General features: G+C 43.8%; 1 protein-coding gene across 1 annotated transcript; it reads right to left on the bottom strand.

Moving 5' to 3' along the window:
* Nucleotides 1-16011: 16011 nt before the first annotated feature.
* On the bottom strand, nucleotides 16012-91653 carry DYRK1A (dual specificity tyrosine phosphorylation regulated kinase 1A). The gene is made up of 12 exons (XM_041487751.1): nucleotides 91525-91653; nucleotides 68463-68541; nucleotides 36668-36873; nucleotides 27073-27165; nucleotides 25962-26150; nucleotides 25182-25329; nucleotides 23546-23832; nucleotides 22291-22437; nucleotides 21849-21989; nucleotides 21306-21612; nucleotides 20714-20838; nucleotides 16012-19476 (listed from the first exon to the last, which is right to left on the bottom strand). Exons 2-12 carry the CDS (start codon nucleotides 68470-68472, stop codon nucleotides 18853-18855), a joined length of 2277 nt encoding a protein of 758 aa, XP_041343685.1. The 5' UTR covers nucleotides 68473-68541; nucleotides 91525-91653; the 3' UTR covers nucleotides 16012-18852.
* Between the last annotated feature and the right edge of the window lie 12636 nt (nucleotides 91654-104289).

The raw sequence follows: 104289 nt of genomic DNA, 5'->3' as shown, positions 1-104289 counted from the left end.
TGATTTATTCTCACAGTTTCATCAGATCCTCTGGATTTCCAGAAATTATAATCCAGTGGCAATTCCAGTACAAAGGTGCAGTTATTTTACCACTTCCACTGCCCTATTTGTTGCCTGTTGATGATCCAAGAGTTTCCCATGGAGAGCCCAGAGACATCACATCCAAAAATAGAGCTCCAGAGGGACTCGGATCTTCCTATTTCACCACCAGTGTGAAATCTGGTTTCTATTCTGAGCAAATTCACAGCTACAAACCACAGCTCATCCCTCCTTCTCCCCAGCTCACGTGTCATCCACATAGAGTAAGAACTTCAGAGTTTCTGGTAACATCAGCTGCTTTTAGGGTTTTTTTGGTTTTTTTCTGTTTTTTTTTTTTTTTTTTTCAGAGGGCAGGGATGGGGAGAGCTCTCCCTACTGTTCTTCCTTTTTTCTTTTTTTAAATCAAAGGTAGCAGCTCCAAACTCGCAGCTGAAGCTGTTTCCCTCAAATCATTAGAGGCAATCATTTGCACTGACTTTCCTGGAGAATTCAAACTGGTGAGAACTGTTATCCCACCAAATTTTCCTTCATGTATTGCATTGGAGTCCTCTGGACTCCTTCCAGCTCAGGGAAGGAGCGTTCCTGGCTCACCAGGATGGATCCTCACAGTCTCCTTCCCTGGCCACTTCCCCATCATCATGTCCCAAATCCCTCACTGGAGCATCACATCCCTACAACAGCTCTTTAATCTTCCCAAATCTTCCCAAAATGTAACTCTGATCAAATTTAAAATAGCATTTTTAAAAAAGAAGATGATGATATCACAATGAGAAGTCTCTAATCTGAGGGGATCAGTGAGATTGGGGCTGGGGAGCCCAAACTGTCACAGTTTGGAGTCACTCCAAGGAATCTCGCTCAGACAGTGGGGGAAGTTATTTCCTTTTCACAGCAACATTCTTGGTTCAGCTGGGTGGGATCATGGAGCTGTCTCCTGAGTCTCTGCTCGTGCTCCTCAGGAACGCTGAACATGGACCAGCTCTTCCCAAAATCACTTGGAATTGGTTGGAAGGGACCTTAAAGCCCATCCAGTGCCACCCCTGCCATGGCAGGGACACCTTCCACTGTGCCAGGCTGCTCCAAGACCCAGTGTCCAACCTGGCCTTGGGCACTGCCAGGGATGGAAATCCAAAAGATTCCTGGAAAGGAGGAATAAAAACGAGTGCAAAGTCCACAGATGAAGCCGACAGGATTCCTGGACACAGGGCAGGGCCAGTGGAATCAGGAGTTCAGAGCTCAGCCATGCTCAGCCACTTTTTGCAGCTTAATGTGTCATTTCTCTGATATGCACAAAATTCCTATTAATAAATATACTAAATAAAGCATGACCAATATTATTGCTTAAAAATGTTGGCCAGACAAATCATCACCACAGAATTCCTATTAATAAATACATTAAATAAAGCACGACCAAATTTATTGTTTAAAATCATTGGCTGGATAAATCACCACCATGGAATCTCCATGACGAGGACAGACAAGGGAGAAAATTTGTAATTTCAACCCCACAAAGAATTTTTTCCCCTTGTGAAATGCAGGAAAGTAACTCCAAGAGAGATGCCATCATTTCCAAACTCCCTGGATTCAAAAGAAAGAGGGAGCTGTTCAATGCACAAAAATCATTTGGCCTCTTCAAGACTCCAACTTCCCTTTGTCACCAAAAATGACACTGAAATTCCTCAGGAAACTGGCAGAGAAAAGTGTGGGTGTGGTTTTATTTCATAAAATTTAAATAATAAATTCCATTTTCCTTTTTAGGGAGTGTTTGTTCTCTCTTTGTGTCAGTTCTGACTGATTTGCCAAAAATCTGCACGGCCATAAAAACGTGACCTTCCAAGAGTATTTCTAGGTTTGTAAAAAAGTAATTTATTTCAGTTCTTTAATTATTAACTACTGAGGAATCTGTGGATTAGAACTGATAATTAAAACAAGATCAATCCAGTGAACTGTCTCAGAGAAAAATTCCCAAAAATTAAATCCCAGCACTTCACAGATCAGAATTTTCCATTCACAGGGTTTTCTTCCCCCTCACATTTCCAAAATAAATTAATGAAGCATTTTGCTATGAGAACAAATGTTTTGTTCATCTGGAGACTTGCTTGAAATAAGTTGAAAAAAAAACCCCATTTTTGCTCAACTTTGCAGATAATGAACAAATTCAGGCATCAAATTAAATCAGTTTTCCTGCTGCAAAATGGAATAAGCATTAATTTCTGTTATTTTATTAAAATACACTGCTGGAGATATCTGGAAATGAAGAAATCTGTTCTTACAATGAGTCAGTCACTGCCAGACTTTGATCACAGATAAAATTAAACTATTCCCAGTCTGACATTCTGTACATTTTCCTCAAAAAAAAATGGATTTTGGGAAGGGTTTGGACCAAAATGTCAAGGACCCACTTGGGATTTAGGAAGTGGGGGCTCAACTTCCTGCTGGAACTGACTCAGGGAGAGTTTTTTAGTCTTGGATTATCTTAAATATGGAATTGCAGATGTTCAAACCACGTCTCCTTCCTCGCCTGGCAGGTTCCACCCAGCAGGGTACAAATTATCAAAGTGGAGGAGGAAAAAGGGGAAAAGAGGGGAAAAAATGGGGGTAAGGAGAAAGAGGAAAAAAGGAAGAGAAAAGGCAAAGGAGGGGGGAGAAGGAGGAAAATTTAAAACGGGAGAAAATGAAAATGAAAAAAGGGGGAGGGTGGAAAAGGCAGAAAAGGGAGAAAATGAAAAAAAGAAAAATGGGGAAAAAAAGAGAAAAATTGCAAAAAAAAAAAGGAAAGGGAAAAAGGGAAAAAGAGGAAAAGTGGAAAGGGGGGAGAAGGAAAATGGAAAGATTGGGAGAAGTGGAAAAGTGGGAAAAAAGGAAAAACCAAAAGGAAATAAAGGGTAAATGGAGGAGGGGGAAAGGGAAAAAGGAAAAATGAAAAAAAAAAGAGAAAGGGAAGAGGGGAAAACAATGTAAAAGAAAAACTCATTCCCAGAAGGGTAAGAAATAATAATGTATAACTAAATATCAAACTCATTTTTTCTGCATTTCTGCCTGAATCCCAGAAGTTGAATATTAACAGGACTAGGTTAGAAACTTAGGAAATTGTATCTGCCTTAAAATACTCACAGAGAAGTTTAGGAATAAAGTCATAAAACAGTATTTGCTCAAATCATCGCAGTAAATAAACAAGAACCATGAAAATTCCTGATTTTCCAGGGAAGGTGTGGTCACCTCCTGGCTGTCCCTGGCCCTGTCCTGCCAGGTAAGAGCAGATATGAGGCAGAAATAATTCCAATACAACTGGCATTGGGTAAAGATCAGAATATTCCATTTAAAAAGCACATAAAGTAATGTATTTTGAGAGCCAATGAAAGAAAAAAATATGTAAAAATGGGTTCTAGGAAAATGATTTCCCCACTTTAAAATGAGATTATCTCAGTCTCTGGGACATCTTGATAACTGCTTCTGCACAGTTTCAGGAAGCTTTTTCTCACATTATATCAATGTTTATTTCTCTTTATACCTCCTCTAAATGTTGCACCAGCAGATTATCATGTAACACTACAATAAGCTTTCGAATGACAAAATATGTCTTTAATTGTGCTTTATAATTGGGAGAATTTTAATTTATCCAAACTCATTTTCTCAATGAGAACTCAGCCTTTTATTCCACCCCTTGTCCCTTGTCCTTGGTCCTTGTCCTGCACTAAATCCTGCCCATTCTTTGGGCCACATCCCTGCTCCTCATTGTCAAAATTCTTTAGAATTTACCTCTGAAAAGCCCATAAGAATGAACTCTAAACCTTATTTGATCATTATTTGGAGTGGGATAAACTGAATTGAAGCTGTTGAAATTTTGAGTGAAGTGCCACAAACTGATTCTGTGCAATCAAACAAATCCACTTCAAATTATTCCAGCAGCTAATTTAGATAAATTTCCCTTAGCAGACAAATCTCAGCTACAAAGAGACGCAGAGATTACAGAACAATATGAGGAGTAAAGGCAGTAATGCAGAATTTTTGTTAAATTAGATAAGGCTTCAATATCAGTGAATACCATTATTAAGGTTTTTGTAACAGTCACTAAAAAAGTAGAAGTTTCAAGGAGGAAAACAAAATCTATACATAAAACTATGACGTTTATTATTTATGGAGAGTTACTCTCCAATGCAGAAGAGAAACAGGAGGAAGAAAAGAACACTTTTGATAATTTACACTTTTCATTTATAATGAAATTTGAGAAATTGGCATTTAAATATAAACTCCATTTAAATTTCTGGGCCTTGAGTCCGAGTGGAGCTGTAGGAACAGAAAAGGGAGGAGCAGAGAGAAGGATTTGAGTTTTCCCCATGTCAGAGGATGGGGTGGGACAGAAATGGGGATGGGTGGGGAGGAGAGAAGGGATCCAGGAGAACAAAGGAGCTCCCCCAGCGCACACTCTGGAGAGAAATCCCCTGAGGAAAAGCTGCAGGAGCAGCTCCAGAGGGAAGATCTCCAGGAGCTGCCACTGCAGAAACCCAGAGGGAGGGAACACCCAGGAGGTTGGGTGTTCCAAGAGGTTGGGGGTTCCAGAGGCTCCAGGAGCTTTGGTGTTCCAGGGGCTTTGGTGTTCCAAAGGTTCCAGGAGGTTTGGTGTTCCAGGAGCTTTGGTGTTCCAAAAGCTCCAGGAGGTTTGGCGTTCCAGGATGTTTGATGTTCTAGGAGGTTGGTTGTTCCAGAGGCTCCAGGAGGTTTGGTGTTCCAGGAGCTTTGGTTTTCCAGAGGCTCCAGGAGCTTTGGTGTCCCAGAAGGTTGGGTGTTCCAGGAGCTTTGAGTGTTCCAGGAGCTTTGGTGTTCCAAAGGCTCCAACACCAAGCTGGGGCACACAGAGGAGCATCCCAGGATTTTCCCGCAGGGAATCTCTCCCATCCCTTCTGCTCCAGGGAGAGCAGGGGACAAGGGGCAGCACGGGGAGGTGGCACTGCTGAGGGAGGAGCAGGAGGGAGATGTGGAGAGTGTTTGTGCTGTAGAAAATGTCACCAAACCCACACAGCCAGGTGCTCCCTTTTCCACCCGTTTTTGTCCTCCATATCCTCATCCTGTCTCAAAGACTGGAAAAACCCCTGTCCTTGCCTGTTAAAAATCAGAATTGCATGAGAAGGGTGGATGGATTTCATAAGGGTTTTATTTATTCTTTTCCTTTTTGTGGCTCCCTTTAAATTCTTCACTTTCTTTGAGCTTTATTTCCCTCGGGAGAAAAGGAGGAGACAGAACCAAAACTCCCTGAGGGATCAGCCAGGAGCCCTTCCATGGGCAGGGATGGAAGGAAATTAAAGGGGAAAAAAACCCCCAAAAGTAAAATTCCTTTTTGTTTTCCATGAGTTGTTTCTTTTGTTCTCCAAAATTCTGGCTGCTTTTCAGCTTTTTCCAAACGTTGACGATTGTGGATTATTTGGAAGTTTGCTTGGTGTAAGAATTGCCAGGCCAGAGGTTGAACTTTATCTGAACTAGGGGGGAGCACTGGACAAGGCAAAGATGGATTGGAGAGAAACCTGGAGCTGGCATCCTGATAATCAGAAATTGACAGAGCAGACAAAGCTGGGGGCTAAAATAATATTTAAAAATTAATAACTGGAGGGAGCTGGGACTGGATGAGTTTTAAGGTCTTTTCCAAGCCAAACCATTCTGTGATTCCATAAGAGTGGAGGTCAAACACTGCACCACGTCCCCTCTACACTGAATATTCAGATTAAATGATTGGATTCAAACTGTTCTTGCTAAAAATCATGAAAAATGGGTAAGAATTTGAGCAAATTCTGTGTGCCAAAAAAATCCCTCAAGTCTGGGATTATGAATCATTAAAACACAAACCAAGCCTTACACCTGAGGTCTAATACATATAAAATATAAAAAACTGAAAATCAGGCTCTGAGATTTTTTTTTTTGTATGGAAAAAAAGAAGAGGAGAAAGAGAATTTTCTATTATTCAGTCCCCTGCTGCTATTAAAGAGCTGAGTGCACTCAGATATAGTTTTATATGATGTCAACAGATTATGAATCCCTTCACCCCAAATTTTACATCCCATAAGTTAACTCCTGGAAAAGGGACAGAGATGACAAAAAGAATCACTAACCTTTCAGGGAAAATTATCATCTTGCACAGAACTCAGGGAAAAGTTGCCTTTATACAAAGAAATCATGAACCCACACCCTCCAAAACCAGGAACGTGTTATTTGCATTAACACAGTGATGTTGCTGTTGAATGTTTTGCTAAAATGTGCTGGAAGAAGAACAAGAAAGCAACATTTTAATCAGTGTTTGAATTCTGTTTGTTTGGTTGGGTTTTTTCTTTTTCTCCTCTGGGAACTGAAGTTGTTGTGACACCAAATCAGGAAATTTGGTGTTCGGGCTCAGGAGCGGAGTCGTGCGTTGAGGTCAGGGGCGTGCAGGGATTCCTTTCCCAAATTAGAGCCTGGAGTGCCACCAGAGCTGCTCAGCACGCTGTGGGGTGGCCTCAAACCCTTCTGGATTGGTGATGACACATCCCTGAGTTCTTGGAGCAGCGTGGGCTGAGAGCTGCTGCTGTGCTCCCCTCCGAGCAATCCCAGCCCCATCCCAGGCCAGGCTGCTCCCCTGGGATCAGCCCCTGAGGGAGGAGGTTGTGCAAGGAGCAGGAGCTGGCTGGAATCATTCCAGGTAAATTTGGTTTATTTGGAGCAACAACAGCAAAAGAAAGAAAATGTTGATGGTTTGGAGACGTCCTGGTTATTCTCAGTAAACAGCAGGAAACGCGAGGAGATTTTACGTGGAACAATTCATTTCTAGGGGGATTTTTAATGTTGGTTTTCTTCTGATCCATGAAAATTGATGTTTTCCTCTAAATGTCTTAAGATTTGGAGTACTTGGAAGTGTCCATGCTACCACTGGTTCACAATTTACCATTTTCACATGGAATCATCAAGGTGGGAAGAGTCCTAGAGGATCACCCAGTGCCACCCCAGCCCCAGCAGCATCACCCCAAACCCTGTCCCCAAGGGCCTCATCCCCATTCCTCCTGAACAATCCCAGAGATTCCAAACCTCCTCCCTGACAGCCTGGATTTTTATATTAATACTGAAAAGGAGAGGAAAGTGGGGGTTTTTTGGTAAATGTTTCTCCTGTAAAGTGCAAATCAGTCAGAGAGGCTCAAATCATGCACAGAGATGGGAAGAAAAGAGGGAACTCTCAGCCAGACTCTTCCTTCAGCTGTATTTCATGGAAAGATCCCTCATACCACCCAGACCAGCCAGGTGCTCCCTTTTCCACTCTTTTTTTTTTCCTCCATATCCTCATCCTATCTCAGGAAAAACCCCTGTCCTCGCCTATTAAAAATCAGAATTGCATGAGAAGGGTGGATGGATTTCATAAGGGTTTTATTCCTTTCTTTTTTGTGGCTCCCTTAAATTCTTCACTTTCTTTGAGCTTTATCCCCTCCACTCTCCTCCTGTCACGTTCCACTCTTGACTGATGTGTCCAAGTGCTCCTGCTCTGGACCCTGGATCAAATCCAGTCACCTGATACAGCAGCTCAGCTGTTTCTCCAAGGTTTTTCCTCTGCTCTGGGCTTGGTCAGCTCCAGAAACCTTCACTTGCTAAGGGACCTCCAGCTCTAGAAAGCTGCATTTTGTATCCCATTCCTGCAGTGGCAGGACTGAGAAGCATCCCCTGCAAAGATGCCTTTGCTATTTTTACAGCTCCTTCCAGCAGCATTTGTGCTCTCAGGTTTCCCCCCAGGGTGGCTGGGGGATTTTTCCCATGTCTCTCATTATTAATAGCCGCTTCTCCTTCGTATCTCTTACCTCAAATCCACTCTCAGTTATTTCTGTGTTGACAGTTGCAGCCTCTGCACTTTATCTGATCCATCAAGTGTGGCTTCCCCTCCTGGAATTCTCTTCTGCTGATGCATCATGGTCTGAGTTAGAACTTCTGCCTTCCTGCCCCAGAAACAGCACAAATTCCACTTTTGCTGCATTGGAGCTTTTAAAATTCCCTAATGAACATCAAAACATCTTTTTGGTTTTCCTAAGTTGTGGAATTCAGCCTTGTGAAGTTTCTCTGCCCATGGTAGACCCAGACAAAATCCAGAACTCTGGGTTTGGACTCTGGGTTTTTTGTTTCTTCAGCAGAGTCTTGTGAGCTTTTCCTTTGTCTCTTATTTGAGATAAGTCACAAACTCCTCAGCACATTCCCTGTTCCCACAGAGAAGGAGCAGGGGCATCCATCCAGCAGAACTGTAATAATTTGTCTTATTTGCTGGGTGAGTTTGTGCCCAAAAGAGAAATCATTCCAACAGAACCAAAAGATGCAAGACTGAAACAATCCTTTATAAAAAGCTCCCTTATCACAGATTTTTGCAGCAGGGTTTGGAACTCAGAAAAAGTGAAGGAGTTTGTTTGAAGCTTCATTGTCAAGAAACAGAGCCTTGACACAAAAATCAGGGGTCACCATTGCTCCAGAGCACAGGGAAGGGGCTGCACACACCTGAATTTACTCTCCCCACGAGGAAAAGTGTCCAAAGACATTTCCTTTCACGGAATCATGGAATTGTTTGGGTTGGAAGGGACCCCAAAGCCCATCCAGTGCCACCCCTGCCATGGCAGGGACACCTTCCACTGTCCCAGGCTGCTCCAGCCCCAGTGTCCAACCTGGCCTGGGGCACTGCCAGGGATCCAGGGGCCTCCCCACCCTCACAGGGAGAAAATTTTTCATCATTCTCTGATCTAAACCTGTAATTTTTCAGTGTGAAGCCATTCCCTGTGTCCTGTCCCTGTATCCCCTGGAAATTGTCTCTCTCCAGGTTTCCTGGGGCTCCTTCAGGCCCTGCAAGGCCACCCTGAGCTCAGCCCAAAGCTTCTCCTGTGCAGCTGAACAATCCCAGCTGTGCCAGCCTTTCCTGCCAGCAGAGCTGCTCCATCCCTCTGCTCATCCTGGAGCCTCCTCTGGGCTCTCTGCAGCAGCTCCAGCTCCTCCTGTGCTGGGACAGGGCTGGGGCAGCTCTCAGGTGGGCTCTCACCTGTGCTGGGCACAATCTCAATCCCAATCCCAATCCCAATCCCAATCCTGCTGCCCACCTTTGGATGAAGGCACAGATAAATATTCTCTCCTTCTTCTAAATTAATACTTAAAGGGAAGTCCCACCAGGGTGTGTGGGATTAAACCAACATCATCCCAGTTAATAAATGCACCATCAGTGTCCCAGGCCAAACCACATTTAATTTCCATTTTCCTTTTAAAACAACACCTTAAAGTGAAGTTAAACCAACTGAGAGTGAAAAGAATGAATGCTGAGGCACTTGTTTTAATTGGCCTTAACTTCTGCAGCCTCAATGCAAAGCATGAGGCCCATCAGAATTTGGAAGGCTGCTGCTTCTAAAGATAGGCTCAGAATTTGGGAGTGCTGAGGGCTGGCAGAGCAGCAGCTAAAATTAGACCCCAACAGACCATGTCAGATGTGTCAAGAACCCACTGCAGCTTCAATATTTTTAATGTTTTTCAAGTAGGCCCTTTCACCCAGGCAGAGTGAAGTTTATTTCAGATAATGATGGGGAGTTACTGCTCAGAATTTTTCCAAACTTGAGGAAAAACAAGTTGGGAGAAATGGCCCTGCTCAGATCTGCTTTTTCCTCCTTCTCCTATTACCCCTCCTAAATCCTTGGTTGGATTTTAAACCATGCCTGCCCCAGCTCCCAGCTGTGGGAGTTTGGCCAGAGCTCAAGAGACACAAGGAGCTTTTTCTGGGCTGCAGCTGAGGCTGGGGCTGGATTTGGGATGAGGGAGAAGCTGCAGGACAGCCCTGGGAGCCCTTACACGGACACAGAACGGGATCTGCTGTGGCATCTCCTCCCCAGCCACAGCAGCACCAAATTCCACAGGCAGCAAGGATGGTTCAAGCAGATTTTTGTGCCTGGAAGTAGCCAAGAAATTTTTCCTGACCTTCAGTAATTGGGATTGATGCCCCCAGGGCTGAGGGGTATTCTCCTCAGTGTGTTAATTCTGATTTATCATTATCCATCTATCAGCTCTGTGATGCTTTCCCAGTGGATCCAGCGGGACTCATGGCAGCGAGTTACATCACATGGAAGAATTTGGATTTTCCCACTCAAAAATTCCATTCCATTTCAACTTTTCAAGCAAAACAATTTCACCTGACAAAGTTGTGCAGAAGGTTTGATATAAATACCAGGTGTAAATACCAATATAAATATCAGGTATATTTTTAATTTCTACAGGGGTATTTTTGTCTTTTCTCATTAAATAATCAGCCTGAGTCTTTCCAAAGCTACCCAAAAATTAGGCACCTGTTAAACACAGCCTAACCTTTTGCTTTACTCAGCCTATTATATTTTTGGAGCTGTTCATGCAATCAAGGTTTTTGCCTTCAAGTCTCCATCCAGGAGAGCTTTTCCATTCCCTTCATCCTTTCTTCTCTGAGTCCTTTCCATGGAGCTGCAGATATCCCACATGCCATTCCCTGAATTCCAGTCCAAGGGAGGCTTCTCAGCTTTCATGAACTTTGTCCCAGTTTGCCACATCATTTCTGGGATTTGCCATCACCCTCTTCCCAAATGTCTGCTGAGGATACAGAAAATGAGAAAATCTGGACTTCAGCACTTCCCAGGAGAGAAAATTACAGTTCTGCTTTGCACTAGGACAGATTGGAATTTGCAAGATTTTTCCCTGGGCAACCCTTTTTCCTTAGGAAATTTCCAATTTGGGGAGAAAAGTTCTCTCAACCATTTTCAAACCTGTAAAACAGAAGGTTATAAAGACAAAAAACTAAACAGAAAATGAGGAAATAGTTGAAAGAGAACTAAAAAGTATTAATGGAGAATTTAAAGGTCCAGTAGAATCTAGTTAGAATTATATAGGGGAAAAAAGCACACACACAAAAAAGGGATGTTCTTTCCTTCCTCAGAAGTGAGAATAAAGACAAGGACGGGGGAGAAAAAGACCTGCACAGGAGTGAAAATAAGCAGGAAGAGTTAAAAGGATCAAAAAGAAAGGGGAAAAGGGAAAGGAAAAGAGAAAGGAAAAGGAAAAAGAAAAGGAAAAGGAAAAGGAGCAGGGAAAGGAAAAACGAGCAGGGAAAGATCAAGAAGGGAATCAAGAGGGTTATGAAAAGAAATCTTTTCATAGAGGGGAGAAGAAAGAAAATACCTGAAAAATCAGTGAAAATTAAGTCAATTAAGTGGGAATGGGAAAGGAAAAGTAGGGAAAAGGAAAGGAAAAAGCAAGGAAAGGACCTGAAAATCAGAGAAAAGTCACTTAAGTATTGAAAAGGATAGGAAGTGGGAATAACAGCATGAAAAGAAAGGAAATTATAAGAATAAAAAAGCAATGAAAAGGCAAGGAAGGAAGAGGGGGGAAAAGAAATTAAATTACCCAGAAAAAGCATGGAAGAGATGGGAAAAAATGGAAAAAGTCAAAAGCAGGGAAAACCAGGGAGGGGATGGAAAAATGAGCAAAAGGAAGAAGAAATGCACCTGGAAAACATTTGGAAAAAAGTGGATAAGGAAGGGGAAAGAAATTTGAAAAGCACTGAAGTGAGGAAAGGAAGCACAGAAGCACCCAAAAATATGTAAATAATGGGGGAAAAAAGGGGAAAAGAGGAAAGATTGGAAAGAAGAAGGGGAAAAAATCTAAAGGGAAGGCAAAGTGGGGGGGAAGCAAATGCAAATCAAGGGTGTCAAAGGAAGGGGGAAAGACAGGCAGGAAAAAACCAAGCAGGAAAGATGGGAAGTGAAAAGAAAATACAGGGAAGATTAATGAAAATAAAGAGGGGGTGAAAATAAAGAGAGGTTGAAAGATCCTGAAAAAATAATGGAAGAGAACTCAAAGGAAGGGAGGAAAAGTCAAAGCAGGGAAAAATCTGAAAGCACCAAGAAGAGGGGGAAAGAATTGGGAGGAAACCAAAAGGGGAAGAGGAAGGGAAGAGCAGGGGATGGGAGCAAGAAAAAGCAGGGGAAGAATGGCAGGAAAACAAAAGCAAGGAAGGCACAGGGAAAACTGTGAAAAGAGAGGAAGAGAATAAAGCAATACAGGTAGAAGGAAAAGCAGAAAGACTGGGAAAGCAACAGGGCAGAGAAAGAAGAGAAAAGCAGTGGGGAAAGAAGGGAAAGGCAGAGATGGAAAAAAGGGGAAAAAAGAAAAGTAGAGGGAAAATTCAAAGCTGAAAGATGGGAAAAGGAGGGAAATGTGAAAAGGAAGAAAAAGTGTAGGAAATGGGAAAAGGGTCAGAGTGGAAAACAGGGAAGGGGAAGGAGAAGCACTGAGAAAGGACAGGAATTTAGGAAAGGGGGAGAAAAGACTCTGAAGTGTTCCTGAAGAGGGAAATGACCTACAGCTTCAACTTAAAACCAAATGAAAAGGGCATTAAAATTCTTCTAAAATGGCAATGTTGGACTTCTGACAAAACTCCATCACTGTTCCCATGAAGGAACTCTTGGGACATCTCTGCTTTTCCATGCCCTGCCTCCTGAGATTCCTGGATTTCTCCTCTCAGGTCACTTGTGACACTCAAGTTTTCAGAATTTAATTCCCAAGGAATGGGAACAGCCCTGAGGCTGCCAGAGCTCCAGGAGAATCTGGACAGTGCTGCCAGGGATTGGGATTGTTGGGGGTCTGGGCAGGGCCAGGAGCTGGGATGGGGGATCCCTGTGGATTCTTCCCACTCAGGACATTCCATGATTCTGTGGTTGAATTCTCTCAGGTTATTCTTGACTCCAAAGGTCTCCAAAATGGGACTTTCCTTTGAGTACAAATTAGGAAAGGCTTTGCTGAGTTCAGCTCAATGTGCTCCGATCAGGACGAGACTTTCTTCCTGTCCTGGGCAAAAGGAACTCCATCACCATCATCATCATCATCATCCCATCATCACCATCATCCCTGCAGTCTCAGAATTATCAATTCCATCCACCAGCTGCTGACATTGATGGGAAGGAGTCCTGGATTCCTGCCTGAGCTGGCTGGCAGGAAAATCTGAAGGAAAAGAGAGAGCTTGGAAACTGACAGGCAGTGGTAAAGATGTCCCCAGCCGGGGAAGGGGAAGAGAGATCCTGAAGAAAGACATTTTTAAAATGTTCTGCTTGAGATCTTCCATTAATTTCTTTAGAACAAACATTTGATTTTTCCATATATCATTTTCCAATCATTAACTCCCTGGTTTTGGACAATCAACATCCATCAAATGCATCTCCTTTCTCAAGGGGAGGCCTACAGGAGGGGGATTTGGTTATTAATTTCTCCTGCCTTAGCTATGCTCCTCTTCTATTACTCAACACCACAAGCAATACCCATAAAACCTGAAGTTTCAAGAAATTGTTAAAATTCCTGTGATTTTGCAAGAGATTCATGAATCAGTGCTCAGCAGGACTCAGTGATCACACAACAACAAATTTGAGAAGTTTTTAACCCATTTTTAACAGAATCAAAGAAAGCTTTGCATTGGAAGGGACCTTAAAGCTCATCCAGTGCCACCCCTGCCATGGCAGGGACACCTTCCACTGTCCCAGGCTGCTCCAGCCCCAGTGTCCAGCCTGGCCTTGGGGACTGCCAGGGATCCAGGGGCAGCCACAACCTTTGCCAGTGTTTTACCACTCATGGTAAAAAATGCCTTCCTTATAACATAAATCCAGCTCCTTAATGTTGAAAGCCATTCCCTGTGTCCTGTCCCTCCATCCCTTGTCCCTAGTCCCTCTCCAGCTGTCCTGGAGCCCCTTTAGGTACCAGAAGGAGCTCTGAGGTCTCTCTGGAGCCTTCTCCAGGCTGAACAACCCCAGCTGTGATCAACTCTGAAGCTCCACAGTATCAACCATAAAAGATAATGAGCAGCAACTACAAACCCCCTCAGGTGTAGGCAGATCCCATAAATTTGACAGGGCTCTTATGGAGAACTGCTGAAATCAAATCAAGGCATCTTCATCAGTGAGGAAGGAACAGCTCAACAGCCATCAGGAGGTGGAAAACTAAAAACCAACTGCAAATTCCCAACATGAAGCTGTTCCTGTAGAACCCCACAAAAAAACAGAAATATGGAACATATGCTTTGCTGGCCAGGTATTGTGCACTTGAACATGAATCATTCCAAGTAAAATATCCCAGAATCCCAGGATCTCTAAGACTGGAAAAGCCCTCCCAGCCCATGGAGTGCCAGCTGTGCCCCATGGCCACCTTGTCCTCAGCCCAGAGCACTCAGTGCCACCTCCAGGGGACACCTGCAGGGATGGGCACTGCAAAGCTCCCTGGGCAGCCCCTGCCAAGGCCTGAGCACCCTTTCCATGGGCAAATTCCTGCTGCTGTCCCAGCTGAGCCTGCCCTGGCCCAGCCTGAGGCCGTTCCCTCTGCTCCTGTCCCTGTTCCCTGGAGCAGAGCCCGACCCCCCCGGCTGTCCCCTCCTGGCAGGGACTTGTGCAGAGCCAAAAGGGCCCCCCTGAGAGAATTCCAATAAATAAATTATCTAAAAGTCAGGCTAAACACCAGCTACCCTCAGGAGATCAACTCTCAGCAGTACCTCTACTCTGCAGCCACTTCCTTGTGTATTTTTGACCAGAAAGACATTTCCTTTCTATCCAGAAGTTCCACACTGATCTTACTGGAATAAATTTGTTCTATAAACCAACACATGTTCTGTGTCACCAGGCTGGAGTTTGCACTCATTCCCTCATTAGGAAAGATGTTCCTGATGGGCTTCTTGGAATTCTTGATGGGATTCTCTGCGGAATCCTGATGGGATTCTCTGTGCAATTCTTCCACAGAGGATCTTCAAAAGTCTTTTTCGGTTGTCCAGTGAAAAGTATAAGCATATGGATGGTGTGATGAAAACAAGGATGGCAGAGTGATAAATAATGGAGATGAAGTCACATTTCCAGGTGAATCCAAGACTTGTGGCATCCAGGCCCCTGCAGACACCACAGTACTTACAGGATGGAATCCTAAATCCTGGCAGAGCAGCCATTCCCCAAGGACTGAGCAATCAGGATGGAGAATCATCTAAATTTACAATCCTTTAATGCAAAGAACTGAGGCTGAAAGGTTGAAAACTGCAATCCTGGCAGGGATAAGCAGACAAGGAACCGAGTGAGAGGTCCAAGGATGTACCTGCACCTCCTGCACACCCCGCAGGACTGGCAGCACTCCCAGGGGCTGTGTGCAGCAATTCCAGCTTTTACAACGGGTTTGAAAACATCTGAGGTTTCAGAAGAGCCATAAGAGCTTTACAGTTAAAGGATTTAAGGAGGTTCATCAAGTGAACATATTTTTACGTGGAAGAGTTTCAAACTGGAGTTGTTACTCGTTGTTCTGCCAGGCTCTGGTGGCCACCAGCTGTAGCTCAGCAGTCCCAGAGCTGAAGGAGGACTGGGAGCCTGGAAATAACCTGGCTGAATCACTCCAGAGACACGGAAAGCTCCTCCCACCTGGCAGAACCTACAGGAAAATCAGCTTTTTCCAAACTAGGTCCTACTGCACCCACAGCCAGGGAGTTGGTGATGCAGGAGAAACTGGGCTGGGCTCTTGGGATAATGGCAGGCCAGTCCCAAAATCCCATTCCACGGCCTCAAAACCAGCTCCCCTGGGATGGGGAGGAAGATGCAGAGCACATCAGAACACTCAGACTAAGAGATGAGGATTAAAGAACTCAAACTACAAGCACAGTCCATGAGAATTGAGCAGAGCTGTGTTCACACATCAGTGATTTGCAGACCTCGCTGGTTTTCAATTAAAAACTCCAAATTAGCTGTTACGCCTCCAACTTTTACTTTCATATTTTTAAGTCTGTTTCAATGTATCTGATATTTACATATAGTATAATTATACCTACCATACCATGGCTTGGAGTAGGTTAATTGCATAGGAAGACTTACTACTTTTACATTTTTTCTTTGTTTTTTTCTTAAATTACTCTCTTTTTTTCTTCTTTTTTTTTTTTTTTTTTTTTCCTTTTTAAAAAGCACAGTAAAGAGTCTGAGGACAAATTATTCAACTGTTTATCATACATAAGACTGCATGACTATAATACAAAGGGCTTGTCTTTTCATTTAACGTTACAATATACACAGCAAGTCCGGACTAGATCTTACAATCTGAACACAGGTATTTAACCTTTTCCATGCTGTTTATGTTTACAATGCACAGAAGTCCTGTAACCAAACTGTGTAGTAAAGCACACAAAACTGGACTGTAACATAACACAGTATGCAGAAGCACTGGATTTTATGATTTTTTTTTTTTTCTTCTTGATGTAGAGGTTATTTCTTTGAACTGCTTTAGGTTTGGTGGGGTTTTTTTGGCGCTTGCTAAGGGGTGGCGCGTGGTGTTACCCAGATTCCGTATTACCCTTATATTCCTAGACAGCAGTAAGAACTGGATTCCTTTTATTTGATATTGCTAAACTCAGCATTCTTTTCTAAGGTGACAGCCTTCCAAATCCCATAAACTTCTCTGAATAACTGAGCTTCAAAAGAAAACCAACAAAAAAAAAAAACCCAAAAAAAACGGCGGGGGGGAAAAAAATCTGCTTTCATCCACAAGGTTGATGTGTCAGTACAAAAAGAAATATTTGATTAAGAAAACCATGATTTACAGAAAAAAGCTAATCCCAAGGATTCATTCCCATGCACACAGTAGTCAGCTGCTGTGTTGCCACTGTGAGTTTAAAAAATTCCACCTTTTCGACTGAAAAAACAACTTGGCCGCATGGAATTGACCATTTGCTGCTAAAATGAACTTTTCCAAGGGCTTACTGGCAGAGGTAGATCACTGCTTCTGTAAGAGAGGATGGGTGACACTGTTCATCTGGGATGGGCAATCAAGGAACTCACCTTCATTCCTTCACCAAGGTTTTTTTCCTCACGCAGCTTTTTTAAATTTTTTTTGCCTTTTCCCCCCCCCAAAAAAAAAAAACCAAACAAAAAAAAAACAAAAACAAAACAAAACAAAAAAAAATCTCTTGGATGGGCCCATAAATTTTGCAACTGCCAAGCTGACTGTGTTATATTAAGGCAGCGTTACCCAAAAATTAGGCACCTGTTAAATACAGCCTGCTAACCTCAGGTCTCCCGTGAGGGTTTTGCTTTACTCAGCCTATTATTTTTTTGGACCTGTTCATGCAATCAAGGTCTTTGCCTTCAAGTTTACAATTTTGTTAATAAGGAATACAAGAATCAACTGCTGGTTTCATAGCTTCTGGATCTAGTGTCCCTTTTAACTTTCAGAAGCCTGAACACATTGATAATGTAACAGATGTTATAGTCTCCAAGTAGATGTCAATCTATTATCTTCAGTACACAGATTGCTGTAAATGTATTGGCTATGAATTCAACAACAGTTCCAGTTTTGTTTAAGCAATAGTACAGCCATAATTTTTCAACTGACATTTAAAAATGGTCTAGTTACACCTTGTGTCAAAGTGCAGAACTGCTACATTATTGGTTACAGACATCTATGTGCTATAAAAACAGCTTTGGTACAATAAATTATCAAAAAAGAAAATAAATTTTTGTAAAATTCACAGCATAATTGTGAGGCAAAAAAGCAGTCACATAAAATTCTGCATTTTTTTTTTTTTAAAAATGTTCAGGATGAACAGAAGACGTCTTTGTGCAGAAGTAATGGTGGAGAAAACCACGTGCCGAGAAAAAGCAAAAGAAAAAAGTAAAAAGCAGGAAGGGACACAGTTGTAGCTATTTCCATCAAACGCAAACCACTACTCCTGTGACCTTCAACCAATAAGGAAGTCAACTTTATGACACACGCAAAGTGACCTTGCAATACCTTACAATAAGTGGGTCACAAAAGTCTATTTTAAAAGAAAGGCCTCTTGAATTACCCATTCTCTGTGTTTTCAGCATTAAGGACTGTCTGCAAAAGCATGTCCAAAAGTGATTGCATCTGAAATGGTAGGCTCTTCTAACTTAAGAGTCCAAATCCATAAGGCCAAAGGTTATCCCAAAGACCACCACTTAGACCTCCCCAGGACTGGCCAGGACCGACCCGTTGATTGCTTCTCAGTGCACCTCAGTTATGAAACCAGTCAGATTTCCATCCTAACTGCCCGTGGGCTCCAAAAGGTGGCACCCACAGAATTCCCATCACAATTGCTGCTTTGATCCTCAGTAGATTCAGAAAAGGAGAGTTCTGCTCACCGCCACTTCGCATGCTCAATGTGCCTCACAAACTCCGTCACAACCGTCCCTTTTTACAGCTGAAGAATAATATATTTGTGTAATCTGAAGGTCCCTCTTTCTTACAGTACTGCATTTCTGTGCCCATGGTTGTTTGGGGAACTAAAAAAAATATATATATTACTCACTCCCCCTCCCACCCAAAAAACTTCAAAGGGCCTTTTTTTAGAAATCATGTGCAATGCCTTTAAAAAGAAACTAGTTTGCAACTATGACTAACATTTGAACAATAACCCCTGTCGAATGAGAGCAAAAAAAATTTAAAATTAAAATTAAAAAAATCAAAACCCCTCCCCAAAAAAACCAAGCTATGACTAGGTTGTGGCAAGTTAAAACGGGGGAAGCAAAAGGTGAACACCACTAAGCTATCCGTTAAGGTGGGTCCAGACATGGCTCTTAAAAAAAAACCAACCAAAAAAACCTCCCCCCAGCAAAAAACCAACCAAAAAAAAAAACAAAACTTCATTGTCCCTTTGCAATCTTTTCAAGTTTAAAAAAATAGTCAACTTTGCCCTCCTGTAGCGGTTCAGTGAGTTTATCTCCTTCTGATTCAAGCAGCTTTGCACTTTGTTTTTTGGAAAAACACCACTTCTATAAAAACACACAAGAAACAAACTTAGTTTCAGTTTAGTCACGAGCTAGCCACAGGACTTTGCTGAACACAAACTCCTGTCATGGGAGACTCTTCTCTATCAATGCCTTGCCTCATGGCAAGGTGTCCTTCAGTCATGTAATGAGCAGGACCTGTATTAGCAGAGAACTGGTACGTGGGATGTCCAGCTATGCCAGTTTCTTGGCGCGGATTAGAGTAGACTGTTAAATTCATGTCCATAGCTCCGTTCTGTCCAAAGTCCAAGGTATTAGCAGCCACTGGGCGGTTCTGATAGGCCTGATTGCCTTGGTTACCAGTAGAGGAGGAAGATGTAGAGGAAGAAGTAGTTGAGGAAGACAGGGATGTCATGGAGTGGTGACTGTGGCCCACCTCCATAGAATCCTGGGTGGAGGAGCTGTTTGTTGGAGAATTGTAGACTCTCGGCCTGGTCCGGCTGCCCAAGGCTTGCTGTCCATGGTGGTGGTGGTGGTGGTGGTGATGGTGGTGGTGGTGGGAGCTGTTGCCGTGGTGATGGTGTAATGCGTTCTGTTGCTGAGGGTTTACATGGAAGGTGGTTTCCTGAACCGGGTGGTTCTCGACGGTGACCTGGGTGGGAGCTTCGGTGGCTGTCCAACCGATGGGAGGGGGAAACTGCTGCCGAACCTGCAAAATCCCAATGAAAACGCTGACTCAAAGCTGTCCTTTCACCCAGTCACAGAATCACAAAGGCTGCAAAAGACCAACCATCCAAGACCATCCAACCTCTGACTACCTTGTCGACTGAGTGTCACATCCAGTCAGTTCTTGAACAACACATGAGAGATTAAGTTATTCATATTTATGCCAGTTTTTTAAAACGTTAACCAAACCTTGCAGTTGCAGGTGGTGGTGATGGTGGTGGTGGTGGGAGCTGTTGCCGTGGTGATGGTGTAATGCGTTCTGTTGCTGAGGGTTTACATGGAAGGTGGTTTCCTGAACCGGGTGGTTCTCGACGGTGACCTGGGTGGGAGCTTCGGTGGCTGTCCAACCGATGGGAGGGGGAAACTGCTGCCGAACCTGCAAAATCCCAATGAAAACGCTGACTCAAAGCTGTCCTTTCACCCAGTCACAGAATCACAAAGGCTGCAAAAGACCAACCATCGCTGTCCTTTCACCCAGTCACAGAATCACAAAGGCTGGAAAAGACCAACCATCCAAGACCACTCAAGACCATCCAACCTCTGACTACCTTGTCGACTGAGTGTCACATCCAGTCAGTTCTTGAACAACACATGAGAGATGAAGTTATTCGTATTTATGCCAATTTTTTTAAATGTTAACCAAGCCTTACAGTTGCACATTTATTCTAGAATTTCAGGCATACCCTTAAGAATAATTTCCAATACTTTTCTATCTTGAACAACGCATGAGAGATTAAGTTACTTGTATTTATGCAATTTTTTTTAAATGTTAACCAAATCTTGAAGCTGCACAATTATTCTAGAAATGCAGGCCTGTACTTAAGAGTAATTTCCAATACTTTTCTACATATACCTGAAGAAAAATGAATGCACATCCTGGATTATTTTCAAACACTTAAAGGAAGTCTGATAAGTGACTTTGCTGTCAAAATTATAGGAGTAGCTTTACATTACAGTAATAACAGCATTTGTACAACACTTAGAAAAATAAAGCCCTGACCTCTGTCTCAGGAGTCTGGAGACAATAAGCAAAGCAAATGAAATTAAAATGTTGTAGCTCATACCTTGAAACGTGCCAACAGCATTAGAGGAACCACTGGAACAACACAGCTGATTAAAGGCTACTAAAAAAGCAAGGTCTGTCTACACAGCAATTAATGGTGTACATGATGGGAGCATCTATGGTTTTATGTGTCCTGCACTCAGATGTTCTGCATTACCTGTGGGCTGTGTGTTTCACAGTCCATAGCTTGCACAGCAGCAGTGAAGTGCCCACCGCTGTGTCGATGCTGGTGCGTGGGGTCCGACCGCGCCCTTCCGCTGTTGCTCGTGCCAGAAGATCCACCTGGAAAACCCCAACATGCTCAGTGACTAAAGGGACACAGAATTTACAGCTATCAGACAATGGCAGCATAAAAGGTTTATAAAGTGCTTCAAGGAAAAAGTGTAAAATCAATGTTAATCACTCACATTTTTGCTCATGTAGTTGGATTTTTGGGGGTTTTCTGTTTACCTGTTCCAGCTGATTAAAATAATTGTTTAGTGATCATGCCCGATATTTTTTGACAGTATAGAAAAAAAAATAACATTTCACAGACTCATGGAATATTCTAAGTTGGAAGGGACCCACAAGGATCATCCAGTCCAAGTGCACAGACACTCCAACAATCCCACCCTGGGTATCCCTGGCAGCGCTGTCCGAAGGCTCCTGCAGCTCTGGCAGCCTTGGGGCCGTGCCCATTCCTGGTGAGCCCATTCAATGCCCAATATAAGGAAGCACAATTTTATCACCTGTTCATGACCAAAACCCACCTGAGCTTGAAGATGTACTAGAGGTGGTTCCTGAAGACTGTGACTGCTCCATGGCAGGACTCGTGGACACGCTGTTACTCGTGTTGGTACCTTCGTCCGCCGTTTTCTTGAAGAAACTGTGCTGCAGGGCGTAGTAGGGCTGGATTCGTGTCTTGGGGTCATAGTCAAGCATCCTTAAGATGAGGTCTTTGAACTTCAAGTAGTCAGCTACAGTATGACCTGACTCCCCAGCACGGCGCCCACCCGGCCCTCCTGTCTCAACTCCCAGGATGTTGTGGAGTTTGCGAGTTCCCGGTGGTTTGTATTCCTGTGGGGAGGGAGGAATGGTTGGGAATCAGTGTGTGCAGCACAGATTCTACATCAAAAGTCAAATCAAATCAGGAAATTATTCAACACGACAGGAAATGTTATTTAATTGACAAGACAGAACAAAATGAACAACAAAGCTGCATTTTCAATAAAATGATGAAAAACAAAGTAACGACTCACCATTTTATGTATTTTTATATATATATTTATTATTATCCTAATTGTTTTACCTACCCTTTTTCCATCTTTGGTCTTCTTCAAGTTCCAAGTGCTATCTGGCAACTTCTCAAAGAACTTTCTTGCTTTGGGTGCTTGGTCGAGGATGTGGGTTGGTGGTATCCCCAAAACTTCCACTATTTTATTCATCTGATCCACCTGTCCCAAATAAAATGGGTTGGTGAAGGACAAGTGACAGCCAGCCCAGCTGTGGTACAAATGTCAGCTACTCACACAAGTTCTAAGTTAAAAATTTAATATGGACAAAACAAATTAAGGAGTAAGAAGAAGACACAGAGAATTATGAATGGGTAATTTTGTGTCCTGACGAAAGTCCTGTTATTGCTGCCTAATCCTTTCAGAATTACCAGGCTTCCCTAATTTATGCATTCCAATAAACAGATGAAAATCATTATGGGGATTAACAATAAAAAACCCTAATTCCTGGCAGATAACTTACCTCATTTGCCCCACTAAAGAGAGGCTCTCCAGTGTGCATCTCGACTAAAATACACCCAAGGGACCACATATCAATTGCAAGGTCATAAGGCATTCCCAGTAGCACCTCTGGTGATCGATAAAAACGACTCTGGATATATTGGTATATCTGCAAGAAAAGCATCTCCAAGTCACAATCACACACAGCATCCCAGGGGAATGAAAATTCCAAGTGACAAAACACAACTGCCACAAAATCCCATTTTGGTGCAGGGAAAGATGAGGTATCAGGGATAAAAAAATCTATGTATATATTACATTAATAAAAGTATCTAATTATTAATTTTTAGGAAAATACTGTGCACACAAAAAAAGCAGAAGTTCGGCTTGAGTCATGTCATGTTTTTGTAATTGCGATTCTTAACATTTCAAAATTATCTTCTTATTGATAAATAATGGATTTGGATAAATAATTCAGATGTCATTTCACCTCCTGGTGTCTTCCTGCAGTCCTTCCTTTTAGTTAATAGCAAAAAGTTATTTTATTAATCTAAATCTCTGTCTCATTGCTGCTTTAAGTACAATATTCCATATTCTGATCCACTATTCCTAAATTTATCCTGGGAAAAAGCAATGGGGTGCTACTGACCAGTGCCAGCTCCTCAAGAGACAACTGGGACACTTTTGGTGAAGTTAGTCCATGAATTCCTAAATTCTTTACCTACAGATCCAGTCTGCAGTGTCACTAATCATAAACAGGGGACATGCTAAAGGAATGCTCATGGACAGAGGAATATAGATGGAATAAAAAGAGCATTTTATTTATTTTTACTTAATTTTTTATTTATTAGCACTGCAGATTTCTACAACCAAGTGCTGTGCATTCTCCACTGACAGTACAAAAACACAGCCAAGGAGAAATAAAAACCATGGAAAATTTATAATATGGTGGATTGTTATCTACTGGGGCACTAAAGGAAGTGGAGGATTGTCAAATTGTTCAAAATAAGGCGTGGATGTAACACTTTTGGACTTGGTTTAGTTGTGAACGTGGTGCTGCTGCTTCATGCTTGGACTTGATCTTAAAGATCTTTTCCACCCGTGACAATTTTGGGATTCTGAGCTCTTGTGGACTGTGGATCTCTATTTAAAACTGAGCTATTATTAAAAACCCATCATGAATAAGTTTCAATGAGCTAGATGAGTATTATAAATTAAATATCCTACATCTTTCAGCAGCACAAACAGAATTGTCTCCGGTTTCCCCCCAAACTCACCCTCTGCCCAAGCTGACACGAACTGCCAAAATCCACGATCTTGATGGCGCTCCTTTTGGGGTTGCAGAGCAGGATGTTCTCTGGTTTTAGGTCACAGTGAATGATGCTGAGCTCGGGGGTGGCCAGGAAGAGCAGGGCCGTGCACATCTGCTGCGCGAACTTGCGCGTCAGGTTGAGGGACACGCCGCGGAAGTTGGTGTTCCTCAGCAGGTCGTACAGGTTGTAGGACAGCATCTCAAACACCAAGCACAGGTGGTTCCTGAACATGAAGTGGCGCTTCAAATGCACTGGGGAAAAGGGGAAAATGTCATTAATACACTCTGAGAATGATGGGTTAGTTACAACACTGCACGTAGAAAGGAGGATCATCAATAAAATAACAGAGCATTGTTTTTCTTCCCTGGTTCTGTGGTGTTTACAAATTATTTCTGCCATGCTTGGAGGACAAGAGGACATTTTCACATCCTCAGGTGCACCTCAGTAAAACTGGAAAATCTTGTGAAATCTTTTAAATGCTTTAATCAATGTGTAGGAAGCTGAGCACCGAGTAAAATAAGAGCATTGGGTTTTTTCCTGGTTCTGTGTTATTTACAAAAGATTTCTGCCATGCCTGGGGTACAGAGGGGCATTTTACACATCCTTGGGTACAAAAACTTGTGAAATCTTTTAAATGCTTTAATCAATGTGTAGGAAGCTGAGTGCTGAGTAAAATAAGAACATCAGGTTTTTTCCTGGTTCTGTGTTATTTACAAAATATTTCTGCCATGTTTGGAGGTCAAGAGGAGATTTTCACATCCTCAGGTACACCTCAGTAAAGCTGAATTAACCAAAAACCTGTGAAGGAATATATTATCAAAATAAGTTATCACTCCCTTACATATACATAAGAAAATATTTAATTGTGAGAGTAATTTAAAATACACAATGACATCACTGCAATTTATAAGCTGATCACTTCAATTAATAAAACTGATCAATATCCCCAAGGAATTGTATTCATTTTCTTCAGGCACAATCTCAATTTATGAAAGGAACCAATCCAAGCCCTTTTCATTAAATAAGTGAAATATTCATCACATTCCTCCCTGTTCAGAGGCCAGCAGGGCTTGCCAATGTCAAACCTTCAGGCTGCCACAAGAAAACTGAAAGAGGAAAAACATTTCCAAGAAAAGGCAACATGCTCCTCTTTCTGACATAATAAAATACTGAATATGAGCACCATGAGAATTCAGACTTTTAATTAACGTGGATTTTTGGTCAGCCTGGAGTCCATGGATTTGTTTTCTCCATTCTCCCACAGCAGTTCCTTCTGTATCCTTTACAACTCACTTGAGATGGAACATTTTGCTCCCACCTGATGCCATTTCCTGCCACACATTCTTCTCCAAATTCCTGTTCTCTCACCTTTGGAATTCTCCTCCCACCATTCCATGTCCTGCTGGGTTTCCTACACTTGATTCCATCTCCTCCCCACACTTCCTGAGCTCGCTGGACCCACCAGCTTGGTAGGAACCACCAAACATCATCACAAATACTCCAAAATGGATTTGGCTATCAGCTGAAAGCAGCCTAAGCTCTACAGCAAGATCCAAACTGTTCATAATACAATAAAAACGAGGAGTAATTAATTCCATACCTATGTAGTACTTCATCTCAGTGTCATGTTTGTTCATCAGCTCGAGCAGTCTCACTTCAATCTGGGCCTGGTTTAGGAAAGCCTTCTTGTTTTTGATGATTTTGATGGCCACCCACTCCTGCTCCACTCGGTCATAAGCCTTCACAACCTGCAAGAGAAGCCAAATCCATCAGGAAAATCCAACTTTCAAAACCCACCCAAACTCCCTTGTTCACCTTTTTGAATTCAGAATTCTCCTTTCTAATTCTATTTTTCCTGATGATACAATAAAGCTACAACTCATTTGGTGATGTTTATTGCAGAGATGCCACTTCATATGCAAATAAAATTATCTAAACCAACACTGTAAAAGGACTGGTAAATCTGAGAAAAACTAAAACCAACAAAACAAAAGTTCCATCCTTCTTCCAGCCTTGGCTGAAGCTGCAACCAGTCAAAACAAATGCTGCTAATGACATTTATAGGAGGTACTGTTTTAAGTTAAAAACCCAATCCAAACTAAAAACCCAACTCAAACTAAAACCAAACTCAAGTTAAAAATGTCAACAGATGGCAAAAGGTGGAGGATTTCTCGTTGTAAAATGCAACACACACTGAAATATAATTAAATGTTTTCTGTAGTAACATGAAATAGCATAAAATATGAGTATCTGAACAGGCACTCAGGATAACAGGAGTGAGAAAACTGAGTTTTAATTTCAAAATAAAGCAGCAACAGCACTTCAAATTAAACACAGCTGTGATCCACAGCAATGATATAAACACCTAAGGAGCCATTACCTGTCCAAAGGATCCTTTGCCTATTAAAGAGTCGATTTCATAGCGGTCCATCCACTTCTCCCCATTTTTCACAATGTAGTCATAGTTGTCATCATCATAACCATCATTGTAAACTTTCCTCTCCTTTTTGTGACTGGAATCATCTCCCTGGCCCTGCTGATGCCGCCGTTTTTTTTTTGCATAGTAAACCTGGAGGGGAAAAGGAGTTTCCTTAAGAGCCCTGCTTAGAACTGCAGCTCAAGAAAGAGGAAAATCAACTTTTATTCAGTATCTTGTGGTTTGAAAGTGCAACTTCTGCAAGTGGAAAACCAAGCAATCCTCTCCTCTTATTGCTGTGTTTGAAGTCAGGTCATTATTCCAAAGGAAAGTCTTGAATAATTGAAGAACTGGGAAAGCAAAGCTAAAGAAATGTACTGACACTAATAAATAACAGTAATAACTGATAAATGTACAAACACTAATAAGTAACAGTAATAACTCTGATAAATGTACTAACACTAATAAATAATAACACTGATAAACATAGTAACACTGATCTCTGGAGTTCACAGGTGCCAAAGGAACAGAAACACCCCAGCACAATGTGCACACAGTAAGATTCAAAATGGTAACTAGCCTGGAAACAAGAATTACCACTTGATCTTCTCCCAAGACTGGGAAAAAATTCCAAGGAAGCCATTAATCACCATAAAAATCCTTCACATTCCTTTTATTGTCAAATGTATTAACCTGAACAACTTCGTATTTTCCATTTGTCTGTAATATTTCATTCAATAATCAAGGGAAAACACTTCAGCATTTTCCTTATAAGCTCTTAGAAACATTAATAAAGTTTTATTGAGCTCAAAGTGTGCTTGTGCCACTTGTGTCTCCTTGTCCTGCAAGCTCAACATTTGTTTATAAAACAACAGAAAATAAATCCCAGGATAAAAGATTTCCTGTGTGCTGGACAGAAACAGGACCATGACAGCCATGACCTCAAACAGGACGTGAACAACTGAGAGAAAACTTGAATTTTTGGATCTCTTGATGGGATTATTCATAGAAAATCCATTTAAATCATGTATTGTAACAAACATCAGTGCACACTGAAGACAGCTGCAGCCATTACCTCATTAATATGCTTGTATGTTTTGATCAAATCTACGGAGAGTTTCCTCAGTGGAGCAGTGGCTGGATCACGAAAAGTCTGGGGCATCCGCCTCTGGAATGGGAATATGACAGAAATTAGATTAAAAACAGGAATTTAATGGTATAGTTACTACATCAAATTGTGAAATTCCTCATGGAAGTGAGCTATTTAAATGCAACAGGTTTGTTTTTTTTTTTTTAACTGACAATAAGAAAAACCCCACACTCAGTTTAGTTACTTTTTTGATATATTAATAATTATATCAATTTTTCAAAAAGGAGTAAATTCCAAAATTCCTACTTCTCCTTCCACTACACCCAATAGGTTTAATGAAAATCTCCTCTGACAACAAAGACTCTCCTCCATCACTCCTCCCCCTCAGGACTGACACACGAACTGCCACCATATTCAAGGTACACATATTTAAGTCCACAGGAACTTCTGGAGAACTGGGCCAGCTCACCACATTCAACTGCATTAAATTCCAAATAAATATTGGAATAAAATATAAACAAAATCCAGGTCTACCAAGAGACAAACCAGCTCCAAAGGCTGTGCCCAGCACTGCTGGACAAGCTCTGGGAATTCTGTTCCCCCCCAGCTGGAGTCTGATGGGGACTCTGGAGAGTGGCTGAGCCCTCAGCCTGCTCCTCTCTCCATCCCAGAGCACCTGACCTGCTGGCAATGCCCATCCCGATGCCCCCAGCACACTCTGCTCGGTGTCCCCAGGTCCTTCCCCAGCAGGTCACCCCCAGCCTCTGCTGCTGCCTGGGGTTGTTCCCCTCCAGGTGCAGAACAGCACCTGCACTAAACTCAGGGTGAGTTTAAGCAATTCCACTGGAGAAAAGCTTGTTCTGTGGCATGTTTTCCATCAGTATTATTGAACTAATAAATGAGTTATTAAATGGAGGTGTCCACGGAAGGGCTGGAGGTGGCACTCAGAGCTCTGGGCTGGGGACAAGGTGGGAACAGGGCACAGCTGGGATTCATCTTGGAGACCTTTCCCAACATAAATGATCCTGGAATTCATATCAGTGATATGAAATTGAAAAAGCAGAAGTCTTCTTCTGCGACTGAAGAGAGTTTGCCAGTACCAAGTCTACCTGCCCTTCTATTTTTTATAGGATAACTTAATACTTATAATGGTTGCTGTAGAAATAACTCTTTATCCCCTCAATGACAAAATAAAAAGAATCACATCAAAGCGACCCAAAAAAGGTCTCACAGAAAGAAATTATAGAGAGTTTGTGCTTCTGAAACTGGACATGCACTGAGGTACCCGAGGGACCACCCTAGAAAGCCAAACTCCCATTCTCCTCCTGTGTGGGCAGGGGGAAAAACCATTAATTTTATTTTATTACAAGTACAAGCACTTTGTAAACATCAGGAAACTGTCTGAAAGTTTCCTAAACAAACCATCAGACATTTACAAAACATTTTTGTTTCTTCCTTTCATCTGGCAAACAAATGTGGCCCATGAAATAAACCCCACCTAAAGGGGATCTTTAGGTTCTCTCCCACAGCACTGAGCAGCACCAAGTCCTGATCCAGCTGTCATTGTTAAAGCATCTTCAAATCCAAGTATTTCCCTCAAATTCCTTAATTCTGACTGAAAGAAGGTGTTGGAATATGGGAACACTGGTGGGGTTTGCTGGTGAAAGAAACCAGGATGTGGCAGAGGAATATCAGGAATACTGGCAGGGCCCAGTCCCTGTCCTGGGCTGCAAAACCAGCACAGGGACTTGATTTTTGAGAAAAAATTCTCAATGTGGAAGAATTCCATAGTTCAGACCAACTAATCCCACAAAAAATTGCTCTAGTGTGGAAAGGGAGTTTGTATGACAAGTCTTAATGTTTATTTTCTAATTTATAAGTCAAATTTGCTTGCTCAATTCAAAAATAAAGATCTAATTTCCACTGTGAAATAAACAGCCTGGTGAAAAAAAAAAATATCTGTATTATCACCATCCAAAAATTATAAATAATTTAAATTCTGCAGGCTACTGCAGCCAGTCCCTTCTTTAACAATTGTGCATTTTGACAGTCACACATTTCAGAGCACACTCCTGAACTTGTATGAACTTTTCCAGAAGTTCTATTTTGCTCCCCTGGGTTCATACAGTTTTGGGTTGAATTTTTTTCCTCACACTTTTACACCACGAAATTTGTAATATTCCCTTCTTTTTCCAAGAGGGGATTCTTTCTTCCTGATGATGGAAGAGCATGGAAGGAAGTAATTTTGTGTTTTATACAACAACACTGTCCAATCATTTATTGTTGGGGTTACTCTGATTTCTGACTTGAATTCAGGGAATGCTCAACCACCAAAGAAAGGGGAAAAGAAAAGAAGGGGGAAAGGGGAAAGGGCAAAGGGGAGGGAAAGGGGAAGGAAAAGGGGAAGGGGAAAGGGGAAAAGCTCCCATTTCACAAGCTTCAGTCTCTATCTGGTGGCCAGACAGCAACACTGCAAGCTCAGATCTCCCTAAAACCAGAACACAAATCAATGAGATGCTGCATCTCAGGTCTGAGAGACGAGAAATTACTTTAATTACAATTATAATTTGTAATTAAATAATAAGGAAATACCCACAAAAAAGGCCCCATTTCTGTGTCCTCAACAAGTTGGTGACAAAGCATATTTTATGAGAACTGTGACTTTTAACTCAGGTGTGCTGTTTGAACTCCCAGCCTTTGGGGATGGAACACACAACAAATTTCTCTCTTTATGGGCATTTTCTTTTTTGTCCAAACAGATGGCATTGTTCCTTTTAAAAATATTTTTATTTTGATTATGGGGAATCCTGAGCTATTTATGGGATGCTTTAATTCAGATTTTTTTTTTTTACAAGAAGAAAGATCCATCACCATCCACATTCATTAAAAGAAGAAAAAAAAAGATAAATTCAGCTTGCATATAGCACATGTTCCACTTCACAAACACAATAAATAATGAAGTTTTCATTGTGTCAGGGCAACTTTTAGCAAGAATTCCAAATGTAATTGTTTAATTGACCTGCATGGCCACACTGATGACAGAGACTGCTGAAGTTAAATCATCATTAACAATAATGTTGAACGGGTAGTGAGAATACCCAAATTAAAGATTTTAAACTCGTGCTACAGCATGAACTTGGCAAAGATCTTGATGTGGTCAGTAAAATCTCTGGCTAAGATGTGGTCAGAAAACCTCAAATTGTGCAGGTATTTATATATAATAATAATACTTTTATTTGTATATATATAAATATATATATATGTATGTATGTATATATGTGTATATGTATATGTATATATATATATATATTCAAATTATGTTAGATAAACAGAACTAGAAAGGTGTTTAACAATCAGCCTGACCTTCCCAAGGGCAACTTTTAGCAAGAATTCCAAATGTAATTGTTTAATTGACCTGCATGGCCACACTGATGACAGAGACTGCTGAAGTTAAATCATCATTAACAATAATGTTGAACGGGTAGTGAGAATACCCAAATTAAAGATTTTAAACTGGTGCTTGAACAACATGAACTTGGCAATGATCTTGATGTGGTCAGTAAAATCTATGGCTAAGATGTGGTCAGAAAACCTCAAATTGTACAGGTAATTATTTATATATAATGATAATAATTTTATTTGTATATATATAAATATATATATATGTATGTATGTATATATGTGTATATGTATATGTATATATATATATATATTCAAATTATGTTAGATAAACAGAACTAGAAAGGTGTTTAACAATCAGCCTGACCTTCCCATTTCAGGTATTTCATAAAAGCTGAACTACTGGAATTTGTTACCAAAATCTAACCTCAGCTCCTTCATCAGGTAAACCAATTTTCTAATAATTTTGTAATTAAATGAAAAGAGTTTCAAGGAACTGAGCATCATGATAAAGATAAAGAGAGCAGCAAAAAAAGAAATTTTGAAGTTGTGACAATTTTTAAGCTCCTATCTTTCATTCCCATCAGGCTGTGTTGAACTCACAAGATGGAACCAGTTAAAACTGGACAGTGAAATATGAATTTATTACCATTGCAGGAGAAAGATCACAGAAATCCCAACTTTTCTGTTCACCCTGGACCATGTGTTCCCACACTGCCCTGAAACTGAAACACCCAGCAGCCACAGCCATGAGCAGGACCCCTCCTGCCAGCACTATTTGGGAAATAAAAGCCCTAAAAAATAACTCCTGAAGGAAAAAAATGTAAAAAGACAGAGCTGGAAGTTTTTAACTGTAATTTAAAGCCTCATAAATAAGAGAAAACCAAAAAAATCTGGCTGGTCTTGGAGTATCTTCCTAGAATTCTTTGATCCTTGTCAGTGATGGGTTTGGGGAACACAGCCAGAAAGCAGTAAGTGCAAGAGAAAATTATGTAAACAATCTTTTAAGAGCAACTTACATGTAATTATTTACATTATTTACATTTAATATAAACACAGCTAATTTATATAATCTGAATATAAATTGTCATTATTATTCCCTAACCTTTAATCTGCAACTGTGAATGATTCCACAAAAATCAAAATATGGCCTGCAAGCCACTACAACCCCAAATGCAAGCAGGACAGAGCAGGAATAAAACCAATAAATTCACATGCAACACCTGGCTTCCCTTTCTCTGCTGATGAATTAAAATCATTCCAGGAACCTGAACCAGACACTCCATTAAAAAAAAAAAAAAAAAAAAAAATGGAGTCAGTCTGCTGCAAAGACACAAAAATAACCTGTGAGAGCATCCTCAGGTAATCAGGGAAGCTCAGGGATGGGATTTTGGGAGAGGAGCTTTCCGGGCAGCACCGCGGCGCTGCGGCCAGCAGAGGGGGGCGGCAGCTCGGGCAACGCTCCGCTGGAATCCCGGCAGCCGAGCTGGGAAAATCCCCATTTCCAAGCTCAAATCCCCATTTCCCGAGCCCAAATCCCCATTTCCAAGCTCAAATCCCCATTTCCCGAGCCCAAACCCCGATTTCCCGAGCCCAAATCCCCATTTCCAGAGCCTCAATCCCGATTTCCAGAGCCCAAATCCCCATTTCCCGAGCCCAAATCCCCATTTCCCGAGCCCAAATCCCCATTTCCCGAGCCCAAATCCCCATTTCCCGAGCCCAAATCCCCATTTCCCGAGCCCAAATCCCCATTTCCTGAGCCCAAACCCCCATTTCCAGAGCCCAAATCCCCATTTCCCGAGCCTGAACCCTGATTTCCAGAGCCCAAACCCCGACTGCCCGAGCCCAAATCCCGACTTCCCAAGCACAAATCCCCATTTCCAGAGCCCAAATCCTCATTTCCCAAGCCCAAATTCCCCTTTCCAGAGCCCAAATCCCGATTTTCCGGACCCTCCAGCCACCGGGGTACAACAGCAGCAAAGGGGCTCCAGCTCCTGCCAGCCAGCTGCTGCCTGCTCACACCAAACACGGCACTTTTGGGGCACCCAAATAGGATGTTTAGGGCACCCAAAGAAGTTTTAGGGCACCCTAACAGTTTACTTTCATGGCACCCAAAAAAGGGTATTTTAGGGCACCCAAAGACGTTACTTTTAGGGTACCTAAATGAGCTATTTTTAGGGTACCCAAAGAAGTTTAAGGCACTCAGATTACTTTTAGGGCACCCAAAGAAGTTATTTTAGGGCACCCAAAGAAGTTACTTATAGGGGATCCAAATGGGGTGTATTAGGGCACCAAATAAGTGACTTTTAGGGTAACTAAATGAGTTATTTTTAGGGTACCCAAAGAAGTTTTAGGGCACCCTAACAGTTTATTTTTAGGGCGCCTGAATGGGGTGTTTTAGGGCACCCAAAGAAGTCACTTTTAGGATACCTAAATTAGTTACTTTTAGGGTACCCAAATAAATTTTAAGGCACTCAAACAGTTTACTTTTAGGGCACCCAAACAGGCTGTTTTAGGGCACCCAACGAGGTTATTTTTAGGGTGCCCGAAGAGGTTATTTTAGGGCACACAAAGAAGTTACTTATGGAGCATCCAAATAGGGTGTTTTAGGGTACCCAAAGAAGTTATTTTTAGGGAACCTAAATGAGTTCCTTTTAAGGTACTGAAAAAAGTTTAAGGGCACCCAAACAGTTTACTTTTAGGGCACCCAAAGAAGTTATTTTTAGGGCACTCAAAGAGGTTATTTTAGGACACCCTAACAGTTTACTTTTAGGGCACCCAAATGGGGTGTTTTAGGGCACCCAAAGAAGTTACTTTTAGGGTACCTAAATTAGTTACTTTTAGGGCACACAAAGAAGCTTTAGGGCACCCAAACAGCTTACTTTAAGGGCACCTAAATAAGGTATTTTAGGGCACCCTAAGGAGTTACTTTTAGGGTACCCAAAGACACTTTAGGCCACCCAAACAGTTTACTTTTAGGGCACCCAAAGAAGTTATTTTTAGGGCACCTGAAGAGGTTATTTTAGGACACCCAAACCGTGTACTTTTAGGACACCCAAACAGGGTAATTTAGGGCACCCTAACAGTTGACTTTTAGGGCACCCAATTAGATTACTTTTAGTGCACACTAAGAAGTTGCTTTTAGGGCACCCTAACAGATTTGTTATTTTTATATCTGCACCAGCAGATTATTTTAGGGTACCCAAGCAGGTTGGTTTTAGGGCACCCAAACATTTACTTTTAGGCTGTGGAAAGCTGTGGCACCCAAGCTGTCCCAAAGTTCCAGGCTGCTGATGTTGGGAAATTCCAGGAAACTGAAGCTCCCAGACCCAATCCTTGTCTGTCTGACTGGATGGGAGCCACTGCATGGAAAGGATCCTACCTTAAAGGATCAAACTCCCTGAATCTGCCTGAAGTCACCTTTTTCCTCCTCCTGTTTTTATGGATATATTAAGATCAAACTATCAAGGCTTCTCCAACAGCCAATTCCTTTTGCTGCATATTAAACCCAGGATTTTCTGGAAGATAAACATTGGAGAAAAGGAGGCTCAGGGGGGACCTTGTGGCTCCGACAGGAGGAGGACCAGGGAACAGGGACAGGAGCAGAGGGAACGGCCTCAGGCTGGGCCAGGGCAGGCTCAGCTGGGACAGCAGCAGGAATTTGCCCATGGAAAGGGTGCTCAGGCCTTGGCAGGGGCTGCCCAGGGAGCTTTGCAGTGCCCATCCCTGCAGGTGTCCCCTGGAGGTGGCACTGAGTGCTCTGGGCTGGGGACAAGGTGGGCACTGGGCACAGCTGGGATTCCTCCTGGAGATTTTTTCCAACCTAAATGATACTGGAATTCTGATCCTGGTATGAACCTGCAAAGGCAGAAGTCACCTTCTGGGACCAAAGAGAGTTTTCCATTATAAAAGGCTGGTCTGTGTTACAAGCTCCACAAGGAGACGACAGAGAGAACAAGTGGTGGGATCCCACCAGAGGAATGAAACAAGCACCTAAAGATGGTTCCAACAATGTTCTCTGCAAGGTTCCTTTCCAGAACTGACATTTACAGGACAAAACTCTATCAAGTTTTTGGATAAAAAACTTTTATCAAGGCCAGAGTGTGGCAGTATTTTCATGGCAATACCTTGAATAAGAAGGATTCCTGTAGGAATGTCATACAGAAAGAATGGAACACAAACCCCCAGATGTTTGCAGATCACATCTGGAGAGAAAAGCACAAAGCCTTCAACCACAGAGGTCAAGGATTTTTTTAATAAGAAAAAAGAAGTTATTTTTTAATTAAGATGAACAAGAGCTGTAAAAAGGCAACCCAAAAGAAAGAACAAGGAATTTATACTGCAGAGAGACCAGGTCCAGAGCAGATGATCTGAGCCACCAGCAGGAAGGTCTCAGCTGGATCTGGCTGTGCAGATAAAATCAGAAGTGCATTGCAAAGACAAAAAGTCTTTGGGAGTCCCCACAGAGGCTCACACAGAACTTCCACTCCAAGCAGGAGCCTGGTGAGGAGAACTCTTGGTGGAACTGGGTGATGGGAGAAGCACAAGAACTCGAGGGAGGAAAGAGGCAGGGAAGGGAAGTAGTCAGGAGACTTCAGAAAGTTGGCCACCATCAAAGCCAAGAACATTGATTCTATAGAGTTGTGGTGGTGGTGCAAAGACAGCTTGATTGCCACGGCCAAGGTGGCCAGCTGATTATTTCCTCACATGGATCATGTCCATACAACCTAAAATTCCTTGAGTTTGTTTCCAAAGTGCCTTGAAAGGATTCAGGTGCAACTTTTCTTGACTGACCAGCCTCATTGCAGAATTTTTGGGAGACCTTTAACCCAAAAAAAGCTCACATAAAATGCCTTTGTAGATCCTCAAGCTATACATTATTACATAGGAGATTTCCTCTTCCTCCTGGTTGGCCCCTCAGGAAAGGAAACCCATCCCTGGCCAGCTCCATTCACTTTGCTCCAGTCACTGGAGATCTCCAAATCCTGGCACCCAACATCCTGGCCATAAGTGTCTTCCCACAGCACGAGAGCACCTCCTGATGGTTCTGGAGACTTTTCTGCCTAAAACATCTTGAGCAGCAAACACACTTCACCTCCATCCTCTTCAGTGAAACATTCCTCATCAGTCTGCACCAAATTTTCGATTTCTGACTTAGAGGCTTTGTTGGAACCCATCTGCCCTTATGTTTCCACAACTGGGCCATGGAATTTTTAAAAACCAACAGAATTCCCACTTATCCAGAACCACAGCAGCTCTTGTGGCTCCTGCTGACAACTCCTGTGACTCCTTTCAGCAGTCCTACCTACTCAAATAAAATCTATTTTGTGCAAACTTCTGTATTCCAAATACACAAAACTGTCCATTAGGATAAGTAATAAAGCAATTAGCTGCTAACAAACAGCCCAAAAATTTAAAAAATAGCTATTATTTTAAAAAGAGCTTTTCACAGTTCTCCACTTGGCCAATCTTGCTCCCCCCTTATTTAAAAAAAAAAGTTACAAGTAGAATAATCATAATAAATATGTTCCAGGACTTTAGAAACAACTTTAAAAACTTTTTTTGAAGTTATAGCATACTTATACATATATATACACATATATAGATATACACACACACGCACACACACACATATATACACATATATATATTAAAATATATATACACACATTTTAAAAATACACACACACACACACATACTATATATAAAAATTTGTATTTTTTAAAATATACTGTTGTATCTTAACTCCATCCTTACAGAGTTGGGAGTTAATCAGTTAAAAAAAAAAACATAGAAGAATAAATGCCCCATCCTGTAATTTATGGTTGTGCAATACAGGGACAGAGAGGGACGTTTCACACGGGTTTAGAGTGACAGAACATGGGAGGAATGACCTTAAACTGAAGGAGGGCAGGGGCTAGATGGGATCTTGGGAATGAGGAATTGTTCCCTGGCAGGGTGGGCAAGGGCTGGGATGGAATTCCCAGAGCAGCTGTGGCTGCCCCTGGATCCCTGGCAGTGCCCAAGGCCAGGTTGGACACTGGGGCTTGGAGCAGCCTGGCACAGTGGAAGGTGTCCCTGCCATGGCAACCTCAATCTTTAAAGGTCCCTTCCAACCCAACAGACTCCACAGCTCCACATTCAAGAGCTGCCAGCTGCAGCAGGAGCCCTCCCCCATACCTGGTTTGTCAGGGGCAGTGGCTGCTCGAGCTGCTCAGCGTAGGATAAGGCCGAGACCTGCTGGTCGCTGATGTTCTGCTGCCGCCGGTCACTGTACTGCTGATGCGAATGGGACATCTGTCCAGCCATCTGAAGGCCAGCAGCATGGAATGAAAACGATGGTGCAAGCCGAACAGATGAAGGTTTGCATGCTGAAGTCTCTCCTCCTGCAAAGACAAGGCGAGGGTTAAGCGAGGGATGGGTTGAGAATCTTGCCCTGTGGATCCCAGAGCTCATCGGCACCCAGGGGCTGTCACACACGGGGGATTCCACAGGGAGGGATCCCAGAATCATCCTCAGGGAAAGGTTATCTGCAGGGCTGGGCAGGAAGGGTGGACAGGGCCTTCTCATAAGGACAAGGGGACATGGCCTTAAGCTGAGAGAGGGGAGGGTTGGATGGGATTTTGGGCAGGAATTTTTCCCTGTGAGGGTGGGCAGGCCCTGGCATAGGGTGCCCAGAGCAGCTGGGGCTGCCCCTGGATCTCTGGAAGTGTCAGAGCTGGAGCAACCAGGTCAGGTGGAAAGTGTCCCTGACCATCAGGACTCCATCTTTAAAGGTCCCTTCCAGCCCAAACCATGCTGGGACTCTAATCCTGAGCATCCCTTTTCTCATATCTCCATCTGGGTGTCATAACTCAGTCAGAATTTGACAGGGGTTATTCCAAACACACAAATTCCATGTATGGATTCCACAAAAGCCAGAAAACCACAAAAGTTCTGCCTTTCAGGGTTGCTTCCAGCAGCTTTCTGGACTGATTGTACCAAAAGAAAAACCAGGGTCCAGCCTCAGCAGCTCATCTTTGTTTGGGGATAAGGTTTAGGGGTGATGATGGTGGGACTGGGATGATCCCAAAGGGCTCTTCCAACCCTGGTGATTCCCTGAATCCCTGATTCCCTGTCCTCTGTGTTTATGCCTCCCTACAAAGCACAGCAAACAAAGAGCAGCTGCAATCTGAAAGCAAAATTATCACTAAAGATTAAATTTAGAAGGAAGGTGTTAAACAGCCAAGCACCTGACCAGCAAAGGGAAATCCCCACTTCCTTTACAGTCCAAACCTTGCAAGAAAACACAAGCACGAGAAAACAGTAGATGAGTACAGCCAAGATTTGGCTTTCTTAAAAATAACTCTATCAAAAGAAAACTAAAATATTAAAATTGATACTGCACATTGACTCAACACCTATCAGGGCAACAGAAGAACTGCATGGATGAAATCAAACAACATTTCACATTGATTATATTAAAATATTAACCATTTTAAGTTAGCATTGCACAGGAAATTACTTTTAACTCTTCTACAAAATATCCAATAAAAACTGAGAATCAGAGTTAATCTTCCATCTCTACAACTTGGTGGGTTTAGTGAACATTTCCATTTCAAGATTCACTGAACACTCCTGTAAGAATGGCTGAACATATGTAAGACATCATCCAGTATCTCTACTTTTTGCTCTTTTAATTTCTGAGGTTCTGCTTAACCTGAAAAAAAATCATAATCTCACTTAGCAACATCATGGTGACTGAAGTAAAAGTCAAAACAATATTTAAATCAGAGAGTCAAAAATACCACTAATTCTGAAGTGTAGAGCCAGTTACTTTCAAAGGTTTAAATCTTGTATTTTCTTACCTCAGGCTATAGGTCTCCAATAGAGAGATACCTGGCCAATTACATAACTTAATAAAAACAAATTTCATTTTAAAAAATTCTGCCCTTCCATGTGCTCCTAAAAAAGCAGAAAGCTCAAATATATAAACCCAAAAATCCTGGCACCATGGGGTTCTCATTTACAGTTTGACTTCACGGGATCTTCTGACACTCCAAAAATCACAACAAGTCTGAGGATAAACTGAATAATGCACTACACACATTTAAAATAAAGTAAAAAAGAAATGTAGAAGTGTGTTAGAAGTGTAATTATCCCACAAAACAACAGTTGTAATGTAATACAAATGTTGTATGTGATGTTTTGGTTCAGCTGGAAACTTTTTATGTTTGTAGACCTTCTCCTCCCAAGTCCACCTGCACCCATATCCATAATTTTAATTTTTTAGTTTAGAATTTTTTTGAGATTTGTTGTTTGTGAGTAACAAAGAGGTCCCTGTTGGCTTGGAGGACAGTCCCACACCAAATGTGACACCACAAAACCAAACTGTGTCCAACAAGAACCTTCTTAACCCAGAAACACAAATGGTTCCACAAGAAATCTCAGGAAAAAGGGACAAGATTAGAGCCTGACCAGTGTGATGAGGTGAAGGATGACAAGGAGATGGATGGGAATTGGCCAACTCATTCCCGTGTTCTCAACCCAAATGGAAAAGGATTTGAGTCACCCCTGAAATGGGACCAACCTCACCCACCTCAGCACCCCCCCGGGGCAGAGGTTAGGGAGCTGAAAGCACAAGGATCAGCAGCCAAGGAATTCCACCCCCCTGAGGCTCCCAGCCCTGGCCACCAACACAAACAAGGGCCCTGATGGAATCCCTGCCCTTGCCACATCCCAGGCTCCACTCCTGAGCCCTGCAATCCTATCCCAGCACAGCTAATCCCAAGGGAACACTCCTAGAAACACCGGTGACACAGCAGGAGGAAAGGAGGGGAAAGAAGGACTGGTTAGAATAGAAATCTTGACCTCCTTTAGTTTTAGGTCGAGGAGTTGCTCCAGAAATAAGGACATTTGTGCACAGCCATTAATTGAGCCTCTGGTGGCTCTGAGATTGTTTTTTGGCTCATCTGGAGAGCTCCAGACACCCAAAAAAATCAGGGATCTGCTGACCATCAGGGCAGGACTAAAATCCACGTGGGCACTTGTTCCCACAATACATCCAGAACTTCCACAGGACAGAAATATCTGTGAACAAGGTGCAGTCAACCATCAATTTTCCTTTTTAACCACTAGGAGTTCAAGTGATCACACCTTGTAAAGCACCTTGGGAAGAAAATGAAGTTAAAAAACCCCAAAACATATGCCAAGATCTCTAATCATGAAGTACATTAAGGGAAAAGATTATGGATTTGGAGTGGGTAGAATTGTCTTACAAATAGGCCTTACCTAATGTTAGTTCAGAGGAGGCATAAAAATACCCACCTTGATGTGTATTTGCACTCAAAAGAGGCTCACAGAACTCTCTGAAAATAGACACACTGCAAAAATGGATTCCCTCATAAAGGAGAAGGTTTATTTCTTAAAGCATCATCTCAACACAGTGGAAGAAGTTCAAGAATACATTCATTTATTTGGTGAGGATGGAAAAACTTTTGTCATTTAAAATAACAGTGTTTTAAATGGATTTTTTTAATAGATGTTTTGGGGCCTCCCCATCCCTGGAAGTGTCCAAGGCCAGGCTGGGACAGTGGAAGTTATCCCTGCCCATGGCAGGGGGTGGGACTGGATGATTTTAAGGTCCCTTTCAACCCAAACCATTCTGTGATTTTACAATTTTTCCAAGCAACAAAGAAATTATTAACTGCAGGTATAACAAATATTTGAAATTGTGATTATTGAGGAGTCTATAAATGAACTACAATTGGTGTAATATTGGAAAAGTTTGTGTAAATTTCTGCATAGATTTTTAAGAACCCAATGCAGATTTAATTTCCTATCATCCATTTGAGATCCTGTTATTCCCATTTTGACATCAGTCTACATAATTCATTTAGATGTTAAACCTCCTCCCAAAAAAAAAAAGTATTTTTGGTTGTAAAACACATCCCTGGCCTTCAATTTCAGCTACAGCAAGGCACAAACAGTCACCGAGTGATGGGGAAGAGCTGCAGGTGACTGAGTGATCCCAAGAGTGGACCAACAATCCAGAAAAAATCAGTGGATTGTAGCCAAAGCCCAACTGGCACAGGACTGGGCAACCTCCAAAGGTCTCTTCCAGCCTCAAAGTTTCCATATTTCTGTGACACAAAAGTCAGCACAAAGTGAGATTTCTCTCTGGATCAGGAGTTGTTACAGTAGCTCCTCTGTTTGGTGGGACTGCACCTGAAAATCCCAACAGTGATTCCAAGGTTTCTTTGCATTCCTGTCACCCAGCTCATTAAAGACCTTTGCTTCTCAAAGTATCTTTGTGACTCTCTTTGTCCCTCTGTCACACTTCTACCTTAGTGTTCTATTGAGGAGTATTCATAGTGAAATATAAAAAAGGAGGCAAAGTCAGACAAAAGCCATTAGAGCATTCAAAAAGTGACATTTCCTTAATATGTCTTCCTACTTCTCACCTCACAATTACAAATGAGCCCCCAAAAAGGACCATGGTAACAGTCTGGACCCTGTGAGTGATGCAAATCTGCCTTCAGGACTGACAAAAGCATCTCCCAAGTGCAGCAGCAGCAGATTTTGGCTCCATGACACGACAAAGAATTATCTTGCTGATAACAGAACCTTTGCAACAGCCTTAAAACACTTCCCTGTCTGCTGATGGTTGTGCAAGATGAAGCAGGTAAAAGAAGTGAAAGTCCCATCAGCATTTATTCCATACTTCTAAAAGTTTAAATGCAGGAATTCCCCAAGTTTGGAAGTGTCCAAGGCCACGTTGGACAGGGCTTGGAGCAACCCGGGATAGTGGGAGGTGTCCCTGCCCATGGCAGGGGGTGTGATTAAGATCATTAATGAAGTGTGAAACTTCCTCTGCACAATTCATCTGCCATTCTCTTTGCCTTGCTAGAACTTTTCTTCCTTTTCTTCAACATTTTCCCTCCTAAGAACATTGCTTTAACCCAAAATGTTTTGAGCCTCTCTCCCTGCCTCTCCCTCCTATCCCACCCTCCCTTTCCACTTTTGGGTTGCTCAGCCATGTGCACACATTGCCTCTATTCCCTCTCAGGGATATGCTGGCAGCTGAGTGAGAACTTGACAGAAAACACCACCAGAGAATGAAAGTGTGAAGTGTCTCGTTGGCCACAAAGGGCGTTCTGCTTCCCACACAGAGTTCAGGAGCTGGAGGGGCCACACCACAGAACAAGCACGGTTCTTACTGAGCAGGACAGGGCAAGATTTTAATTTTTTTTTTATTTTCAACCCCTGCAAAACCACCACAGGTGAAGGCAAGCACTTCTTGTTGCTTTTTTCAGTGTTTAAATTAGTGTTGTGAAAGCAGCCCTGTGTCCACTCTAAGCAAATCCCATGTCAGCTGAGGAATTGTACAACCTCTTCCTTCACAGAAGATTGTTTTTCTTTGCAAAGTTCATTGTTTTGCAGAGTTCTGGTCAACTTTATTTTTCAAAATCTCTGCTTAGAAAAGCTCTCAGCATCCATGAGCATTGTGACAGCTCAGTTACTGAAGAGTGTCTGGAAAAGGGAGCCAGATCCCTGCACTGCTCCAACACCCAACCACCTCTGAGGTGTATCAGCAATCCTGAAACAGCCAGGGAGCAATCAGCAACAAGCACTCGGATCTGAGAACTCTCTGTTCAAATAAACCCACGCTGAAGACGAGTTAGACCTACCAGAGTTCTGCCTGAGCATCACAAATGTCAGCCCTGGGGACTGCAGAGTTTAGAACAATCATCTTTCAGGCAATGAGCAAACTCCAACCTGAACTCTGCGTGACCTCCTGCAGCCCTGCTCTGCCCATTGTCCCCACACACGGGTTTGCAGCGACTGCCTGAGAACCTGGGGGGCCAGGGACCTCACTCTGCTTGCTCTGGAGTGGGAAAAGCTGAGAGAACCCAGGGAAAAGCTGAGAGAACTCAGGGAACAAAGGGAAATTACCTGTGGCAGCTCCCGGAGAACAATTCCGTTATAAATATCCCACAGAGTTCCTCCTCTGGAGGAACTTTATTATTGTGGGGGAATTACTAAGAATGGCTGCTTCAGAAGTTATCCTACAATAACTATTCAGCCAACTTCCCTGTACAGAAATGCCAAACACTGCTTTCCCTCTGAGCAGAATGGACCCCTAATCTTAGAAACAACCCTGCTCTCCAACCCCATTCATGGGCCAGCACCCCCACGGGCTCCTCCTGCTCCTGCTCTTCCCTACAGCCAGAGCTGTGGCTCAGGAGGTGATACCAAACTCCTGAGTGCCATCTTTTCCCAGCCTGGAGTAAAAGTAGGCCAAGAGCAGGTTCATGAACTGTTGTGTCACTGCTGAGCCTGTCTTGGCCAGTTCCTTCCCTGGATGAGCTGCAGCAGGAGGTGGACTTTGGGCAGGACTTGTGGTCTGTGGCTTTTGTGCAATCAGAGGACACCAGTTCCCTTTCCTGGAGAAAAAGTGGAGCTCAGACCTGTCACAGGGAAACGCTGTGGGAAATATCTACCAAAAATTAAAAAAAAAAAGCCACTTTAAAAATCTGGTACCAGAAGGACTGAAGGCTGCTGCTCATTGTAATTCTCCCACTACAAGAGAAAGAAGTTTCTAAAACTCATTTAATCTACTGGCAACACAGTATATAAATCTGAGTTTCATTAACTTGTAAATATGACTTTGAGTACACTCCGGAGAATCTTAGAACTGAGAAAATGTTGTGAAAGTGAAACCACTTTTTTTTTTTAATAAATGAAGCCCAAGATTGCCAAAATTCTCAGCTAAAGCCTACAGGAAACACAACCACTCTGAACTTTCAAAGCCCAAATTAAGCTCTCTGAGACCTCTGCTTTTCCACTTCTGCCCTGGAGAAGCACCTGCTTGAAAGCACAGCTAAAACCCCACCTGGAATTCCACAAGGAAACAGGGGCAGGCCTACAAAGGGCTGAATGGACTGAAAATGCACCAAAATGAACAGAACTGTGTCCAGAAATTAGGAAAGCCCAGAATCCTTCCCCAGCTTTAATTCTGTGCCTCCATGTCAATAAGTTATGATTCTGTTTAGCTCCATGAATGCCCTGTTTGTTTTAGGGGGCAGAATGGAAGCAGTGCTCGCTGAATAGGTGGCCATACAATAGATCTTTTTATTTTCATTGTGTTTAACATAATATCCCTTGCCACTCTTCAGACTGTGCTCCAAATAAAATTATTCCTGGCTGCTTATAGATTCTATAGAGTGGTCATTGTTTTTGCATCCTTGGAATTCACAAACAATCATTTCCTTCTGTAGAATTCTGGATTTTCTCCTGCTCTGCAGAAAAATGGCCAGACATGGGATAAACACAAAAGGGCTCCATAATTTAAGTTTTTGTACATTCAGGACTTTGCAAAGACAAGGGCAGGTAAATCTCTGTTTTACAGAGCTCCACAGAGGAGCAGCTTTACAAGTTAGGTAAAAAAAGCTCCTTTTTGACGCACTGCCCTCATGTGATCCTCCAAGAGAGGATATCCCAGGATTTAGAGAGGAAATGACTGTACGCATACAAACAGAGCTATCAGAGAAGGTTTTCCCCTTTTCTAACACACTTCAAGTTCTTCCCAAATTTTTCCTGTCCCACTGGAACTCTGTCCAGCTCCTCAGGAGCACGGGTCAAACTCAAGTACTTTGACTGCTGATTCACCCCAGCATGTATTTATTTATTTAATGACAAATGAGTGAGTGAAACAATATTTCAGCAGTTGATACTTTATTACTGAATGTTTAATAACCTGTATTTCAAAAAGATACCTTTTATTTTAAAACTGACAAATAAAAATTATCCAAATCCTCGTTTTCCAGAGGTCACCGATGCTGGTGAAAATGTGCCAAGGTTGAGGTTCTGAGGCTTTTTTTGTCTCCCCCTTCAAATTCATGTGCAATTTATGATCTTATGCAATTATTCTAAGGTTTATAAGTTTTGTAATTGAATGAAAAGCCTGCCATTAAAAAGAGGGAATATAAAGGAGAGGGGGAAATGGAGATTAACTCTTTTTATGATCATGGTGAAAGTTCAAAGACTCACAGAAACAATGTTGGAAAACACCTCCAGGATCATCAAATCTAACCTTTGACCGAACAAACATAATAACTCTTAAAGTAGAAATAAAGACTGAAGTGTGAATATTATTCCAAACACAGGTTTTCCAATAATTACTTAACTCCAACTACCTCTGCATCTTTAATTCTGCTTTAATTCACCTGCCCTTCAGTTCCAAGTGAAAACCACAAATACAAACAAAAAATTCTGTCAAATTCAATAAATAAGGAGAAAAATCTTTTTAGAAACCACAGTAATCTCCTAACACAGCAGAAATTTAGGGACACAAAGTTTAAATTTACATTATTTTTATCCTTTAAACATGCTAGCAAAGAACCTCTAAACTTGCTCTTCAGTAGGCTTCAAGCAAACTCCAAGTACACCCAATTTTTATTAAATCTAAGTTTTTGGTTCTAGAAATCACTAAGTGTCTCTATGAAAACGTTGGCTTTATCCAAGAAAAACTAAATTTCCCTCTGCTGAATCTGAATTTTTCTGAAGGGTTTAGAAAATGGTCAAAAAATTAAAATTCCACCAGTAAAAACCCAATTTAACCAAAAATCTGCAGATGGCAGAAATTCCCACTATTACTAGCAAATGCCAGGTGGTATCAAACCACAGATACATACTGATACTTATGTGAAAAAGAAGGAGAAAAAAGGAAAAAATAGCATGGAATGTAGCTGGATTTACTCAGTTGAACAATTCATTATCCTTACGGTCAGTTTTAGAAGAGAACGTGAGCAGTTATGGAAGAAAATGCAGGAATTGGACACAGGAAGACGGAGGGAGGGAGTGGGAACAGGACTGAAGAAGGCAAAGTGATCCATGACTGAACAGGAGAAAAAGCTGCTGGGGAAGGCAGGGATAGGAAAAAAAGGAGAGATACAGATGCAGATTTAAGCAGCAGAATATATTTTAAGCTCAGATTTCCCAATATTCTTAGACAGGAATGATATTTAGGACAGAAAAAAAAAACAAAAAACCAAAACCAGGACTCAACTTAGAGCTGAGGAGGAGCTTGGTTTTTGGTGTGGAGTTTGTTATTTGTTTTTTTTTTTTGTTGGGTGGGATGTGAATATACCATTTTTGAAAGGTGAGCGTGTGTGCTCCAGAAATAGATCATTCTAAAGAAAAACCAGATTCAGATCCCGATCTCGGACAGCGAGAAGGGGCGAGGTGAGTGTATCAGCGTTCTGCTTTCTGCGGGAAGCTGGCTACTTTAAGGCATTTTATTTAAAAAATAAATTTAAAAATAGGTAAAAACCAGAGGGGAAACTGAGGGGAAACAGCAATTAGCCGGAGCGGCGGGCGGCCCCGGCCCGGCCGCGCTCGGGGCCCGGCGCAGCCCGGTGTGAGGGCGGCTCGCACCGCGCAGGCCCGCGCGTGAGGGGGAAGCCGATCCCGGCGCTCCCTTCAGCGCATCCCCGGCTGCCGCAGCGCGCCCCAGCAACAGCGCCTCATTAGCATAGCCCACCCCGGGCCGCGCCGCGCCATTGGCCCGCAGCGCCGCGGCGCGGACCAATGGCGGCGCGCTATGCAAATGCGGGCGCGCAGTTGCCAGGGCAGAGCTGGCGCGCGGCGGCCAATGGGCGCGGGCTCCATAAACAAGGAGCGCGATTGAGCTTTGTCACATTCGCCGGGCGCTGTTAACACTTTCCAGTTTAGGGCGAAATTAGCTCCATCTCCCGAGGATCAGGCTCATGTTCTACATTTCACCCCCACAGCAAGGGCAGGGCGGCGCAGCCATGATACACGGGATTTACGGATAAGCGCGCCCGCGTTAGGATTTCGCCTTGCCCGGCTCCGGGACGCCTTCTCCAGGGCTGGGATGTGAAAGATCCCCCAACGCTGCCGGGTGGAATTCTTGCCGGGGCTTTAAAAAGCTCTGAAGTTCCCTGTTGCTGCCTTCCTTAGGCAGGTCACCTCCTAAAATTACTGTGTCAGGCTACTCCTGTCCTTCCCTTCTTCCTTCCCTTTTTCTCAAAGATCTGAATTTATGTTTCATTGGTTTGGGTTTAACCATAAAGACACAACATCCTTTATTATTATTATTATTATAATAATTGTAATTCCCCCCCCCGACAGATTTTAAGCAAATTAAATTTCAGCTCGTTCCACCACCGCTAACGACTGAATATGAGCGAACCTGAAGCATCCTACGAGAAATAAGCAGATTTTTTTTTTTTCTTTTAAAGAAAAAAAAAATAATTATCTGACAGCATATTGGTGTCTCTGTGCCTGTGACGGCGTGAATCCATCACTGACCAGCCCCGCTCGCAGGGCTGCTGGGGAGATCCCCTTCCCACGCGCAGGGGGGATGAGGATGTGGAAAACCGGCGGCTGGAAATGCAAAGAGTGACAGACAGACAGACTTACTCTGGAAGCCCCCGGCTGTCCCTGCAGCAGCAGCAGCAGCAGCAGCACTGTCCCCTCTCTCTCTACGCCGTGGCGGCCGCAGCGATGCCGGGCATGTTTTACTGCACTTTGCCGAGCCCGGCAGCGATGTGCCAGCGCCGCTGCGAGTCACTCACCTGCCGAGGGGGTGGGGGGTGCTTCCTGTTCTCCGGGGCTCCGCCAAGGTGCCACCGGACAGGGGACAGGGCACGGAGCCGCCGGGGTGGCCTCGCCGCCCTGGCACAGCGGGGACAGCAGCTGAGCCCGGCCGCGCACCTGGGCACGGGGAAGGGGGGCACGGGCAGAGCCATCCCGGCTGTGAGTGAGGGGTCCCCAGCACCGCCGAACTTTACAGAGCTGCAGCGGGGAACCTGATTTTACCAAGAGCCCAAAATGTCAGTTCCAACAGAACGCCGAAGTTTTTCCGGCTCCCTCATTCAACAACTGCATTTTGGACATTTTAGCAAGAGTGAAACTACTGAAACATCTCCTTCCATGCCCTAAAACATCAGGAACTCCCTCAGTGAAGCTCCTGAAATCTCTCCCTATATGCCCCAAAACACCAACAACTCTCTCAGTGAAGCTCCTGAAATCTCTCCCTCATTCAATAACTTCATTTTGGACATCTTAGCAAGAGTGAAACTACTGAAACATCTCCTTCCATGCCCTAAAACACCAGGAACTCCCTCAGCGGAGCTCCTGAAATCTCTCCCTCATTCAACAACTTCATTTTGGACGTTTTAGCACTAGTCAAACTACTGAAACATCTTCCATGCCCTGGAACATCAGGAACTCCCTCAGTGAAGCTCCTGAAATCTCTCCCTCATTCAACAACTTCATTTTGGACATTTTAGCACTAGTCAAACTACTGAAACATCTCCTTCCATGCCCTAAAACATCAGGAACTCCCTCAGTGAAGCTCCTGAAATCTCTCCCTATATGCCCCAAAACACCAACAACTCTCTCAGTGAAGTTCCTGAAATCTCTCCCTGATTCAACAACTTCATTTTGGACGTTTTAGCACTAGTCAAACTACTGAAACATCTTCCATGCCCTGGAACACCAGCAACTCCCTCAGTGAAGCTCCTGAAATCTCTCTCTGATTCAACAGCTTCATTTTGGACATTTGAGCAGTAGTGGAACTACTGAAATATCTCCTTCCATGCCCTAAAATACCAGCAATTCCCTCAGTGAAGCTCCTGAAATCTCTCCCTATATGCCCTAAACCACCAGCAACTCCCTCAGTGTGTGTGCACTACACACCCCAAAAATCAGTGCTGCCCATTCTTTATCTCCTGGCAGCTTTTGGAACCCATTTATTGCATGTATTTTGTGCTCATCTCGCAGCCCCTGCAGCAGCAGCAGCGTTACCTGACCAGGGGCTTACAAGATTTTCCGAGCAATCCGGGCTGGGCCGGGACTGGGCAGCGCTAATCCCTGTGCTGGGCTGCTCCGCTGGCCTTGCAGGGAAAGACTTTTATCAGCACTTCAGCCAGAGTTCCTCGTGTTGGTGCAGCGCCTCCTCCTTCCCCCACCTCCCAAGAACATTACTCACAATTTGCAGTTTGCAACGCAAAACCAATTAGAGATGGAATAAATTACCTGCTGCATGGCAGCACGTCAAACCGCACCAGAGAGGTGAAAAACACCCAATATTTTATCCCAAATCAATACCCGGCATTTCCAGCTGAACATAAAGTTAGCATAAATATCGGCATCATTTTTAAAGCTCTCCTTTTGTACAAACAGATATATATTTTTTAAAAAAATTAAAAAGAAATCCTTTCCCAGGCATCAAACCCATCAAGGGAAATTACTTGAATTATTCTATTTCCCATTTGTAGTTACTGAGGCACAAGATATATTTAAACAGTTGGTAGAGAAAAAATGGGAAGCATCTCCCATATCAATGTACAGCCAGCATGCCAAACCATGAATGTAAGCGCTAAACAAGGGATGAATACATCATGTGCAAGAGTCTCACATGATATAAATTATTCAATACCTGACCAAAGAGAACAGCTTTCAGGAGAGAGGGGGAGGATCTCAAAGTACTTTTGTAGTTTGAATACAGGCAGGGTGAGGAATTGATGCAGAATCTTTTTAACTTGGTTAAATAATCCCATGTATTTTCCAACTATTTCACTGGGTGACATCCACCCAGCTCTGGTGTCTGCCATAAATAAAGGTGGATTTCATCTAACACAGCAATGACAATTTTAAAATAAAACCAACTGTAAAAATAAAATAACTTGGCACGTGGGCAAGTGGGTATTTTGAGAATTTGTACTGTCCCCTCCATCCACTTGCAGGACTTGCACAGCTCTGTTGATATTAAAAGTCTTTTTTCCTTTACTAATCCCAAACTGGCTGTAGAGTTTGGGAGTTTTGGGATTGGATTTGAGATTGCTGTTAACCTATCACACACCTTTAAGGACCAACACACACACAGAGGCTTTTCAAGTGAAAAAGTGAACTACAAAAAAATATCCACCATCATAAATTCCATCTCGATTATGGGGAAGCTGCTGGTGTGATGATTCCAGGGAATTCCCTCGCTGGCTGATTTCATGGATGATTTTGAAGTAATTCATGTCACTCCAAGAGAAATTTATAGCACTTAAATTTTAGCTACAGAGCAGTTCTGTTGCATTTGAAGACATTGCACTGCTTTGATACTCTGTATTAATAACACAAATTCTGACAGAGTTCCTAAAAACCAGAATATTTTGTATTAATAACACAAATTCTGATGGAGCTCCTAAAAACCAGAATATTTTCTATTAATAAAACAAATTCTGATGGAGTTCCTAAAAACCAGAATACTTTAGAACTCTTAGGCACGCTGTCCTTAAGAACCCATCTCACAGTTCATAAAATAACATTCCAGGTTTTTTCCTCACTCCAATGTTGCCTAGAAGGACCAGAACTATTCAATAAAATCCTCACAGGTTGTGAACTGCACCTAAACCATTTTTCTGCTGCTTTGTCAATGATTTGATAACTGATATTCTGACACCTGCATTTTACAGCAGGAATCTGAAGCCAGTCCTGACAAACTCCACTCAGAGTTACCAAGTCACTAAACAATAAATCATTCCCCAGTAAAAAGTTTCAATATTTCCATATCCAGTTTAGTGCTCATCAAAGAAAAAGAAAAAAAAGTTAAAAAAAATCAGAAATCAGTCAAGGGGGGGTGACAAGTCCAGTCAAACCTCACTATTCCAAAGCACTCATTTGAAAGCCCAACTTCCTGTCTTTGTAGTAATTCCTGTATTTAGTACACAAACTTTTAAGTTTAAGCAATTACTTCTTTTGATTTGTCTCATCTTGAAGTAGCAGCTTTTAAGGAGAAAAAAACCCTAAGTGTGGTTGGATCTGTGCTTCCAGCTGGAAACCACCAAAACCTGGGGATGCCAAACTTCACTAATCCAAACAATATCACCCCAAAGTGGGGCTCACTGTAACTGCACTGATTTCTCTCAAGTAACACAAATTTCAAGCCAGAAAAAGGTAAAACATAACAACAAAAGCCATCCACAAAACAGAAAAAAAAAAAAAAATCATTACTCCTTTAGTATAATAATGTGATTTAAGAGAATTATTTTTTAAATATAACTTGCATTTTTCCTTCTAAGGCTTTACTGTTTCTAGCACAAACTAAGGAGTAGTTTATGCTATGAAAACTATGAAAATTGGGGTTTTGTTCACACTAATAATAACAATGAGAGCAACACTACCCAAGTATCAGAGTTGTGCAAATTTTAAAAAATAAATCTTGTCAGCATCTTAGAGCATCCTAGAATGGTTTGGGTTGGAAGGGATCTCAAAGCCCATCCAGTGCCACCCCTGCCATGGCAGGGACACCTTCCACTGTCCCAGGCTGCTCCAGCCCCAGTGTCCAACCTGGCCTTGGGCACTGCCAGGGATCCAGGGGCAGCCACAGCTGCTCTGGGAATTCCATCCAGCCCCTGCCAGGGAATAATTCCTAATTCCCAAGACCCCATCTAACCCTGCTTTCCCTCAGCTGATCTGCTCCATAAATCTGATTCCCAGTTACAAAGGCCTCCATTTGCCATGACTGGGCTCCTCCTTCCCAAGAAGTGCCACCTGTCCCCTGCAGGGACATCGTGGAAGATGTACAAACCAAAGACACCCAGCTCTGGCTGGAACATCTGAGCCTCTCCTTCCATCAGCCTCTGGTTTTTCTGGAATGTCAATTCCCAGAACAAGCTCCTGAGAGCTGCCTGTCACCTGCAGCATCCATGTGGGCCACCAAAACAAGCAGGTGACTTCCAAGGGGTGCAGGGAGGGAAGGAATCATTCCAGCATTTCCTGAAGGATCTATAATCTACACCAAGGAAAAGCTGACCCAATAATTTCCCATGGTTTGGTGTTGGGTTGGGTTTCCTCATCTCCAGAGAGGTGCAGAGGAACCATTCCACCTGAGGAAAGAGAGTTGGATATTCCCAAGGAAAGGTGATGATGGAAAATTCTTTACAGGATCTAAACACCAAACACAGAAGGAAATCCTCAAGGTTCAGCCAACAACTGTGTTCTGGGAAAAGATCATCCCAAGTCCAGTTCATAGCAGAAATGTTAATGAAGTTCCAACCCCTAAAAGGCTTTTACTTCAAACAAAACTGTGCCCTGGTCTGGTCAGGGAATGTTCCCAGTTCCTGAGGACGCTGTGAAAAACACATTTACAGGCACCAGACACGACTGTCCTGCAATGCAAAGGAACCACAACCTCCTACAAAGTCATGTCACAAGGCTGAAGTCACGGCAAGTCAAGAAAAGTGAAATAATAACACACAAACTCTTTATTTAAAAGTTGATGTATCAGTGAGCTTCAAAGCTTCAGCACTGAGGTTTTCAAAGTGTTCTCAGGGAACAGAACACCCAGCTCCATGAATGGCACAGGCAGGACTCCGCAAACACAAACATGAGAATGAGCCTGGGAACAGCCTGACTCTTCCCTGGCAGGCAGATGCTGAAACAAGAGGGAAGAAGTTGGAAGTACCCTCCTGCCATGAGTGAAAACTGATTGGAGTGAGGGCTGTGCCAGGCTGAGATGATTGAGAAGGGGTGCAAAGAAATGCCACCCCAAAGAAATATCACCCCAAAGAAATGCCACCCCAAAGAAATGTCACCCCAAAGAAATGTCACCCCAAAGAAATGCCACCCCAAAGAAATGCCACCCCAAAGAAATGTCACCCCAAAGAAATGTCACCCCCAGCAGGACATCACCGAGGGCAGTTATCAAACAGACATCAAGGCAATGGGGCTTGAGGCTGCCCAGAGCAGCTGTGGCTGCCCCTGGATCCCTGGCAGTGCCCAAGGCCAGGTTGGACACTGGGGCTTGGAGCAGCCTGGGACAGTGGGAGGTGTCCCTGCCATGGCAGGGGTGGCACTGGATGGGCTTTAAGGTCCCTCCCAACCCAAACCATCTTATGATTCCATGAATTTGGAGGAGAAAGTTTAAAACAACCCCAGGATCTGCCACCTCTGTTTGTCAAAGACAACAAGAGCCACGTAACTCATTATTCTCATCGCTGCCATGGAGCCCAACTTTTCACCAAGTCCATCAAAGAGTTAAAAGCCTTACCAGGAAGAAAGAACAATATTGTTTCTCATGCTCCAAAGCCACTGCAGAAAGCAGGGCCTTGGTGCAGGAGGAGCAGGAAAAGCCCAAGGCACCTGCTCCTGTTCTGCAGCACCAGTTGTTCTGCCAAGCAGTGGCGACACTCGAGGCTGGGCTCTGCCAAAGCATCTGGGCTGAAAGCACCACGGTGTTGTTCTCCGGCCCTGCTGGCCAAGTGAGCACAGAACTGCTTCCAAATGTCACTCAAGCTCACACAGCACCTCGAGACTTCTTTGGGAATTTGTGGGATTGCTGTGATTTCTTAGCAGCTCCAGAGAGCCCAACCATTTCCAAGCAGAAGGTGCCAGAGAGGACTTCCGTTCTTTTTCTGCCCCACAAAAGGGGAGACTTCCCAACATCTCTGCAACAAGAGGGAGTGGACAGAGGTGGAAAATTGTCTTTGCCATCATTTATGAGAGGAAAGCATGGCAGACCCTTCAGGGGTCATGGCATTGCCACCTTTAGCCAACACTCCACAGTTTCAAAATATCATCAAGGATGAAATTATTTCGCCAGGAGAGATTTTGATTGGATAGCAGGAAAACCTTTCCATGCAAGAGTGGTCAGGCCTTGGGATGAGCTGCTCAGGGAGGTGGTGGAGTCTCTGGGAGTCTTCAGGAGGAGTCTGGATGTGGCCCCTGGGGACAGGGTTGGGGTGATGCTGGTGCTGCTGGGTGATGGTGGGACTGGAAAATCCTGAACACCAATGTTTTAACAACCCTTTCAGTGAAGAAATTCCTCCTGGTGTCCAACCCAAGCCTCCTCTGGCACAGCTTGAGGCCTTTTCCTCTTGTCCTGTCCCTGTTCCCTGTGAGCAGAGCCTCCTGTCCCCTGGGGAGTTCAGACACCAGGGTAATTTTTTGTTCCCAGCTCACAGGATTTCACTCCTGAGGGCCAGAAGCACATCAGGCACAGAGTCACACCTGGAATTTCCTGGGCTTGTCCCTTCCCTTGTAACTGTGCTGAGGACCCCAAAAAGGGCTGGAGAAAAGACCCCCTGGCTCTCCAAAGCTGAGCACAGGAATGCTTCTCCATGGAGCATCTTGTCCAGATGCTTCCAAAAATGCCTGAGGCATTTCTTTTTCTCCAAAACTAATCAGTTCCTGTCTTTGAATGAGGAAAGCCAGGCCTCTGTCAGAGGTGCCATTAATCCAAAGGTGCGGTACCTGTCTAATTACCTGGTCTTTGATGAAATTCCCACGATTCATTAGGAGCTGATGTTGAAAGGAGCCCACATTGCTTTGTTTAAGGAGCTGCTACCCAGACTTGCTCAGAAGACACCGATTCACTTTTCTCTAAATTGATCAAAAGGCCTACCCAGGAGGGAGATTAACCATCTTCCTAAAGGGTATGGGGAGCTTCTTGGGAAGACAGAGCTACTGCTAATCTGTTATTGAGGAAAATGTGATTTTTGATGGCAAAAAATACTGCTAATAAACTGGGATCCATGGGAGAAAGTGTGATACAAAGTCAAACAACAAAATACTGTAACAAATCCATAAATACTGAGCACCTGTACCTGTGCAAAGGGTATTTGTAGGGAAGGAACTGGTCCCTGTGAGGATGGGGCACAGGCTGACCAGAGAAGCTGTAGATGTCCCATCCCTGGAAGGGTCCAAGGCCAGGTTGGACAGGGCTTGGAGCAAGCTGGGATCATGGAAGTGTGGCTGCCCCTGGATCCCTGGCAGTGCCCAAGGCCAGGTTGGACAGGGCTTGGAGCAGCCTGGGACAGCTGAAGATGTCCCTGCTCCCTGCAGGGGTTGAACTGGGTGAGCTTTAAAGGTCTTTTCCACCCCAAGCCATGCCATGAAATCCCTGAAATAACCTTGGTAACTGTTTTTCTGTGCTCCACTGCAAGTCACCCTTGTGCTGGAAGTCTCTGTTTGCTCTTCCCCCTTTTCTCATGGAGGACTTAGAATACATCAGTGCTTTATATACAGCATTTCACAGTGCAGGGAATTTGCTGTATTGGATTTTGTTTTTAAGGCAAGATGTGTAAATGGCTCAGGTGGGCATCCTGACCTATCTTGATGCCTACATGGCCCTTGATATGAAAGCTGCATCCCCAAGTACCTGTTTCTGTGGGAACAGGGTGTGTTTATCCAGGATCCCAGGTAACCTGGCTGCTGCTCGTTTTGCTTCTTAACCTTAGAGGACTTTTGTTGTGGCAGTTGTTCTGAGTTTTTTTTTATGTCCTCCTGAGCTATTTTGACCTTGAATTATTTGGGGGAGAATATTTAATGATTGCTCTATTAATCCTTAATGCATTTAAATAACTCTTTTCCTTATTAGGTAAAGCATGTGTGTAGAGCTTTCCGAATAAATGCTGCATTTTCTATGTCTGTCACTTCTTGATATTGCAAGAATTAGTCTTCTGCTACCCCACTTGTCAGGAGTTACTGATTGGTCATGTTGGAGAGAGGCTTGTCAGTTTGGAGATACATTTGGCTACTGGAATATTAGTTTATATTTCTGTGAGTCCTGCTGGAAAAACAGCTGGGAGCACATCTGTGCCTTCAAACATGAATTACCACACAAACAGGATTTGAGGGAGAAGGCAATCTCTTAGGTAGTTTGTTTTGATTCTGCAGGTGTTTAGGGGGTGTATTTATCCCCCCTTTTTTCCCCAAATATTTTAAATTTGGCTGGAGTAAACCATTCACCAGGATTGAGGAAGGGTCTGTTTGAACACAAGCTTGGACCTTTTTGAGCCTTTAGCACCTACAAAAGGTGCAGCACCCACTGAGCAGTGAGAGTACATAGAGGGGCAGATGCACTGCAGAGAGAAATGAGGAGAGCTGGAAATGCAAAGTTTCCCCAAATAATCTTTTTTTTTCTTTACCCAAGCAAGTTAAATCCTGCCTGTTCTGGGGTTGCTTTGTTTTCTTGTTTTTCCAAATTAAAGTAAAACAAGGTAGGAGAAACCAAGACAAATGACCAATCACCCACCACACATTACAGCCAGGAAAGAAGCTACAAGCTTTTGACTCTGTGTGGCTCAACTTGAGGGAACATCTTAAAAAAGTTTGGAAGTCTCCATGTGTATGCTCTACTTTCAGGTCTGTCTGCCTGAATGTTTCTTTTTTTTCCTTTTTCTCTCCCAGGTTGTGACCAGACTTATTCACTTGCTGGGCGAGAAGATCCTTGGCAGTCTGCAGCAGGGAGGTGAGACTCATTCCTGGACTATTCCATTGATGCTGGGACTTCCTTGGAGCCAGACTTGCATCCTTAAATTGGGAAACAGGCAGTGCATACTTGGAAAGGAAATGCATTGATAAATTTCAGCCTGGAGAGGAGAAGGCTCCAGGGGGAACTTAGAGCCCTTTCCAGGGCCTTAAGGGGCTCCAGGAGAGCTGGAGAGGAACTGGGGACAGGGCATGGAGGGACAGGACACAGGGAATGGCTCCCACTGCCAGAGGGCAGGGATGGATGGGATATTGGGAATTAGGAATTGTTCCCCATGGAGGGTGGGCAGGCCCTGGCACAGGGTGCCCAGAGCAGCTGTGGCTGCCCCTGGATCCCTGGCAGTGCCCAAGGCCAGGTTGGACACTGGGGCTTGGAGCAGCCTGGGACAGTGGGAGGTGTCCCTGCCATGGCAGGGGTGGCACTGGATGGGCTTTAAGGTCCCTCCCAACCCAAACCATCTTATGATTCCATGAATTTGGAGGAGAAAGTTTAAAACAACCCCAGGATCTGCCACCTCTGTTTGTCAAAGACAACAAGAGCCACGTAACTCATTATTCTCATCGCTGCCATGGAGCCCAACTTTTCACCAAGTCCATCAAAGAGTTAAAAGCCTTACCAGGAAGAAAGAACAATATTGTTTCTCATGCTCCAAAGCCACTGCAGAAAGCAGGGCCTTGGTGCAGGAGGAGCAGGAAAAGCCCAAGGCACCTGCTCCTGTTCTGCAGCACCAGTTGTTCTGCCAAGCAGTGGCGACACTCGAGGCTGGGCTCTGCCAAAGCATCTGGGCTGAAAGCACCACGGTGTTGTTCTCCGGCCCTGCTGGCCAAGTGAGCACAGAACTGCTTCCAAATGTCACTCAAGCTCACACAGCACCTCGAGACTTCTTTGGGAATTTGTGGGATTGCTGTGATTTCTTAGCAGCTCCAGAGAGCCCAACCATTTCCAAGCAGAAGGTGCCAGAGAGGACTTCCGTTCTTTTTCTGCCCCACAAAAGGGGAGACTTCCCAACATCTCTGCAACAAGAGGGAGTGGACAGAGGTGGAAAATTGTCTTTGCCATCATTTATGAGAGGAAAGCATGGCAGACCCTTCAGGGGTCATGGCATTGCCACCTTTAGCCAACACTCCACAGTTTCAAAATATCATCAAGGATGAAATTATTTCGCCAGGAGAGATTTTGATTGGATAGCAGGAAAACCTTTCCATGCAAGAGTGGTCAGGTCTTGGGATGAGCTGCTCAGGGAGGTGGTGGAGTCTCTGGGAGTCTTCAGGAGGAGTCTGGATGTGGCCCCTGGGGACAGGGTTGGGGTGATGCTGGTGCTGCTGGGTGATGGTGGGACTGGAAAATCCTGAACACCAATGTTTTAACAACCCTTTCAGTGAAGAAATTCCTCCTGGTGTCCAACCCAAGCCTCCTCTGGCACAGCTTGAGGCCTTTTCCTCTTGTCCTGTCCCTGTTCCCTGTGAGCAGAGCCTCCTGTCCCCTGGGGAGTTCAGACACCAGGGTAATTTTTTGTTCCCAGCTCACAGGATTTCACTCCTGCGGGCCAGAAGCACATCAGGCACAGAGTCACACCTGGAATTTCCTGGGCTTGTCCCTTCCCTTGTAACTGTGCTGAGGACCCCAAAAAGGGCTGGAGAAAAGACCCCCTGGCTCTCCAAAGCTGAGCACAGGAATGCTTCTCCATGGAGCATCTTGTCCAGATGCTTCCAAAAATGCCTGAGGCATTTCTTTTTCTCCAAAACTAATCAGTTCCTGTCTTTGAATGAGGAAAGCCAGGCCTCTGTCAGAGGTGCCATTAATCCAAAGGTGCAGTACCTGTCTAATTACCTGGTCTTTGATGAAATTCCCACGATTCATTAGGAGCTGATGTTGAAAGGAGCCCACATTGCTTTGTTTAAGGAGCTGCTACCCAGACTTGCTCAGAAGACACCGATTCACTTTTCTCTAAATTGATCAAAAGGCCTACCCAGGAGGGAGATTAACCATCTTCCTAAAGGGTATGGGGAGCTTCTTGGGAAGACAGAGCTACTGCTAATCTGTTATTGAGGAAAATGTGATTTTTGATGGCAAAAAATACTGCTAATAAACTGGGATCCATGGGAGAAAGTGTGATACAAAGTCAAACAACAAAATACTGTAACAAATCCATAAATACTGAGCACCTGTACCTGTGCAAAGGGTATTTGTAGGGAAGGAACTGGTCCCTGTGAGGATGGGGCACAGGCTGACCAGAGAAGCTGTAGATGTCCCATCCCTGGAAGTGTCCAAGGCCAGGTTGGACAGGGCTTGGAGCAAGCTGGGATCATGGAAGGTGACCCTGCTCATGGCAGGGGGTGGGAATGGGATGAGTTTTAAGGTCCCTTCCAACCCCAACCATTCCAGGATTCTATGAAAGCAAGAATTCCCTTCTGCTCTACCAACCCCTTCCCAGAAAAAAAAATGAAGCAGATTTTTCATTCATGTTGTACAGGCTACAATTCATGGAATTCCAGGACACAAACGATTCCTCAGGTGTCTGAACATCCACTGAGTGTTTACCCAAATACCTGTAGCCAGAGTGAAAGACTCCAAGTGAAAAGACGTCACTACGGATCTGGAAGTGTTTTGAACCCAAATCCCTGCTCCAGACGAAGTTAGCTCCCAAATTCTATTTAAGGAAACTGCCTTCTATTGAAGAAGTGGAGTATTCAGCTGGCTCCGTTTTGGTGGCACTTTTTCTGAGCAGAGAAGTGTCAGAATTTTTGCATTTGGATGGCAGCCTATAGAGCCTGGATTTCTCCCAAGAAAAAATGAAGTTGTGCTTCTTGCCTTCCCCTGGAGCTCCACATGCCTCCAGACAGAAAAGAAAACACCAAACAAAGAAAAAACACAACAACTACTTTTTGCCTTTCTCAGGATCCAAACAGTCGTTGCCTGGAGCCTTTTTCTACCAGAATCTTTGTTGGAAAACAAAGCTGAACACAGAATTTAAGCTGAAGGTGCAGAATCCTAACTTGAAAACTGACCCGTTGATTTGGGTGTGAAACAGGCTCTTTTTTCAGAGGAAAATCTCTTTTCTTCACAAGAGAAGTCATGAAGACTACTGAAGTCCATTAAGTCAGCTCAAGCCAGAGGACAAGAACAACTTTACAGATAAAATTTCTCAGAAGATGGAAGAAAAGCTGAACTTTCGAAGGAAAGCAACACAAAATTCTCCCAGGCTTTGTAAGGGAGAAAGAAGCAAAGGAATATTCCTGCAGCTGCAGGTCAGGAAAAAAGAAGTCATATTTCTATATATATTTATATATTATGTATATATAACAAAAGATAGAACAACCCTGGGGTTTTTTGCTTTGACAAGAGGAGGGAAAAAGCAATTTTCTCCTGAGACATCCTAAGTCCAAAGAGAAAGGAAAAAGGATTTAAGGACAACAGTGGAATTAATAGCTGAGGAAGCAGGGAAGCAGCAGGTGAGTACCCCTGGATCCAGCACATCCCAGGAATCCTTCCCAGCAGGCAGCCAGGACAGGGAAGCAGCAGAGATGTGAGCTGCTCCATGGGATGGGCTCCAGAGGCTGGGAATGATCCGGGTACCAACAGGGAAACAGCTCTTTTAGTCTGGGAATTGTGCTCTGAAATCTCCTCTGACCACATCTGCTCCTGCAGCTCTCTGCTGGCACAGTTCACACATCGAGTCTCTTCCTTGAGACAGCCTCCTTCCAACCAGGGAAAATGGCAAAGCAGGAAAGGCTCAGCTGGGAACTGAATTTTGTAAAATCCTGGGATGTGAAGAAAGGAAAACACCCCAACAGCATGGGCCAATAACTGCTCTGCTCACCTCCAGATTTTGGGCTGTGACCCTTTTTCTTTGCAGGATTTAAAAGAGGGTCATGCTCTTATCAAACACCTGCTCAAGGACATTAAAGGTGAGGAATAATCTGTTGATTCTGAGGCTCACCAGTGACAAAACACAAAATCATCACAACTGGTCTCAATTAAAGCACACAAGACTAACTTGTATTTTTTTCCCCCAATTATTTATTATAATTATCTTAATGCTGGGATCAAAGTTTTCCTTCAACATCCCAGCTTGCCCAGAGCAGCTGTGGAGCCCCTGGATCCCTGGCAGTGCCCAAGGCCAGGTTGGACACTGGGACTTGGAGCAGCCTGGCACAGTGGAAGGTGTCCCTGCCGTGGCAGGGGGTTGGAATGAAATTATCTTTAAGCTCCTTCCAACCCAACCCATTCTGGGATTCCATGACCTCAACATGGCAATTTTGAACAATTGAATTTTGGAGAAAACTCCAGAGATGTGAACATTTAAGCCTAGAAATAAACACTGCCTTATTTACATCCCTTTCTAAACACCAGAAATACCCTAAAACTCCACACCCTGGATCCACCACTGCACTCAGGGAAGTCTCCAGGAATTACTCAGCATTGTGAAATGATTACTGTAAAATTATTTTACAGCTGAAAGTTTTAGAAAAGGTCAATTTAAGAAACAAGAATAAATCAATTACCAGAATGCTGCTTTTTTTACACAGTCTTTAAGGGCCTAACACAGAGCCTACCATGAACATCTGGAACTCACCTAAAGTGAAGCTGTAAATGGAATTACGATGGACATCTGCTGCCTTTCAGATCTTCTGCTAAACTTCAGTAAGTGAAATATTTCAAAGGGCCTAATTCCTACTTTTATTCCAAACTAGCACAAAGCCTCTGCATTACTGGAAAGTAGAAAACCTGGTAAATCTATTTGGTGAGGTGTTTTAATTTATTTTATATTTTATAAGCTAAGCTAATATAATATATGTAAGCCATTACTCCATACCTACATGAAGATAAAATCAGTTTTATATTCAACTCAACTTGTGGATCTACTGAGAGGCATTAACAACAAGTCAGAACTCACATTAATAAGGCAGGTGAAATCACAGATACTTTTACCAATATGTCAAATCTTGGAGAAGCAGTTCACTCCTTTTAGGCATCTTCAGGACCTTGGAGGAGCATGAAGATGTCAGCCCTATTACTGAGATAAAAAACCATGTCTGGATCTCCATGTGTTGCCAGAAACAGTTTATTTTTCTAGAGTGGCAAGGCAGTCCTGAGGAACTGTGAACTTTAATCACAGTATTAAATATTTTCTCTATTTAAAGGCCTCGTTGCCTACAAAACCAGGTAAAAATGAAACCCAGCTTCATCCAACTTTACACCTTTCTGTTTATTTCCTGGCACAGCACATCTGCGGTTCTCTCTCCATCACATCTGAGGGAGCACAAGCAAGTGGCAATGTCACCCCAAAATACTGAGCTCAAATAGGCAAGATGCTCAAATATTAAATTTTCTGTGATTTTAGTAAAGAAAAAGCAAAGTGTTGGATGGTTTAGCACACTAGAGGTTGGATTCTCTGTTCACAAAGTGGATTCAATGAGGTGAAGGAGAAGTTAAGAGTATGAGCAAAAAGAAACCAGTTAGAAGATCCAGAATTAACCAGTAAAAGAAGAACTTCATACTCTGCTATGTACTTGTATCCCCAGTTTTTTAAGGGATTTACAATAACCAAATTGTTAGGAAAATGCCAGCACCAATAGATTCCCATAGGGAAGGAGGAAATCAAGAACAAATCTCTTTTCTCAGCGTGGAACAAAACTGCTGCCCCCTGTTCCACCTGTCCAGCAAAGATGTTCAACAGCTGGCTCTGTGTGCAATAAACTCAAAGGCAGGTCCCCAAAGATATTGTGGGATTTAACTCAGCCAGAAGTCACCAGGGGTTAGGTGTGAGTGTCAGGGAGTGCTCAGCCTCAGAATCAGGCTTTTCCCTTGGGCTGATGGATCCAAGCTGGGCTGAGTATTCCCTGCTCTTCCCAGGACAAGTGCAAGGTCAGAACCTCAAATCTGATGTGTCACTGCTAAAAACAAATTCTGTTTCTTGCTCTCTAATCTAATCTCTGTCCTTAACAGCTTATCAACAAATGTGGTTTTGAGACTGTGGCGTCACAACGGAAATCTGAGAGTGAAGCATTCCCACTTTTACATTTTCCAAGCTTAATTGTGTTCCTAAATCCAGCAGGGTCTAACCAGACCTGCTCAGATTACGTCTGAGCTGCACCCAGTGACAGCAGAGGGCTGACAAATCTGTCCTGGAGCTGCCTGATGGAAATATGCAAACTATCCATGGATAGCTGATTGCACACTGAGACATGGAAACTCTGGTAAAACCTGGTGAGTGGAACTTCCTCCCCTGTGTATAACCAGGAAAGAACTCTGTCATCAAACTGAGCACATCCTGGATTGCTCTGGAAAGCTGGGAATCCACCAGCCTGATTCCAGGATCAGCCTGATCCCAGCTAGGAATCAAGCAAACACATCTGGGCACCACTGCCTGCCAGAGGGTTTGACATAAACATCAAAAACCACACAACACAAGATGAAGTGAACAGAACAGGAAGCACCAGCCTGACTAGAAAAAGAGAAATACAAACCTTCCAAGTGAGAATGTCCAAGTCCAGCAGGATTTAGGAGCAATATTTGCCCAGTTCTTGCCTCCACCTGCCTGATTAAGTATTATAAATGGAATCCTTACCAAGAACTGCTTAGGCCTGGCTGTTAAGAGAGCCATCCTATGGTGTCTGTCTGTATTTTAAAACCTAACCCCAAAGGAACAGAACTTTAGGGATGGGGGAGAGGTTGTTTCCACCTGGCTCCAAGATTTATGAAGGATGCCTCCTACAAACATCTACTACCCTGCTTATGGATTCAACACAGAATATGCTCAGGAACTCAACTGGTACCATTTTAAGTCAAGCTTGTCCAATGGTGAGGAATTTTTGGAACTCCAGAAAGGGTGCTAGGCCTTGGCAGGGGCTGCCCAGGGAGCTTTGCAGTGCCCATCCCTGCAGGTGTCCCCTGGAGGTGGCACTGAGTGCTCTGGGCTGGGGACAAGGTGGGCATGGGGCACAGCTGGGACTCCATGGGCTGGGAGGGCTTTTCCAGCCTCAGTCAATTACCAGAATGCTGCTTTTTTTACACAGTCTTTAAGGGCCTAACACAGAGCCTACCATGAACATCTGGAACTCACCTAAAGTGAAGCTGTAAATGGAATTACGATGGACATCTGCTGCCTTTCAGATCTTCTGCTAAACTTCAGTAAGTGAAATATTTCAAAGGGCCTAATTCCTACTTTTATTCCAAACTAGCACAAAACCTCTGCATTACTGGAAAGTAGAAAACCTGGTAAATCTATTTGGTGAGGTGTTTTAATTTATTTTATATTTTATAAGCTAATATAATATATGTAATGGCACAGCTGGGACTCCATGGGCTGGGAGGGCTTTTCCAGCCTCAGGGATTCCATGAAATACCCACAGAGTGCTGCTGGTGCAGCTCTGCCCCCGGGAGTCCTTCAGGAGCACCACTTCAGGTATGAAAGTGCAGGAGCTCCCAAACTGCTGCCAAGCCCATGGGAAGGAACTCCCTGTGGATGTGAACCAAGGACATTTCCCTGGAGTACAGGGCTGAGATTCCCTCCAACACCCACCCTCACTCCAAACTTCCCTCCAAACCCCCCCAACCCAGCCCAGCAGGACCAGCCCAAAAGCAGCAGAAACAGGACACAAAACGGGATGGACAAGACAGCAGCCCTGAGCCAAGGTGTCCCAAATCCCTGGGACAAGGCACAATCCTGAGACCCCGTGAGCAGCTCCAAACTCACTGCTGCCTTGCCCAAGAGAACCTTTCCTTTTTGTTCCCACCCTGAACACTGACTTTAAAGGCTGCAGAAAAACCCCTGCATTTCCAGCATTATGTTCATTACAGACCTCAGGCATTCTCAGGGTACTGACCAATCACTCAGGAAAAGGGAAATAATTTTTAATAGTTATTACTGCAATTTTTGATCTGAATTTTAATTTGGTTTTGTTCAAAATAAATTTTTTCTTTGCTCTTAGAAATCAGCAACAGAAATAAATTTCAGTCTTGCAATAAAGAAATCTCACAATTTAAAACTTCACTGAAAGTTTCCTCAACAGGTTTTAAACAGAGGGTCACATGTATTGGGAAGCAAAATGAATAGAAATTACTTTTCCACAATATTAGAACTATATATAAGAACAGTAGCATCTAAAGATTTTCTGGTTTAGGTGCTCTGGTCTGTTCCTGAATAAGGAAAGCAGCATCTTCCACCAGGATGTAATTCTATGCCAAAATCCTGAAGCAGGATTTTTGGTTCCTCTTAGATGCGGGCTGAGGCTGAAAACTTCAATTTTCAATATCACAGGTACTGAGCCATTCTGGAGGAGGGGAAAAAAAACCCTTTTCTTTTAAATAGGCAACTTCTTAAATATGGATGCACGAATCTAACTTTAGCTGTCCAGGTTTTCACATTGCTGCTCTCAAATTCAGAAAGTAGAGCATTAATTTAGTCTGTTGACTTCAAGGTTATCATTCATTGAGGTCAATGACTCCATCTCTGAAAAGCAGAACTTCCACTTGCAGTCTGAGGAGCACTCCCTTGGCACAAAAACTCCCAAAACCAGCACCAGGCCCTGCTGCAAAGGGACTGATTTATCCATGGAAAACCAGGGGTTAATCCCAGGAATAGTCAAGGAAATATAGCAATAATAATAATAATAATAATAATAATAATAATAATAATAATAATAATAATAATAATAATAGTACCACCCCAGGAATATCCAAGCCCTCATTAGCTGCTTGTATTTCAAACTTGAAACTTGAGCAGCTCTGTCTCAGACATGATTTGGGTGGGATCTTCTGGGCTGATCTGCTCAGCCAGGAGCTGAACATGCACCACAAACTCCCTGGGAGGACCCAGCCAGCCAGAATCCAGCTGGAACCAGAAATAAAACCAGTGGGAGCCACGCTGTGCCCCAGCAGGGAATCAGCACCTGGACCTGTTCTGCTCTTTCCAAACCTGTTTCTCTGCCACCAACTGGACCCTCCAGGTGTGCAGTCACCTCAGTGGTCACCTGGCCACCTCAGGGCCAGCGTCTCCACTGCCACAGGAACATCCAGGGGAGGGACAACTCAGTGCTGGCCCAGGAATTTCTGGATTTTCCTGGTAAATCTTCCAGTGGCTGTGGCTGAGCCAGTTCAGGTAACACAGGTGAGCTCCAAACACCAGAGACACACTTTGTTCTGACTGCACAACAACAGAGAGGTTTTCTGCTTTGGTTTGTGGGTTTTTTTTTTCACTACTAACATATAAAAACATCTTTTAAAATAGCTACAGGCTCAATTAAATCAGCAACATGAAATAGGAGATGTGAGAGCCATGGCCCAATTCTCCACTTCCCTTGTATTCTCCCATAAAATAAACACCTGGACACTTGCAGGCCCTAAACCCAGCCCAGGAACTCCCCAGAAATCCCTCCTCTGGATTTGTTGTATTTTAATAAGGAATACAGCTGGGGGAGGAGAGTACCTGTGTGGGAACTGACTATTTCACTGCTCTTGCAGTATCCTTATTGAAAAGTATTGGATTGGCTTTTTCTCTTTTCCAAAAATGACAATTTTTTATAAAATTAAGAGCAATATAAGCACTTCCAATGTCTTACAAACTTCACTACACCATTATCACATTTCCTTGGTTCTCAACATCTCTGGTGCATCCAAGATAACTCCACGTTGATGAGAATAATTTGCTGTAACCATTATGTTACTCTGTTTTCTTAAAAAGGTTACAAAAATAAGCTTTGAGCTCTTCAAAAGCTTAAAAATCAGACAACTCAGTATTTTTAGATCCATATTCCTTAGGCTCCAGCATGACTACAAAACTCAAAACCAGAAAGCTGTTATAAAATCAAATTATTTTTATAAGAAATCTCCATTAAAAAAAGAGGGGGAAAAAAAGAACAACCAATCACTGAGTTACACAGGAGCAGGACAAGGGGTAGCAGAAACACCAACTGGAAACACCAACTTTTAACCAAGATGAATCCCTGCTTGTAGGAACCCAGCACAATCCCAAATTTGATGCCAACGCACCATGAGAAGTGAATATGGGTAGGATGATTGATCACCAGCCTAACTACACCCAGAAGTGTTTGGTTCCTTGCTTTCCCAAAAGGTCCTGGAGAGACTTGCAAAAGACAAAGAAGTGAAAAATTCCCATTCTGAAAACACTTTTTAATCACATTCTAAGGTACTACTGTGTTATCACAACATGACTGAAATACAAACTTGGCTTTTCTTATAAAGAGTTGAACCCCAGCTTCCTTATTGCACTGTTTTAGGGAAAAGCAGAACAGATTCTAAAAACTCCACAAGTAAACAGGGAATCAGAGAATCATTAAGGCTGGAAAACACCTCTAAGACCAACGAAGTCCAACCATTACTCAACTCTGCCTCGTCATCTCCAGACCATGAACTGAGGCGCCACATCCACAGGTTTCTGATCGTTTCCCAGGGCTCTTGCTTTTCCAGCTTTCCAGCCCCTCTGCCCAGCCTGGGGCTCCCTGGGGTTGTTGTGCCCTTGGCCTGGCTGACCCTCACCCTCCTGGCCTCATCCCATGGATCCTGTCCTGACCCCTCTGCAGAACCTTCCCACTCTCCAGATCCACACTCCTGCCCAAACTGGTGTTGCCCACAAACTGACTGAGGGTGTACTGGATCCCCTGTTCCAGATCCTCAATAAAATTACTGAAAATCTTTCACTTCTCCAAAAAGCACCTTAAAGTATCCTTTTGCTGGGTGTCCCACATATTATACAGGGCAAAAAGAGAAGTTCAATGTGTTGCAAGTTTGCTCTCCTGGTGATTCAAACTGGAAAACAGCATTTAATATCCCCATTTCTTCAAATTTTCACTTTCTCTTTTTTTTTTTTTTTTTTTTTTTTTAAAAAAGCAGTGGACCTTAATACATTTCTGTGTTTTCAGCCTAAGTGGTGATCTAAAATTAAAGTATTCCATGGTAGAAGTGAAAAAATCTTCTTTAGGGGATTGTTTCCCCAGTTCTGCTGTGTTAATTGTAGGGCTTTAGAGCAGGTTCCAGGACAATGAAGTGAAGCCCATTAAAACAAAGAATTTATTGACCCTGTAGAAGCTTCCCCCCTTTAACCAAAGGTAGTTTAGACATTACCAAGCACTTCTGATCAATCACCCTCAAGAAACCTTTTGAAAATGCAAGAGAGCCATCCTGAAGAACCACAAAACCTTTCAATTTCAGGCCTGAGCTCTCCCCAGCCACTCTGAACTTGAGACCAAGATCAGCAGTCACCAAATTACTCCTCCTGTCACTGCACCACAAAATTATCACAGGCAGGGTCTCATTTTAAGGCTAGCAAATCTTGTTCATCCTCAGAACCTCAGCACACCAAGCCTGGCTCTCCTAAAAAACAGAAACTGCAAATAAATCTGAGTTTTTTGACTTCCAACACATCAGAGGCATAAAGGTCTTTGTCCTTCATTTTCATCTGTATTTATCAAGGGACTTGTAAATAAAGAATCTGGGCTGCAGGAGACAGAATTACCACTTAAATTTCAAAATCTTGTATCCATTTCAATTCTGCAAGCTCATAATTCTAACAAGCTCAACACCATCAGAAATTCTGACCAAAACTGAAAGTGCTTAAATTGGAAGTTTTAAATCAGATTAAAGTATTGCAATGTGAAACTGAATTCTCTCAAACACTGTCATACATAAGGTACAATTTCATAACATTATCTCTCCTTTCAGTTGTGGGATGAGTATTTTTAAAGCTTTCAAAACATTTTCTCAATATTTAGGTTCTATTTTAATCTGTCACTGCCTACTACACAGAGATCCCCAAATCTGATGGGACATCAATTTTCTACACTTTTAATGCTGCTCCTCTAGATTAAGACATTGAAAATGAAATATGAAAATGAAATATCCCTTTGGAGAAGTTTTTCCTTCTCCTCTCCTTTGCCCAACCTAATTTTAGAATTCTTTAGACCTGCTTTGACTTGAGCTTTCAGCACACAACTCACAAACATGGGAGTGGAATGAGCGATGTTTGGTTTTCAGGGAATGAAATCTCCACTTCCAGCATCTTGGTCCTAATCCAAAGGCTCCATGTAAACAGACCCTCCAAAGCTGTTTATGCACCAACAGCTGATGCAACTGAAAACTGTCAATCAGGAGATGAGCTGCATGCACACGGAAATCTGCCTGGCTTCTTTTTTTTTTTTTTTTTTTATTTCCAGCCCTAAGGATTCCTGGAGTTTAAAGCTGAACAAGCAAACCAAAGATCTGGTTGAAATAAGGGCATTTGGGTATAAAAAATTAGACCAACCCTCTTGGACAAATTCACTTTTATTCTATTTCTACTGCTGGTGATTTTCCCTGTTGAAATATGAACTGTATTTCCAGCAAAAGTAAAAATCATCCATTGAAGCTGCAAATACACTTGGCACTTCCAGGATTTTTGATTAGTCAAAAAATGGGTGAACTTCCTAAAAATATCAATCAGCACCTTCAGAAGCATTCCCAGAAAAACTTTGAAAACAAAATTTCCATTCAGGAAAACCATTTTCTTCCTGGAAAAAGAAGAGTTTTCCAAGATGCAGAAGAGTTTTGAAAGGGCAAAGAAAGATTCCAAAATTCTGCAGGTTCTTCAATATTCTGCTGAGTTAGAACAACATCATTTTGGGGGGACAGAGAATGGAAGAGCAACAAGAAGCACATCAAGAACATCCATCATTTTTCATTGCAAAAATCGTAAATATAAATCACCTGTATGCATCGTCTTCTTTCAAGTCTCATATCATCCTGCGGGGTTGTGGGGACAGGGGGAGTCCAGCAGCAAACAACACTGAAAAAGGGAGAAAAAACAAGAATAAACTTCTTAAACTGCAGCCACAACTGCTCAGTTCAACCCCGAGCTAAACCAAGGAAATCCAAACAGAAAACGAAGTTTTCCAACAGGAAAAGCAAAGACAGGCATGACAAAGACTTCTTTTCTACTGATATCTGGTTTTAGAAAAACCTTCTAAGTGTCAAAATGGCAAGTATTAACTCAAATTTCAACTGGTCATTGAATAAATCTCAAAATTAACATCATCCCAAAAAATTGTCAGTTACCCATCTTTGCCAAGCCCTTAAATATTTGGATTTTCACAGAAATTCAGTACAATATTTCTAAAACGCAACTGAACTTGTGTGATTTTCCCAAATCTACAAGATATAGAATTAAAAAGGCATATCAATTCCTAAATGTTAAAGTTAATTTCTCCTCATAGCCTGATGAAATTAAATTAGGTTCACCTTGTTGCAAGTAATTAAAACATGCTCAGAAAAACAGAATTGTATTTTCCATAGACAAAGAGATATAAAGACAGGAGTTTCTGCCTATATATTGTATATTACATATTGCACATTACATATTACATATATTATATATTGTATTGTATATTTATAATTATTATGTATTTATCTTTAAGAAAACTCCAACAGAAATTAAGAAGAACAGCAGGATTATGAACAAAAACATTCAATTAAAACCCCAAACACAACACCCAGCAACTAAGACTGGTCAAAGTATTTCTCAAACATTTATTTTTCACTTGTTCTCCAACAATTACTGGTACTGTACAACCTATGGAAATACCAAACCCACTTAGAATTACTGAAAATTTTAGAGAACTCTGCAAATGACTGACCAGCTGGAATTGGAGAGTTATTATTATTTAAACACCTTCTGAAATATGTAACTCCAGGCAAGTGTGAGCAGCCTAAAATGCTCTCAGCCCCTGCAATCTGAGCAGCGAGCGGCGCCGTTCGCTCCATTTCCCCCCAACAATGAGAGCCCAAAGCCTGCACAGCCCACCCTGCCCTCCTGCCACCACGCTGGCCTTGTCCCTGTGCCACTCCAGAGTCACACACACCACAGAGAACAGGGCAGGAGGACAAGGAACTGCTTTCTGGATGCATGTAGGAGCAGGCGTTGCAGTGGTGTTGGTGTTTTAGGAGCGGGTGAATTTTTGCTGTTGTGCCCCCCAAAAAAGGAGAAACCCTGGAAGTGGCCATCCCACATCCTGAACCCACGGCCTTTTTGTGGCTGTGGCTCCACAGAGCCTTGGGATGGCACTGCCACATCCACAGCTGCCAGCAGCAATGCTGAGGCCACAGCAGGTCCTACACACGGGGCACTCTGGTGCCTAAATCACTTTGGTTTGAGTGAAAGGTGCTGAGGGAACACCTCCCACAGTGAGCTGAGCCCGCTGAGCCAGCCCAGAGCCCTGGGACTCAACAGCAAACAAGAAGGAAGAGCAAACTCTTATTTAACCAAACTATCATGGAATCCCAGGATGGTTTGATTGGGAAGGGACCTTAAAGATCACCCAGTGCCACCCCTGCCATGGCAGGGACACCTTCCACTGTGCCAGGCTGCTCCAGCCCCAGTGTCCAACCTGGCCTTGGGCACTGCCAGGGATCCAGGGGCAGCCACAGCTGCTCTGGGCACCCTGTGCCAGGGCCTGCCCACACTGCCAGGGAAGGATTTTTTCCCAACATCCCACCTAAACCTGTAAATTTTCAGTGTGAAGCCATTCCCTGTGTCCTGTCCCTGCATCCCCTGGAAATTGTCTCTCTCCAGGTTTCCTGGGGCTCCTTCAGGCCCTGCAAGGCCACCCTGAGCTCAGCCCAAAGCTTCTCCTGTGCAGCTGAACAATCCCAGCTGTGCCAGCCTTTCCTGCCAGCAGAGCTGCTCCATCCCTCTGCTCATCCTGGAGCCTCCTCTGGGCTCTCTCCAGCAGCTCCAAGTCCTGGAGCACCAGGTTTGTCCATCCCACACATCCCAGGTGCCCTGAGGCTGCAGAGCCTCAATCCCAGCTCTGAAAGCTCTCTCTGGCCAATATCCTTTTTTCCCTTTACCTGCAGCACCTCTGGGTTTACAGCAGGATTACAGGAAGCCTTTGCCAGCAGCAGCAGCTCAAGGACTGAAGGACTCTCTCGTCTTTAGTCCCCTGCAGCTCAAGCACTGCTTGACCCCCTCCCAGTGCCACCAGTGCAAGACCAGTTTCAATCCTGACCCAGCTTAGTCCAAACTATCTCCAGAGTTTGAGCAATTTTCAGCCAAAATATCCTGGAGTTTTCAACCACTGCCTCCTGCCCACTCCAGAGTGGGAATGCTCAGCTCCCAAAGCAGCTGCAGAGGTAAGCACTGAGCCCTGAGTTATTCCAGAATTTAGAAGACACTTTAAGAGGTACCAGCACTAAGGAAGAGCTGCTGATGTGAGAAAGTCATTAACAGGCTATTAACAGGAATCAACACATTCGTGCATTTCAGAGCTGACCCGGTACACAGATCCACCCCAGCTTCAGTCTCCTTCCAGCTCTCCTTCAGCCCATCCTGGAGAACTGGAGAATTCCAGAGTGGAGCCCTGTTTTCCAAGGAGGGCTTTGAAATCTTAGCAGAGCCCAAAGTCGGTGAGTCCCTGTGACAATAACAGTGCCACACAACATAAAAAGGTAACAATTTTAGCGTTGTTTTAAATAGGTACAACCAAATTGCACCCCGTGGCTGCAGGGGCAGCATGTTAAACTCAGTCAGTGTCCTCAGCTCTTTCTGCATTGGCAAGTTCTTAAAGCAAAAGGCCTTTTAGACAGCCTGCACAAAGGCTTCCTGGTTTAGATAATAAATTGATGATAAGAGGAGGCAAGAGCAAATCCTACTCATCACACAGTCTGTAGGATCATCACTAGAAGAATCCCCTCAGTAATAACATTTACTAGGCTTCAGGAACCCAGTTTGATCTCCTTACCAGTACAGAACAGAAGTGAAAAGGAAATAAAGGAGGAGAGGAAGGAACAGATGACAGGAAAGGTGTTAAAAAGCAAATTATTGAAAGTGCTAGAGCAAAGAGAAGAATAAAAGCTGAAGTATTTTACTTAAACAAAGAGAGTAATCCTTGGAAATCATCTGTGCTAAAACTTTACCTCGTGCTTTTGTTTCCTGTTTTCCTCCTGGATCTCAGAGCCAGGGAATGGGATCCCCCATGCAGAGCCACTCCCTGCCCCTGAGCAATCCCAGTGTGGAGTCACCAGGCTTAGTCAGACACACCGAGGATGCTGAGCACGTTCCATCCCAGGTTCCATCCACATGATGGAGATGGGGACACTGAATAACAAAACTTCCTCCTCACATCCCAGGCCTGCTTTCCCTGCTGGCCTCTTGGAAAATTAAAGTTTTATTCCCTGTATTCCTTAGGAGCATCCATCCCTTCCTGCAAAACTCAATACCCAGCACATATCAATAGGTTCAGTGCAGATCAAAGTTGGGTTCAGAGCAGTCAGATTTTTAAACCCCTAAAAGTTAAAGTGAAAAAACCATTATTAACATGAAAATTTAATTAAAAGAGAAGTCTGCTGGGGAGGAGTATACTTTTTACATTTTACTAATTAAAACCCTACATACAGGGACTTATTTTCCTTATTCAGGATCACTGTATTGTAAGATTCAATATGGAATCTTTTTGCAAAGCCAGGTTCAAGTTTTTCCTCTGTGAAAAGATTATTTTGTAATTTTTAAAGTAATACTGGTGGAATACAGAGAAACCCCTGCATTTCTCATGACTACACACACTGCTGGCAGAGCTGAACATAATTCAGGTCACTGACCTTCGGTGAACACAGGCAGGCCTGTTGCTAGCAACATAAAATATAAATACTTACATAGAAACCATTTTTTAAAATTTATTTACTAGGAAAATTATCCTGAGGTACTCACCATGAAATTGGAGTCATTAACATACTGGAATATAATGGATTTAGACATCAGAACTATGTAGAGGCAACCAGTGATGAGGTTTGGTGTAAGACAAACTGAGCAAAAGATTCCTCAAAGACACAGATTTGGTGTTTTATTTCAAACACTGCACAGTGAAATGTGAACTACAATCAACCCAATTTGAATTAGATTAATAAACCTGCCAGGGTGCTCAGTGACTGACAGCTTCCCAGAGGGACAAAGCTGAGGAATTTCAGAATCATTGTTCTGCTAGCACCCAGCACATGCAGCGTGCTTTGTTACCAGGGAAATCCCGTGTTTAATGTCCAAATCAGCACCCATTTGAAAGCTGAACACACCCAAATTCACTGCTGCTCTTGTGACCAACATAGGTGATGATCTATCTAAGGAATAATTAATGAGAATGATAAGGGAAAAAAATGGCAAACTGTACTGAGTTCTGCTTTGTACAACAACTCGGGTTCACCTGTAAAATCACAGCAGAAAATTAATAGTAGATTATGATTGCAACATAAAAGTCTAATATATCCCTTCCCTTTCTGGGCACCTGCAGGTTCCTATGTACTAAATCACAACAAATGTACTAAAACACAGATAAATTAATTGTGATTAGCATTGTATCTGTCCTGTTCCCAAAGAAGTCACAGATCCCCTTCTCCAGTTTTAAGTCCTATGGGATTCTGGAAGACTTTTTAGCTGAATGTTTTCACTGAAACAGCAACTACTTTAGGACTACAGAATCAGGGAATCATGGAATGGCTTGGGATGGAAGGGACCTTAAAGATCATCCATGGCAGGGACACCTTCCACTGTCCCAGGCTGCTCCAAGCCCCAGTGTCCAGCCTGGCCTGGGACAGTGCCAGGGATCCAGGGGCACCCACAGCTTCTCTGGACAAAGGTTTTAAAACTCATCATCTTTAGGTTTTAAAATTCATAATTCAGTAAAATTAAAGTACCTCTCTTCAGGTGTCTGTGTGTTTTCTACAGCAGCATGAGCAGAGTCACCTTCTGATGGCAGCTCACCCTCACAAAGGGGGGTGCAGGCTTCTCCTTCTTAAACGTGGAAAGAGAACATTAAAAATTTGGGAACTGAGCATTTTCCTACATCACCGGGGAAAAGTCAACAACAAGCAAAACTGAGTTGATAGCAGACTTCCCCAGCACACCCCTCATCCTCCTGAGGAGCTGCAATGTGCACTGGGAGTTTCCACATCAGGACTTTTGAGATCCTCACGAACCAAGCACAGCTCAATCAAAACACGCCCAACCATGATTTTTTTGTGTGCTGCAAATGATTCTCAGTTCCAAAAGCAGCGGCTCCTCCGAAAGGAAGATGCTGTGAATGACTGGTTTCACTCTCACGCTGAATTTACACCACGTGATGCAAGAAGCCATCGGTGAGGTGTGAAAGCTTGTGGAAGCAGCTTTGCTGAAATCACCCAATTCTCACCCAATTCCAGAGCTGGCACCACAGAACTGCAGTTGCAGCAGAGCAGGGATTTCTTTCCTCTCTGCCCTTCCCACTGCCGCAGCTGCAATGGGACAGGGGCACTCAGCAAACTGCGCTGGGGGAATGGGGAGCAGGAGAAATCCACAATTATTAACCCCACTTCAGTGCTCTAAGCTGAGATGCAGATGTGCAGTGGTGGTGTCAAAATACCCTCAAATGCACCTGAAACACAACCAAGTGTGATTTGATCACCCACAGAGCAGTGGTGTCACACCAGGACTAATTCAAGCAGATTCAGAGTGCAGTTTGAGTCTCTGAAATACCTGATTTATAACACACCCATTTTTCTATAATACATGATTTTTTACAGTCTATTTAGGAAATGCATCACTTCTAAACATGAATTGCTTCCCAGGTGTCTGAAGGAACTGAAATGTTAAATTTATAACTGACCCATCCAGCCAGAGAAGTCAGGATTTGTTTTTTTAAATATTCATTAATTCATGTGAACCCCAGAATAAAGCCTGTGGTTTTAGGAAGAATTAAACTGACACAGTGAGAGGGGGAGAGGAGGGGAATAAAAACCCCACAACAAAGGTTGAAATACTTGAGATTTTTTAGATAATTTGCATCTGATGCTTTACTTACTCACTGACTAAAAAAAAAAAAAAATAATTTTAGAAGCACAAACTTCAAATATTTCCAGTCCACTGACCTTATAAGGAACCTCCAATTAGAGGGGGGAGTGGTTCTTTTTTCCACCCACTTAATAGCGCCAGACAAAAGTCAAACCACTGGATTTGCATTCCCCTCCCTCCACCAAACAAAAGGAAAAGATGCTACAGCTGGAATTGCCCATCCCCTGCAGTATCAGGAGCATGGGAATAAAGTCATGTTCCAAAGTGGAATGTACATGAGGGCTGGAAATTAGTTTATCCAGAGGAATATGAAATTTTTTGCAGAGCTTTTTTCTGCAGGTATTTTTTTTCCTACAGATGTCCTCAACAAGGCAAATAATTCCATGTACAAAAACTGTTTCTGTTCCTTGTGGTTGGGAAAAGAACTTGAGAAATGCAAAGTCAAACATGCCCTGCTACAGAATTGCATTCATCACTTCAGAACTTCAGACCCAGAAGCCTCAAGGGAGCACAACCTTCCTACTTCCCCCTGAATTTCTGAGCCACAAAGGAAGAAGAATTACAGGAACACCTAAAGCTGCCTCAAGTTTCCACAGAACGTGGCCAAACCACTCAATTCACAGATTTTTACTGCAACCTTGATATTACTAGAGCTGATTGTTCTTCCAATTTAGTGGTCACTACTACTCCTCTCATTTTTTGTTGTAATTTACAAACTGGGCTCTGTTTCTCAGAGACCTGGCAAGGGAAGGGACTCAGGTGCAGCCACCTGAACTTTTTCATCCAGGATGAGCTGGAAAAATCAAAACCAACCTAACTCAGACCACAACAAACAGAAATACTTAATATATTTATGAAGATTATGTGCAGCTGCTGTCCCATGTTTAAATGAAATAAAACTTCTCCAGCTCCATTTTGGCAAAAGACAGTTCTGGTGCTGCTCTCAAAGATTTAAAGTTACTTATTTCAAGTATAACAATGTAGATGTTTGTTGCCCTGGTACAGCAGTACCTTTAATCTTGAAAGTTTCCAAAATATTTTAATACATGGAGATAGGCACAGATTTAGTCTCCCAAATTAAGAAACAAAACCAAACAAAACCCATAAAACAATAAAATAACCAAACACACAAAACCAATCACACCAAGGTGTAGGTGCTGGCTGGCTCTGTACAGAAATGGTGCTGATTTTGGGTAAGTGGCTTTTTTTTAGCCATGTATATGTTTGTGAGCATTTTTAAGGACTTTTGGACCTTTTCAAACACACCAGGAACTGCTGTTTAAATGCTGCCCCTCTGGCAGCTCCCACAGACACTGCAATGCCAAACCTTTGCCTTTCATTATTCAGATTTAGACGGGACAAACATAGCTGGGTCCTCTCAAACTGCTCTTCCAGCTCCTTTTAACTTGGAAAACACCACACCAGCCCCAGCTTTCTCCAGACATGACAGGAGAGAAGCACCAGGTTTAAAATCCTTGCCCAAAACACTTTCAAACACTAGTTCCTGTGAAGTTCATCAGCTTAGAAAACTGACAGTGGCAAGGTTCAAGCTCCAAGACAATCAGATCCATTCAACTCCATGGGAATAAACAAAATTATTTCATTAAAATCATTATTTTTAGGCTGAAGTCTCCCAAAAGCCAAAGGTGATGCTGATGTGGCTGCTGTGTTCCCAGAGCCCTCCCTGTGCCACACCTGGCACTGCCCTGCCGTGAGTCAGGGCTGCAGTGCTGAAAGCCTGGCTGCAGTTTGGTCACTGCCCTGCTGACTCTGCACAGCTCCACACGGAACCTGACTGACAATTCCTGCCTTGGAAAGTCACCCAGTGCCACCCCTGCCATGGCAGGGACACCTTCCACTGTGCCAGGCTGCTCCAGCCCCAGTGTCCAACCTGGCCTTGGGCACTGCCAGGGATCCAGGGGCAGCCACAGCTGCTCTGGCAATTCCATCCCAGCCCCTGCCCACCCTGCCAGGGAACAATTCCTCATTGCCCAGATCCCATCCAGCCCTGCCCTCTGGCAGTGGGAGCCATTCCCTGGGTCCTGTCCCTCCATGCCTTGTCCCCAGTCCCTCTCCAGCTCTCCTGGAGCCCCCTCAGGCTCTGGAGGGGCTCTGAGCTCTCCCTGGAGCCTTCTCTTCTCCAGCCCCAGCTCCCCCAGGCTGTCCCCAGAGCAGAGGGGCTGGGACTATCTTTATGTTCCTCCTCTGGGCTCTCTCCAGCAGCTCCACACCCCGATGCTGGGGTCCCCAGGGCTGGAAGCAGCATTCCAGGTGGGATCTCACGAGAGCAGAGGGGGAGATTCACTCTACATGAAAGACATGAATAAATAAAGCTCCCACATTTTCCTCACATTGTTCACTCCAAGCCCTTCCATTTCTCAGAACACACACCCTCATCAGCTCCAAACGTTTTTCACTAAATATGAATCATCCCTGGGATGATATTTGTTAACTTGCCATCATTCAGGATGGCTTTACGTCCCATCTGCAGCGCATTTGCCATGGCCTTATTCCCCGGTTCAGGAAGCGCTGACCTAGAAAACTCCCATTGAAGAAGGAGATAAACTAAGGAACTTCAGGAAATTCTCACATCATCTGGGGATGGAGTCAAAACACCTTTTTCAGACTCACAATTCCAAGGTCTTGTTGCATTATCTTTTCAGCCTCCATCCATCCCTGCTGCTAAGCATAATATTCAAGCAAATCTTGGTATATCCCAAGGTATACTGACATACAGGCAAGGGGAGGTAATAAGCTGCAAATTCCTCCTTTTTAAGTGGTATTATAATCCATAAGAATAATGCAGGCATCCTATCCACGTGATAAAAGCATGTGGATGCAAGGGAGAAAAGCCAGTGCAGACACTGGGTGCAGATCAAGCAGCAAAAGCTTTACTGGGTACATTACTTATCACACTGAATAGAGATTTCATCAAAAATTCACCCCAAAAATACAGTTACTGGTAGCTCACTGGAGACTCCAGAATATTTGTTCTCCTACATAAAGCCATTGTCTTTAATGTTAAAAAAAATAAGATCAGAATGTACTAATTATAACCTGATATGTACCCAAATTCCTTAGAATTTCCTCCAGGAATTCCTCATCAAGCCTTCATCCATGTATGGATACCTCCAAAAAAGAATTCATCATTTATAAAGCCACCAATGACCAAAAAGCCATGACACTCTTTCAAGTGAACTGATTGCCAATCACCCCCAGAAGTTCATTATCTCCTGCTTATTAATATGGAAAACAATGATTTTCTGAGCTTCAGGAATCCAGCAAGATCTTGGAGGTGGCTCAATCCTGGGTGGACAGGTCCTGGATGTGCAGTTCAAGCTCCCTCTGTAAATTTGGGATAACGTTGGCTTGAATCCCTTTTTGAGAACAGGCACTATGGAGAAGCATGGAATTCACTTGGGATTATTCCCTGATGGCAGCCGTAAGACAGAAGTCTAAGAGACATCCCTCAGTGACATAAAAGGCCAGAAAAAGTCTCTCTAGCAGAGCTCTCTCACGTTCACTTGGTCTAACTTGACTTTTATGAGGAGAAACAGAAAAAGTTGAACCTTTGGGACAAGTTTATGGGAACTTCACCAATTCCAGCATCCCGATGTGGAGTTCACACTGATCAGTCTGATGCTCTCCAGGATGCTTCTCATTTGTTCAAGAAGTAGACACTGCATTAAATGTCTGACAAACTTATCCATTTAAGTATTTAGGTCACTGTAAGACTATACAATTTTTATTAAATACCAGTATCTGCCAGCATCAGAACTCAGTAAGGGCCTTACCAGAGAAGTCTGGTTTCCTGTAGCATTTTTTTCCTTGATAACAATTCCTAAAATGGTTTTAATAAGGCAGGTTGCAGGAAGGAAATGAGGACAAATTAAAAAAAAAAAAAAAAAAAAAAGGCTTTTAAATCCTGACCTTATAACCCTCCAAAGAGCACTCAGGATTGCCAAGTCCAAGGTATCCAGGAAATAAAAAAGCAAGAAAACCTCTAGTGTCCCACTGAAGTTCACACTCCCAAGAATAGCTTGGGATGGATGGAAAGACTCCAAAACAAAGCCACTTTTCCAGCAGATCTTTTCTTTACTTTTGTACTAATTTTACTGAGCTGGTGCATCCCATGGAATGATGAGCTGTGCTTCTTAGGAAAAACTGCTGGGAAGAGGGAACTTTTGGTACAGTGCTGCTCCTGTTCCATGCTGTGAAACAGCTCAATCAGAGGGTCCTGACACATTCCAGGGGCTGCCCAGAGAGGTTTGGAGTGCCCATCCCTGGAGGTGTCCCAGGAAGGCCTGGAGGTGGCACTCGGAGCTCTGGGCTGGGGACAAGGTGCGGGTAGGACACAGCTTGGGCTTGTTGACCTTGGAGGGCTTTCCCAACCATTTTCCAAATGATTCTGGGATTCTCTGATCCTGCAGCCAAGGCCTGGAACTTGCCCTTTTTTGCTCAGACATTTTTGTCTGAAATATTTCACGGACAGTCAACCCAAAGCAACTCAGGGAAAAGAGAAATTTGGCTTCAGGAGAAGTGCCATGGAATGCCAAAGAAGGGAATGGAGGGGGGAAGACAAGCACCAAACACCAGAGCAGCTGCAGAATTCTGTGTCTAAGGAACCTCAGCTACTCCTGGAACTGAGCAGTGCCATGAAAAAAATCCACACAAAAAACAAGCGGGATGGACAGAGTTCACTGAAAAACTACTCAAAGGGATTAAGAAAATTAAGAAAAAAATCATCAGTGAAGCTGTGAGTCACCAGAAATACAGCATTTATGAGCAGTAATTTCATTTACTAAGAGGGAGCCACTGAGTATCTCCAAAGACAACCATCATAACTCACACTCTCACTTATGGTTATTATCACATAAGAATTCCAAAGATTGGAATGGCATGGAGAAAGTAGGTCTTGCTGGGTATTTCCTGTGTTCCTGCCCTCAGTCCACCCAAAAACTCAGAGAAGCAAAAGGGATGGGCAGAAGAATTTCACTGGTTTTTTCCTGCCATAAACAGTAAGTGTATTGCTCAATTTTCCAGTTTTATTTGAAGTTACTTTGGATTATGAAAATATGGATGGACATTCAAATGGATGGATTCAGATATTAAAGCATGAGCACTTCTGTCTACTTTCCCAAGTAACAGGTAAATAATGATCAACAAAATTTAAATAATTTGGGCTAAAATATTGTGTATCTGAATGCATGGATGTGAAACTGGTCACCTATTTAAGAGGACAAGCAAGCATGGAATTTCCAAAAGAGCTTGGGTTGGTTTTTAACATAACTGGCCCAGCTGGTGGTTATGTGGAATAGAAACATTTTTTATGTCTCCTTTGTAGAGCAGGAAGAAGAAAACAAAGCATCTTCACTCCACAATTCAGCATCTGGTATCAGCAGGTTCTGCTCCCAGCTTATACAGTGAAAATACCTTTTCTTAGAAGTTAACTTTGGGAACTTCAATTCATTTTTCAGTTTGTCCAAAAAGGAAAAACATATTTTGTGTGTGCATGCCTATCTTAAGGCAATACAGAGGTCTAGTGAAAATTCAAAAGTAAATGAGACAGAGACAAACCTGTATGTTGTATTGGTTTGTGGTATTGTTTTGAGGGGGATGCACAGAGAACTAAAAACTCAGGGTTTCTTAAGAGGTTTTAGTGTTTAAAATGGGGATTTTTTTTTTCCTGTTGGGGAAGAGAAAGGAGAAAGAACAAGCATCTGAGCAAATTACAATAGAAGTGCTGGCAATGAGCTGGGAGAAAGAGGGCATAAGCAGAAGTTAGAAAACTGTTAAAAAGGGGAGTAAAAACTCAAAGAGGAACAGAAGGGAATAGAGAGTGAGAAGAGAAGCATCAGGAGGAGCAGGATTTCCCCAAGCTCAGGCTGTGCTGGGAGTGCACACACGGGGCAGTTGGCCGAGCACGGAGCTCACAGGTTTGAGACAGCACAAGTCAGAGAGGAGGAGCGAGGAGGGGACAGAGGTGACAGGGCATGATTTACTGCACGAGGGGTGGCAAGAATTCCTGGGAATGGTGCTCTCCACGCAGTGCCAGTGCTCTCAGGGGCAGTTACCCAAGCCCTGCCCCTGCTGCTGCCCACCCACACAGCCCATTCCACGATCCCTGCTGCAGTGTAACCCGACTCCCACCCCCACCCCAACGGTAAAAATATAAAATTATCTATTTCAGCCAACTCACCCTGCGAGCCTGATTCACTGCCTGGGCTCACAAACAGCTGTGCCAGCACAAAGCAGGTGGGAGCAGGCAGCCCCAAGGGAGGGAAGGGGAGCTGCTCAAGGGGTCACTGCCTTCAAAGAACTCTTGGTTGCACTCTTTGCCTTGGAAGAACTCTTCCAACAATTTCCCTCCAAGCTCTTCCATGATCTACACCCTGTGCAGGGACTTCCCATCAAGCCTTCATCTTCAAAAAGAATTCATCGTTTATAAAGCCTTCAATGACCAAAAAGCCATGACACTCTTTCAAGTGAACTGATTGCCAATCACCCCCAGAAGTTCATTATCTCCTGCTTGCCAACACTCATAAGATCAGCAGGTTAATGCTGGCCCTCACCCCTCGTAGATGAAACACAAAACAAAATCTTTATTTTCATCTTTATGCTTCTTTTGTATCAATTATTTCAAACTGGGCATAGGAAGAGGTTTGGGGAGAGCAAGGTCATTTTCACCAGCCCCAGGAAAACATGGACAGATCTGGGTGGGTGGAAGGAAGAAGGGGGAGAAAATCAACATTGCTTGGGTTTTTCTCTGAATATGCTGTTCTTGCTGTGCTGCCCTTCAGCATCCTCTCAGCATTGGAATTATGTATCAGCCTATGGCCTTATCTCATTCCAGAAGACTGATCTGGATGAAAAAGTGATCATGAATTCTGCTTGAATTTCCCCCAAATTTAAGAGGGTGTAGCCACAGAAGACCAACAATTCCAGTCTTTATTCCCCAGCTCCAGTTGCTCTGCTTCCCTCCACTGCCAGCACTACCAGCAGTGTCTCAGGACTCTGTCACAAGTTTGGTCAGCTGAAACCAGAACATATTCTTTTTAAAGAGTTTTATTTAAGACATTTAGTCAGTTTTCCCTCTAAAATCCAAGCAAACTCAAGCACAGAAAAAGGTGGGTCACACACCCAGTGGCCACTGGCACAGGTAACTCTCTGCTCCCCAAACTGGTCACTCCTTAAGGCTCAGAACTCAGCCCTGCCAGAAAAGTTGGAGCTTTTGGACTGGTAAGGTGGAACTGTGGATGTCCTATCCCTGGAAGTGTCCAAGGACAGGTTGGATGGGGCATGGAACTACCTGGGAAGGTGTCCCTGCCCAGGGCAGGGGGTTGGAATGAGACAGTCTTTACAGTCCCTTCCAACCCAAACCATTGCATGATTCCATATTCCAATCACACATAGTGGGCAAATCCCATAAATGCCTCCTTCCCCTTTCACATGAAAGAAATTGTATAAATGTAATATCCATTGAATTTTACATTTATTCATTGCACAGATGCTTCTCATGTGCACCAGGAGGAGAGCACACAGAAAACCTACCCAGTCAATCCAGCTATCCCAAAATCATACCATTTCCTGAAATACCCCATCATTCTTCCCAAAATTGAGGTATGAGTATCAAATGGGAAAAGAGATTGCAAATTAAAAATCAGCATTTTTTTAAAGACAAACTCTGTTTGGGAAAAACTAGTTCAAACCCTAATTCCCCCAAATTTCCAAGCAAATCCTAAATTCCTTGAGCAGACCTCTATGTGGATGTGCTGAGTCACTCTCAACCTTAAGAGGCTGCTTTTTCAAGTTACAAAGCACTCAGAATACAAACTCCAGGCAAATGAAACTGCAAATGCAAAGAGCATCCTGCTATTAAAGCATCAGCCACGGAAACCCTTCAGCTCAGCTCCGCCCGCTGCGTCACCCGGTGACTTTGGGCACCCACCAGCTCCCCAAGGGAAATATAAAAAAATTTAAAAATATAACAAGTTTTTTTTGAAAGAGTGAGAAAGTATTGGAATGGTTTGTCTGGGGAGGTGGTGCAGTCACCATCCCTGGGGGTGTTTAACAAAGCCTGGATGTGGCACTGGGGGCCAGGGTTCAGTTGAGCTGTTGGGGCTGGGTTGGACTCGATGGTCTTGGAGGTCTCCTCCAACCCAGTGATTCTGGGAATTCTGTGACTTTGGGCACTCACCAGGTGACTCTGGCCTGTCACAACCTTTTGGCTTTCACTCCCTGCTGGAGAGCAGCTCAGGGAGTTCTTTATCTCATGCTGTGTGCATGGAAAGCAACAAAGCTCTACAAGATGTCAAAAATCCCTGAATTCCCTCTCCTCATCCCAAAAAACAGGAGCTCGGTGCCTTAGGTCAGGCTGGCAATAGGATACAGAAAGTTTGGGTGGATGGAGTTTTTCTGTATGTTAGATCCCAAGCACTGAAAAACTTTTCCATGGGATGCTGGAAAAATGCATTAGAATTTACTTGATTCAGGTACTAAAGTGTGGCATGAGAAAGTCCCAAACCTAAAACAAAGTGCAGGGTCTGGACAGTGATCAAATACTAACTTTCACTTAAAAAAAATTACATTTATATACTTACTACATGATAAAAGATAGTTCAGACCACCAAAAGCAAGAGATAATTCTCCCATTTTTGTCGGTGCTTGAGTGCTTGACTTAGTTTGGGAATTTTTATGGAAATAAAAACTGAATAATATAAACTTGAATAAAATCAAGTGTAACTCCACAGATACAGTCAAGACTGAAATGTTGGGAGGAAGACCACACTTCCAACCTATGGAATATAATCCAGACCTGGTTTCTCATGTACATCAAGGAAGTTTATGTATTTGGCACTGTCAGGTTGGGGGTTCACAGGTTTCAGAACACACATTATGACTAACACAAAACTTAGAAATTGCATTCTGTGCCCACTCTGAGATTGCTAAAATGTGTCTTGAGCTTCAGCCTCACCTCAAACCACAGCCCTCAGATTCTTTTGTTTTATGCAAACAAAAATCATGCGAAGATGAAAATTAAGATTTGTTTTTTAAAGCAGCAGTGGTGCAGAGGAAGAAAGGAACAGCAAAGCAGCTAAAGAAACCTGTATCAGAAAGTACCAAGGGGCTTTTTTTTTCAAATATGGAAGTCTGAACATCAAATTCTTCATCATATTCAAGGTCTTGTACAGAAATAATCACACATTCTCACATTTCAGTAAAATTAGGTAGGAACTACAAGACTCAAAACCTTAACAAAAGAGTGAGGCCAACACTTACAAAATACTGGGTTATACTATGTAGGCCCAGGATTGTACTTCTGAGGTATAAAAAAATAGTGATAAATATTTAAAAAATGAGGAATGACATAAGGAAGGTCAGTTAAGTCCACCCTCTGTCTTAGCAGACTTTGGAAATATACATTAAAGGACAGCAAATATAAGCTTGGGAAATCTTTTTGTCACACACACAAAAAATTACTGACTGATCTCAATCAAAACATGTTCCTGATTAAAAAAAAAAAATAAAAATTAAGAACTGGAAGTTATTACACTGGACAGAAAAGGGGGAATAAAAGAAAGGAAAAAACCCCCAAACAAACCACCCCAAGACAGAAAACCTCCTGTGCCTCAGAACGTGAGCCCATCATGAACTTCTCAGTGCCAGGAGCAGATTTAATGACATAAACAACTCCAATGTGGTCTTTCCTTATTTTCAGACTTTTAAAAAATGACTGAGATTGGGTTTTGTGCTGTGGAATCCAGGCCCCAGACCCTGCCCTGCCCAGAGGTCACTGCTCACCTCCTTTGGTGCTCCCAATCCAAAGCACCTCGTGTGTGCTGGCAGGAGCCCTCAGAAAAATGTCCCTTTGTCACATCAGGACATTCCTTCCTCCACACACCAAACCCAGGGTCCATGGGCTGGTGGCACTCCATCTTTTACATTTTAGCTAAACTGAAACAGGTTTTTCAATAAATCTGTTCCACTTAAGTGGCATTTTTGTAAGTTTTGCAGGAGGAGGTGATTTCAAGATGCATCACTGGAACTTTGTGAACTGTAAGGAGAACTTGTTTTCTTGTTTCTTGAAATAACTGGGTGCTGATTAAGAACATCCAGAGAAAACCTGAATTAAATACTTGTTTTATGCAGGTGGAATACAACCATTATACAATAGTTACACAACTCTTTCTTTGCATAATAAGAGAAAAAAGTGGGGTTTTTAAACCAGCCTTCGGAAGAGAGAACTTGATAACACCACAACTTGGCCAACTGGTTTTCCTTGCTTTATTGGCTCCTGCAATAAAATAAATTGAAATATTCTAGCAAAAACTCGGGTTTGGGTTTACTGTGTGGCACTAATCAAGTAAATGGGCACTGGGTAGAACCTTCTAGAAATCTGTGTCCAACTCTAATAGGAGAAAAGCATTTCTAATAGGAGAAAAGCATTTCTGGTGCCCATCACATGGAGCAAAGTCCTCTGGACTCCAGACTGAGACCCAAAGCAGTCAGAGTTGCCAACAGGCACCAAGGAAGGCAGTGCAGGGCCCGTGCTCCATCTGTCTCCACCTGTGCTCCTGGATTTCTCAAGGTTTCAACACCGAGCTCATAAAGTTTTAAAAGGTCCATGCTGTGAACATGACTCTGGTTAATTTAACTCCACAGAGATACATAAATGAATGTTGTGATGGGTCAGAGACTGCAAGGCTCACATGGACACTGCCCTGCAATCGTGGAAAACACAGCTGGGAACATCCCCAGACCAGCCCTGCAAGGACACAGGATCAACCTTCCTGGGGGGCCACATCAGAGAAAGGATTTCCATCCACACCTCCAGATTATGAGTTTTAGACCTTCTATCATTAAGCTTTTGTACAGCAGACTATCAAATTACAATAATTACCAGAACTCACAACCTTTTTATTTACAGAAGAAAACCCAAACCACAAACACACGGATTTCCCCAAGGCTGTCCTAGAAATTCTGTAGAGCAGCACGTGAGGAATGGACAGGGACCTCCAAGTCAGAAAATCTGACACAGAAAGAAACAATACTTACTCCATGTTGTAAATACAAACCAAAACAGAAATCAGATCCCAAGACAGGTCTCTGACTAATACAACACAAACTCAAGCAATTCTTAATTGTCCTTACAGAAACTTTACCTGTATAACATACTCTTTTCACTCAGACTTCAACTGACTCATTTGTGATGCTGTCTCTAGTAGAGATAGTTCACAAAACACATCAATTCACTTTGAATTTAAGCTTTATAATTAAGTTTATAATTAAGCTTTACAATTAATAAATATATACTAAGCTTCTTAAAAATAATAAACCACCACAGAAAGTTTAAGGAGCTACAAGAGCCATTACAAGTGAAGCTGTAGTAACTGGGTAGCTGCAAAGTAGTTACCACTATCCAGAGCTACACCTAATACTGCCTCTGATTTTGGGGCAAAGAGCCAGGAAAGTTTGGAGCCTCTGCTTAGAGCCTGACTTCAGCAAAAGTTTAAAAACTCTGTCAGGGACAGAGACAGCGGGACCCACAGCACCCTCAGCAAGTGACAAGACACGGAGCAGTGTGGGACAGACACAGAGGAGGGGTGGCATCCAGAGGGACCTGGGCAGGCTGGAGAGGTGGGGCTGGGAGAGCCTCTTGGAGCTCAGCAAGGCCAAGAGCCAAGAGCCTGGGCTGCCATGGGGAATCCCAAACACAAACCAGGCTGCCTGAGGATGGATGGAGAGCAGCCCTGGGGAGGAGACTGGGGGTGCTGGTTGGAGAGAAGATCAGTGTGTTCTTAGCCCAGAACCCCCATGCCCTGGGCTGGGAAAGGGATTGGGGTTGTGTTGGATGGGCTTTAAGGCCCCTTCCAACCCAAACCATCCTGAATTCCATGAAAAATTTGATTTTATTGGGAAGAGAGAGATCCATAGGTGCAATCACACACACCCAGCATTTACAGGAATGCTCCTTTTCCTGCACAGGGCCTGCCATAACAATCTCAGTTTCTGAAGGAACACTCTGACATTGACAGAAAGTCACCTCAAGTACAAGAGCACAGAATTCTAAGCTTAGGAACATCTCATGATGGTGAAAAATGTGCATTAAGCTGTTATTCCACAACACTGACCCAGTGTTTGTTGTATTTATGAGTAACTTCTATAGCAATGAAAACTCCCAAGATCTTGTAACATTAACAAAGAAATCAATGTATTTCAAACACTAACTCTGGCACAGCATTACATTAATGCCTAATTATCCACAAGTTGGAAAGAATAACAATAAAGGAGCCAGAACCATGATCCTGGAAAGTTACTGAGCTTCCAGTATCAATCAGATTTTGAAAGAGTGTATGGAAACTGATTTGTCTGTGACCACACACACCCCCTCCATGTATTTAATGTGTAAGTCCAGCTCAAACTGCATTTAAAAATTGGAATATATGTGGTTTTACAGCTGTATGTAGGAAAAAGCTGTAGTTACGACCAGGCAGGGCAGAGATCAGTGTGAGGGAACTCTCAGTGACCAGGAAAATACAGAACTGAGGAAGTACCAACACATTACTTCCCTGACAATATTTCTCTCCTCTTTTAACCCTTCCTTGAGTTTTAACTCAAACTGAGACCAGGAGCACAAAACTGCTCTCTCTATAAAGGAGATGCTGGGTGTTCCAACAGGACCACAGTAAATGAGTTATGAGCAATTTATGGAGTTCACAGAAGCACAAATCGTGAGCTGAACACACAGAGGGAAAGGGGATTTGGAATGAAATGTTGTTTGCAGTCAGGAAACCACAAAACCAGTGAACAACAGGTTTTTGGGACACTAAGATTTAAAAGTTTCACTGGCAAGTTGAATTTAATTATTAAAATTATTTACTTATGCTTTTGTGAACTAGTCATCCTACTAATTTGATTTTTTTCCAGTAACTCAACAAATTCAGTCTAATTTTTCCCATTATTTTTTGAAGGAATGACTCTGCCATCAGAAATCAATTTGTACATTTCCATCCCTCTCTTATTTCACCATCCAAACAGTTACCAAAAAGAAAGAGGAAACTTTTCAACACAAAGAGGTATTAATGTATTATTAACTATTCCTTTAACTGACTCACAACACAGTCTATTTTTATTTGCCTCTGGGGGAAAAGAAAAAGGGGGGTAAAAGGAATACTAGGAGGCTTTGGAACTTTATGTAACAGCAACTGAAAGCTTGGTCTCTCACAGCTGGAACAAAACTGACACTTATTAGAGTTAATTTTACTTTCATTTACTCAGTTTCACTTTCAGGCACTTGGTGCTACCCAGACCTGGAAACTTTGCTTGGAGAATGTTTACAAATAGGTGTCAGCTCGTGGTGTTTCAGTTAAAGAAGCATTTCCCTGCCTGTCCAAAATTCTGAGCTGGGATTTCACAGATTTTGTTTTCACACAGAGGCCTGAAGCAGCACCAGAGTTTCCCACTGTATGGATGCAGGCAGAGCTGACTGGGGATTGTCTCCCACATTTCCCTGGCCCTTCACTGGGGACTGTCCCCAAAAATCCTAAGGACAGGACACTTTGGAATAAATAAGGAGATGATAAAGCCAATACCCTTCAAAGTGAGCCATTCCAAGGGTTAGGGCACAGCAGAGCCCTGCTCTGAAGGAATGAAATCCACTGGTACCAGCAAAAGCAGCCCAGTTATTTTCCCAGTCATTCTGGGATAAATGAGAATCAAATGCAGAATTTTACTTCCCTTCCCCAAAAGAGTAAAAGATGGATAAAGCAATGGATAATCACTGCAATTCTATTGGTATATTGTGTCACCTTGAAGAGCCAGCACTGGGCAACTCCACATATGGAGCATGTCTTTGTGGAAGTAACCCTTCCTGATTTTCCAAAGTTTCTCTGGTGTTTTTGAGGCATCCAAAGACTACAGTTCCCATAAGCCTCCTCCTGAAGGACCCATGGAGGTGAGGAAGGAAAGGAAGAGCATTCCCCTTCTCCTGATTACTTCTTTCTCCCCTCAGAAGCTCACAAGAAAAGCAGTTGGCTCAGAGAGGTTTTTGGTATTATTTCAAATAATAAAAAATAATAACAAATAACCAAAAAAAAGTCTTAGAACAAAAAAGAACTCTCACTGCATAAACATCAGAGTCTGAGTAGCCAGAAAGTTATTACATAATTTTTGTGAAAATGTACTTCTTATCAGCCTCTTTGCAGAGATGAAACTGTAAACTCAACAAATAATGCATTGTACTCAGTTATAAAGACAAAAGCAGCAGTTCTCTGTAAATAATCCTACTCTACAACAACAGATCTATTTACAAAAGGATTTCAGAAGTTATACAACTCCCATAATATAAAGGTATCAGAAAGTTTTGTACTTTAATGTGGAGAACAGCTCTCCAAAAGGCATTCAAAATGACCATGGAAAGGCTAAACAGATACCAGGCTGCAATTCTCACCCAAAAACCACAAACTGTCACACAACTTTCAACGTGCAGTCCCACAGCCAGGCTTAAAAACACCTGAAATGAACAGGTTTTAAAAGGAACTCCCAAAAGATAATGTAATTATAGCAACAAAAAGTGCTTTTTTTGGTACCAATTGTTTTTAGTCTTCAAATTAGCACCCATTTGAGCTCAGATGAAGCTGTGAAATGCCTGCATGGCAAATAAAAGCTCCGTTTTTGAGTGTTTATTCTTTTCGCATACCATCTGAGCAGGTGGTCCAGTTTCAAACATGACTTTAAGATGTGGCACATGTAAGCAAGTCTGTCCTAATTAAATGTCACTTGAAAAGCTCCGCCAAGGCACAGTTTTTCCCGGACACCAGTGGTGCTCTGCTGCTTTGTTTAAACCATCAGCCACTTTGCAGAAGTCGCTGATGGCCATCAGGTGCGAATTCCCACCCTGCACAACCCCCCTGACTCCCAACTGGATCAATCCCCGGTGAGTCCCTGCTTCTTTCACGCGAGGAAGGGAATCCTGCCCATAAATCGGCACTGAAAGGGAGAACTCTTGGCTGCTATTAGGTAAAATTATCCTTGTCACTGTCCAGCTGGGGGAGGGGATGCCAATGACAAATCCTAAATGCACCCAAGTATTGATGCAGGAACTGTAACACTTGCTGCTCCTGTAACCAACCCTACCTGCAAGCCTGGAAACAATATCAAACTCTTGACCTAATGCCCTCCTGGCTTAAGAAAACCCTGCTGGCTCTTCAATTTTGAACAAGATATACTTGCTTCACCCAAGGAATATTCCAAAGCCATGAATTAAACTCAATAAGCTTCATAAACTTGGACGGAATTTTTAATTCACAGCAGAAAATGTAAATTTAACACTTCACACACATATTCTACTTCAGACTGCAAATAAAAAGTCTAGTTCTAAATAATTCATGTAAGCCAAAACATGAAGCGTAGCCTACAAAAGTATCTATATATACACACACCAAATATATATAGATAATAGTTAACAAATACTAGCTCAGAGTTATTTTCAGTGTTATTATTCTAATTCTATAAAGTATAATTAATTTTCCAAAAATATCCAACCTACAGAGGTTGGGGGAGGGCAGTGTGGAGAAACAAGTTTACCAAAACTTTTTAGGGCTACAGACTATTCCAAGGAGAGAGGTTAAATTCTGCTTGGTTACAGGCAGAGAATTAAACACTACCAGAAACGAAATGTTTACTAATTTATCACCAGGTATCATCTAAGTGTTCTTCAACTTCTCACACCTTTCTTGAGGAAAAGGTAAGGAAACAGCAAGAAGATAATAAAAAAAAGTTGTTAACTTGTTCAAACTCAGGCCCCCATGGAACTCCATCCACCTCAGTGTGACTGCAAGTACCTCCTGGCAAAAGTTAACAGCACACCCTCATTCGGATTCAACCAGGATGGCTGTCAAAAACACGCTTGTCGATTTATTTTGGAGTCAGTTACTCTGTCTTCGCTGATTTTAAGTAACAATAAATGTTAATTTCCCCCGATGGCTGTGGAGTAATAGGAGAACTAAGTAACAGCAGCAATCTAGAGACATGATCAAAGAAGCCCTACGTGATCTTTGGACGGGCTAAACCCAAAACTTCAAAACCGACTGAGATTCACCGACACGCCGATTCCTAAATTTCGAATTCCAGGACTTTAAAATGCGTTTTGTGATCCCCCGGCGGCGGGAGGGAACTCTGGCCACTCCAGAGGAGCACCCAGTGCATCCGAGAAGAGCTGCAATTCCTCCAGCAACACAAAGCTGAATCCCTAAAAGGCCGCGGCCAGCTACTAAAATATGGAATCAGGGAATCATTAATCATGGGAAAGACCTCCAAGATAATCGAGCCCAACCTAGGGCCACCTTGTCAACCACACCACGGCACCGAGAGCCACGTCCAGCCTTTCCTTAAAGACCTCCGGGGACGGTGCCTCCACCAGCTCCCCGGGGAGTGCCCGTGTGTCCCTGCCTGTCCCTGTGCCTGTGTGTCCCTGCGTGTCCCTGTGTCTATTCCCAACGCTGCTCCCTCCTCCTCCCCACCCCCACCGAAGGGATGACAGGCACCTCGCTCAGGTAACTCCTTCCCCATCTCCCTGCACCTTCCCCACCCGCCCCACCGGCCCCTCACAGGTGCCGGGGCATCCCAATCCTCCCCTACAACAGGTGATGCTCCAAGTCCTGCCGCCCTCCTCGCCGCCAGCCCGGCCCGAGCCCTCGCACCCGCCCACCGCAGGGCGTTGCGCATAACACCGAGAGGCTCCGGGCGAGCTCCCTTCCTCCATCGCCGCTCCCAAGGCCCGGGAAGCCACAGCCGCGCTCCAAGGGGAAAAAGGCCGCGGGCTGCGGAGGGGCGGGCGGGGATGGATCCCGGCCCTGCCGCCGCTCCCGCTCTAAGATGGCAGCGAAGCGCTGCGGCCCCTCCGCCGCGGGCCCGGGCGAGGCGGCCCCGGCTCGTCCCGCGGTGCGGCGTCTCACTCACCCGTGCGGCGGCTTCTCCCGGGGCGAGGCCTCTCCCTCCGCGGGGCGAGCGCCGGGCGCGTCCTCCTGCTCTTCCCCGGGGGCCTCGGCGGCGGCGGCGCCTCCTCCTCCCTCGGGCCGCGGGTCTGCTCGCGGTGGGAAGGGGAGCCCGGGCGGCCCGGCGGGTCCCCGGCCGGGCTCTGGGTGTTCGCTGCCCTCACAAAATGGCGCGCGGTCCAAACCTGCGCAGCGCCCGGCGGCGGCTCGGCCTCGCCTCGGCTCGGCTGCGATCGGCGGCCTGAGCCCCGGCCGGGAGCGCGGGGACAGCGGCGGGGGGAGCGGGAGGAGCGGGAGGAGGAGGAGGAGAAGGAGTAAATTTTTTTTTAAATTTAAAAAAAAACCCAACTGACAAAATGGCGGCGGGGGCGAGCCTGTTGCCATGGCAACTGTCAATCACCCGCGGCCGGGCGGGAGACGGCGCTGACGTGGGGAGGCAAGGGCGGGCCGCGCTCGCCATGGCAACGGCTCCTTCCCCCTCCTTCCCGATCCGTGCCCGCCCGCCCTCCGGCGTGTGACGGTGTCGGCGGCGCTGCGGGCCGGGATGGCCCCGGCGGGGCGGGGAAGGGGAGCGGCCGCCATTCCCGGTGAAGGGGGGACCCGGCGGTTGAGGCGGTGCCGGCCCCGGCCCGCAGGGGGCGCCGGGAGCGCGAGGCCGAGCCCGCCGGGGCTTCCCGCCCGCCGCCTGTGGGGAGGGACAGGGCCGGGCACGGCCCCCTCGGAACCCGAGACGTTCCCGAAAAACCGTTCAAAAAACGCACTGCAAGGAGCCCGGAGTGACTGATGCTGCTGAGGGAAGGCTCCTCTCCCCTCCCCTGTCCTCGGCATTGCGTTCACGGGTCTTTCTCGACCCGCTTAAAAATATCACCCTCAAAAAACGAGTTGGAAAATGTGCTAAAAGTCGTCCGGTGTGGGAGCCCCAGCATGCTGGGGGAGTCTAGAAGGTTTCTTTCCCCTCAGAATTGCATCCAGGGTTTTTTCTCGTCACCTCAGAAAATCTGTATTCCCCAAGAACAAATTTTAAAAACCCATTAAAAGTCACCTGGTGTGGGAGCCTTGAGCTGCTGAGGGTAGGCTCCTTTCCACTTGGAATTCTGTCCAGGGTTTTTTCTAATTCTCCGCAGGAAAAAAAAAAAAAATACATTCCCCCAGAAGTGAGTTAGGTGTGGGAGCCTCAAGCTGCTGAGGCAAAGCTTCTTTCCCCTCAGAATTGCATCCAGGGGTCTTTCTCACCCCACTCTGAAAATCAGTATATTCCCCTAAAAATGAGTTTAAAAATGCACTCAGAAGTAGCTTGGTGTGGGAGCCTTGAGGTGCTGAGGGAATCACATAATAAAAGGCTCTTTTTCCCCTTGGAATTGCATCCAGGGGTCTTCCTCATCCCCCTAAAAAAGTCAATATATTTCCCAAAAATAAGTTAAAATATGCACTATAAGTAGCCCGGTGTGGGAGCCTCGAGCTGCTGACGGAAGGCTCCTTTCCCCTCAGAATTGCCAGATCAGTGCTTCCAGCCTAAATCTGTGATGGGGTGTTTAATGGTGTGGCTTTTTTTTTTTTTCTTTCTTTTTTTTTCTTTTTTTTTTTTTTTTTAGTTTCTGGAATGCCCACAAAGATCAAAAAGTAGAGTCTGGCCTTTATCTGACACTTTAATTCTGACGTGTGATACTTTAATCTAGTCATTTCAGTTCCCAGCCATCCTCCTTGGAGAAATTAGGACATGTTACTTGTTCCATTTGCTTTTGCTTCCTGTTTTAATATTTTTTTTATCTTGGCTTAAAAGGTGGAAATAAGCAGCCAAGGATTGGCAGACAGATGCAGTCACAGCCAAAGCCCCCCAAATAATTGAAATGTTGAGAATTGTACTTAAATTGTGTGATCCCAGAATCCCAGAGTGGGTTGGGGTGGAAAAGACCTTAAAAACCATCCAGTGCCACCCCTGCCATGGCAGGGACACCTTCCACTGTGCCGGGCTGCTCCAAGCTCCAGTGTCCAGCCTGGCCTTGGGCACTGCCAGGGATCCAGGGGCAGCCACAGCTGCTCTGGGCACCCTCCCAGGGAAGGATTTCTCCCTGATACCCCACCTAAACCTCTCTTTTTCAGCTTATGGCCATTCCTGTTTGTCTTGTCATCCCAGTCCCTTGGAAAAAGTCCCTCTCCAGGGACAGGGGTGCACAGGGAAGAGCAGGGGAATCGAGGGACCACACCTGGAGTGACAGTGAGGTGTTAGGTGAGTTGGAATTACCTATGGAACTGCACCTTCCAGCCATGGGAGGTGCTTGGGAGCACCGTAATTTAAGTCGTCCTTTCTCATTCCCCTCAGCCCCAGAAAAATTTGAGGTCGCTTGGAGCTGCTTTTGACACTTCTCTCGTTGACTCTGAGCATGGCAAGAATGTGATTGTTGTCCTGGGATGTGGAAAGCAACACCTGAGAGAGCTGGGAAGGGGCTCAACCTGGAGAAGAGGAGGCTTAGAGGGGACCTTGTGGCTCTGCACAACTCCTGACAGGAGGAGCAGGGAAAGGAGGAGAGGAAATGGCCTCCCTTCCTCAAATTGTACCAGGGGAGGCTCAGGTTGGAGATTGGGACAGAAAATTTCCCTGGCAGAGTGGTCAGGCCTTGGGCTGAGCTGCCCAGGGAGGTTTGGAGTCTCTGTCTGTGGGAGTGCTCAGGAGGAGTCTGGATGTGGCCTTTGGGGACAGGGTTTGGGGTGACGCTGGTGGCACAGGGGTGGCACTGGGTGATCCTGAGGGGCTCTTCCCACGTGGACAGTTCCAAGATCTCAAAGGCCAACCTCTGCCCAGTCTCTCAGTCAGGAAGAACAGCTCCGCTCTCGGAGAGGAGCAGGGAAAACATTCCCTGGGGATTTTTTCCCCTCCAAAATCTCCTTCTGGTCTGTGTGAGTGCAGTGACAGAACAGTTTCTCTGTGGCTCAGTGTAGGTAACTACAAAGCTCACAGAAATTTGTTACTCTGTTCACTGCATTACTGTCACTTCCTGGGGTTTGGGGTTTTTGTCCGGTTTTGAGGGGGTTTTTTGCTAACACTTAAAAATATTAGAGTTTTACAGAGTGCATTTGCTCACTCATCCTCTACATTTATTTTGCTGGCTACACCCAAGCTCTGGCACCTTGGGCAGAAATAAAATGTCCTTTAAAAGGTGATGGCATCTTTTTAAAATGTTATTTTCCAGCACAAAGAACCAGATCTTTTTGGGTTGTTAATTTTATTTGGATAATGAATAACCTGCATGGTTTTTCCCTTGTACAAAAGTGTTCTCTTCAATATCCATTTCATTAAAAATCCAGAGGAGGTTCAGGTTGGACATCAGGAGGAATTTCTTCCTGGAAAGGGTTGTCAGGAACTGAACTTGTGTTCTCTGCTGGAGTTTTGGGGCTTGGGTTAGGAATCCTCCAGGCTGGGATTCCACCAGAATCCTGCCTCACCTGGAAACTTTGCACACAAGTTGTGACCTGGATGAAGAGAATCCAAGTTCTTGCTTATCAAAAATTATAAAAATCTTACTCCTTTTTTATTTTCTTTAGAAGAGGAGGGACTGCCAAGACAGGAAAGACTTGAGAGTCCTTTTTTGGATAATGAGAGTCCTTTTTTTTTTAACTCTCCATCACAAACTAGCTGGAGTAGGTTTGCAGCACTTGAAAACAGGAGGTTGTGTACATTCTACATTACTTAATGGTCAGGCTCATAAGAAATACTTGGGTTTCTCTTCCTAAGAAACCACCCCTCAGAAAGCAGAATACTTGGGACCAAAAAAACAATAATAAGCAGAAAAATTGAGAAAAAAATAATTAAAAAGCACATTAAAAATGAAGAGGAAAGAGAGTGGAGAAATGAGTTCTGAGAGCAAATAACATACAGCATTCTAGAGAAATGGAACAGATGTAAAAGAAACAACAAAACAGCTGAAGAGCTCGGGCTGTTGAGCCTGGAGAAGGTTTTGTGGAGACCTTCCAGGGTCTGAAGAGGCTACAGGGAAGTTGGAGAGGGACAATTCATCAGGAACTGGAGTGACAGGACAAGGGGGAGTGACTTCAAACTGAAAGAGGGGAATTTTAGGTTAGGGATATGAAGAAGTTGTTCTGTGGGAGGGTGGGGAAAGGCTGGGATGGAATTCCCAGAGCAGCTGGGGCTGCCCCTGGATCCCTGGCAGTGCCCAAGGCCGGGTTGGACACTGGGGCTGGAGCAGCCTGGCACAGTGGAAGGTGTCCCTGCCATGGCAGGGGTGGCACTGGATGGTTTTTAATGTCCCTTCTGACCCAAACTATGATTCTATGGCAATGGAGTGTGATTATGGGTAATATGTCCCATTTTTTCCCTTTCCAGCCTTCCTGCATGGAGTAGAGGGGCCCATTTACCTCTCACTGTGTGCTCTGCAAGGCTTCATTCCCTGATCCAACCTGCCCTTGTAGCCCTGCAGTTTTCCTCCTGGAGAGTTTCCAGCTGTGCCTGAACTCCAGGCTTCCTTCACAGCAGCCATGGGCACCCTGACTTTTCCAGGGCTCAACTTTTGTGTTTTGGGTACAAATTTTGATGCAGATGCTGTGTTGGACCAGCAGCAATTCCAATAATCCTTTGTATCCCGCTGCAAGAGGGGTCTTCTTAGGTCACCAGACCCAAGCTGGAAGATCTTCAGGAAGAATTCCATCAAAATACAGAAGGAAAGATTCTGCTGTTGTGTTTCTCCACCAAAGCCACCTCACAGCTCAGTTCCTTTGGTGCTGGGCCCCTGTCACTATAGGACACAAAACTACACAGATACTGGAACTTCTAAAGTAAAAAAATGAAGTTTAATTTCTGACTTTAACATTTATAGACTTTCAAAAGTGACAGTGGATTGGACTGCCACCTCTCCAATGACACTGGACAAACCAACAGTCCATCAAATTTCTCCTCCTCCAGAAAAGAATGTAAAACAATAATTATTTACATAAAACTTATTGGGAAAGTTTATTACGAGAATGTAAACATCAGAAGGCTTAAAAGAACAAGGTGACAGGCCCCAACCCCAAGTGAAGTCCCAGCAGAAGTTCTTCTCCATGGGTTACATCATCAACACTTCCCAGAGCACCACGGCAGCTCCCAGACAGCCTCAGTTCCACACGAAACCATCATCTGGAGGGAGCAGCTTGTGTTTCGCCTGTCAAAAAGGTGCTGCTAAGGAACTAATGTGGTCCAGCTCTTTTTAGGCCAGAGGGGTTGCCATGGTAACCCATTCGGATGGAGATAGATCGGCTTTTGAGTCATCATCAGAGCCGGCTTCGATAGTACCGGCTTGGGATTGACAGCCAGAGCTGCACATTGTGTAGGCTGGCACGCCTCTGGACCAGAAGGTCCTGGAATTGCTGCTGGATGAGCAGCAATTTTTGTTCCCAAAAAAAAAGTGCATCTCACTGAGCTCTCCCTGATACTCCCTGGAAGTGTGTTCCTTGGTGTTCACACTCACGGTGAAGATCACACTCCTGAGTATGAAAAGTTTCTCTTCTGGTTTAAAACATCAGGCAGGAATTTCTGGACATCAGAAGGAATTTTTATTTTTCATGGAAATGGTTGTTAAGTATTGGAAGAGGCTACCCATGGAGGTTTGGAGTGCCCATCCCTGGAGGTGTCCAAGGGGCACCTGGAGGTGGCACTCAGTGCTCTGGGCTGGGGACAAGGTGGGCATCGAGCACAGCTGGGACTTGATGATCTTGAAGATCTTTTCCAACCTCAGTGATTCTGTGAAAATCCTTCTCCAAAACCATGGAGTTTTCTGGGGAAGAAGTCTCCAGGAAAAAGGCTGTGTTAGTTATCCTAGGGAAAGTGCATACTTGGAAGTTGTATCCCAGAAGTCCTCCTAAGACTACTTTCCATGATAAATACATTTGTGGGAGTGCAGAACAGTTCCTGTTACAGTCAGGCATTCTGAAGAATTGTGATTCTTTAAAACTTCTGTAAATCAAATGCTACAATGTCAAGTATTTCCCATCAGTTTCCAACTTTTAGAGGAATCTGGTTTCCCTGTGTTGAAAACATGGAAAACAACAACAACAAAAAATCATAATTTAATCATAAAGTTAATTTAATCATAAAGTTCCCCTCACATCCAAAAGGACCAGTACAATCCATGGCTCTTTAAAACTCTTTGGTTCTGCTGACTGTAACATCATTGGATCTACACCTGTTCAATGCACGGCTTTTGCTTCTATGTCAGAATTCCTGGAGTAGTCACAAACTCTCCTCAATTCCATTAAAATTCCATTCCTCTTTCATTGGCCCCTTCCCTTTTCCATACCAATTCCCTGCTCTCTTGTGCAGCAGGATTGGTGTCCTTGGTGGCCAAAATGAAAACTCAGTTCTTGCTGTCAGGAGAAAGCTCCTTGTGCAGCTTCCAGAGGGATGTTGTTCTTGAAATTCCAGACCATGATATTTGTGGTATCCTGACATAAATACATTCAAGAAAGTTCTTAGAAGTATGTTCTGCTTGATGTCCACTTGATCAACCTCCTGCTAGTAAAGAAAAATAAATTGTGATTAATTTTAAATAAATTTTTCTAGAATTGTCCCGTACAGAGCTTCATTAGGCTAAGAAGTCATTCTTCAGTAAAAGCAGCAGCAGAAGCAGGAATGCTTTGTTGTCTTCCTTTTTCCCTCCCAGATGCTCTATCCCATCCCAGTTCAAAGAAAGATGGAGACTTTTTACAAGAGCATGGAGTGATGGGACAAGGAGAAATGGCCTTAAGCTGAAAAAGAGTTAATTTAAATTAGAGATTACAATGAAATTATTTGCTACCAGGGTGGTGAGGCCCTGGCACAGGGTGCCCAGAGAAGTCCAGTGCTCAGTTACTGCATGGGAAAGTTCTTCCTGATGGTTAGATGAAACTTCCCATAACAGTTCAGTTTTTCCCAAAGTGAGAGATGGTTTAGTGATTAGCCAGGATCAATCCTCCACCCAGCCACCAGCTTCCAGAACTTCTCTGAATCTCTTTATGCACCACCTCTGCCCAAGGTGGGTCTGTCAGAGGTGGCTGAGCACTGGAGGAATAAAAAACCATTGCAAGAGCTGAGGGTCTAATCAAGGGCTGATCCACTCAGAATTATGAACCAGAATAAAGAGTTTGTATTTTCTGCTGTGCACATAAACCAGAGGAGCTGTGTGTACCTCACCTCCCTGTGAGTTCCTGGGTGTCCCCACTGCCAGGCCCTGGAGCTGCTCTGTGGCATCACCAATGTAGGTGATTGCTCTGTGGACCAGCACTCCTCTTTTGTAGGGCGCCGATTTTGGGGCCTGCACTTCACCTCCGTGAGCTATTCCAGGGAGCTGGCAAGGCAAGGTCGGTGCTGACCTTCTGCTGAGATCCCTGCTGGAATTCCAGAGGGACCAGCCAGGCCTGCAGAGCCCAGTCCTGCCAGGATGGAGCTCCCAAAATAACTCCTGGGCAGGGCTGTGCTTCCAGCACAGGGAGATCCCTGGAGCATTCCCAGGGCAGCTCCCCCAGGCTGGTGAAACTCTGGAGAGGGCACAACACCATGGGCACCTGAGGGGGAAACACTGTGGGCACCAACCTGAAACTGCTGTGGGATGGACAACGGCTCACAAACCATCTGGGCTGGAGCCAGCCCACTCTGCCATGGGTAAATCAGGCCCAGTTCCCTCTCAGGTGTAAAGGTGGGGAGGAGTCCAGAAAACCTGACAGTTCTCCATCCCCATCCTTTTAAAGAAGCTTCAGGGCTCCCTGTTCCCACTGTCACTGTCAGGGACTGCCAGCTGCAGAACTGCCAGGGTGAGTTAAAAACAGGGTGGTTAAAAAGAGGGTGAGTTAAAAACAGCCATGTTTTTAGGTGAGTTAAAAACAGCCATGGAGAAGTCCTGGCTGTCAGGTCTCAGGACATCAGGAAAATTTGCAAAGGGTCCAGCACCCCAAAACAAATCTGGGGTGGAATCACAGAATCTGCTTTGGGTTGGAAGGGACCATAAAGGAGTGACAGGACAAGAGGGAATGGCTTCAAGCTGACAGAAGGTAGGATTAGATGGGATATTGGGAATAATTCCTGAGGGTGGGCAGGCCCTGGCAGTGGCTGTGGCTGCCCCTGGATCCCTGGCAGTGCCCAAGGCCAGGTTGGACACTGGGGCTGGGAGCAGCCTGGCACAGTGGAAGGTGTCTCTGCCATGGCAGGGGTGGCACTGGGTGGGCTTTAAGGTCCCAACCCAAACCATTCTGGGATCTGTGATTCCCTGATATGAGGAATATCTAAAAATGTGTTTGAACTGGGGACAATTGGCAGGCACTGGTAGCACAATGGAAGATGAAGTGTGTTGCTTGTTTAAGTGATATTTCATAAACATTCAGTTGTTTCCCAAGAAATCTGTCAGGTTTGAAATTGTCCAGTGGCCTTGGTAAAGTTGGCAAATCTGTGGAGCTGGAGAAGATTTCACTGAGCAGCAACTGCAGGAAACTCTCTGAGGCAGGGGTTGCACCAAGCCACTTCTCTGCTCTGTGCTAACAGCATCGCCCATCAATTCTTTCCTTTCTGGACAACAAAATTACCATAACTCCTGGTATTTGATATTTTTGTGTGCAGGGCCCATCAGGTTGATGAATAAATTGAATTAGATGATTGGTTTAGATCTCTTTCCACTAAAATATCCTTTCCTGAGTGCTCACATCCACAGGACACACAACACTTGTGGTCCCAGCACAGAAAGTTTCTCTCTTGGTTTATAAAACCCAATTTTGAAAAACAAAAGATTAAAAATCCCCTCAATCCCATTGTTTTTCCCTCTTCCAACCTATGTGTAACAGCAAGTCTTTTCACAATAAACCTCAACTGAATTTTGATATATTGACAGAGCAGTTTTGGAAAGGGATCACCTTAAAGAAGTGAAACTGGACTGCTGAACCCAAATTTCAGGCAAAACATAAAGATTTCCAGTTAAAAATTAAAACAAAGCTAAAGGAAAAGCACTGAGAAAATTCCAGGTAGCTAAATGGACCTGTAGTAGTATAAATATTTTAAAAAATCAATGCAACATAACCTACTCTGGATATTTATTTTATTTATCCTGTTTGAATAAACTCTAGTTCATTCTGAATGTATGAGTATCAAATCTAAGTCTCATCTTTGTCACATAAAAGTCTGAATTAATACATTTGGAAGAATTCTATTAATTAAATACTAATTAATGCCATTTATATACATAAAAAAAAAAAACAATGCTCAAATTTACACAGGAGCTTTGTATCTGGGATGGACAGAGAACACATGAAACATCAGGAAGAGAACACTTCCTGACCTTATTTTGGGGATTTGAGGATAGTTTGGGAGGTTTTGTGTGTGTCCAGAACATTCAGGCTGAGACAAAAATTCAACTGATTCTTGTTTGTTTGTTTTCCATTGTTTGCAGGTTTGCCAAGCTTTAACTGCTTGGAAGAAGTTTCCTGTCCTGGGTGTTGCTTCAAGCTGATTTTTTTATTCTTTAAACCTCCCCTAGCTTTTTTTCCCTTCTGTTTTAAGTGGAAGGAACAAGGAGAATTTGGGTTGGTTTTTTTTGGAAGGGTAATATTTTGGTCAGGGAAATTTATAAGCAACTTCAAGTTTCAAAGGCTGAAAACAGCAGCTAAAAAATATTTCTTGCTTAAATTGTCACAAGAAAGAACTTCTTGTTGTCTTTTTTATGTTGCTTTTCAAGGCATTGAAAATGATATGTAATAAATTATAGTAAATATGCCAACACTGTATTATTAATTTTTACCCAAATTCCAGATTCTGAGCATCACCTTCTTAGCCAAAGGGACAACAACACAAGGTTTTTACAGGCAACACGGATCTGTTCAAAGGGGAAAAACTCCTTAAAAGTTACTTCCAAAGTGGGAAACTTTTCCAAGCATTTGCTGTTCCTTTTCCCAAATGTCCTAAACCCCAAACCCAGGGCTTTCTGCAGCAGCTTCAGTTGTCCTTGAAGGCCATGGCTACAGGTGGGAGGGAATGCTGGGATGAGAAGTTTTCTCCAAAATTCCGTTTTTCAGAATTGGCATGTTGAGATCCCAGAATTACAGAATTACAGAAACACGGAAATCCCAGAATCCCAGAATGGTTTGGGTTGGAAGGGACCTCAAAGCCCATCCAGTGCCACCCCTGCCATGGCAGGGACACCTTCCACTGTGCCAGGCTGCTCCAGCCCCAGTGTCCAACCTGGCCTTGGGCACTGCCAGGGATCCAGGGGCAGCCACAGCTGCTCTGGCAATTCCATCCCAGCCCCTGCCCACCCTGCCAGGGAACAATTCCTCATTCCCAAGATCCCATCCAGCCCTGCCCTCTGCAGTGGGAGCCATTCCCTGTGTCCTGTCCCTCCATCCCCTGGAAATTGTCTCTCTCCATCTTTTTTGTCAACTCCTTCAGGTCCTGGAAGCCTTCTTAAGATGTCTGGAAGAGAACTGCACACACTGCTCCATACACAGAGAACTATGGATTTATACCAGGGCAGGTGTGCTACAGTGTTCTCTGGTTTGTTCTTTATTTTGTGCTCTTAAAAATTCCAAATATTTGATTTATTTTCCTCTGTGAAAGGGAACATTGTGCTGATATTTTCATGGTAATATTAATCAGAACCCAAAGATCTCAGTTGTGAGTAGAAAACCAACTAAGAGCCCATCCTTATGTACACAGAATTTCCCCCTGTGCGCACTACTTTACTACTTCAGATTTTCTCTGCCATTGTATTATCCAGTCCCTCAGTCTTGTAAGGTCTTTATTCAGTTCTCCAGCCAGCCCTCCAACTGCACCTCACTTTGTCCTCTACTTTACCTGAACACCTCAATCCCTTCAGCAGTGAAGCAGCACCAGGCACAGCACAGCTCCCTGCAGACTCTTCCTGTGGCCTCCCCTTCTCTGAAAACTGACCTTTTAGTTCTGTTTTATTTCTTTCCTCTCATCCTGCCAGTTTTTGATCCATTCTTCTCTTGCTTTTCTTGCATAAAGGCTTTTTTATTATTATTATTTTCCACATGGTGCTTTGCTTGGGAAGCTCAATGTCCCAGAAAATCCTGGGAGCACTTAACCATGGATCTTCATGTTTGCCTGCCCCACCTGCTTGGTGGGGAACACACTGGAGGCAGTTCTGCAGCTCTTGGACAAGAGGGATTTGGGACAACATGGATTTGGGACAACATGGATTTCACTGAGGGCTGTGCCCAGTTCTGCTCCTGCAGGAGAGACCTGGAGGGGCTGGAGCGTGTCCAGGGCAGGGAACGGAGCTGGGAAGGGGCTGGAGCCCCAGCAGGGGCTGAGGGAGCTGGGAAGGGGCTGAGCCTGGAGCAAAGGAGGCTCAGGGGGCCCTTGTGGCTCTGCACAAGTCCCTGCCAGGAGGGGACAGCCGGGGGGTCGGGCTCTGCTCCAGGGAACAGGGACAGGAGCAGAGGGAACGGCCTCAGGCTGGGCCAGGGCAGGCTCAGCTGGGACAGCAGCAGGAATTTGCCCATGGAAAGGGTGCTCAGGCCTTGGCAGGGGCTGCCCAGGGAGCTTTGCAGTGCCCATCCCTGCAGGTGTCCCCTGGGGGTGGCACTGAGTGCTCTGGGCTGGGGACAAGGTGGCCATGGGGCACAGCTGGCACTCCATGGGCTGGGAGGGCTTTTCCAGCCTCAGGGATCCTGGGGTTCTGTGGAACTGTTGCACTGTGAACTCAGAGGCAAGAACAGGAATTTTGTTTTGTCTGTGGTTTTGCTTTCTCTGTGTGTTCCTCTAACACCTTGATGCTCTTTGGGCCCTGCCCACTCTGCTCTGATCCTGACAGAAAGGATTTGGCTTTGGGAGTCATTCCTCAAGCTCAGCTCAGAAATCACAGAGCCATGGAATGGTTTGGGTTGGGAGGGACCTTAAAGGCCACCCCTGCCATGGCAGGGACACCTTCCACTGTCCCAGGCTGCTCCAAGCACTATTCAGCTTTCTATAAAAGTTAAAAATTTAATTTCCATACTGTCCCTTACGCCAGTCTAAAATACTGAAAACATACATTTAAAAACATTAAATCAACAGTTTTGGTTGGTGTCTCCTATCTATAATGGAAAAATCTATTTAAGAGGCTGAGTTTCACAGTTTTCCTCCTATTTGACAAAAAAAAAAAAAATAAAAACATAAAAAAGAAAAAAAAAACCACTCTGTGTTCACTGCCTCAAGAAGCTCCATCCACCTGAGCAGTCAGGGTGGAAATATCCTGCCATTAGCACATCTCACACTGCACCCTTACACGCTCCTTACAGCCAGGAGAAAAAACTGAGCCATGAATTGTAATCTAACACTTGGAGTTTCAAATCTATTTATGTCACAGGAAAATGTAAACAGCTGTGGGTGTAGACATCACTCACTGGTGCAATTTTTTCCCCTGCTATCAAATCAACATTAAAAAAAAAGAAAATTTAAAAATTTAAAAAAAAAATTAAATTTAATTTCTTTTTTCCATTCCAGTCCCCTTTGAGGTCGCTACAAAACTTTGCTTCCACATAAATGTTGGGCACCACAATTTTTGTTTAATACACCTGGCAATGTTTTCAATATCTGCATAAATCCCAAATTCTTTTTCAAGGGCTATCAGCACTCAAAGAGTCAGTCAATTTTAACTTTTCATTAAACTTTTCATGATTATTTTAATGCTATTTGAAAACAGAAACATTTTTTTTAAACTGCATCTACTACAATTCATTGCTGATGGCAGAATATACAAATTTTAGTTGAAATGTGCAT

This window comes from Pyrgilauda ruficollis, unplaced genomic scaffold (genome assembly GCF_017590135.1).
Source record: "Pyrgilauda ruficollis isolate IOZ18807 unplaced genomic scaffold, ASM1759013v1 scaffold84, whole genome shotgun sequence".
NCBI classification, from domain to species: Eukaryota; Metazoa; Chordata; class Aves; order Passeriformes; family Passeridae; genus Pyrgilauda; species Pyrgilauda ruficollis.
This window is presented reverse-complemented; position numbering and strand designations above follow the sequence as displayed.

Bases quoted from the DNA above. Each gene is read 5' to 3' on its own strand.
- DYRK1A (XM_041487751.1), bottom strand. The intron at 25,330-25,961 runs GTAATGGCTCCT...CTTCTCTTGCAG, and splicing joins GCAAAGGATCCTTTGGACAG to GTTGTGAAGGCTTATGACCG. The intron at 21,990-22,290 runs GTAAGTTATCTG...TATTTGGGACAG, and splicing joins TCTTTAGTGGGGCAAATGAG to GTGGATCAGATGAATAAAAT.